This window comes from Amblyomma americanum, chromosome 5 (genome assembly GCF_052857255.1).
Source record: "Amblyomma americanum isolate KBUSLIRL-KWMA chromosome 5, ASM5285725v1, whole genome shotgun sequence".
Taxonomy (NCBI): Eukaryota; Metazoa; Arthropoda; class Arachnida; order Ixodida; family Ixodidae; genus Amblyomma; species Amblyomma americanum.
This window is the reverse complement of record NC_135501.1, coordinates 17,593,624-17,737,802: the sequence shown is the minus strand read 5'-3', so window position 1 is coordinate 17,737,802 and position 144,179 is coordinate 17,593,624. Positions and strand designations below refer to the sequence as shown.

Here is a 144,179-nt window from a genome sequence, read left to right as displayed (position 1 = left end):
ATAAACTTTTTAGATAATAGCAAAGGGCTGTCAATTTGCAAAGTTTCTCCACGACAAGCATATATGAACAGCCGCGAATACTTTATGTAGCTGCGTTAATGCATGGTCATCGTAACAACTTTCTTTTTTTAAAGCTCCGGTCGAGACACTGGGTTCAAGCTCTAACATGTGTTCTTGTGTTCAAGGCAAAAGTCACCCGATAAAAATGTAAGCGTCGAAATGGACGCAACTTCAGCAGTCCGAACTATTTCTGCAGCGTAGCTCGCTACCGGGCGCCATCTTTCATATTTTAGGCAATATCAGGTTTCAGTTAAAAGGCCTCAGGAAGCTTCTTGATCAAAGCTATGCCAGATCGTTGCACACCATTTTAAACACCATATATTTGGGTACCTATAACCGGGAAGCATTTCCGATATCTTTTCGTGTTACGGTGCTATACAGTTTCAAAGTCCGGAGAAATGCCAAAACTTTGGCCCCCTCCCGTAGGCAGCATCGTATAATATTCAAATGCGCTGGGAAGCTCGTGTATTAATAGCACAGGACTGAAACTTCGGCACATTCCTCAGCTAAGTGTATATTACACACATCCCTGAAGCATATTTTGTAGGTGCTTTTGTTCACGTTTTACGATTTTTTTGTACCCCTTCCCATTCAGTTACGCTCCCTGTCGTCGCCACTGCCGGTAGATGGCGCAAGTAGTAGGTGTCCCAGAGGGCAATAGAAAAGCGCAAGGAAGCATCCAGGGAACACAGATATTCCAAGAAGAGGGGGGAACCAAAACCCGAAGTAGACAGAAAATGGGATACCTTCATAAAGTGTAGAAGGGACGCATCCTATTTGATTAATGAGAAAATTAGAAGAAAGGGTGCCCAATGGATGTCAAAAGTAAATAAAAAGGATAGAAAAGCCGCCCAAAAATTCTGGAAACATCTAAATGCAATGAGTAATAAAACTAGGCTAGAACAAAGGTTCATTGTTACAGATGAGGGTATTCGACTAGAAGGGGATGAAGCAATAAAACACATAGGAACAAGGATGACGGAAAAATTTTCAGCAAAGCACGTGGTACATAATTTATCGAAGGAGGATAGACCGGTTACAGCAATAGCTTCACTTGAGCAAGGAGAGTGGGAAAGGGCAGAGAAGAAGGTTCCTAGTGGCACATCAACAGGACCAGATGGTATCCCGATTATGTTGATAAAGAAGTTAGGACCAAAATCCAAGCAAACATTAATACAGGTAGTGAACAAAATGATAGTGGATGAGAAAGTCCCCGATGAATGGCGAATAAGTAGAATGAACATGATATATAAGGGAAAGGGGGACAAAGCAGACGTAAGTAACTATCGCCCCATAACAGTGACGTCTGTGGTTTACAGGGTGGTGATGCAAATTATAAAGGATAGACTGCAGGCTTGGGTGGAGAACGAGGGGGTGCTAGGGGAACTACAGAATGGGTTCCGGAAACAAAGGAGGTTGGAGGACAATCTATTTTCATTGACACAGTGTATAGAAATTGCGGAAAAGGAACTTAGGCCTTTATTGCTAGCATTTCTGGATATTAGGGGAGCCTATGACAACGTTACTCAGGAGCATTTGTGGGACATATTGGGCACATTGGATGTGGAAAATGGAGTAATTAATCTTTTAAAAGATATATATAGAGGTAACAGAGTGCTCATAAAATGGGAAAAAAATGTATCAGGGCCTGTAGAGATACAGCGGGGTCTTAGACAAGGATGTCCTCTGTCCCCTTTGTTGTTCATGTTGTACCTGCAGGGTTTGGAGGCCAAGCTAGAGGGGAGCGGACTAGGTTTCAACCTATCTTTTTTCAAGCAAGGGGAATTGATTAAACAGACATTACCGGGACTAATATATGCGGACGATATAGTGATAATGGCTGACAACAAGGAAGACCTGCAGAAGTTGTTAGACATATGCAGTACAGAGGGAGATAGATTAGGCTTCAAGTATAGTAAGGAAAAATCTGCAGTCATGACATTTAATGAAGAGGGCGGCGCACATAGAATACAGGAGTTCGTGCTAAAGGTAGTGAATGAGTACAAGTATCTTGGGGTGTGGATAAATAAGTGTTGAGTATCTGACAGAGCATGAAAAATATGTAATGAATAAAGCTAGTAGGAATGCAGCTGTCATGAAAAATAGGGCACTGTGGAATTACAATAGGTATGAGGTGGTAAGAGGGATCTGGAAAGGGGTGATGGTCCCTAGCCTGACCTTCGGGAATGCGGTCCTGTGTATGAGGCCAGATGTTCAAGCAAGGCTGGAAATTAGGCAACGGGGAGTAGGGAGGTTAGCTTTGGGAGCACATGGCAATACACCAAATCAGGGGGTACAGGGTGATATGGGATGGGCGTCTTTCGAGAGCAGAGAGGCTAGCAGTAAGATAGCATTTGAGGAACGATTGAGAAGGATGGAGGAAAAGCGGTGGGCTAGGAAAGTTTTCAGATACCTGTATATAAAGAATGTTGACACGAAATGGAGAAAGCGAATTAGAAAATTGACAAGCAAATATCTGGACAGCAGTAAGGGGGCAAATCAGCAATTATCGGTTAAGAAAAAGGTTAAAGGAACAGAGAGAGTTTTGTGGAAAACAGGGATGCTGACGAAATCGGCACTAGAAACATACCGGACCTTTAAACAGGAAATTGTCAAAGAAAATATCTATGATAATTGTAGGGGAAGTTCTTTGATGTTTGAGGCCAGGACTGGAGTTTTGCGGACTAAGAAGTATAGAGTCAGGTACCAGGAGATAGAAACTTTGTGCATTGCGTGCGGAGAGGAGGAGGAAACGGCTGAACACTTGATACTTTTCTGTAAAGGGCTTCACCCTACAGTGGAAGGCAGCGGGGCTGACTTACCCAAGGCATTGGGGTTTAGGGATAGTGAAGGGAAAGTGGATTTTAAGAGGTTAGAAGTAACCAAGCGAAGGTTATCTGATTGGTGGCTAAAAGCAAGACAGGAGTAAAATTTCACAAGACATGGCTAGGTGGCTTGAGCCACCGCCCGATGTAAAGGGTTCAGCCGTATCCATCCATCCATCCATCCATCCATCCATCCATCCATCCATCCATCCATCCATCCATCCATCCATCCATCCATCCATCCATCCATCCATCCATCCATCCATCCATCCATCCATCCATCCATCCATCCATCCATCCATCCATCCATCCATCCATCCATCCATCCATCCATCCATCCATCCATCCATCCATCCATCCATCCATCCATCCATCCATCCATCCATCCATCCATCCATCCATCCATCCATCCATCCATCCATCCATCCATCCATCCATCCATCCATCCATCCATCCATCCATCCATCCATCCATCCATCCATCCATCCATCCATCCATCCATCCATCCATCCATCCATCCATCCATCCATCCATCCATCCATCCATCCATCCATCCATCCATCCATCCATCCATCCATCCATCCATCCATCCATCCATCCATCCATCCATCCATCCATCCATCCATCCATCCATCCATCCATCCATCCATCCATCCATCCATCCATCCATCCATCCATCCATCCATCCATCCATCCATCCATCCATCCATCCATCCATCCATCCATCCATCCATCCATCCATCCATCCATCCATCCATCCATCCATCCATCCATCCATCCATCCATCCATCCATCCATCCATCCATCCATCCATCCATCCATCCATCCATCCATCCATCCATCCATCCATCCATCCATCCATCCATCCATCCATCCATCCATCCATCCATCCATCCATCCATCCATCCATCCATCCATCCATCCATCCATCCATCCATCCATCCATCCATCCATCCATCCATCCATCCATCCATCCATCCATCCATCCATCCATCCATCCATCCATCCATCCATCCATCCATCCATCCATCCATCCATCCATCCATCCATCCATCCATCCATCCATCCATCCATCCATCCATCCATCCATCCATCCATCCATCCATCCATCCATCCATCCATCCATCCATCCATCCATCCATCCATCCATCCATCCATCCAGAAAGCTGGGCATGTTTGCGAAGCTGTTGCTTTTTGCCAAAGCTGAACACACTGGGGCAGGCTGTTTCTTGCAGTAAGTTGTTGCTGCATGATATACCAGGAATAAAGTCTGATGGCAGGAAATACCTTGAACACAGTCTTGTGCATTTTGTCACTTTGAAGTAATTCCCTTCGTCGTGCTTGATGGCGATGATCCACTTTTTGTACAATGTGGCATCTCTTGGGAAGCGATGATAAGAAACCTGCAAGTTTCAAGAGATGTACATGTAGTTAAAACCTATATCAACAAATAACTCATCAGTAATCTATATTTGCTATACATGAGTATTTTGACCAGAGCGCGACATTTAAAGATACTCCGCCTGATAATAAACATAGCTGAACCGCAATGGTGCAAGTGTTTGTTACCAGGCTGTTGTGGTCAATATGGATATTTGTCCAGCGGGCTCTTTCGATCGGGATTTTTTGCGATGCAGATTATTAATATTAAACAAATTGCGATCGGCCGCAATCGTAGGCGATTGTGTTGTGCGCTAGAGCTCGGCAAACTCGATGCGGTTCGGTTAGTTGGACCGCGTAAGAGCGATAATTGATCACGATCGTAAGTCCCCGTGTGCCACCGGCGCGAGAATGTGCGTCCACCGCTTTATGCGCACTATCCGGCATCTCAATCGCGGCGCGAAGGTTAGCCTGTACCTGAGCAAAGCTCGGCATTAATGCACGCCCTTGTGACCACGGGCTTACAAGAGCGAGCGCCATGTCCCTAATATTCACAGCCTTTGCACATTCACAGCACCTGAATTTGCTCTAACGACACGGGTGCTGTCACGGCTGTTGGGTAAAAAAAATATGATGCTGTACATGCAGATAACACGGGCAAACCGCGGAGTTGACGCGAGAAGGAAAGGAAGCCTTTCACAACTTTCACTAACATCGGTTAAGGTACAACACGGTACTTCTCTAACCAGTCTTTTCATTTGTAGTCAACTCGAGGTTATTTATCTTTTTTTAACCGAGCCGACTATTAATAAGGAGTACCGGGTACGTCCGGTGTTTCCCTACCTCTCGGGAACGGATTAACACGGGTGTGAAAGTAAATACCACGCACCTTGTTACCGCCTGGATCCTTGGGTCCTCGCTGTTTACACCAAGGGACACAGCAGTGCGTCAGCATTTTCGCTATACGATGTGGGTCGATCTGCGGCTTGTGAATCCACGCGGGCCTTGCGCATACATTCTCCGCTTCCCATACAGTAATGGCGGTTATGCTGCTTCCTCGCCGTTACCTAGAGGGCGGACCTAACTCTCAACTTGTGATCGAGATGGCGCTGCGCATTTCGCGTATGGTCTATTGCACTCGCCAGCTGCGTCGGCAAAGTCATGGAAAGAATGCTGCTCACACGCGTGGAATGGTACTTAGAGCGATATCAAATTTATCCAACCTTCATGTCGGGGTTCCGACGGAGCCGCTCTTCTATCGACAACGTGGTCGACCTTGTAACGTCGATGCAACACAGAAAATGTTTGAAAAGATTGACCGTGGCATTGTTTGTGGATATCAAGGGCTCGTACGACAACGTAACGCATCAGGCCATTTTGGACGCAATGGAAGCTGCTGATATCGGAGGCAGCACGTTCAGCTGGATACGCAACTATTTATCAGAGAGGTCGTTTTTTGTCCTGACTGCGGACGGACCAACGCCCTTGCACCGAAATTCGCGCGGAGTCCCTCAGGGTGGAGTGCTGAGCCCAGTTCTCTTCAACCTTGCTCTCATCGGCCTGGTCGACGTATTGCCACAATCTGCTCAGATCTTTATATATACAGATGATATCTGTATGACCAAGGAAGAAGGCGCCGACCAAAAGAAAAGATGGGATGACGTTTCGGCTCCCCCACGGGAGCCTTGTTCAAAATGAGGTATAACGTAGCTTCGTCCGTTATTTATACACGGCGCATGAGCGACCCCAGACACCTGGCGTAGATTGGGGGAAAGTTCCCGTCATTTCGATTGAGCGTGTGCGCTGTCGTCTGAATAATCAGTGATTCCAGATAGAGCCGTGACTTAATTGCTGTCCCTTTCTTTTGCAATCACACGTGCCTGGGCTCAGTCTATGTTGTGTGCGGCGGAAACCGAGTGCTCGGCAAGCGCATTTTGACCTGCGCGCCGGTTTCTGACGTCACTCTGGTGATACCGTATTCTTCGTTCAAAGTCACCCGACTCGCCGATATACACAGATGGGCAGTCCGCACAGGGTATCGAATACACGACACCTGGGAACTTTTCTTTCTTTAGCTTGTCTTTGACGTGCACAAGCTGACTCCTCAGTTTTCGAGCTGGCACATGCGCGGTCTTAACTTCGTAGGACCGTAATATGCGCGCCAAAGGTTCGCTGATGCCAGGAACATAGGGAATTGCGGCTCGTTTCTGGGTAGCGGGACTAGCTTGCAGCCTAGGACGTTCCATTTGGCGCTGTACGGAGTCCATGAGGCGTACAGGATAGCCACATGTGGACAAGTCACGCCGTACACGCACATCTTCAGCAATCTGGTCTTCTCCTCTGGAACACATTTCTTTTCGTCGGAGGAGCGATGACACCACAGAACGTTTCTGGCAATCAGGGTGAACGGACTTAAATTGTAGGTACCGGCCGGTGTGCGTGGGTTTTCTCTAAATGGTGAAATTTACACGTGAGGACAGTCTGGAAACGAGTATATCTAAAAATGGGAGGCGGCCGTTGGTTTCCTCTTCAACGGTGGACTGTATGCTAGGCTCCAAACTGTTGAGGTGAGTAGTAAAGTCATGCAATGCTTCTTTCTTCATTATGCAAAAGCAGTCGTCCACGTACCTCAGGAATACTTTTGGGGCAGGCGTGAAGGACGCAAGAGCACGGCCTTCGATTTCTTCCATGGCCAAGTTCGCAACTGTCACAGAAATCGATGCACCCATGGCGGCTCCGTGAACCTGCCTGAACGGGACATCCTCAAAATTGAAGTACGTGTTTGACAGGCAAAATCTCAGAAGGCGGGTCAGGTCATGCACATCTATCGGGGTTCTTCCTGGCAGTGATGGGTCTGATTCAAGGGCAGCGGTGCATGCTTCCACGGCAAGGTCAATCGGCACACTTGTGAAGAGTGACTTTACGTCGAATGAAACCATGATTTCTCCGGCGTTGATTTTAAGGTTTTGAACCTTTTCGATGAAGTGCTGGGTGTTGCGCAGGTGCGTAGGGCTCCTGCCGACGAGAGGAGAGATAACTCTGTGCAGAAACTGGGACAGATTCTGAAGCAGCGAGCGCGCAAAATCCACTATAGGGCGCAGAGGGACGTCAGGCTTGTGAATCTTTGGCAGGCCGTAGATCGCCGGGGCTGAACCATTGTGGCACAATAGGTAGAAATACAGCGACCTGTGCTGCGGGGGCACCACTCGAAAAACGTCGGCCAGCAATTTTTGTAGTTCTCTCTGCACCTTGGCCGTCGGATCTCGAGCGAGACGGGAGTAAGTATTAGCGTCTTCCAAGAGGATCAGCATTTTCTTTTTGTAATCGCACTTATCTAAATGTACAGTGGCATTCCCCTTGTCGGCCGGAAGTATCGCAATGTCTGGATTGGTGCGCAGGCTTGTAATAGCTTCTTTTTCTTGGCGCGTAAGAGGAGAGACCGATGAATGCGAACGTAGCTTGGAAAGGACGCTCACCACGCGTGTGCGGGCTTCGTCTCGGCGCGACGGGTCAACCTGGTTTAAAGCAGTCTCTGCAGCACATATAACCTTTCTGATGTCGGGGGCGGGGCCAGTGTTGAAATTCAGGCCAAGGCTCAAAACAGACATTTCCGCCCGGTTCAGCTGGTAGGACGAAAGGTTTCGCACAAACGCTTTCGGGGCATCCGAAGAGCTGCCTTCCCGGCTCTGCCTCAGCCTCTCGAATTTGTTCTCGTGAGCAAGCTTAGCTTGTCGCGTCCGAAGGCCAGTTTGGAAGTTTGCATGCAGTTGTATGCTAGGGAATTCTTCCGGGCAGTTGAATTCTAACCGTCGTCTTGCGAAAAACGCATCGTTTTGCAGCTTTCTGATTTTGTCTTTGCATTCCAGGATCCTAGCCTGTAGAAGCTGTCGTTCCGCTTTTGAGACTACACTCAACCCAAACTTTGTGCAAACAGGCCGATGCAGAAGTAAGGAACGGGGAATCAAACCTTGGGCTTTGCAGGCGAGGTTGAACTGAAGGTGCCCCTTGAAAGCAGCGATCCGGGTTGTCAAAAAACGTGAACAAAAGCACCTACAAAAAATGCTTCGGGAATTTGTGTAATATACACTTAGTTGAGGAATGTGCCGAAGTTTCAGTCCTGTGCTATTAATACACGAGCTTACCAGCGCGTTTGAATATTATACGACGCTGCCTACGGGAGGGGGCCAAAGTTTTGGCATTTTTCCAGATTTTGAAACTGTATAGCACCGTAACACGGATAGATATCGAAAATGCTTCCCGGTTTTAGGTACCCATATATATGGTGCTTAAAATGGTGTGCAACGATCTGGCATATAGCTTTGATCAAGAAGCTTCCTGAGGCCTTTTAATTGAAACCTGATATTGCCTAAAATATGAAAGATGGCGCCCGGTAGCGAGCTACGCTGCAGAAATGGTTCGGACAGCCGAAGTTGCGTCCATTTCGACGCTAACCTTTTATCGGGTGACTTTTGCCTTGCAGAGAAGAACACAGGTCAGAGCTCGAACCCAGTGTCTCGACCGGAGCTTTAAATAAAGAAGGTTGTTACGATGACCACGCATTAACGCAGCTACATAAAGTATTCGCGGCTGTTGATATATGCTTGTCGTGGAGCAACTTTGCAAATTGCCAGCCCTTTGCTATTATCTAAAAAGTTTATTTGGGCGTGTGATCACGTGTGATCATGATATATTAGGGTATGAGAGCTAGCTCGCCTGAATTTTAGCTATTCTTGTTAGTTTTAAAGAGCGTAGCGGCATTCAAACGGCCGACATCAAAAAGTATTCGCGGATATAAATGTTTAAGTTTATTCTTTTAATACTTATTTAAGAAAATTTGATATAGCTTTACTCAGAAACATTCTGAAGCTGTTCAGCTGTTGTTGGGCAGAACACAGAATTTGGAGTCTAGAAGCAAATAGCGTCTAGATAGACGTTTAGGTTGTTACTGTCACGTTCACCTGTAATGCTTTCAAATTAGTGACTCTAGCGTTGTCCGAATATGGTGACTCGAGTTTGCACTTAGAGTTATAACCTGGGTTCAGAACCTTTTGTTTTGGTCAACTAATTTTAATAAATGTGCTCGTTTCTATAGAAAATATATTAGTATGAATGTATGAATGAAAAATTTCACGCATGCTCACTATTCATACTTTTATTGCTGCAGCTATTGGCGACTTTTTTTTTTGCTGTTCTTTCATTCTGACTTCTGTAATATGCATGCATGATGTGTTGCCGGGATCCATTCTGTGTAACACAACTGAAAAAAATGAGGCTTCGCTTTTGAGGTACGAAACTTCGCTTTTAAAGATACCGCAAGATACCGGCAATTTGTTTCCATTTTTGCAAACAAATTGGTGAATTTAATTGTGTCCACTTCTGTGCTACCAAAAAGCGCTTTTACATGGACGTCATCAAGGAAGCAGTTCATAACGGTATATATAAATGGTAAATATGGTGGCTGTCGCAATTTGCGACGCTGCCAGCCGCTACGCTGCCAGTCGCTCCTACGCTGCTTCGTCGGCCGATTGTCATGATATCGCAGTTAATTCTCCCGCACCTCCCAGAGTGACATCGCAAGGGGCTGCCAGGTGCAAGAGGGTTAACCACGGATTAACAGGGTTAGTCGCGATGCCATATCAATCGTCTGAAGCGACTGTCTTGAGAGCCTCCGTTAAAGAACGTTTGCATCTGTCCTTTGAGGCTGGGCTGTAATCATTTTAAGCAATAAATTTTTTCTATTTCACCAGTATAATAGACGAGTTGCGTTATCGCAAGCAGCTTGCTTTTAAGATTCATCTTCCTCAATATGCTATTAAAACATGTAAAAATTGACCGCCAATAGCAAGATCAAAGGATGTCAAGGGGTATAAATTAGAGGGGAAGAAAAATAAAAAACGACTAAGTGTCCTGCCCACGCCAGTACAAATACTACATTGAGACTGTTAAAAGAATGAAAACTAGAAGTGCCCCCCGTTAGGACGGCCAATAAAAATCAAGAGAAACACCCCCACAAATACATTCAAAGAGAGAGAGATAGAGGCGAGTGGGGGGGGGGGGGGTCGCAAAGACTTGCACAGGGTGCCGGGTGATGTAAGGCCGGCTCAGGACCCAGCCGCTATGCCCACATTTCAGCGTACGCGAAATGCAACAACGCTCCGGCTGTTTACCCCCGGGGGGTCGAATTAGTTCGAAGCGCTCCAGTGCGCTGTCCCTCATAGCCCGTAATGGAACGAATTTGTATTATTTCATTGCAGCTTTTCGCAGTTCCCAGGTTACTCTGCCTGCAGCAGCTTTGATTTCTGTGGTCACGTGAAAAACTAATTATACTGCACTGAACAATACTATCGCTTACTTTGGAAGCAGCAGCGTTTGGTAAATCAAACCAAATACAATTGTAATAGAGAGGTAGAGCGCAACAAAAATAACCAGACGCTAAAAAGGAATGTATACCAATAAAATAAGTCACGAATTGCATTCTATGTTACAAAGTTAATGAGAATATCAAATAGGCGAGGATGTCATTATAGCACGTAGCGGAAAGCACAATGTCAGACAATTACCATGAATGAAGGGGAAGCCTTCGTAACGATAACACTCATGGGAAGTGATCTGTTACGTTTGCAGTAATATTCGAAGCACTGGAGGTTATATTTCTTTTCTCCTTTGCACCTTTGGGGAGGAAATCTAGCAAATGTAATAGGTCTATTTTCATGGTGTCGCTGTCAATAAACTTGCACTTGTCACACTATCTGATAGCTGGTGCGGAAGGGGTTATAACTTCCCCGCAAAAAGGCAAGGACAAGGGCTATAGTGCCAACATAAAATATTTTATCATACACTTTTTATACATTTGGAAACAAAATGTGTACAGTCAGAATCACATAGCGTCATTATCTTGTGTTCATGTTACATGTACAACCAGAACGATGCACTCCAAACGTAACGATTATGAATATAACTAAAAAAACTTCACAGCAACATGGCATACAAAAGAAGCAATACTTTGCGAAAAGAATAAAGAACAAGGCAAACTTTTAATCGGTTGCCAAACAAAATGAGTCAGCAAAGAAGGACATACAAATGAACATAAATGATGGCATTGAATGTGCGTAGTACTGCTGTCGTCACTTTCTCGAGCCTGTTTGTGCGCATTGTGCACTTGATGCCAGTATCATACAATCTACGCCCGATACGCCCAATCAGTTTACTTAAATTCGCTGCAAAATTTTTTCCTGCTGCCCCGCAGAACTTAAAGGCGTGTGTGCATGTTCATTTTCAAAGCACCCCCCCCCCCCCATGTACTTTTTCTAGCTGTATTGATTGCGTTATAAATCGGTTATCCATGGTTCGTTTACATAAAAGAATTTTCTTACGCAAAAGACAAGGCAAAAATCATTTTAAAAGTGACAACGCCAATACTTACAAAACACACCTATCACATTTATATTACACCAAAAAATTGCTCAGGGCATATGGCAGGTAAACAGTCACATAATACAAATACACTATTTTTAGTACACACCGAACACTCCTGATGTTCTTCATCTGGCTGGTTCCTTTCTGGCTGCTCTAGTACCGAGTGTGTTTCCGATGTTACTAGCTGCCCTACACCTTCAGCTAGATCTGTCAGCGCGCACAGAGTCAGCACCGGCTGGCAAAACAACTCATCTTTGGCGGCTAGATTACTATCGACTGCAAAGAGCGTTCTCACAATCAGGTCCGCCTTCTCCCCGTCCTCGACCCTTGATGCTGCGTCAGAGTTAACGCACACTGGCTGGGGCGCGATGCTGAACTCTTGTTGGCGAGCAATACACTGAAGTGTCTCCTGGGTCTGGTCTATATTGGTTGATCTGACAGCATGTTCGTCACAGGTGGGACTAACGCCCCTATGCCTGCAGTACACTTTTTTGGCTTAGCACACAACGTTATATCACCTTCCTGTTTTGTTATTTCGGCCCCTGAATCCACACAGGCTTCAGAACTCTGATCGTCGGTGTGCAAGTCGCCGCATGCCGGCGCCAGTATCTCTACCAGAGCTACTAGCTCGCACACATCTCCCCTCACCGCGGGAACATCTTGTTCTTGCTCTTTTGGACACTCAATCATCGAATGCCCAAATTTCATACAGACAAAACATTGAACTGATGCGAATAAGACCTCGCTATCGACTTTCGCCCCCTTTCTTAATTTGAACTGCATCTGTGCAAGTTTTCTCTTTTCCAGCTCAATTTGCAGTTTCAAATTTTCAATTTCACTTAGCTGTTCAGCCTCCTCCTGCTCAATGCATCGCATCCTGCCCTCCTGGTCATACCGTACAGCTACCATCTCCGTTTTCCGTGCTATCGTTTCTAGCACTAAACACTACACCGACATGGTGAATTCGGAGAAAGCAGAAAGGTCTCCTATCTTACTGGTTGCTCTCTGCCCCGGTGATCTCGTCGTCCTGTGTGATGACGACAGGCTCCTCGATGCGGATGACTTGAGCCCTGAACCTTTCAGCAGCTCGCTGACTCGAACCCGTTCGAGGTGGACGCCTGGTTCTTTTCAGCAGCTCACTGACTCGAACCCTCGATGGCTTGTTGTTGCCCGGCTCCTTCAGCTTCTCGCTGACCTGAGCCTCCGACGTCCTCTCGAACTCGACCCGTGATCCTGAAGCTTTCGACGCAGCTTCACGTTTTCTCCTTTAGGACAACAGCTTGTCCACCGACTTGTTCTTCTCACCTTCCGTCCAATGCCTTGAGTAGAAAGAAGTTGCGATCCTGTGTCGACTGCGCCAGTTGCGATCCTGCCGACTGCGCCAGTTGCGATCCTGTCTCGACTGCGCCAGTTGAGTTTCCCATTCCGGTGGCGACGAGAGGAAACTACTTGATGATGAAATCGGGGTTTCTTGATGACCCGGTGGTTCTACTCGCAAACATTCACATTACTCAAGGAAAGGAGAAGGTTAACTATTTATTTACAACATAGGTAAAAAAAACGAGAAGAAACAAAGCAAGGAGAACACTATTTACATGACTAAATCGTGGATCAGACGAATTCAGCCCCCGCTCAACCCAGAGCGCTTGGTTTTAAACCCTCTGTCTCCGCCCTTAGCGGGGACAGCAACCAATAAGATAACAAACGACCCATCTCGCCAATCAGGGGTCAGGGAAAGGAAAATAAGGATTTCCGCCAACTAATCACAGATTGTGGAAAGAGTGCTGATTAAACATTTGGGAAAGGAGAGGTGGCAATCAAATAGACAAACAGCACAAACGCGACCACCCTCTCCCACGGCACCCACGGCCCAGCCGTTCCCACTTTCCTATCGCACACGCGACCAAACGATCCCTAAAGTGTTTACTGAATACACCGCACGAGACGAACACAGTCGTTACGGGAACAGTGGGTTTCCGGTCACTCGGCTAATACTCAGCCGTATCTCGTGCGCCCCCGAAACCTCGTCAGCCCCTTAACAACCACATGTCGACAGCTGTACTTGGTTAGCGTTTTTCCCGGAGGGTCATCCCCGTGACGGCGCGGCGTAAACGAGGCCGTCCGCCGCACGAAGGGGAGGCAGGGACGGGACGGGCCCCCTTTGTTGGGGACTTCCGACCCCACTGGAGCGGCCTTCCTTGAGAACACAAGACCAACGAGTTCGCAGAAAGGTCAGCGAACTCCACAGCTACAATCATCGCTTTTCTCTTTCTTTCCTTACAAGGTTGCAAAGTTTTTCTATTGATTTGACTTTCGTCGACATTCCCATAGCCCGAAGCTCCGTGAGCAATTCTCCTGCGTCCATGTCGTCTACATTTTGTAGACAGTTTCCTTCGCTCACTTTTTTTTCTGCACAGCGTAGCCTCTTCGCCCGTGTCTCTTGAATAAGTCCCTCAAACCGATACTCTTGATCCAGCTTTTTATATGCACGGCATAGTCTGATATTCTCACTCACTTCAAGCCTTTTCGCCAGCTTGAGAGCGTCAGCGGCTGCATTCCACTTGATAGACTTCCCATGGTGTAGATGCTTTAGCACGTCGTTTTTTTTCTCTAACCCTTGGCTTGAAAACCAACCAAGGCACTTGAACCTTTCGTGCTTTGCGGAAGCGTGGTGCGCGAGAATATGAATGTACGGCGTAACTCTATCGCCACCATAGCCTTTGCAACCTTGGGCTCCTATTTCAAAGAACGTGTGAAAGAATTCTGAGGTTTCTCTTTCTATGCTGCGACCTTCAACATCATTTTCCAGGTGGTACAACATTTTCCGCATAAGCTTCCAAAGGAGCCAATATTTTTCCTCTGTTTGAGGGTGCAATTTCCCGGCCAGATTTTCAGGCAAAGCCTTCAGCAGGCGCTCACGATCGCTCCCCGATACCGACGTGAATGTTTTTCCTTTGTTTCCTCTCATTGGCTTCCCAGACGTGAAATTTATTCCCACAGTTATTTATGGCGTCAACGATGTCCTGAACGTGTATGGTCATACAACGTGGGTTGCGGACTTTTTCACGGTAATCTCTGTCATCTGCTTCTGAAAGCAATCCATCTACAAGGCGGTTAACTATTCCTAACTTCATGTGCAATACATCAGGAATTATTAAATCAGAGTCAATGGCACGTTTTTCATCCCGTTCGCCTCTGCACAGCAATCAGCTTTCATGTTCTCAAGAGGGGGGATCAAAGGAGGCTCATTAAAGCTCCAGCTACTTGTCAAAACTGAGCACCTTGTCTGTGGGTTTGCTCGACAAAATGGACAAGGATAGTGTGATGCAGCAGACTGCAGACCCTGAACAACAAGCAAAAATTTCAAATCTGACCCTAGACAGATGCGAATCGGAATCTCGTGGTCCCCTACAGATATGCTACCCCTTCGTGCGACAACATTAATTTCTTTTATCAAATCCCGAAAACCCTCCCTTATTTCAAAATAACCCTCCGAGATCTCCGCCACACCGAGAAGGCGATGAAGGTTATGGCTTTGTAGCTCCGCGTTTTGCAAATGATGACGAATGATAATGTTGTCCGGGTCGTGCGTCTACTCACAACGCAGCCATCGCCCTCTATTTTAACAAGGAGTGCCTCGGTGGAGATCTCTGTCACACTAATGCCTACATCTTTAGCTAGCTCTTGCGCAGCTAACGCCAGGTCTTCCTCAAATGAAACCTGAGCGCCAGGTGAGGTACCTGGTGTCTTGAAGACAGTTATCCTGCTATCTTGGTGCTCTTTGTAAGAATTTATTAGCCTTATGGTAGGCAGATTAGGGACGCTCGCGGAGAGGTGCTCCCAGAAAACGTTACTGACAAAATGTACGTCCAAGAGGGCGGCAACCTCTCGCAAGCTTTGTTTGTTTGGAGAAGAAAGGGCATTATAGTTAACTTGACGATTGCTGCAGAAACCTCTTTTTACACCGCAATTACAAATAATTTCTCCATTTTCCTTGAATGTTTCTTCATGCAGCAGGCCTTTTAAGTCAGTTACGAGAAGCTGGCATACATCTAAGCCGTAGCTCTCCAGTACAGCGTCAAGTGCTTGCGCGATGGAATATCCAGCGGCATTAAGCTTCCTTCGGTCTGTTTTCTTGCACCCCTTGCCGACCATTATTCCTTTGTTCAGTAGCATTGCAGTTTTTTCGGATTTCAGCTTTTCATTCTCCTGCTCTAGGTTAAGAAGCTAAGCCTTATAGGCAGAGACGGTGTCTCTGAGCTCATTTATGGCCTTTTCTGAAACTCTTCCTACTCTTTCGAGTTCTTTTTGCAGAGCAGAAATTATGATGTTCTCTATGGTTTCTCCGGTATTCGTTTCAGGTGGGCTAGATTGAGACTCGAGGTGAATCTTTATGAACCATTTATTTTTTAAGAAGGATGCTTTCGCACGGCCTGTCAAATTCCTTTAGCGCCTATCCGCAATATTGCACAGTGACGTAAACCGGTCTTCAAAATATTTACCCATAATGGGAAGCCTTACATTCGGGGGCAAAAATGATTGCACAGTTTCAAAGTATGTCTTTCGAAGAAGGTCCTTCTCGTGTCTTGTCCTTATAGCTGTCTCATTGGTCAGCGTGAACGTGACACTGCAACTGCCAAAGGTAGCAGAGAAGATTATATGGTTATCTGGCGGGGCCATTTCGTGGAGCTATAAACAACAAACTAAATAAAAACTAGAAAATTTGACGAACAAGAAGTCATAGCAGTGGAATAGAGACAGTAACACTCAATGAGCTAAACAGGTTACACGTTGTACAAAGCAAGCCAAAATAACACGAAAACAAAACAAATAGAACAAAAGTAGAACTCCATGGGAATAAACACTTATCACTGTATTACGATGCGCCAGCAATGATCTTTGTCACGATAAAAACCTGCAAGGTCTCACGAGGAAATCCGCAAGGAAACCTCTTGCAGGACTTCTGAAGTGTTACCCCACCCTTAATTCTGATTGGAAACTCAATCTCCACCGTGTTCCCAAGTTTCGTTTCCCGTATCGACCATGCAGACGGAAGTTGAAGCCTGGAGAAGTCTTGTTCCTCACAGAGTAGCCATTTTTTTTCTAATGGTTGGCCTTTCCCGTGAAAAGCCCATCGATAAATGTCCTGGTCAAGTTTCACCTTCAGGAGACCGCTTGATCGACGGCAGTTGGACAGCTTTTTTTGAATTTCTTACACGATGTCTTCAGAGGCAGACTGGAGGCGTCGATTCGATGGTTTCCTTGGGGATGTGAACTCGCGCAGACAGGACTCGTTGAGATTCCTCTTAGGCTCCAGGGTACAATGCCATTTGGATTACCCTTTCCAATGGATCAGGTATCCTTTGCGCTAAATGAAAGGCAAATGGAGACATTTTGTCAATGCTTTAGGAAACGATTTCATTTATCTGAAGATAGCGGGAGGGAGGGGGGGGGGGGTGAAACCAAAAGTAGAAAAACTGAAACTGAGTCTCAGGATTTTAATTGTTGTGGTACTTATTAGGTTTATAAGATCCGCAAGCGCACGTGCACCTTATTACGAGGAAAATTGGCATGTTATCTCTATGAAACAAAAAAATGCTGCTGCAAATATGAAGGCTGCAGAGCGTCATCACGACAAACGCTAATAGAAATCGTCCTTGGCAATAGCGAGAAAGGCTAATACCTGTGCTACACGGGCACGTTCGAATGACACCTGAGTCGAATGACATTCGCAACTTGGAATGACATTTGGACTCGACGGGCTTCCGCGGCGCTACACGACACTTTCCAAACGCATTTCAAACTTCCTCAGCTCGTTTTCAGTGTACGATAACAACGGCGGTGGTGGTCATACTAGTGCGACAACGACACTATCAGGGTCAACAGCAGCATATATGACTGTAGTGGGACAAGTTTTTTAGGCCAACGACACCGACGAATCCGACCGGCGGACTGTCAGCCTTCGTGTCCTCGACAGGCCGGCGGCTGAGCGAAAACACGCTGATGAGGCGACGGTGTGAATATATTCGCCCTTCTACCTTATCCATATTGTTAATAAGCGAAAGGAACGGGTATATTTCACATGTGCACATTCGAACACTCACCAGCTATAAGCGCTTGCCAAATTAATTTTAATCGACGGCGACTCCCTTCCCTTCCACAACGACTAGGCCTAGCGAGTCCGCAGGGTTATGTCTTCGAATTCGGAGGTTGTGAAGAGCGAATTCACAAGTTTGAGCGAACGCAAATGATTGACGAGTGTAGTTTTGACAATAGTGACCTCAAATCAACTATTGCTCACATCGCAGGGTGCGCATACGATGAACGGGAAGCGCCGGTGTGACCCAAACCGCCGAGCACTGCTTTACGACCAGCAGCAGTCGTCGCCGTTGCTATTTTGTGGATAACAAGTTATACCTTTTCAATTACCGCGAACGGTCCCCAATCATACTTCTGAATAAAGCAGTTTAAAATAAACTACTGATCGCGTCGGACAATGTCGGGACAATTAGCGACAAGCGCCGATCGTACACGATGTCAGTAGCCCAGCTGTGAAGTGTTTCTCAGGCGAGCGATCGTATCGGCGCTTCCTCCCACAGATTGTCGCACTGCCTTAACAAGCCACGGGTACAACCAGTACAAAAAATATGATATTCTTTAATAGAACTAAAGCGCAGAATGTGTTTTACGTCATGCAAACGAGCGCTAGCTGTTCGTACGCAGCGATGTAAACAATAGTATATGCGCGCAGGCGTCCTCACCGGCACACTGCTGGAGAAATTTCATGCTCACGCGGTAAATGTTCTTTGGTGCACTGTTATCTTCAAGCACTTACATAGACAGAACACGAGCTATTTGCTAAGCAAAGAAGAGGAAAAAGCGAGCAGCAGGTATCAAAATGAGCAGCCACAGAGCCGAAAGCACTCGCGCGGCTGTGGGCGGGGCGAAGAGATGGCGGCGGCCACGCCTATTGGTCGGTTCGGGCTGCGTTCGCGTTTCGACGGCATTCCAAAATCTAGAATTTCTCCGCCGAGCTCCGTCGACTCGAATGTCATCCGAACCGAATGCCGTTGATTAACCTCATGTAGCAGCTTAAGTTCGGCAGTCGAGTCGAATGACATAAGGTTGGAAGGCATTCGAAGCGCCCTTGTAGCAGGGGTACAATACTAAATCCGGTATACTAAGGTCGATGTGACTTACTAATATCAAATACTAAATTGAACAACTATTTGCCGGCACGCAATACTACGCGAAAATGTTGTGACCCATATCAGAAGCGCCACAAACATTTTTATAACAACATTACAGAAAACGATATGTACATGAACTTGTACATTTTTGTGAATGATACGATGTTGTTTTTCTTGGGACTATTCCGGTGCAAAGTGGAGCAAGTGCATTTGAACATGGGAATGCAGTTTGACCCTCGTTCCTAAACCGGGTGAAAACAGTCACAACTATTAGACTAAATGATGCGTGAGCGGAGTAAATGTAAGTGACCCTCAATGTTGTTTTATTCCCTACCATATGCATACTGTCCTTAACAAGTCTGTGTGTTCGGTGATAGATGAATCATCCGCACTTAAAGCAGATAATCTAATTCAATGCGTAATTATTTTTGTTCTTGCGTTGCCGTTATTTTAAATGGAGCGAGTTTTCCAGGGTACCTTTTTACCATTCTCTGAAAGACCATTACTTAGGTTTCAAACTTAGTGCTGCAGATGAAATAAATGCACTTTATTTTTCTGATGAAGTATATGACTCTCGAGTAGTACATCAGTTGCTTCTGGCAGAAAGGTGAGGCTGCAGTTGCTGGGTGTGGACGAATGGTGTTCAGCATCTCGATGGTACTGTATTTATAGTACGCCAGCGAACAACCTAGCATAAAAACAGCGTCAAGGATTCGGGATCACATGCAAGGCTCACGTGCTTTCCCTTTTGTCCCAAGACGCCTCCCGGAAACTAAACATCGCGATAGAATTCCTTTTTTTTTAGAATTTTGCTTTACCTTCCGACGAAACCGGTTGTGTAAACCAAAGCATTGTCACTTTATTTACAGTGGGGAGAGACCTATCCCTGGGGTAAACAGCGTGACGTCAAAGGGGAAAGGCCCGATGAGCAGAATCGTCAAGTTTTTCTTCTAAACTGGCTTTGCACGTGACGAGCACCTGCTACCCATCCATTTCAAAACGCGCATTCCAGCCGCCTGAGTCGAAGCGACAAAGGCGGCTATGGGAAAAGCCAAATACCTATGTGTCCCCCTCATTCCCAGCCCATGTTCCTTCAGCTGGTTGCCGACGCCATTTATTATTCGCCATTTTTTTTCTACTTTATTGCCGTGCTCCCTGTTTTCCTCTTTTTTTTATTTCGGTGCGTCTCTGTCAGGAACTCTGTCAGGCGCGTCAGTCCTATGCTAGTACTGTCGAATGTGGGCGAGTAATTCTCACTATCCAAGCGGCTTTGCCTCCCCAAATCTCTCGCGGCGCACAGAAGAAGGCAGCTGGTCGGCCCGACGATTAAGTATCGCTCTTTAGTTATGGCGGCGATAAACTCATCCCCATGGCATAAAGTGGAGATGTGCTACTACCGGCGCATTTCGCGAGTGACTTTGGGAATTGGATCCTTTTAAAGATTTTGTATCAAATAAAGAATATTGAAGACTTGGTTAACTTTCGATGTTTACAGCCTTCAATTTATAGTTCATTAATAGTCTTTTAAATGAACTTTATCACGGACATAATGTCCGCCTTGGCGCACAATCCACCTGCACGGACCACGACGATGCATCTTTTACGGATTTTAAAAGAAAAATCTGTATACATTAGAAAAAAAAAGCACGCGCTATTTGCTGCAGCCAACACGATATTAATGAACGCCCGTCACGTCTGCAGCTTGGCAGCGTTCATAACAAGGCACAAAACAAAGAAAAAATTCATAGATACACGCAAAAAATTTATAAAAGACTATGATACAAGCAAGAACGCGAATTCAGCTTCTCATAACGAGATGAAGGGTAAATGCTTACCCATGTATTCTCTCTAGTAAGGCTATCTGTTTAGTTATTTTTTGTGAAAAGATTTCAAAAGTGAGTTAAGAATGAATTCTTCTCACAAGCGAGGCACTGTCCTAAAATCGGGTCGCAAACACTCACTGATAGCAGTGCATTGACAAGGAATCCCCGTTCGAAGTCTTTACTTTATTGTTATGGTGTTGCCGCCGGCAACTAATACAGCAAACGGTTTCATCACTTTTGCACGAGCATAATAGTATGAATGCAAGGATGCAAATACTCAGAGAGTAATTCTACCATCCTTCCGTTCGGCAACCAAGCGTGCTAACGACTACGCTACTTCCTGCCAACGCATAGGTAGTTCTGCTTGTCTAGGACGCTGGAGAGCGTTTGCAGAAGGGCGTCGAATCAGATGGATGCCTCCCAAATTCCCTGCAGTGTCTCCAGCCTTTGAGATTCACAAGCAATTGTGTACTTAATTAACATCTTAACCCTACATCAGTGACACACGCAGCAACACCGCGCTAAAGGCTTTCGCCTCACTGCACTTTAGTTCAACAAAGTGCCCCCTGAATTTTTTTTTCTGGTTCTAACGTAATAATTGTTTGCAGCCCGAGACTGCGATGCAAATGTTACATTTGCGCAGGTAAGAAGCGTATTACACTCCGCGTATTTTGTATGGAAACGTTATGTCCATTTTCGGGAGGTTACGTTGCTGCATGTCCCAATTCTATCCACAGATTCTGAAACTATGCTGCAAATGTACAAACTGCATGCAGTGGGAGACCGAGACAGGCAACCATAGAGGGATATAAAGTCGGAACCCGACGCATGGCGTTCCAGCGCTTCTAATATTGTCGCAACACTGAAGTCAGTGTTCTGAATAACTGTCCGGCCCGATTACGATGTACAAGAGCTGTTGTACACAAAACATGGTGAGGACGGTTAGCTTTTTCTTTTGCTTCGGGCTAGTCTGGTTTGGTTTATTGGGTTTTAACGTCCCAAAGCGACTCAGGCTATGAGGGACGCCGTAGTGAAGGACTCTGGAAATTTCGACCACCTGGGGTTCTTGAACGTGCACTGACATCGCACAGTACACGGGCCTCTAGAATTTCGCCTCCATCGAAATTCGACCGTCGCGGCCGGGATCGAACCCGCGTCTTTCGGGCCAGCAGCCGAGCGCCATAACCATTTAGCCACCGCGGCGACTCTTCGGGCTAGGATAATTTAACAAACAAGCGCAAACAATGGTACATGGATTTGTTTGATAACTACGAAACCGAACCAAGAAACAATCCTACTCATGCTCTGTGCAGCTTGTTGGGAGAGCAGTGGTGAAAGACATAAGAGCGCAAACTGGCAACACGGACAAGGAAGGGAACAGGACGAGCGCTACACTTTCAACAGGGTTTATTCAGGGAAGAGCGTATATATAGCCTCTGACCTTATCCATGCTCTTAATCTCAATTTGATAAACATCTACCTTTCACAGATATGCATCAAGGAACATCATTTCACTGTGCCGGATAATAACCGAGGTATCACTGATGCAATTGTCCCCTCGTTTTTTGATATAAAAGGCTTCCACGAGCTCACGTTCGGTCTTATCACGGCTTTTCAGTAGCACTTTGCATTCAGGCAGTCGGGGCTTGCAGACTATACGTTTCTCTTTCGAGCATGCTTGGGTGTGGTCTGGAAGATGGGCTCCTTTCTTATTCAGAGAATTCTTGTGTTCAAGCAGGCGCTCATTAAGACACCGGCCGGTCTGTCCAACGTACACCTTCCCGCATGTAAGCGGGAACTCGTACACCACTCCTTTCTTGCAGCCAACAAGTGGCGTTCGGTGTCTGATGGCGCACTCTTGCATTTCCTTTCTCCCAATACGTGAGCACATTCCGGCTAGTTTTCGCGGCGCTGAAAATACCACGTTGACGCCGTACTTATTGGCCACCTTCTTGAGGTTATGAGAGGTGTGGTGTACGTAAGGTACAACTTCCGGCCTTTCCAGCCTTTTTTCTTGAGGTCTGTTGTTTTCATTACTGCCCTTCAGCTTTTTCAGCAAGGTCTGCGTCACGGAGAGAACCAGGGCAGCCGGGAAGCCTGCATTCTGCTATATAGAGGCTATATATACGCTCTTCCCTGAATAAACCCTGTTGAAAGTGTAGCGCTCGTCCTGTTCCCTTCCTTGTCCGTGTTGCCAGTTTGCGCTCTTATGTCTTTCACGAATATGCACCAACAAGCCCAGTTGCAAGTACAGAGCAGTGGTGGTGGTTTCAATGTACATGCGGGATTACCCTTACTGTGGTCTGTCGGAAATTGCTCCATCTGAGCCCCTTAATTTAAACAATGTGTTTCTACCACTGTCCCGCAAAGCCATTGTTGCCCGCTCAGTTCATGAACGCTGAGGGTACACGATGAGAGAGACGGTGTCCAAGAGAACGTTCAGTCTCCTCAGATTGCACAGGAGTGTCTCACTACTGTCCCCCAAAAAATAACCTGGAGTGCACCACTATGCGTGGTTTCACCAGTTGATGTTAGATACGCTAAGTTCTGGACACGAAGTCCTGTATTTATTTATTTATTTATTTATTTATTTACTTATTTACCCAATACTGCAGACCTCTTGCTTGGGTGCAAGCAGGAAGGGCACAAAGATATAACATACAGGGGCAATAAGTCAGTAATAAAAGCATGCAAGACAAATAAAACTGAAGAATATCTCTATAGAGCAACTAAAAATGCATCATCAAAGGCCTTCAGAAAGTCAACAGCAGATATCACTCTCTCAGGGAGAGCATTGCAGTCAGTAACCGTCGTCGGAAAAAAAAGAAGAAAGAAAATTTATAACCGTTACTTTTCGCGAAATATAGCGCTGAACTATAGCCGTGCTGATGAGGAGTTCGACGTGTTTCTGAAAACTGTACATGGCATTACGCCGATAAAAGAGCTGGTTCACTGATCCGCCACAAAGATAGGCGACAGCAATTACACAACCAAGACGGCATCTTGTAACTAACTCCCCAAATGATTGTTGAGATTGGCCTTTTGGACGCTTCCATTGCGTTCGCCCAAAAAATTCTTCAACGAGCATCTGTCATCCCTGCATTCGGCGTCCTTGATTTTTTATTTTTATACATATTAATTTGGCTTCTAATCACGAGCCTAAATCCAGAAGTTAACTAAGGTGGCACTTTGGGCTAGTTGTAATGCAGCGGAAAGATACGGAGCCGGTGAGACACTGTATCACTGCGTCCTGCTTCTGCTGGGATGTATCTCTTCTCTACCTTACAACTCGTCAAAAAGAACCACGCGTTTTCATTCCACACAGCGTCCCTATCGAACGGCCTCAACAAGCCATTCAGCCATCTTGCCTTTTCCGTCCCCTCTTTCTCTTCTAACTGGGCGCGTTTCTCAATATCCTGCTACTGAACATGCGTTCCTCAGGCGCAGCGAAGCCTTCACGCCGCATTGATAGTTTTTTTTCGCCCACAAATCCCTACTTGCTCCTTCCTCCTCCTACAGTGTGGAATCCGAACAATGGTTAACCGCCCAACCCAACCCCGCAGCTGTGCGCCCTCCCGTCTGCCTGCGTGCGGCTATGCGAGACAGGAAAGGGGAAAAGAAAAGAGAAAGAAGGAGTTCAGGGTGAAGCGGCCCGTGGTGGCAGTTTGCCGAACTAAACGGCCATGTCCCTGAAAGCTGGGCTTGACAAGGGAGAGTTTTGCAACCTCTGCCTCACGGCACTGGACCCTGGACTGCGCCTTCGTCTTCCACGTAACTTAGCACGTCGCGAAGCAACATTGTTATGACGTTTATGGATCGGTGTTGCTTTTACCAACCACTATGCTTTCCGGATGGCGATGGTCGACAGCCCTGCCTGTGAAAGCTGTGGCTGTGAGGAGACCATCGCTCATCTTCTTTGTGAGTGCCCTGCATTTGCGAGTGCAAGACATACACTGTGTTGTGCCCTGGACCGCCTCGATCCCCACCCATTAACAGAGCAAAAGATCCTCAGCCCGTGGCCACAGCAGTTGACTGCCCTCAAGGCATACAAGGCACTCTTTGCCTACTTGAGAGCGACTGGAATGAGTGACAAATTGTGATAGCGTTGTGCGTGTGTGTGTTATGTCTTTTTCCTCTTCGCTCTTCCTCCTATTAGTCCCCTAATTCCTCTTCCCCAGTGCAGGGTAGCCAACCGGAACCCTTTTCTGGTTAACATCCCTGCCTTTCCCTCCTCCGCTTTATCTCTCTATCTATCTACAGTAGGAGAAACGAACACAACATAATGTAACACAGCCTAGTAAATTCTGGTACAACATGAATGCGGTTTACTTTATGATGGACAGAGCAATTGCAAAATTATGTCATATCTTATGACGTGTTTGTTTACGCAATCACATGCTGATTCCAGCGATGGAAGCGACCGACGCTGCCGTAGCACTTGCTGACATTATCGCTGCAGCATTTGATGCTGTTGCAGCCCTTCGAGCTCTCTTCTTCAGTTGGCACTTTCAAAATAACACGTGTAAAAGTTGTTGCTGCTTACGCGTGAGAAGGCGTAAGCCCACCCGCTCACTTTTGCAGCGCAGTTACCTGCGGGCGTGATGTAACCCGATGCCAGGCAATTCTGCTTGTGCATGGCTCTACGCAGCCGCCGCAGCGACGCCACCTCACCCCTTCTCATCTGCTTGCTAACTTCGTGAAGGCAGTCGCTGCCGCGCAGCGGGCCGTGCTCCGCCTTAAAGGTATGACGCCATAGCTAGTGGGTTAATGACTATATATTGAGAATTGGTCTTGGAAACATCCAGTGTTTGCATTTGTCTTCCATCGGAGTAGACTGCCGCGTCGTGGATAGAACCATCGTCCCTGAAATCCGTAGCCGAGCGTCAAATCCACTGAGTCGCCGCGGCAGACACATTGGCACTTTAACCTACGCTTTTTCTTGGAAAGGAAAAAGAGAGCAGCAGGTAAGTTGAGGAGCAGTTTTAAATTGATCTAAATCAATCCGCCTGTACGTGTGAGGGGGCCTAAACTATCTACAGGAAATAAAGGTGCCTATAGAGACAGCCAAGTTCCTTGGAAATGGGATAACAGACGGAGCAGGATCTGATTAGGTGTTTTATTCTCAGATTAAGGTTCACAGCATCGACTTCGAGGTTGCATGCATTGCTGTTTTATCATTATCATGTTCATAAGCAGCGGCTTCGCTCCAAAGCATCTGCGCTGTTTATTCAGTGGTGAACAGAAAACAGGGTTTGCGGATTGTTGGATGCGCTACATGTATTCCGGAACGGTAGGTAGCTATTGAAAGCTTAGCAATAACCGATTTGCTCAAACCTGTATCCCTGTGAGAATGACGATAATAATACTTGATTAGGAATAAGGTCTGATCAAGAGGGATAACAAGCGCATGCGCTAAAAAATGGCTGTGGTTTAGCTCTGGTTAAAACAGGAGTGACGAGATATCTACAGCTGGCCGAGTGTAACTCGCTAAGTCGAATTGCAAAGTCAGTCTTTCGCCGCTCCGTTTCGCAAGGCGTTCGTTCATTTGGTTTCGCCGGCGCGCCGCGACACCAGCAGCTGCTCCGCACCCCGTGACCAATTACGTGGCGACTGCGGCCGCGCCGTGACCGCCGCCACGCTGAAGGCTCGAAATGCTAGCGTAATGAAGCTATCGCTACAAAAGAACCATACGAAATGTTGGAAAAAGAGCGAAACGTTGAGTTCAGCTAGTTGGTATATGTTCATTTAAAACACTGCATAAGCAAGGGACCAGAGAAACGAAGAGTCAGGACAAGCGCTGATTCGCAAATAAAATCCTTATTTGCTAAAACCTTCTTAATAAAGGAACACTCAAAGGCTTGAAAAGTGATGATACAGATAATCCATGAAAACTCAGCCATAAAATCAATAAAACCATCCAGAGGTGCGCGCGACAGACAAGCATTCTAAAGGAAAGTAATCTCCCTATCCGTTAGAAAAACCGGTGTTTTCCTGATTCATTCCTGCTGGTCATTTGCGATATGGTTACCTACAATCGCTTCCCGTGTTGCCTGATCCTTGTGGGTGTAAGCCCCACGTGCCTGATCAAACAATGCTGCCCGCTTTTTGTTTTTAATTACCATACATCCTAGAAAATGCTTCAGCATATATGATAGGCCATTTCCATTCTTTAAATTGTTGCATCGGCCGGACCTGGTGGTGCCTAAACAAGCGCTTACAAGCGCACAGGAACAATTTAAAGAATGAAATAGGCTATAATATCTGGTAAAGCATTGTCTAGGGTGTAAGGTGAAGAAAAGATATTATGTGCAGCATTATTTCATCAGGGATGTGTACTGCACAATTACAAGGATCAGACAGCATGAGAAGTGGTTGAGGCTTACTATATCTCAAAAGACCAAAAGAATTGAATTAGGAAAACATCGGTTTTTCTAAGGGATAAGCAGATTGCTTTTCTTGAAAATGCTTGTGGTTCGCGCGCATCTCTGTATGGTTATTATTGATTTTATTGCTGAGTTTTAGTCGTTTATCTGTATGGTCATATTTCATGCCTCTGAGTGTTCCTTCTTTAAGAAGGTTTTAGGAAATAAAGCATTTAGTCGCGAATCAGCGTCTGCCCTGACTATTTTTTTTCTCTGGTCCCTTCTTTTTGCGCTGTTTAACAGTAGGAGAAAAGAACACAACGTAAAGTCACAGAGCCTACTAAATTCCGTACAACATGAATGCGCTTCACTTTATGATGGAGAAAGCAATTGCAAATGTCATAACCTATGCCGGGTTTGTTTACGCAATCACATGCTGCTTCCAGCGAGGGAAGCGACCGGCGGTGCCGTAGCACTTGCTGACATTATCGCTGCAGCAGTTGATGCTGTTGCAGCCCTTCGAGCTCTCTTGTTCGGTAGGCACTTTCAAAATAACACGTGTAAAAGTTGTTGCAGCAACAGCTTTAAGAAAAAAATTCGGCAGACACACGAGGCTGCTTACGCGTGGGCAGGCGTAAGCCCACCCGCTCACTTTTGAAACGCAGTTGCCTGTGGGCGTGGTGTAACCCGATGCCACGCAATTCTGCTTGTGCATGGCTCTACGCAGCCGCCGCAGCGACGCCCCCCCCCCCCCCCCCTCCCCTTCTCATCTGCGTGCTAACTTCGTGAAGGCAGTCGCTGCCGTGCAGCGGCCCGTGCTCCGCCTTAAGGGTATGACGCCATAGCTAGGGGGTTAATGCCTATATATGGAGAATAGGTCTTGCAAATATCCAGTTTTTGCATTTGTCTTCTGTCGGAGTAAGACTGCCGCGTCGTGGATAGAACCATCGTCCCTGAAATCAGCAGCCGAGCGGCAAATCCACTGAGTCACCGCAGCAGGCACATCGGCACATTAACTTACGCTTTTTCTTGGAAAGGGAAAAGAGAGCAGCAGGTAAGTTGAGGAGAAGTTTTAAATTGATCTAGATCAATCCGGCTGTACGTGTGAGGGGGCCTAAACTATCTACAGGAAATAAAGGTGCCTTTACAGACAGCCCAGTTCCTTGGAAATGGGATAACAGACGTAGCAGGATCTGATGAGGTGTTTTGTTCTAAGATTAAGGTTCACAGCATCGACTTCTAGGTTGCATGGATTTCTGTTTTATCATCAGTGCCATCATCATCAGCCCGACTGCGCACACTGGAGGACAAAAGCGTCTTTCATAATTTTCCACTTCACCCCGTCCGAAGAGCAGAGATGGCGTAGAGATCATCGGCCTCGCGTACAAGATGACCGTGGTTTGAATCTCGACGCTGCGAAATTCTCCATGTCCGCAAAAAAAATATAAAAAAATTCGCGGCAATAGAATTAAATTACCAGGCGTGGCGTGCGGTATGATCCCGGCGACCAGAGTAGTCAGCGCACAGCCTCATCAAAATAAGATTCGGCCACCCTGGTGTTGCACTTGGCCACTACCTCCTACGTGAATACACATTGTTGAGACAGGTTGGTAAGATGGTTCTTGATAATCACAAAGCGAACAAGGGAGGGGAAAACATTAGGATGCTTTCCAACATTTCAATACGAGGACTTGTCTTCCTCCGGGCAAAGCGTTCATCATTGGCGAGGTTTAAATAGGGTCATCCTTCTGAGGAGGAAACCATGCTGAGGGGGAGGAGGGTGTCAAGTGGTAACAAGGCGACAACTGGGGCTAGTTGATATTGCATAGCTGTAGTACAAAACCGCTGAGTATTAAAATCACAACACGAGACACGACTGGACAAAGCGCAACTATCAATTGAGTTTTATGATACAAAATGGGACATATAACGGAAACGGAATCCGTCAAGGAGCACGCGTAAGATCCTAATCTTGTGAAAATAACGTGAGCTGTTTCAGAGAAAAAACATTTCCCTGGCCGATAGGAGTATTGAAGGCGCGTTGATGCAGCATTCGCTGCTATTACTTATGAGGAAAGTCTCAATGATTTCTCTCCTGATTTTTTCTGAGCGCGTGGCCAGCCCACGTGTTTTTTTTTCCAGACGTGGCTTTCTTTTTTTGCCAGGGTTGCAATCTTTGAAATGATCTGCAAGGGCGCCTGGGCCGCTAATGCTGCCCCGGTTTCTTGAGTGCTCCTGTTCAAACAGCCTCCAGTTTGGCCATTACAGCTGGCACCGCACTAGAGATGAATGCCGTAGATAACACCGGTTTGGCAGCGCACTAGAGGTTCTTTCTGTTGTTGGGCACACGAGCTGCGACTGCCTAGCTTCTCGCTCTGGTTGACCGTCTGGCACAAAGAGCTCAGGTTTTTTTTTTTTTAGAGCAGAGAAGACCAGCTTTACGGTGGGCCTGCAAGAAATCTTTTTGATGCGCTATGAGATCTTATGCACATACTAGATGACGACTGGCCTTACTCTTATCTCTTCACAATTTGCCGCCTGTAGGCGCTTTCTTTTGAACCCATTCAGGCAATCCTCCGCTGTGAAGTGGGAATGGTGTTCGGATGGGGAGGGTGAATCTTCTCCAGGCATGGTGGCTGCTAAAGTTGATTAAGCGGTTGACCTGCAAAACTGTGAAAAGAAAAAGGCTGGCTCAGCAGAAACGAATCAGAGGGTGCTACCGTGAAGAGACAGCGCGCGTGGGCTTGAAAGGCTGTGTGTCCAGCTGAGACAGTTGGCTTGGTATGACTGGCTGTGCTGACCTGAAAAACAAAGATAAGCAATTAATCAGCATGATGGAATGAAATACCGGAAAAATAAAAATAAAAATACCGGGAAAAGAAAACGTGAAAGGAAGGAGGGGGAGGAATGTGGGCGCCAAGGGTTCCTGAGAAATGATGGCAAGAGAAGAAGGGTATAAGCTAAAGGTAGTTGAATATATATATATATATATATATATATATATATATATATATATATATATATATATATATATATATATATATATATATATATATATATATATATATATATATATATATATACAGAAAAAAAATGTCATTGAGGGGGGAAGGACGGGTTGTGGCCGAAGGGTAGGATGAAAGAAACGATAAAGCGGCGGTGCGAAGTACTGAAAAATGTTCTGACCATGGGGAAGAAGTCTTTAAAGAATTACGCCAGTACCAAAATATACCTGAGATATTGCGAGTTTATTCTGGATATCTTGTCCCCTGCTGGTTGTAAGGTTTTAAATTTGTGGATTTGAAATTCCTCTCTGTATTTTCTATCTCTTGCGGATTTGAAGCCTGTTTGAAGAATGAACAGTTTAAGTTCATTGAAGTTATGACCGCGCTGATTAAAATGTTCCGCCTCTGCCTTCTGTGCATTCCTTGTTGTGTCAGTTCGATGACCATTTAGTCTGGTGCTCATTGATTGCCCGGTTTCTCCAATATATTGTTTCTGACAAGAGGAGCATTGAAGCATGTAAATACCATTAGACAACACTCAGTTAACGCGTCTTTATATCGAAGCTGACGTCACTTGCCGTGCTTCTAACAGTAGTGTCGCTTTGTAAATGCTTGCATGTCTTGCATCTAGGTCGAGAGCGTACTCTTACTATAGGCAGGGGTTTCTTATCAAGCCCAGCGTGTACTATGATGTCTCACGTTTGTGTTGTGTCTGTGTGTTGCCCGTGGTGCGTCGAGAAATATTGTCTTGAGACAATCGTTGCCAGTTAAAATAGGGTGGTATTTCCACAGATTATTGTTTATGTTCGGAAGGGCATTCGACTATTTTGCAGGAGGCCGGTCACTGTTAGCTTTTGTAAGTTTTGAAGTGCCTCACCTTGTTTTACAGTGGTTGCTTGTTGGGAAGCATAATTAAGAGAGATCCGAGGACGTTTCCTATTAGTTAGGGTGCTTTTTAGGGCTTGGAGGTGTTTTAAATTGTCTTCGTCGTGGGTACATATTCTTCTCATGCACGTTGCCTGTCCTACAAATATGCCTTGTTTACAGTGGCTTAAATAATGGCTAGTGAAGTACAATTATTGCTGTAGGTTTCTAGGAATCCGGTAGAGTGTCGCTTTAAGCTGATATTTTCTAAACGGACCGCAGTTTCGAGAAAATTGACTTGCGTTGTAGAGTAATGGAAAGCAAATTTAATGCTAGAGTGGAATGAATTGAGGTACGAGAAGAATGCTTTTTGGGTATCCGATCCGTTTTGCCATATAAAAAGAATGCAACGAATGATTCGCGAATGCGATGTCAATTGAAGAGCGTTAGGTGTTGTTTTCACATATGCTTTCGACAAATTTGGATACCGACGTGAAAATCACGACACGACGATTCGCTTGGTGCCACTCGCATTCTGCTGCGGGCACTGGTTTGCCTGCCACAGCCCTTTGAAGGCCGCTCCCATTATGGTTTGAAGAAACAAAGGTCGTCGGTACGAATCGCTCACACGCACTACACTTCAACCCAACTAACAACTTCGTGAGCCGAATTGTGCCAATTTGCCACCACTCGGAACCCTCTGCACCAAGCGGGTGGGCCGCAGTTTTGTCACAAATGGCGCGGCGCCAAGTGGCACCAGTCTTGGCACCCGCTCATATGGTACATATATAGCGGAACGCCAGTGTAGGTTGTAATCCGGCCGACGTGCTGGATCGCGCACGCGGTTACGGGGTGTGGGGTCACATTTTGCTACCTTGAGATTTGCTGACCTAAGGTGTTACCGGCTATGATCACGTGATTTAGCTGCATCTTGCAACCTGAGAGCCGACGGAGAAACGCACGTGAATCGAGGAAATGTTAGTGAGATCTAACGCTCTTATATTCTCGTCTATGTAACGCGGTTGTACGAGTGGTTTTCCAAAAAATTAATATAGAAGTGTAGGTGCAAGTAGCCCCATAAAAATGTTTGCATAAGTCTGTGCGAAGGGAGTGCCCATACTTGTTCAAATCCTTGGAGGTGGTACGAATAATCTAACTCAAAATAGTTGAGAGTGAGAACCAACTCAAGTAGCGAGAGATATACTTCAATTTCATGTGGGTGTGGATTTTGAGTTTGAGTGTTCGAATGCGCGTAGATCCGTTCATTTTAGGAAATATTTGTGTACAAAGCGGTGACGTCGAGCGTCAGAGCCCACAGCACGTGGACACCGGACTAGGAACATAGTTTCGAACTAGACTTGTATATTCAATCTGTCACCAAATAAATCATAGATAAAACAAAGCAAGCTCGAAAGAGAAAAATGCTTCGCTCGACAGAACAGAATATTATTAACCAGTTAGCTTCTAGAACTGACATAGTCATTAAGCCAGCAGGTAACAGCGGTAACATAGCAACCCTGCCAGCCGAAAAATACAAAAAAGAGGCCGGCAGGCGACTCAGCAATCCTCGCCATTATAAGAAATAAAATCCCCATCCCACTTTAGGTATCTGCAACGTAGCTTTGAGCAAACTGGCAGATTTATAACACAGGGAAATAATATACAGAATCAGTCTACAAATCCTTAAATCCGTCAAAGAAACAGCCAGGACGCTTCTACTTCCTAATGGAGACAAGTTTCGCAGCATGAATAAAACGCACACAGAAGACAAGGAACAATCAAGAGAGGACTGTGCTGCTTTCCTTGTTTGTTCCTTGTCTTCTGTGTGCGTTTTATTCATGCCGCGAAACTTGTCTCCATTATGAACTGCAACCAACTAGCCCAAACCAGCGTGTTACTTCTACTTCCTAAAGTCTATAACGGTTTCCGCAGATGATTTGTTTACAGCAGATATCCCCGGCAGGCCTATCGTTTCGAACTATAACCAGGCCTGGGGTGAGGCCTGAGCTCGCTGGCCAGAAGCGAGAACGCACTCCTTCACCAGAGCAGGATTTGGCCAGCCTGATGTAGTACTTGACCACAACCTTCTACGAACAAACCATCCCTAGGCCCTCATTCCCCACCAGCTGCAGAGCAAATGGCCAAGACGGAGGTCAGACCAGGGACGCCACAGAGGGCGCTAAAAATCTCTGACTCCGGACAGGCCACCTTTGGAAACTGAACCTGGAAACGTTTAACGCTAGAACCTTATCTAGTGAGGTTAGCCTTTAGCAGTGCTGTGCGAGGACCTAGCGGGCATTAAATGGGATGTCATAGAGCTTAGTGAAGTTGGGAGGACAGGTGAGGCGTATACAGTACTAAAGGACGGGCACATACTGTGCTATCGCGGAGTAGAGGGTAGACGAGAACTAGGTGTGGGATTCCTCATTAATCAGGATATAGCTGGCAACGTAGAGGAGCTCTGTAGTATGAAGGAGAGGGTAGCAACTATTGTAATTAGGCTCAATAGGAGGTACAAGCTGAAAGTGGTAGAGGCCTACGCGCCTATATTCAGCCATGATGACCACACCTCTGAAAGCTTCTATGAAGACATGGAATCGGCAATGAATAAAGTAAAATCACAGTACACTGTACTGATGGGAGACTTCAATGTGAAAGTGGGCAAGAAGCAGGCTGGCGTTTAACAGTACCTCTTGCTGGGCTAGTTGGTGTAACATCGTGTAACAAAAGTACAGACAGCGCTAATTTTTACACAAACACACAGAAAGACTAGACAGGACGGGCGCTGACTCCAATAGTTGGAGTCAGCGCCCGTCCTGTCTAGTCTTTCTGTGTGTTTGTGTAAAAATTAGCGCTGTTTTTACTTTTGTTACACGAAGCAGGCTGGCGACCAGGCGGTAGGGGACTATGAGATGTGTTCTAGAAATAGCGCGGGGAGAGTTATTAGTTGAGTTCGCTGATATGAATAATTAACGAATCATGAATGCCTTCTTGCGCAAACGAGAGAAAAGGAAGTGTACCTGGAAGAGCCGCAACGGTGAGACTAAAAATGAAACAGAGCATACTTTGTGCTCATACTGTCATTGTGCAGCATGTGAAGGTCATCACAAAGGTTCGTTGTAGCGACCACAGAATGGTAAGGTCTGCTGTCAGCTTAGAGTTAAAGAGAGAACGGAAAAAGCTAGTGAAGAGAAAGTTCATTAACGAGTTAGTGGTAAGAGGGAAAATAGGTAAATTTCTGGATATCGTTGCAGAAAAGATATTCGGATTTAACCGAGGAAAACGATCTTAGTGTCCAAACAATGAGCGATAATTTCACAGCTATCATTACTGAGTGCCATTAGAAGTAAGTGGTAGGATGGTTCAACCGCATACTGGTAAGGTTTCTCAAGCCCCAAAGCATGAAAGCCTCTCGCCCTACAGACAAAATCGAACTAGCAGAAACATCAAGGCTAATAAGTATGTGCAACGTAGCCGACATAAGGAAGTTTTATATGGAGAGAATCAGGCATACTCCAAGTAACGGAGGTAGCCTGAACGGGTGGAGAGGAAATTAGGCATAGGTAAAAAGCAGATGTATGCGTTAAATGACTGTAGACACCTAACTTTTGGGTGCATCCTTTATTGTTTGTTCTGATACATAAGACATTATTATACATTAATTACCACCTGGTACTCTCCTACGACCGCTGAATAATTTACAATCGAATTTCTTTCTCGTGCTGTTTTGGTTTCAGTTTCAACAGCCAAACGATGGTTATGACGTCAAAGAGTGGTTTTATGTCACGCGAGGCTTGGAAAAATATCGATATAGTCGCTGCTTCCACATTCGTTGTCATTCTGGCTCTCGTGGAAGGCTGCCTTCAGTGCTGTAGTGAATTAAAACGATAAAGCAGCGATTATATCGATGTTTCTTCCATGCCGTACGTGACATAACACAACTCTTCGACGTCACCGCTTCGACGTTTGGGTGTTAAAACCGAAACAGCATGACACGAAAAATACGAATATAAAATATCTAGCGGTCGTACGTGAATACTTTGTGGTGATTCATGCGTAATAATGGCTTTCACATCATCGTAGAGGAGAACACATGCCACCAAAGTTAGGTGTCTGTACTCCTTTAATAGACAAGCAGAGGAATGTGATAAGCAATATTAATAGAAATAAAAATAGTTCAATAGAAATCTATACACTAGCCAGCGTAATCAGAACGTCAGTGAGAGAAGCAGTAGCGCACAGCGATGGGTCATCTTGTCACTAACAAAATAGGAAGTAACGAGCCGAGGAAGCAAGAAATTAAAAAATTTCAGACGGATCAGCTTACTCTCCATTGCCTACTTAGTATTTACTGAGGTAATCGCTGATGGAAGCAGGACGACCTTAGACTTCAATGAACCAAATGGTCAGGCAGGCATTCCTAAAGGGTAACCAACAATAGACCTGATCCACACTATCAATCAGGTGATAGGGAAATGCGCATAATATAATCAACTCCTATACCTATATGGCGCTCATAGATTACGAGAAAGCTTTGACTCACTGGAATCCTTAGCAGTCATGCAAGCGTTGCGTAATCAGGGTCTAGAAGAGACTTATGTGAAAATACTGGGGGATATCTATTATGACTGCACGGCTACCGTAGTCCTTCATGAAGTTTGCAATAAAATTCTAATAAGGAAGGGTGTCAGGCCCCATCTCGCCAATGCTATTCACCGCCTCTTACAGGAAGTGTTCCGAGGCGTGGATTGGGAACAGTTGGGGATAAGCGTTAAAATGAAGAATACCTAATAAATCTGCGATTCGCTGATGACATTGCCTTGCTGAGTCACTCAGTAGATGCACTGCAAGTCATGATCATTGAGTTTTAAAGACAGAGCAGAACAGTGGGTCTGAAAATTAACATGCAGAAAACAATGTTCAACAGTCTAGCAAGTGACCAGCAATTCACAATTGGCAGCTAGGTGCTGGAAGTGGTAAAGGAATACGTCTAATCAGGGCAGGTTGAGCAGGATCATAAGAGGGAAATAACTAGAAGGATAAGATTTAGTTGGAGCGCATATGAAAGGTTCTCTCTGATCGTGAATGGCAGTTTACCAATATCGCTCAAGAGAAAGGTATACAACAGCTGCATCGGACCGATACTCGTCTATGGGGCAGAAATGCGGAGGCTAACGAAAAGGGTTCAGCTTAAGTTAAGGACAACGCAGCCAGCTACAAAAACAAAAATGGCAGGTGTAATGTTAAGAGCCCGGAAGCGGGTAGAGTGGGTGAGAGAACAAATGCGGGTTAATGACAACCTGGTCGAAATCAAGAGGAAGAAATTGGGCATTGAATGGCAAGAGAGCCGCCGGTCCTTAAAGGTGCACTAATGCAGAATCTGAACTCGTCTCTTCACCGCGGGAACTCTATATACGCGTTCCGGGCATTCTTAGAAAGCTCGAATTATTGTCCTGGGCGGCCGATTGCCCCAATTAAATCAAATTAAACGTCCCGGCTCCCGCCGTTTTTTTTTTTTTTGAACTCAATGCGGTAGGTAGGAGGAGTCAACGAACACGTCAGCGAGTCGCGTAGCGGCTTGCCGCTCTGCCAACTGCGGAGTGATACGTAAATAAAAGAGTCCACATGTATTTTTTTCCGTGGGCCTTATTTGCGGCTATATTTTCGGTGACTGAAACTGCTTTGTTGACAGAAACCTAAAAACAAAATAAAAGCTAAAGCGAAGCCGCCACTGGACTGGCCGAAAGGCACTCGAGGCGTTGGTTGACTACGCCTACCTACCGCGCTGAGTTCAAAAAAAAAAAGCGGGAGCCGGGACGTTTAATCCGATTTAAATCAGGTAATCAGCTGCACATGACAATAATTCGAAGTTTCTAAGAATTCCCGGAACGTGTGATTGAGCTCACGCAGTTAAAAGACGAGTTCAGATTCCTCTTTAATGCAGCTTTAAGGGTGACGTATTGGATTCCAAGAGATGGCTAGAGTAGCAGCGGACCGCAGAAAGTTAGCCGAGTGGATGACTTTAAGAAGTTTGTGGGGATACGGAGGCTGCTGCTGACAAAGGGCAAGGCTAATTGAGAGACGTGGGAGAGACCTTTGTCCTGCAGTGGGCGTATTCAGGCTTCTGCTGCTGCTGCTGATTATGATATAATGAATCTTCACCCAAGAGAATGCCTCCCCACCTGGAGCCCGAACCTATGTCATAAATTCATTACAATCACTGAAAAATCGAGTCACTAGGTCGTTTAAGTAATTAATTATTAATTAATTAACTAATTCACAAAGTTTGAGCAAATAACTTTTAAAAGCGAAGTCCGGCTTAACAAACCCTGCTTCTTGTGGTCGAATTGCCAGTATGTCATCATTTCGCAAATTTTAACGCGTTAGCTTTAAGGAGCTCGTGTCAGAAAAACCGACGTTGTCGATGCCGTCAGCGTCGTTGAGCGTCACTGAAAACTGCGCTAGGAATCACCACACAAGCAACCTAAGGGGCTGGTGGGCCACCTAGGTCACCTTACCTTGTGGCGTTATCGCAGCCTGCCCACCGTGGCAGGTAGCAGTTAATTAATCACTGGTCAGGAGATTTTCCTCGGGAAGAACCTTGGTCGCACAAGCCCTGCCGATTGCAGCAGCTGCCATCGGAGGGCAATCGCTTAAACGCTGCAACACTGCGCAAGGGGCGGCATTGGGACTCCCATGGGTCTATGGTTGTTCAGTAGAGAGTGAACAATGCAGCACATATGGTAGTAACCCACTATCTCTCGCGCCAAACACCGGTCGCACTTCGATAGAGGCGAAATTTTAGAGGCCCGTGTTCTGTGCGATGTCAGTGCACGTTAAAGAACCCCATGTGGTCGAAATTTCCGGAGACCTTCACTACGGTGTCCCTCATAGCCTTAGTCGCTTTGGGACGTTAAACACTCGTAATCCAAACCAAACCCTGAAGTCGGAGCTTAAGTGTACCCTCCATTTTTTTTACAGACTACTTCGTTTTCCACCCTACATCAGCCTTCTGGCACGCATTTCGATCCGCGTTCGTCATTGCCTAGAGGTCCCCTGCCCACGTGCGCATACTGCGTTTGCTACATCATCGTTCCCCCACTCAGCCATAAACAGGAATGGCTTTCTACATGACGTCACTGTAACAACCTGCACACCACATTTTGAATTCTATAAAATCAACACTCAATGCCTAATATTCTTGTTCATAAATTTATGTAAATCCCTGTACCTACCGCTGATGTAATACGCCCGAAATTGGAGCTTACACTTTAACTCCGCTTTAAGGGTACGACGCGAAAGCGTTAATTGGTTAATGCCTATACCAAGCTGCATTACAAGCTTGGTCAAGCTGTTTGACTACAATGTTTAGCCCAGGCAACCCACCAGAAATTCTGATAGATAAGTATCAGTGTTCAATATGGGGAATTGGTCCCTCTGCTTTGCACGGATAGATTCCTGGCATTCCTCATATCACTTGTGGCCCAGTGCTGCAGCAGTTAAACGATGCTCCACTACTCTGCAATGGCACATGCTGTCACTGGTGTGCTTGTGCGATCCAGGTTGGTCATCCCGATTCACCTCTCACGAGAAATCATTAGTTAACTGCAACCTGCCACAGTGAGCAGTGAGCTCGCAATCCGGCGGGCCGGTTGTGATGTCGCCAGAAGGTCAAGTGGCCTCGGTGGCCCATAAAACATACGACGGGATTGCCAACCTCCTTCTCTATCTCCATTTTACTACGATTCCAGTTAATGCCTAGATTAATGCTTCGTTTTTTTCACTTACACAATTAGTCACCCAAGCTTCAAGATCATCCGTTAATACCGTTAACATCTTGGATTTCATTATAACCAACCGACCTGACGTTTCTTCCGCCTTTACTAATTTACCTAGCATAATATCTCACTCTTTGCTGATATTCAATATTAAGGCGAATTGTCCTAAGTCCGCCAAAAAGAAAGACCATACCCGACTAGAACAGAACTCGCTTTGATGAAACTAACAACGAATTATCAATATTTATGAAAGTCTCCTTAAGAAATTTTGATGATCGATATGTGCAAGCCAAATTGGATATATTTGCAGCGAGAATGCAAGAATTAACTGTTCAATGCATTCCTACCCGCGCCATTATTTCTAACCCGCAGGCCCCATGGTACACAGCCCATATCAAATGCCTATAAAGCAGAAAGAAGCGCCGATATCGCACCACTAAACTGTCTTCCAGTAACTTGCATTGGAATGCATACAAGAGGCAGGGGCTAACGCCTACTTAACACTAAATCCAGCAAAAGTTTCTTTCTACTACTTTAGCATCCATGCTATCACCGAATATTAGAAAATTCTGGCGCATTATTAACCCACAATATGACTAATCTATCACTTTGGTGGACGTGTCAGGGGATCGTATTCCCAGCAGTTCATGTGCTTCGGTTCTCAACAAAACTTTTGCGAAGAACTTTCCCCACACGTCAGGCGTTAACCTACCTGCCGCCCACCAGCATAATGGTGAAGTTATGCCTGCTCTCGTCAGGCATTGCTATACTTACTGACGCTTTAAAATTTCATTCCTCACCCGACTACGACTTCATTAAAGCCAAATTAAAAAAATACCTTTGCCTGTACTTTTATAATACTTGTGTTTGTCTACCTTTAGCGCTATTATTTTCCGTATGAACCATCTAGCCCAAATTGAGTACTTTGAAAGTCTTTTTAGCAATGTCTCAATACCACAACATTGCCCGCACAATGGAAAACTGGGAAAGTAATTTCGTTGTACAAATCAGGAATTAAAATTCACCTGCTAATTATCGTCCCATTTAGCTTCCCAGTACATGGTGCAAATTATTAGAAGACGTAATTTTCACAAACCTTGTTAATTTTTTCCAGAATAAATATTGCCTCATACGCGCACAACACGGTTTTCGAAAACCATATGCATGTGATACCAAATTTGTCTGCTTCACTAAAGGCTTCACCTTATTTTATACTGCGCATCAGAAGCTGATTGCATTTTCCTCCGCTTCTCAAAAGCTTTTGTCAAGGTATGTAACCGCTAATTTTTTAAACTAAATGAACTGAACATTGGTCATAATGTTTTGAAATGGATCGATACTTCATAACTGATGACAGTTTGTTTCCGCTAAAAACTACGATTAACCTTTTTGTGACGTTTACTCGGATGTGCCTCAAGGGGTAGTTATTGGACCGCTTCTGTTTCTCATTTAAAGCAATGATCGTCCTTCCAAACTCAGAATCTAACCTTCATCTGTTTGCAGATGATTGCGCTGTTTTATGTCAACTAAAATTACCCGATGGTGCTAACCTCTTCAGAGCGATCTTGGCTATATTTATTTATTTTATTTGTTAATACTGCAATCAGCACACCGTGATTTTAGCAAGGTTGTTTAAGCGTGATCTAAAATAATGGCATCTCCAGAGAAAAATATGCACTGGGCGCTGGTAATACAACAGAAAGCACAATATACACAGAAGGCACATATGGGGTCAAAAAGAACAAATAAATAAAGAGGTTAAACTATCACACACACGTTTACAGCAGAGAAGCAGACTAGCAAATACAAGAAATAGATTTATTTTAAACTTCATAAAAAACAGTTTACGTTGGTGCAGAGACGGCATTGTTTTTCAGCTGATTCCAGTCAACTATTGTGCGGGGGTAGAATGAAAACTTGAAACTGTTGTTACGAGAGGAAAAGCGGGTAATAGATTGTGCCTTTATGCGAGTAGCGTATCCGGAAGAGAAGGATATGATATTAGTTATGTCAATTATAGAGTGCCCATTATTTTAATTGGTAAAATACTTCAGTCGTGAGTAATGATTTCTTTAGCCAAGGAAGAAAGATTAGCCCTCTTAAAAACATCTGTAAGAGAAGTCCTGGTAAATGTGTTATAAATGAAACGCGCAGCTCTGCTTTGTACTTTTTCTAGCTTAGCACTATTAGTTTTTGCAAAATGGTCCCAAATCACAAGAACATAGTCGAAAATATGTAATAAAACTAATTTATAAGCCAACAGACATAGATCGTTTCTAGAAAACTTAAGCGCACGAGTGAGAAAAAAAGTTTACTGCTAGCGTTTGCGGTTACGTAGTTAATATGGGTACTCCAGTTAAGATCCTTCGATATCCACAGCCCTAAGTAGTTACAGCTTGTTACTTCAGAAAGCAAGGTGTTATTAATACTGTTGTAAAAATCAATGTTTTCTTCTGATGCGTTGTTCTCATGAAAACAGTTTTTTCAACATTGATTGACCATCTGCCATTCATGACACCAAAAACGAACTTTTTTAAAGCGTACTTTGCAATAATAATTGGTTCGATACGCTGTCAATTTCGGAGTACAGAACACTGTCGTCGGCAAAAAGTTTAATGTTAACTGTAATATCCTGCACAATATCATTATTATATAACAAAAACAAAAACGACCCTAACACAGATCCCTGGTGTACTCCCGAATCCACCGTTACTGAGGCGGACAACGTGTCACGAAAAGAAAAAAAAAACAAATTATTTTCTGCTTGTTAGGAGCGCTGTAATATATTCTGTTAACCGTTTATTACGAAAAATTTGATGCAATTACTGAAGCAGCTTTTTTTTTGAGAAACTTTAACTAATGCTTTCGAGAAATCCATGAATATTGCGTCAATTTTTGCACCATTATCAATTTAAGTTGCAAAATCATGGATTGTTTCAATCAGCTGAGTACACGTCGAAAACCCATTTCTAAAACCATGCTGATATTTTGTTAAAAATTGCCTTTATCAAGAAATTCTAGGATTTGATTAAAATAATGTGCTGATGTCAGTACATTATTGATGATGTGCTGATGTCAGCCCATGTTGTTGATGTCAGCGATATTGGGCGATAGTTGTTTACGGAGTCTCTCTTTTCACTTTTATGTAACGGTTCGATCAAGACCATAACCCAATCATTTGGAAGTTGACCGTCACATAATGATTTTCTGAATAAAACATGCAAATGCTTGGAACCCTCTCTGGATATCTTTGAAGAAATGCATTTGCGATTTTATCGGGCCCCGAGGACTTTTTTACATTCAGTTTTAAAAGCATGCTGAAAACACCTTCTTCTTAAATAGTGAGATCATGCATCCACGACAAGGGGACATTAAAAGGGGGTCGGGCACCATCCTCTATTGTAGAAACAGATTTAAAATGGTCATTAAAGGAATTGGATATTATTTCCGAATCGGTTACCTGTTTCCCGTTTATTTGGAATGTGTCGCAGTCTAAGCACCTAGGTGAAATTGCCTTTCAGAATTTTTTTGTTGTTGCCGTTGCAAATTTGGGTAGGAATTTCCATAGTAGTGTTTTCGTCTATGGCTACTTGATTCGTAATTTTAGAGGACAAATCTGAAAGTATAGAAGCATTGCATCAAGCCTTTCTCTTTTAAGACTTTTTAGCTGTCTCCGTAAGTTTAATGTCTCCCTGGAAATCCATGGGTTTTTAATTTTTGGTTTCTTGACAATGTCGGGCACAAAACGCATACAACTGTTCACAATTTGTTTAAAACGGCGCCAAAGAATATGTATGTTATCAGTACAATTGGCGAAGTCCTCCAAATGAAAAGAAAGTACATCTATGATTGACACGTCAACTGCTTTATGAAAATTAGGAAATGTAGAAGTCTTGCAGAATTCTTTTGTACAAGACACACCAAGAACAGCACGGTAGTCGGAAATTCCGGGAACTGCTTCGCAGTGTACTTTAAGAACAATACTGCTGCTAACAAAAAGTAGATCTAGGACCGATTTGGAAGCACCCTGAATCCTTGTAGGCTCTTCAACTACTTGCGAAAGATCAAAATCAAAGACGATATCCAGGAGGATATCGGCTGAGGCATCATATTTACTTTACGACATAATAGACCAGTTCATATTGGGCAAATTAAAGCCCCTGCCAAAATGACTTGATCACGGGGCTTGAAATATGTGCTCTTGTATATTCGTAAGTCCTCTAGCGCGTTTGTGGCAGACTTAGGAGGTCTGTACATCGCTTCCAACACATATCCAACATTATCATGTTAAGCTTTACAAAAATAGATTGAAATTTAGGTACATCTGGCATTTTTGCACATTTAGGCATGGCTTGAAAATAATACACACAATCATCAGCTTTGGCGCCGCGATTTTTCTAAACAGACTGAATCCAGGTGGGACAAATTCGCTGTCATAAATTGCTTCAGTCAAACACGTTTCGATGAGAACAGCAATGTCAGGATTATGCACAAAAAAGTCCCTCCAATTCTAAATTCTTAGTTACTGAGCTCCTACAGTTAACATTCAGAACCTTAAGCGAGCTCGTGTTTGTATTCGTTTGTAAATTTTTTTATTTGCATCGACACGATATCGATAGACATTTTCTTTGTCCCATTCATACATGACACCACCAACTATTAACTAATCATATAGGAGCGTAACTTTCAAAGCATTTGCGTTTTCCTCTGCTGCACTTTTCCATAACTAATTACCTACATCACACATCCTTTTCGAAATATCTTCAGACACAGAATAATATCTGTCCTTTAGTTTGTTACACTCCATCAGTATAGATGATTTATCACCGTAGTCCAGAAATTTCATAATAAGCGTACAAGTCTTATCTATTTTTCGGACAAGCTTATGAATTGTTCCTATATTAGTAACATTTATGTGCAATTTACTCACGAATACTACTGTTACTTCCTTTGCAAGCCTTTTCTAGGTATCAGAATCCTCTACACCGTAAAATATCAAATTCTTTCTACGTCCCGTTATTTAAAGATTATCAACATTTTTCATTAAAGAAATGAGTTTGATCAGTCCAGATAGGGTGGTATCAAAATCATTTGCCTCGCTGTCGAGCGAAGCAAGAGTCCAATATTTTTTTTTTAACAATTTCGATTCTGCTTGTGAGGATGGAAATGTTTTGTTCTAAATTTATTTCAGATGTCTTAATTTCGTCAATAGCGTACTGAATTTTGCTTTGACCAGCTAGCAATTGCTACAGCATTTCCTTTTCGGTTCGCCCGGGGTTTTCCTCTAAATCTCCGCACAACACAAGATTGCTAGGCAAGCAAAGCACGCAGCTCAAAAAACATTTCACGCACTGTGGGCAGGGCAGCAGCAGCAGACAACGCTCATCACTGCGGCAGCATTTAGAAGGTATATAAGTATTGACCTGAAGTGCAAAGCAAAGCGGATTTTCAGCATGTCGCCGGTTGTGCTACTGCGATGCCCACTGCCGATGAATGGTCGCGTATTGGTATTGGTCACGTGAGATGACCTTGTCGATGTCGCTTTGATGCCATGTGCCATGACGAAGACGATGATTTGCCGATCCAAGGCGAGGTGTGCCCACGTGCGACCTTCTGCATGTACAGGCAGAAATTACGGGATGCCGCGATGCATTGAGCTGCCGGAAAATCTGCACAAGGCTTTGCCTGCCAGCAAAACAGGGCAGCCATAACCTGAAGTGCAATGCAAAGCGGATTTTTCAGCATGTTGCCGGTTGTGCTGCTGCGATGCCCCCTGCCGATGAATGGTCGCGTATTGGTATTGGTCACGTGAGATGACCTTGTCGACGTCACTTTGATGCCATGTGCCATGACGGAGACGATTATTTGCCGATCCAAGGCGAGGTGTGCCAACGTGCGACCTTCTGCATGTCCAGGCAGAAATTACGGAATATCCTGATGCGTTCAGCTGCCGGAAAATCGGCACAAGGCTTTGCCTGCCAGCAAAACAGGGCAGCCATAACCTGAAGTGCAAAGCAAAGCGGATATTTCAGCATGTTGCCAGTTTTGCTGCTGCGTTTCCCACTGAAGGTGAATGGTCGCGTATTGGTATTGGTCGCGTGAGATGGCCTTGTCGATGTCGCTTAGATGCCATGTGTCATGACGAAGACGATGATTTACCGATCCAAGGCGAAGTGTGCCCCACGTGCGATCTTCTGCAGGTCCAGGAATAAATTACGGGATGCCCTGATGCGTTCAGCTGCCGGAAAATCGGCACAAGGCTTTGCCTGCCAGCAAAGCAGGGCAGCCATAACCTGAAGTGCAAAGCAAAGCGGATTTTTCAGCATGTTGCGAGTTGTGCTATTGCCATGCCCACTGCTAATGAATAGTCCTGTTGCCTCTTTCAAAGCAGCCGTATCGGTCACGCCAGATGGCCTTGTCGATGTTGCTTTGATGACATGTGTCGAGACGAAGTTGATAAATTGGCCATCCAAGGTGAGGTGGGCCCCACGTGCAAAATTTTCCTATGTCCAGGCCAAGAATACAGCCTTTCCTCCGTCGCTTTCTGCCCGGAAAAACGAATGAGGAGAATGTTTGCGGACAGAATTTTTACAAAACTAGAGAGGAGCATTTGTTTTCTCCGCGTTTACAGAACGAATAATCAAAAGAATTAGTTAATCGTATGCTAAGCATGAAAAATAGTAGGCTCCTTGGCAATGCCAGGCCTGGTCTGGCTTGTCCAGAAAGACCTAACACAACAACACATGCTCCACTCACGAATCAAAATTGATGAACGTAATTGAAAATTGATAGCAACAGCGCCCGAAAAGGGCTACTGTAAAAATAAAGAACGCGCTAAAATCGAAACTAGTTTTCGGGAAGCATATGCTCAAGGAACATATATTAAAGGCACAACTCTGACAATAAAAAAAAAACTGCTCAGATAGGCGAGCAAGTTGTCTGGCTGCTTACCTAAGCGGGTGAGCTCCATCATTTGAATCTTCATAGCCTTGTCACCTGGTGTTGCTCTGTTTCCGCGTTCGTTGCGTGTTCTGACACTGGCGATGTGTGCTTTGTCACAAAGTGCTGCGACAACTGCGCTATTAGTAATTAGAGCGGTAATAGCCCATGCCAGAAGGACGCTTTTCAGAAAGGTTCAGTGCATGAACATGGCCACTTGCAGCGGTGATAAAGAAAGAAAGCAAACTGAAAATTGTCAATGGTAGTTTGATTTCAATGCTTGCGCGTGAAGACGAAGAAGACCGACTGATATTAAAATGGTACCATACCGTTGTCTAAGACCTCAAGCGACTTCAGTGCACTAACCAAAGGAATTTCTGCTCTCGGATGTGTCCTGTGCACGCCTGTATAGGTTCCACCTGCACCGGCATGTAGTTTATCTTTAATGCTCTGTGCTAATTGCGCGATAGCGCGAAATGCTTAGAGTCGCCAATTCATGAAATATAGATTTTCCAACTTACAGCGGGCTGACAAGTTTGCGACTTAATATTTTTATTTTGTGCACAAACACTCTCGTAATGCAGCAGATATAAGTTTATTGTTTCATTTGTTCATAATTACGTCTTGAGAGACCTCTGATCTCCTAACCTGCACTTGGAGAGAGGGCAATAACTGAAATAGGGAGTGAGAGTCAGTGAACTATGACAGGACACTTGCACGCAAGTAGTTCCCGTAGACATGTGTACACAGCAATCCTTGTCATAATAACCATTAGCACAGCAACGTCGACAGGAATATAAAGGCCTCTCCCATATATCTTCTATTAAACCTCCCCTGTGCCAACACCTTGTCCTCACAAACTTCCAAATCTCCACCGGCCATGTGACCTTCTGCCTTCCCCCTCCCTTCCCTCAATTTCTTTCAAGATTGCCATTCCTGCCGACAGCTGTTCAGATGCCAGCCCTGAGCGAGGCATTTGCAGCGGTAGGCACCCCATGGTATTACAGCCACAGTCAAGGATCCCGGGAGATGATGGCTCAACTCACTGAGCTCCTCGAGCGATGTATAAAACATACACATATGGGAGTGTGGACGCTATACATGCATGCATCACGAAGATTTCGTAAATTCTTATAAGAGACGCGGTTTGGAGCACGCAAGTGTTCACCCATATCATACACACAGCTGGACAATCGGTTTTAGACAGCCATTAAGACAGATCTAACTCAAGAAACACTGCACAGATTGGCGTGAAAAAAAGCCCAAATTCCGATAAATGCAGAAGCGTGCGCCTGGAAACGCCCCCAGATTTTCAATACACGCACAGATGTTCGGTATAGATAGTTGAAGCAAAGGCAAATTGTTTAGGCAGTCAGCGCAAAAGCGCAACATCGCCTGACCTTTTGAGGTTCTGTGCTGGCTTTTGTCGAATGTTGGCTGTACCAAAGCGCTGGCTGCAATGAAAAAAAAAAAATTCCGCTTCTTTTCGTTTCTTTGCAGATTGGTTTTGCAACTACCGACGTTTTTTTCTTCTTTGCATCAGCACGTGACTATCTGTTTTCAAATTTCAGCGATGCATCACGTCTTTGTCGTCACTCAGTCCTTCGTTGCTATGCGTTCGTTCGAGTCAGCCTCTCAGGGTTCTTTGCAACCGCGCAAGTCCGGCGTCGATTGCGATGGTGCCTTCGTCTTCACGACGCTCAGTTTAAAGAGTGTTCTTTCTAGTCCGCTGTTGAAGTAGGGAGCTGCAGGCACCGTTTGAACACAAACACACCGGTACTTTGAGGCTCCCATTAGTATGAGTGATTATTTCTGTTTCTTTTTTTTTTACCGCGTATGCTCTCTTTAGAATGGGAAGATTTTTTAACGCGAATGACTAGTACAACATAACTCTGCCGCAATTTTGTATTTCTTCTGGCGTCGCGCGTAAAACACTAGCTAACACGAAGAGCTCTGCGGTTCTGTGTGGAGACGTCCATATGCCAATTCTAATAAATTTGGAGTTACTCTCAGCAGATATATTTTCTTGTTTTGGTATCACACTTTCATAGATTTCCCGAAAGCTCAGAAGCCGCTCATACAGCGAAGTGTTTTATCACACGAAAACCTTCATGTCACTTCGCGCGCACAGCGTGACACGAAAAGAAGACCGCTGTACGTAACGTAAAACAAGCTTAGAAAAGCTTAAAAAAGAAATGAAAGGGGTTATGTACCAGGGTTTGCATGCATATAGAAAAATTGCCGCATTCAGTAGGACTTTAGAACTGCGACAAAAGGTTCTGATTCGTCCTTTCATTCATTAACAACTAAATAAAGGAAAACGGAGACAGTTAAATCGGTACTCGTTTTAACTTTTTATTTTCAAAGAACAGAGCACAAACTCAGGCCTGTCAAAGCCAAGGAAGTCTTGATTAATGGCGATAATTGGTGTTGGTTGAGGCGTTGTGTCTGGGGCCCACCTAGCGTCTACAAAAGAGCGCCTCGACACAAAGCTCCGGGCTGTAGTCCCGATGCACCGGCTCAGGGAGGAAGCCTCGATGCGTCCACTCAACACCAGCGTCAAAAATGAAGCCTTTTTGTCGATCACCGGGGCGGCCGCACGGAGCGGGCGTCATCGCATACCATTCCACTCGCCTCTTGCAGTGCATTGTAGCCATACGTGTTCTCGGGCGTGGGTTCAGCGGTTCACGGGCGGCATGCAGTTCCGCAGCCACGTCCTTAAGACCTCTGCTTTTCTTTATTCTGTTTCTGAAGTCGAAGCGATTTCGGCTGCCCCGCGCAGATCACTCTGTTGCTCTTCTCCACCCAGGTGGTTATATACCCGTGGTGGCAGTGCCGAAAAACGTCTATTTTCACGAAGGGTGACTGTGAGACCAGTCCTCGTGGGCGGGTTGTCAGAGTAGGACTCCAATAACTATAGCAACGTTGCGAACCCGTGAGATCAGCCGTTGCTGACCACTGTTACGTTTCGCCTACGACGCGCGGTATAGCCGGCGCGGATGCAACGGACGCCGGGGCTTCGTTCAAAGTGGCGGTCATTTTTGACCCGTTCGTCGCTGCCGCAACGCCTCCCGCCAAGCGCGTCCAGGCAGGTTTCAATGCGTGTGTGTGTGTGCATGTTGGTGCCCACGCTTGTCAAAGCGCGGCAGCCGGGGAGAGGAGCTCCCCAACTGGGAGGCGAGGAGGTCTGACCGGCGCCGGTCCGGCGGACGCGCACGTCACGTCTGAACATGTCCGAGCGTCGCCGTATCGGGCGCCTCATCCCGAGCCGTTCCTTCTTGCCCTCGACTCCGAGGGTATAAAAGGCAGCTGCCCCGGACGCCAAAGGGAGACTTAGATTTCTTCCGTCGAGTAACGTGGTCGCCCTGACCGGCTGCTCTTTTGCGATGCTAGAATAAACAAGTTGTTCTGTTGGCAGTCGACTCATCCTTTGCCAGCACCTTCGGATGTTTCCAGCTGTGCCCCAGGCCGCCAGGCCAACGCTACCCTTGGTGCTTGCAACCCATTTGCAACAACTGGTTGCCAGCGGCGAGACCGCGACAACGGAGGCCAGCAGCGAAGATATGCGGTCAACTGTATGCTGAGCAGCACAACGACCATCCGGGAGCAGTGCAACGAGCCCTGTGTGATGACTGGTTGCCTGCAGCGGAACGACTGCGCTGAATTCTTGGCTGCGAGGTTTGGTGAGTGCGGGACTTTCTTCTTCTGAGTTTTGCCAGGCTTTTGTTAGTGTCAGAAACAGAGCTGGTAATTGTGGTTGTCGTTGCTGCCGGGTTAGTTTGCGGCAAGACAATAGTAGGCAGTAGAGAAAGCAGCATTCGGAGCAGCCATGGATTTGAAGTCGTTTCGCAAACCGAAATTGCTGGAGCTTGCAAGAGAGTTGGGTCTGGATGTCTCAGACAAACTCAGAAAACCAGAACTGCTAAGGGCTATTCTTGAGTTGGAGGCTGAGGATGACGAGCTGTCGGAATGCCTTGAGACCATTGAGGAGTGGGAGCAAAAAGAGAAAGACGAGCGCGAACGTAAAAAACAAAAAGAAAAAGAGAAAGACGAGCGCGAACGTAAAGAACAAAAAGATAAAGAGAAAGAAGAGCGCGACCGTCAACACGCTTTGGAAATGAAGCGTCTCGAGGTAGAGATAGAACGCGCTCGTAATGGAAGTCAGGCACACGGTGCAGGAGAACGGGTATCGTTCAAAATGACTGACCTGATGCGGCCGTTTAAGCTTGGAGAGGACATGGGTTTGTTCCAGGTTAACTTTGAGCGAACGTGCGAGAAGCAGGGGTTCTCTCGGGAAACGTGGCCACAACGCTTGCTCACTTTGTTAGCCGGCGAGGCGGCCGACGTAGTCGCTCGCTTGAAGAGAGAGGAGGCAGAGGATTTCGACCAAGTGAAATTGAGTCTGCTAAAAAAGTACAGGCTGTCAGCGGAGGCGTTCCGTCGGAAGTTTCGGGAAAATAAAAAAGGCAGAAGTGAGTCATATACAGAGTTTGCCTACAGGCTTATGTCAAACATGCAGGAGTGGCTCAAAGAAGAGAAAGCGTTTGGTGACCACGAGAAAATTCTGCAGTGTTTCGGGCTGGAACAGTTTTATAGTCGGTTACCTGAGAACGTGCGGTACTGGGTCTTGGATAGGCCAGACGTTAGTACAGTGGCTAAAACCGCCGAGCTAGCCGAGGAGTTTGTGACGCGTCGGGCTCGCGGAGCTAAGGACGGTCAAAACGGTGAATTTGGCTCCAAGTCTGAGAGGCTGAAGTTCACACACATGAGAGCAAGGGGGGGGACACACGTAGTGCGGATGCGAGTGAAAGCAGTCCGACCGAACGTAAGGAGACGGCGGCAGCCGAAGCCGAACGCAGAAAGCGGTTCGAGACGAGGCAAGCGCACGTGTGTTATACGTGCCAGAAGCCGGGTCACTTTTCGGCGCAGTGTCCAGAAACAAAAAGAAAAGTCGTGTGTTTGTCATTATGTAGCACTGACGAGAACATGAAGCTTCTCCAGCCTTACATGCGAGACTTCCTCGTGAACGGGAAAGAGTGCCGAGTGCTTCGTGATTCCGCAGCTACAATAGATGTAGTTCACCCCTCTTACGTAGAACCCGATATGTTCACGGGCGAGTGCGCATGGATCAAGCAAGCCGTGGAAGCTCATAGCGTGTGTCTGCACGTAGCAAAAGTGCTTATTGAAGGACCTTTCGGAGCACTTGAGACGGAGGCCGTAGTGTCATCTATGCTGCCCCCCCCCCCCCCCCCCAGTACCCGTACCTATTTTCGAACAGGTCCGATCACCTCCTGCGCGAGAAGGGGCTTTTGTTTGGTGAGGCTAGCGTTCAGGCCTTAACCAGATCGAGAGTTCGGGAGCTCGCTGCAAAGGCGGTAGTTGCGGGGCCGACGTTTGCGAACAATGAAAAAGGGTCGGAGGCGCAGCAAGCTGATATTCAGAGCACGTCCGAACTGAATAAAATTGAGCCTGTAGCGTTGAAGGCTCCAGGTACTGGAGAGGAAATGCCCGACACGGGAAAGTTAGAAGAGCTTCCTGTCGAGCTTCCGGGACTAAGCTCAGTGACGAACAGGGAAGACACCGATCAAGTCATTAGTGACTTTCTCAGTAAAGCACCGCTGTCGCCTGAGCAGAAAACCGAACTACACCAACTCTTACAAGAGTTTCAAGGTCAGTTCTCTGAGAGGCCTGGTAGGACTTCTGTCCTTACTCATGATATAGAACTTACCTCCCCAGAGCCAGTACGATCCAAGGCGTACCGGGTGTCACCCCGCCAGCGCGATATTATGGAGGCTGAGGTAAAGAAAATGCTACATCTCGGTGTTATTGAGGCGGGTGAGAGTGATTATACCTCCCCTTTGATTTTAGTTGAGGTACCGGGCAAGGAACCTCGTCCTTGCGTCGACTACCGCAGGCTTAATTCCATCACTCAGGTTCAAATTTATCCGATCCCTAACATCGAGGAGTGCCTTGAGAAAGTTAGTAGCGCTCAGTTTATTTCCACCCTAGATCTTGTCAGGGGTTATTGGCAGGTTCCACTTACAGAAGAGGCTAGTAGGTATGCGGCGTTCATTTCCCCAATGGGAACATTCCGTCCTAAAGTTTTGAGTTTTGGTTTGAAGAACGCGCCATACTGCTTTTCAAGCCTCATGGACAAAGTGTTGCGGGGACAGGAAGAATTCGCTTTACCGTATTTAGACGACGTAGCGATATTCTCCGCATCCTGGTCTGAGCATATGGCACACTTGCGGGCAGTGATAACCGGCCTGCGCGAAGCGGGCTTGACAGTCAAGGCTCCCAAGTGCCAATTAGCACAGGCCGAGGTTGTCTACCTCGGTCACGTGATTGGACAGGGTCGTCGCCGCCCCTCTGAAATAAAGGTGGCCGCTGTGCGAGACTTCCCGCCACCGCGCACGAAGACCGATATTCGGTCGTTCTTAGGTGTCGCCGGCTACTATCAGAGGTACATCCCCAGGTACTCCGATATCGCGGCTCCCCTGACGGATGCTCTAAGAAAAACAGAGCCTCAAACAGTCGTCTGGGGCGAGACAAAGGAAAGAGCTTTCAGCGCCCTAAAGAGCGCCCTAACAAGCCAGCCTGTGCTACGATCGCCAGACTACACAAAAGGGTTCGTTGTTCAGTGCGATGCTAGTGAGCGAGGCATGGGCGTTGTACTGTGTCAACGGGAAAATGGAGAAGTGGAACACCCCGTCCTGTATGCTAGTCGTAAGCTGACCTGTCGCGAGCAGGCGTACAGCGCCACCGAGAAAGAGTGTGCGTGTCTCGTGTGGGCCGTTCAGAAATTGTCATGCTACCCAGCCGGCTCGAGGTTTATCATTGAGACGGATCACTGCCCTCTCCAATGGCTGCAGACCATCTCTCCCAAAAATGGCCGCCTCCTGCGCTGGAGCCTCGCTTTGCAACAATATTCCTTTGAGGTGCGTTACAAAAAGGGGAGTCTCAACGGTAACGCCGATGGCTTAAGTCGAAGCCCCTAACGTAGGAATCCGCCTCAAAGTTGTTTTTTACTGATGTTTTCTTCCTGAGGCAGGATTTTTAACATATTGCTTTTGTTTAGTGTTTCAAAGTCATTATGTGCTTTCTAGTGCAATTTTCCAATTTGTGGACGCGTTCTGAGTGCTGCTTGACTACTGTAAGGAACTAGGCAGTAGTATAAAAGGGGAAAAAGCCTGGCAGAGCTTAGTGAGGGTTGTCTCGTGCTTGCTGACTGAGCGGTTGCGTTTCGGCGTAGTTATAACGCTTGCTGGGAACGAGAACAAAAATGGCAACTCTCCCAAAGTCACTTTGCAGTGTCCTGTGTGAACCTGAGAACGAGGCCTTCTCTGTGCGCTGCGCTCAAGCAACGTCGAGGGACGACCGGTTTTGATTACGAGCATCATCGAGCGACATCCCTCCGGACAGCGGATGCAGTCCCCTGACCATCGGGATCTCCTCCCGGCGGGGCGGTCTGTTACGTTTCGCCTACGACGCGCGGATGCAACGGACGCCGGGGCTTCGTTCAAAGTGGCGGTCATTTTTGACCCGTTCGTCGCTGCCGCAACGCCTCCCGCCAAGCGCGTCCAGGCAGGTTTCAATGCCACGTGTCTTCGTGTGTGCGCGTGTGTGTGTGTGCATGTTGGTGCCCACGCTTGTCAAAGCGAGGCAGCCGGGGAGAGGAGCTCCCCAACTGGGAGGCGAGGAGGTCTGACCGGCGCCGGCCCGGCGGACGCGCACGTCACGTCTGAACATGTCCGAGCGTCGCCGTATCGGGCGCCTCATCCCGAGCCGTTCCTCCTTGCCCTCGACTCCGAGGGTATAAAAGGCAGCTGCCCCGGACGCCAAAGGGAGACTTCGATTTCTTCCGTCGAGTAACGTGGTCGCCCTGACCGGCTGCTCTTTTGCGATGCTAGAATAAACAAGTTGTTCTGTTGGTAGTCGACTCATCCTTTGCCAGCACCTTCGGATGTTTCCAGCTGTGCCCCAGGCCGCCAGGCCAACGCTACCCTTGGGGCTTGCAACCCATTTGCAACACCACCCAGGGCAGCTTCCCATGAGGTGGTAGTGCGTTTCAGTATAGGTGGTTGTCCATACCCTATCCTCTTATGGATTTCTATCATAGAAGATAATTACGGTTTTCTGCATAGTTCCTTCTCAGTGACTACGTAAGCTTCGTCTGACTCGCACTGCAATTCTGTTTTCTTCCATGAGGAAGCGTCCGCGCACTTGATAGAGGCCTGGTTCTCTAAACGAAGCCATGTAAAAACTTTGCAATGTATTTTTTACAAAAATATATCATAAATAGATTGAAATTCATAATGAATACAGAAGCGCAGTACCCAGGACTGATTAATCAACAGCACAAATTATTATTCTTTCCATCAATTCCGCAGATAGGTCCTATGGAAAGATTTGGAGGACTCTCAGTTCTTGAACAGCCGCCGCTGTGGCTCAGTGGTCGGCTGCTCACTCTATAGACGCGGGTTCGATCCCGACTGTGGCAGTCGCAATTCAGTGGAGGCTAAATGATACAGGTCCGTGTGCCTGTACACACCGCAAAAATTGTTGAGGAACTGCTTAACGAGCGAGGATGGCGATGTCTACAGTAGGTGCCCAAAGGAGCCGACCTCAACATCGTTGAAAATGTATGGGGAAGGATGAAAGTCGGGCTCTGCAAAAGAGGACTGAACCGATCATCCGCTGATGAGCTTTGGAACGCAGTTGAAGAGGAGTGAATGCGCACCCAAAAGAAAGCAGATTTTATAGAGAACCTGTAATCGTTGCTTCCATCTAGGATGCAGGAAGTGGTCGCCGTTCAAGGGGCGATGACCCGATACTAAAGAGTGACGACCGCTTTTATTGTTTCCTTTCTGGATGTTCCTTGTTATGTAGTTTCTGATTTCATTTTCAAAGTGCAGTTATCGACACCAATGACTCGCTCTATTGTATTTGCTACATCGCTTTACACGTGCGTTGCAGTTTTCGTCTACTTGCTTCTAATGATATATTTCTGTACAGCTTGTTAGCTTTTATTTTGGTGCACAACTCGTGCGTTTCTTCCCAATTCTATTGTGATAATAAATGAAATGATATGTAGTATTCGCATTGTATATCATATTTACTTTAGGGAGAAAATTTGCTGTATGGTAGTTTTCTTTCTGTTTCAATGAACAAATAATACAGTTGTCAATAATAACCTCATTGCTTACGCCATCTCCGACGGTAGCTGAAATTCTCAGTAGCACAAAAAATAAAAGAAACAAAAAGTGACGCAGCTTCCTAGTTCACTCAAATACCAAAAAGGTATTTTAAGGAGAAAGCCTTTTTTCCCTAATTGTGAACAGAAGATGTCAGCATCGGCAGGGTTGTCCAGGAAAACTGCTCTCCGAAAGTTTGCGTAATGTCAACTGTTATTGGTCACAAGTTACAAGGCATTATATACACGTGATTACTATACTGATCCAACTTAACCTCCTGATACACCTCTTATTCCACAATATCGACTCCTTAATTCATCTCAAGCTTTCACATTCACGCCAAGCAAGCTGTCCTAGCGCCAACCAAAATTATTAATTCAGACAGAACATATCTCTCAGTGATCACACGACCATTCGGAACGCCAATTAAGTACCTTAGTAAAAAATACCCTGCACAAGACCTTGCGATCACGTATCTTGGCAAAGTCTTTTCTGGTGCTACCTTGCGTGACCTGACTGCGGAGTAATGTATTCTCGTAATGCCTGTAATGATCGGCAAAATCGGAGTTTGGGGCCTTAGTTATACAGCAGTATAAAATTTCAATACCGTTTAACACACTTTAAGAAGGCGCGGTGAGTTCCGGAGCAATTACACATGAGGGAAGTTTGTGAAGGCGACCAGACGCATGTTCTCAGGAGTTGCCGCAAGTGAACAAAATAGGCTGCTATGGCCAAATGCGAAATGTTGCTGCAACGAAGAACGGTGGTAGTAGCAATGGCAACGCTTTGTCGCATTAGTACCCGGACAATGCAAACGCTCTATTGCAAACACTGCGTTGCCCACGTCGCGGCTGCTTCTGCCTTTGTGCAGGACGCTAACGCGCTCTGTCAGTGCTGATATGCCTAAACGCACAGCCATTCTCGGATGATGGAAGCACTCTGCCTGTGCTAACCAGCTTTCGCACGTCGTGACTCGTCGGTGGAAAAGGCCGTGCATAATCTCGCAGCTTCATTCCCAGTAAAAAAAAAAAAGTGAACAAGAAAAAAATGGCGTGCCCTTCAGATAAACGGGGGTTACAGCGCGGCTGCTGGAACAGCTACACCCTCTCCAGATAGTTCGAAAACACGGCCCGATCAGCGCCACAGTACAACCGTGCCGAGCGCCCAGCCACGCGCTCGCGCGGTGTAGCTCACACTGAGCGCGATAGTACAATAACTCAATCAAATCTTAAAAATATTTGCACCATGCAGAAAAGGGTTTTACGCATTATTGCCAATGCATGCTGGACTGAACACTGTGAGTGTCTCTTTGAGAGATATAACGTAAAAAAAAAATCCGATATATCTACCCGCATCGGCTCCTGCGCGAATTATATTTTAGTAGAAAGAAACATAATTCTACATTACTTGACATCGCTCATTTACGTCTAAACGTACCCGCTTACAGTAGTCGCCGCTCTGAAAAGCGGAAGGTTAAATACAGAGGGTAACTTACAGTAAACGAATGCTTGAAAATAATTTACCGTGGTTATTAAATTTCCGTAATGAAACTGGCATCAATAGCAAAAATATGAATCCCTCACATTTTTGCACTTTCTGGAGTTAATGTACTTTAGAGTAATAATGCTGTGTGTTTTGAAAGGTGTTTTCCTTTTTATCTCTTAAGTATATCTGGCTGATTGTTTTTCCGGTACAGGTGACCAGCGTATGCTTTGTGTGTTGTGCTCCTGCGTGTTGCCACGTGTAAAGCGGGTCGAGGGCCTCTCAAGCTGCACTGTAGCAGCTTTCATCTCGGTCTCCTCCCTTAGGTAAAATGGAAATTAATAAAACAAAGAAAGAAAGAAAGAGAAAAGAGCGAAAGAAAAAGAAAAGAGAGAAAAAGAAAGTAAAAAATGAAGTCAAGAGGGAAAGCAAGAAAGAAAGAGAGAGAAAGGAAGAAATGAATAAAGAAAGGAAGAAAGAAAGAAAAGAGAGAAAGAAAGAAACAAGAAAGAAAGGAAGAAAATGAGGGCGACAGTTTTCGTAATTAGGGTTCTAATGTTAGTATAGAGGAAACAATGGTTATATAAACACTTCGGTCCGGACTACGATGACGGTGGACGATCGGAAGTAACAAGTAGTTGAATCAAATCATTCGGTAGAATGTTCAGATACCACACATCCGGATTGCTAGTGGTGTCCCATTTTTCACCAACAGTTTATTATAGGATTGACGATTGCGGTCCCCCTACTTCTTTATCGTCTCGGAAAACTAGAACAGTTTAAGGAGTTGAACTGCCTCAGAGTAATCGAGGGATGTACTAAAATTGGTGTTCTTTAATCTTTACGAAAATTAAGAATAGATGCGACTTCTTTTTTATTATAAAGTTTAACAATGATTGGTTGCTTTTTGTCGGGAGAAAGGCGCCCCAGGCGATGAGCTGGCGACGGAGGTAACAGTAATGCCAAGTTTTGTTCGTGAAAAATTCATTAATATACCGCTCTGAATCTTCCAAAGGCTTAGCTGCATCCCTATTATCGATACCAAAAAAAATAGCACGTTCGATCACCTTGAGCGATTTTCCAGGTCACCCAGCTCAGTATCCGCATTTGACACAGGCTTTTTGGAAGGTAGTGTTTCGATTTTGGATTGCGTTTCATTAACTCTTTCAGGCAACTGTTCCAGGTCGTTTGTGAGGGTGATGTCGACATGTGCAAGACTTTATTCATAGATTCAAGAGACCTACGCTGTTCGCCCCAACACGCTGAGCGCCTTCGGCCACGGCGTCAAGCTTGTCTTCTTGCTCTTTAGTCACAGGGCCCGGGTTTGCATCAAAAACTAAAGGTTCCTTCTCATAGTAACTGATGCCGTAACAAGTCAGACTGGTAGCTTCCAAATAGCACGCTATATCAAGGGTCACTGGTGACTCGTACACTCTGCGGGTACAGCGGCGAAAGAATGAACGAACATGGCGTCAGCAGTGTTGGTCACAGCTTTTTTTTTTTCAGCTCTTCGAAAAAAATTTGAATAGTGCTCAGGGAAGGCTTACGGAGAAGGCTTACGCAGAGGGCCCGAAACTGTTTCTATGAGGGTTACTAGCTTATCTGTACAAGAATCATCGATGTAGAAAATGACCACATCGAGCAGACAGGGATGAGGAAGCAGAAATGGACCGAACGAACGCGCCGAAAGCACGTAACTTTTCTGTGTGCGACTTGCTCCATGCTCTTGCTGTGTCCCTTTTTCATTTGGGCGTTCATTCTTTACTCGCGGAACGTACGAATAGCCAGCCAAGAATGCTTACTGCAAAAAACCGCGCCGTTTCGTGAGCCGAAAACTTGCAGGAGAGTTGAAATCTGGGTAAATTGGGACATAGCCTTGTAAAATAAAAGGTGGAGCACGAAGTTCTCGAAGCCTATCAAATAAATATGCAAGCAGATAATTGTATTAGCACCTGGTCTATCACGTTGATGCAGGAGGAAATAAGTTTCCTTCCCCATGGCCACTAGCGCCTTGGCTATCTCAAAGTCCTCCCTTTTTTATGGTTTGTGCGTTGGTTGTCAAGCGGTGCATGCTCTACTAGTTTTCCTGAGTGACGTGCTCTTTTCAATAAAGCATGGTTGTTAGTACAGCCGACGTGCGTTCCTCGTTTATTCTCAGTTCTCGTCTTTTGGCTGGTTTATTTTTATAGACTTTGAACACTTGAGCAGCACGCGAATGCAGCGAGCGTTCTCTACATCTTTCAAGGGTTTTTCTTCTCTTCTTTTCACTACCTTCTGCCCTCTTTCTTTATGTTTGGACCATCCGAAAGAAAGAGCGAGAAATGCGCGCATTTAGAAGAGGTGACATCCCACGATGTCGCCTCTTCACCATTTCCGCGCACTCGTCTTCTTCGTTTCAGCTGATGATCGGGTTAAAACAAAAAGCGGCAAAATATTCCATGAAATCGCCTCACAAAGCAAGGATGGTAATAGGGCCAAGTAATTCTTATTCTTCCATCAAACTGATGTGCTCCAAGAAGGAAGCACATGAGAAAGGTTTCGTACTCTCTAAAATGAATCAACTGCGAGGAAGCATACGTGTAGGCGCCAGACTGGCCGTTGTATTGATATACGTCTAAGGAAGACGAGCGCTGTTTAGAAACGGATAGGGCTTCCCAATTGGTTACACGCTGTGAGAGTTGCAAAGATTATCACCCAGTTGCTGACAATTTTTCAGCCCCAGTTTAATAACATGAATCGGGTAGTTATCGAGTCTACGCAACTGAAGGGCAAGGAAAAAATGTACCACGGAGCCATCTGTCCGTTTAACACACGTGGATGTATTCTATCTTGATACGATTGTAGGCAGGATGTTTTGCACAGCGTGGAATTATGATATTATCGTTTTTTTTGTACGTTTGTTTTGCATTCTCTGTCGGCTCGATTACAGTCAAGTAGGGAATCCGGCGCTTTTCTCGCCGTTGATTCTCCCTGTTTTCCGCGCTCTTTAATTTTTCAGTATGACCTTTTGCATTGGATGGATTGTTCATTGTACAGAATTTCTGACGGATAAGCTGCCACGAGTCCTCTTTGTCGAGAGCAGCGCATGTTGGTGCGCAGCTGGTTGGCGGCTGAATGCTGATGGCAGGAATGCTCGCAATTTCCCTAGTCTTGAGAAACACGTCCGCTGTGCGCCGAGAAGTCCATTTCATGTTCGCAGCATCCGCTTCCTGGTGACTAAGCGAAGACGAAGACAATTAAGCCATCTTGTCGCTATTTTGGCAAGCATCCTGAGGCTTTCCCTTCCCTTGTTCACATTGTAATTTTCAAGAACCATCTGCCCAGCCTATCTCTACAGTGGGCGAAGCCTATGTTTGTTTTGCATCAGAAAGAGGAGAGGCTGAGTGTCTTCCTAGAGAACGTTCTCCTAGAGGTGTTCCATGCTAGAGATATTCTCTAGCAACATGCACAAACTCGCCCAGCAGTTTGCTATGGTATGGGGCAGATATGGGTAGGGGCCGTATATTACAGTCCCCCTCTTAGTGGAGCCTTTTTAGGGATTCTATTCTCGGGAAAATCAGTGTAGCACGGTCCGATACTGAAGCAGAAGATGAAGCCGAGCTTGTCTGACACACTACGAGTTTTTCCGTCCGGGAGAGAAAACCGTACCTGAAGCGCGGAATGGGATTCGAGCTGACAGCGGCGCGAGCAGACCAAGTTCGCTTAAAGGGGTGGAGACACCAAACTTTTTTGTTGGCGTGTTCTTTGTTTCAAACGGTGCGTATTGCCCCAGGACGCGTGATACACGCTGCGCAATTCATATAAGTGCGGTAAATAATTTATTATTGCATCATTTATACTGAGCGATTTCGGTTTCGGTTTCTGTGCGCCGGGGTGTGCTGCGACGTCACGATCAGGGAAGACCAGCAACCCTGGTCACATGAGCCCCAAAAGTTGTGACGCACATATTGCTGCGTCGTCTGCTCTCGTGCACATGCTGTGTATAGCAGCGCCTTGAAATCATAAGCCGACAAACTTGGTCGGTACTGCGATGTGCTAAGAAAAGCCAAGCGAGCGAGGAACGACACTGAGTCTTGAAACCAAGCGGCTCGCTTCGGCCGATCTCAATCGCCATACTGCGTATGCCAACGCGGTTTCAGCGTTGTATTTCGCTTTGCCACGCCGACGCCGATGCTCAGCGGACGTCTTTCTCCGTGGCCCATAGCTGGCTCTGGTCACATTACAGCGACACGATGCCTCACTTTTCCTACCGACCAATACCTGTCTCTGTCTTCACTTCGCGCAGCCCGCGCAGCCGCGCTGCGAGACTGCTCAAGGTCCCGTGGCTGCTGATCACGATATCTGCGGCTTGTTTAGCAGACAGTCCATGTATTCGCTAAATGAATGTTTCCAGACAATTGTACAGGGTCCAGAATTAACCGCACGGGTACGTAACTTCTCCAGGAATGCGCCCATGACGACGACTGCATCTCGGCGCTACTTTATTTTGTTTACATATCTGCATCTGCATGCAGGCAGCAATTGCGCATTAGTTCGGCAGGAATTGCAAGCTGCATTCCAAGTAGGATAAGCAACCTCCTCTCTTTTGCGCCGGTTGTGGGTTTACTTGTGTGCGCAGTGCGATAACTTTGCAAGAATCGCCGAAGAATGCAAGCGCCAACCTGGGGAATGCTTCATATCCTGGATTGTTGACAACGCGTAGGACCGGCGTTTCTGATTTGTTGTAACTCCTTTTTTGCTTTTTCCGATGTGCCCAGTACTTGAATTTGAATTGGTTTATTTAGAGGTATGCTCGCCACCAATTTGAGATAAACAAAATGGCTTAATTTGTTGCCCTCAAGCGACGCTGACGACTGTAGCTGCCGCCGCGGGCACATGCTGCATTGACCACTATATAGACTGGGTCACACCGCCTAGCAGCGGCGCTTCCCGCTTGATGTATTTGCGTCCTAAGATGTAAACAATCCTCGATTTAAGGTCACTGTTGTTAAAACTACGCTCGATGACCATATGTGTCTGCTACAACTTATGAACTCGCTCTCCACAATCGCCGACATCGCATATACGAACCTGGCGGACTCGCTTGGCCTATTCCTATTGCAGGTGGGCTGAAGGGTGAACATATGAAATGTAGTCACTCGTTTCGCTTATCCGTATTACGGAGGAGGTTCAAACAAGAGAGTCATCGTCTCATCGACGTGAAGGGTTCGCTCGGTCGCCGATATAAGGTGTCGGCTGGTGCGTCAGCAAGGGCATATATGCCGATCAGCATGCCGATCAGCACACCGAGCGCTGAGTCGCCGGAGCAGTGCCTCGCCGATGTCGCGCGTCGCCGTTCATAGTACGTCACGCTACTGTGCTGTGATGTCACTGCTATTCACTGATATCGTTCCCAGGCCTCTACGTCACCACCTATAGCGCTAGCGATGGGCCTCCATCGTGAGGAAGAGCACTTAGGGACTCTTTGGAGCTCAATTAAAGTATATTTTAAGCGCTTGTTGCTTCCAATACTTCTCCGTGGGTGACCTTATATACAGATGAAGCCCATAACAAGCTTACTATAGCTACAAAATTTGATGTCCCAACCCCTTTAACGTGGCCTTAGACCACTCGACAGTCACGGAAGCGTCTAGTGGGGCGTTTTTAACCGGCAGCCTCTGCCGCTGTGGTACGGGTATTCTCGTTGAAGTCATCTTTCAATGCTGCGTTCTGCGAGGTGCATATCTGCGAAGAACGATCGCCATGAGAACAATTCGTTTTGAGGGAAGAAAATGCGCACTATCTTTTTCACTTCACAGTATACACAGTGCACCGTGACGGATAGAATGATGAAAGGAGTAAAAGCAGAATTAAGCGAAATAATTAAAAGATGTAGTGGAGGACTCGAGATTATTGTCGACCAGCTCGGGATCTGCTGTGCGACCGCGGCCACATTTCTTGCAGTTACGTCGACATCCTGGCCGGTGGAGTGGCGACGGCTGCGGTGGCGTCCACCCGAGTCATATTCCCCATCGTTGTTGTTCTAGTTCTCTGTTGGAGTGGCACATGCCCATAAGGGGGGGATTGGCCAGGGCGCCTTATACAGACAAACAATTGTGAGCCCCAACGTTCTGTGCAGCATGTGCTGCCACCATTTTCTCTTCATCGGCACCCGCCCAGCGTTGATCACTCGGGTTATTGCACACAAAAAGCGGCGAAGGTGGCCGAGCACGCTGTTGTTCATAACAAAAAGTGGGTTTGATGAAAGGAAAGACGAAGCCAATAGTCACCGAAACCAAGGAGCATAGGGTTATTTTTCTTTTTTATTTATAATTTGTGTGTGTCATCGATGGGAGATTTATAGGAGAGAGAGATATAGAACGAAACGTCTAATTATTTTTTAAAGACCACTGCTTTTAAAGCAGAGAGCTTCGTCCTGCATGGCAAAATGATACTACACACACACTGCACTGCTCTGTTACAGTACAGATAAATAGCCCCGAAAGCAGACGATTGCACATCTGTACGTAAGCACGCTTAGATTTTTCTTCTCGGCACTATTTTCATGCAATAAACAAAAAAAACTGTCGCAGTAGCTCAGTTGGTAGAGCACCAGACTTGAAATTCCGACGTCGTGGGCTCGGATACCACCGGCGCCATGTGGCTGTTTTTATTCTCATTTCTAATCAATTATCTTTTTAAAAATAATTGCCCTACTAATCTCCCATTGAAGAAACCTAACAATGTATGTCAACAAAGAAATAAAAACATCCCCTATGCTCATCGGTTTCGGAGTCTGAAGCTGTGTTTTATAGGCGTCGTTTTGAGGAACTTCCATCCGTGCGCCATGACTTCGGAACACACCGCTATCGCAGTTCCCTGTTAGGGTACATTGAGCGGCCCCATACTTTTGCTGCATCCAGCAACATGTCGTATCTAGCTGATGCAGGAGCACCTGATAATTGCACCCGACATTTCGAAGTACTTCTGAGACGCTGCTGAGTGCGCGGCCCATGTTGAATTTGCACTGGCTTGTGCGGAGCATAAACACCAAATGCGAGCAGGAAACTGTTTCTTCAGCAAAGAACATCACGACGCAAGAGTAAGACGTAAAGGGATGGTGAAATTCCAAGCTTCTCGGACGCCCACGCTGAGCAGCAGCCCAATCAACGGCGTGACAAGCACAGTGGCTGACGGATCCGTTCAGCGACGCCATGGCTTCACCGTTGATGGCATGTGGCATTGCCGTGGATAGTTGAGCAGCAGCGCGCATTGGGCGACAAAATGGAGAAACTCTTAGGAGTAAACAGCTTACGCCAGCGTCTTTCATGTAGAGTAGAGTACGCCGGCGAAGTCTAATTAACAAGTTTCGCGGGCGTGGGCGCCCATACAGCCTACGCGTCGCTCTAATCAGTCACACAGCGGGCTCGAGGATGTCAGGCGGCTGCGCATTTCATTTAGTCTGAGGCTTTCTTAACTTTTTGCTGAAAGCGCGCTTTTTACTCTTCGATGTCACTCCAGAAAACTCTAAGCAGAATTCCATCCGTGCGCCATCATTTGATATGGTTTTTTCGGCGACGGTAAGCGCGGCGAGCTGTGCTGGCTGGTGTCTGGTGACAGAGTGATTAAGTCTATGTGCCATTATTTACCAGAGACGGTATACTACCTGTAACCTGAATTTCTCTGATCTAAGTGCCGCCTCAAGTTGCGGCTCCTTTTCTTCTTCAGCACGTCCGAGCAACGAGCACAAAAACTTCGTCCTGTTGAACATTTACCCTGTCTTTGTGAGTGGACGTTCAGGCCACCCAACTGTATTTTCCTTCCACCGCAATCCCCGTTTTGATGCTGGTGTTACTTCTGGTATTATTTCCCGCAGCTTTGAGCAGTCGCATAAAGCCTTGGGATGAAGGAATTGTTTGGTTCATCACTGTCATTAGCCCACTTACGTTCGTCAAACGCAAAGGCTTGTGCTACGGATTTTGAGTTCGTCCTGCCCTGCGCACCAGCTTACCTCTGGAAACTTCCCGATTTCCTCCGCTAACCTGACTTTCTCTGCCACCTGGCTTAGCTTGAACACTTTCTTGCTTAAAATAGGTTATCTTAATAACACAGTCCTACTGGCAAAGTAATAAACTATTATCTGAATCCCCTCAAATGTGCACGCTATAAGTGATCTCAGAAATTATTACCCGCTCGCTGAAGTGGAAAGTTGTGGGGCTTTAAAAAATGATGCAGAATTGAAACGCGAAACACTGTTTTCCAGCTTATATCCCGTCGCGTCACTATTGCGAACACAACGAGGTACTTTTCGAGCGACAACGCCAGAAATTCCCCACGGCACTGTTTTGAAGAACGATCGCTCCCTGCACTGGTTTGCGCTGTGCTTGCTGGCAAACAAACAAAAGGGTTCCTCTGAGATGGCTCAAAACGCGAATTTTGGGTGCACTCTTTGTCTTAATCGTTTTTTTTTGTCGGTGTAGAAAAGATATTGAAGGGCAGATAATGGTTGGGACCATAAGGTATGAATCTCCCTCCTTTATTTAAGGCTGCCATGGGGGCAGGTTGGTTCCGACTCGTGTTTTCACAGCGCATACAGTACCAGACAAAGGGCATACAGTCGACGGGCTTGTACTGCTTGCTCTTCCTGTTAAACATGAAGCTGCTTTGCCGCATGAAAAGGTCATCACGCCTTCAGTATAGAGGTGCGTAGCTCACAAAATTGATTATTTTATATTTGTGTAGACGTCGCAACTAGTACTGCGTTGTCTGCCTCCAGAAGCGTCGATCTCATCGAAACGGAGACACCCGTGAGCCTTCCTTCTGCGGTGCTCTAGAAGTAATTTCCAAGGCCCCTGAGGTGTGCAGTTCTTTCTCTGCTGTCCGGTTCTTGCAGTTGGTCGAAGGCAACAACTTGCAATTTAGCATCAAGCACAAAATGATTGTCGTTTCCATTAATTGGAGCTTCGATGTGACTTCTTTTTTTATTTTCATATTCTATTATTTCTTCGCCCACACACATGCCTCGAGAAATGTGCGGTTCAGGGCTTTCAATAAAAGACGTGTCGCAATCAATCAATCTGTGTCTTCTACGTTACTAGTACGCAGTCTTCGTAGTTCAGGGTTTGTGGAAGAAATTAATTGTGCTTTCTTTCATCATGTAAGCACGACGGTCACATTGCCATTAAAATGTTATTCTGGAGCACTTATGTGTTTACCTGGTGTTAAAATATTTCATTCTTTCATATTTTTCCGCATTCTAATCAATCTAGATTTTTGCTGAATTGCGTAAACAGCTTCCGTAAAACAATAAAGCCCCAAGAAAAGCGTCAATAGCTTAGGTGCATTTCTAAAGCCGCAAAGATAGCTGAGTACTTCTACATAACTAGAAAAATGTCGCTATGCTTAAGTGTTGGGAGCAGCCAGAGCAATGAGGAAAAGAGTCAGCACGGTTCTTCTTACTTGGTCTTGCACTGAAAATAGTCGGGTAGCAGACATCATCAACGTCATCGTCATCATCATGATTAGCAGCAGAAGCCTGTCTACACCCAGTGCAGGGCAAAGGCGTCTCCAATTAACCCGGTCCTTTGCCAGCTGTGCCCATCTTATGCCTGCAAACTCCCTAATCTCATCCGCCCACCTAACCTTCTGTCGCCCCCTGCTACGCTTGCCTTCCCTTGGAATCCACTCCGTTGCCCATCAGCGATTATCTTGCCCTCTCATTACACGCCCTGCCAAAGCCCGTTTCTTCCTCTTGATTTCGACTAGGATGTCATTAATACGCGTTTGCACCCTCACCCACTCTGGCCACTTCCGGCCTCTTAACGTTACACCTATCAAATAAGCAGTTCACTTTCCCAAGTGTAAGGGCGCATAGGTAGGCGACAGATGCCCTGAACACGCGTTGTCCCAGGAGGCCGTGCACCTGCTGATGACGTAGCGGAGACGCGAGTACCAGCCAGCAGCTGTGTGTGACTCTCATCTTTCCTCCACATCCTTTTATATCTACCTGTTCGCGCTTCAGAACAATGCCATATGTTAGAGCGGGCAAGAAAAATAAAAAGTTGGCACAACGGGCTTCAGTACAATAACAGTACACAGCAGCGTCGCTGAAGTGCCATATACGACTATCGCTGTAGGCTGTTTTGTCAGACGCTTTGGTGCAAAAAATACTGGAGGCGAACTTCAAAATCAGATCTCGTTCGAGCGCTCTGTGGTCTGGAAACGCTGGCGTTGTGGCCTGCATGACTTCTCGTGTAAAGCTCTCTTTAAAGTTTCTATACCTTGGCCGTCCAAGTGAGACATTTCCTTTGCAAAACGTTGAGAGCTCTAGCGTGCATTTGTGCATGATAATTTGTTGCAAAACAGGGTTGCAAATTTACGTCAGATAGATAAAAAAATTGTGCAGGACTACCAACGAAAGTGTGCTGCGAATGAGAGCGGCAGCCATGCTCTGGCATAGAGCATGATGAGTTTCGGCTGAAAGGGGGGCTTGAAATGTGCTTTCCGGAGGTGGTTTGCAGACGAGGATTTACGCGATTTATTCAGACGTGGATGCGAGGGATGATGTTGTGAGGGAAGAAGAAGCGGCGGTAATTATCCCACTTTACGGTGGACACGCCAACCACTGGCTGTCACACGCCACAGTGACAGATTGAGCAATGCCGAGTAACCTGCAGTCCACTGATTTTTCGTCGGTCTGTTGCATGTGCCTATATCCAGACAAGTGTCACGCACAAAAGGTGGCACTGGAACTGAAGTTTGTTGCTCTCATGCAAACAGAATACACAGAGAATATCTGTGCAGACAAGGGATCTTCGGAAAGAAGCTGAGATGGCAAACCTGGCTGGCCCTCGGTCCCCTGCGATGCAGGGCCGGTAGAGAGAAAAATGGTGGAGTTTTAACGTAACTAAAACAAGTAGACTTGCGAAAGAATGCATTTAGCCTGGCTTGCTGGGTCGTCGGCACGTCTGGCAATGATATTAGTTTGATAGTAGTATTAGTTGCTGAAGACGACGACATTCAACGCACAGAATGAGTGTGTGTTGCAGTTTAACACGAGGCGTGATTGACGGCGCCGATAGCATAGTGCTTAAAATCTTCTTAAGAGAATGTGTATTTCTTCTGCTACAAAAAAAAAACAACATTCTTCCTTAAACTGCAAACATCCGCGCTACCTGTGAAGGCATGGCTTCATGGTAAGGAGATGCTTGCGCTATGGACGGTGAATTGCCGCCTGTGCAATGCACCAGAGATAATTGACCATTGTTTTGTTTGGCGCATTGATGCTATGTTCTCGTCGGACATTTTACAACGAACAATTAAGAAGGACATTGACATGCCACCCTACAGTATCCACTTTTTTTCCTGTGGAGAAAAATTGTGCTTGGCCATATTAATTCTTTATGTTGCTGGGACGATTCAGTCTCTGGAAGAGCCGCGGGATGAACTGCCACGCTGAATCACCAGAGTCATCAAAATCTTTGTTTCGTGAGCAATGCGCTTTGGTGCGGGCAATATATGGTACCCTGGAAGATCCGCCTAGCTGGATGCATGTGTGTGCCTCCCAGACATAAGTTTTGGAAGGTAGGTTCGTGCAGGGGTATGGTGGCCTGGTGTTTTGTGGCTTGAGCACACTTAGAGTTTTTCTTTTCGGCACTATTTATATGCAATAAAGAAAAAAAAAGTAGCATAGTGCTCTCGTTCCAAGTCCAGCGAAACTGATCCATTCGTGTTCCCCTTTTGTTCGAAATCAAGTCGTGGCGACGTTTATTTTATTTAGATATTTATTTATTCAAGGTCAGGCTTCAGCGATTAAACGGTTTTTGCGGCTTTGGTCGTGAAGTAGGGCTCTTGCTCTGAAAGACAGAAAAGAGGAAAACACAAGGAATGCACCAACACATACATTATATATGTAGCCGGAAAAAAAATTAACGGTTAGTAATATAAGTGTAGTTAAGAGAATGATACGCAAAAGGCATTCAGTAAAATTCAAAAGTACAAGTACTTTTTTGAAATAGTCAAGGGTTCGACGAATGTTCGCCTTGTCAGGCATTAGTAGAAGTAAACGTCAAATAGTTTTTACGTTGACATGGTCGGTGACTGTTATACTGTTATTTCTATTTTCTGAAATATAACAGTTCTAGGGAAAGCCGTTAGTTTCCATGTTCTAAACCTTCTAAATGATTCAGAACACGCATGCAGGATTGCGAAAACCATAAACGTTTGAAATTAGTAACTTGTTTAGCAACGCTGACACTGTTTAAGTGAACCGTTGCTTACCAATGTCTGTACTTGGACGGGAAACAGGCCATCTTTCTTGTCTTCATCTTGAGTATACGGGAATTCTTTTTACTACGTGTGTTTGCTGGAGGCTTCCATCATAATTTCATTATAGCCACCATGCCAGACATCGGACCTCCAGCCATGTCCGCCACGCCATGGCCGTTTTTCCGCCACATGGACAAACAACGATCCAGCTCAACTCCTTTTTTGTAAAGACTGCCAACGGCTCGAACGATCTTCCCGCAAGCGTCATTGGTGGAGAGTCTCGAGGCGCGTCGAATAGGGTTGGGACAGGTTCTATTGGCCAATTCTGAAGATCCCCGCTCGGTGATGTAGTCGCGAGTTAGGGCGTGAGCTTTATCTTGTGGCTCTAAGCCTTCGTGATCTGGGGTCCAAGTGAGGATGTGTTCTTGATAAAGCACGGGTCCCAGGACACGCAAGCCAAGACGCATTACCGTAACTATTGTGTATGCAAGGCATCCGGTATGAGAGTCCGCAACGGTGTGGGATGTGCGGTTTGGCATATCCTGTGCTTTAATGATGGTGTGGCAATTGAGGCTGCCATGTATTCAACTTCTTGGTGGTACACAGCCTCCATGCCTTATTTGTGTGGGAACTGGCACGACATTAAATCTATGTGTACCGCTGATCGGTCATGTCTTAGTTGTCAGCGAAGGTAGCGATTTCGTCCCTGGCGCCGAGTGGATGGGAGTTCATGATGCATGTGGCGTGGGATGAGGGTGACATGCAGGTGGGAACGAACGGAGAGTGGGAGGTTATTAATTAATCCCATTATTTGGCATGTCGGGGGTCACCATTGCGGAGCGAGATTGTCCTGTCAGCTGTCATGGTGAGAAGGCGAGCTCATTGGGATGCGAGGACCGCATATTGAATTTTTTTAAGGGATTATGGACTCCAAGTGCTAGAAGACACTTGGTAGAGGTGCAGACGGGGAAGCCCAGGGCAGCTTTTAGTATTCTCAGGAGAACATCCACCTTATTTAGGTCCGTTCGTTGTAAGCTATGATAAGGGAAGCCACATTGAATGCAGCTAAGGACAAGAGCGTTTACTTAGCGAAGGTTGCCCTTTTCTTGCAATTCCTGATGGTGGCGTGCGACGCGGCGTGCCACGCGGACAACGCTCAGAGCTGCAGTGAGGGTGGTGGTGTGGGGGTGAGGACAGCTGCCATAATATTGGATTCGTAAGCTGAGGACACGTGTGACAGAACGTCCGGCGATGGGGCGGTCCTGTATATGAAGGTCGATGGTACGAGGCGACGTATAATTGCGGCTGTGAATGCGTATGATCTCTTATTTGTTTGGTGCGCATCATGCCACTATAGCATGTGAAGAATTCAGCCTCGTACATTGCGGTTTGGAGAGCAGTCTCTTTGTGAGGCAGAGAGCCGCTAGTGGACGAAATGACAACGTCATCATCGGAGAGTGCTTGCCTATATTGGGAATTTGTTGTAGTTTGTATGCTAGTGTGGTCGCGGCGATGTGGGAGTGGGGCGATTACAACCCCTTGACAAATGCCTTTCTTGGTAGTCGGGAAGAGCTGGGAGCGGGTATCGCCACGGTCCATGGTGGCTCCCTTAGCAAAAAAAGCCGGTGCTAAAAATGCATTTGGAACACATTGTATTAATTTCTTATTAATTTTGCATTTTTTGTCCATATGCTTAAATTGCTGTACGAATGCTTTCCATGTATGCTAGGAGGAACGTTTCGAACAGTCTTACACATGCATCACAGATACATTTTCTGTCTGCTTAGCATATTTATTATACATTAAATATATACTAAAATATACATTATATACATTACATTGCATTAAAATGCACTAAAATATAGAAATAATACATTAAAATATAGTAAAAATATACATTAAATGCATTACATTGCACTGAAAATGTCGCGTCAAGAAAACGGCGCGTTTCAGGAGCAGACACAGACAAACCAGTTGACAGATGAGGGGAAAAAGACCCCCGTCTTTATTTCTCGCTCTCTTATATGCCCCGGCATGCGGTGATCAGCTTCCAATGTGCGCCACCTTATCACGGGTGCCCACGACCGTGTGTGCACAAGTCAGAATGACACCAAATCCCTCTTTTTTGTTTTTTTTTCACAAAAACAATAGTAAAAAGTATTACAAGGAACAACAGGTGAAAAGCAACAAATGAAAAACACATGAAAAACAATGCAAACCAAACACTGCAGAGACCAAGATTGTACAACTAGTCTGCCCTGTTCGACAGATACACCTGAACGGGTAGAAGCAGATTTGGTCAATAATGGCTGCATTTGGGCGAGTTGGTTTTCCATTCTGAACGTAAAAGCGCAAAAACACAAGGACACAGACTAAGGCAGACAACACGAGCGCTTACTTCCAACTGATTTTATTTCATGCAAGGGATGGAAAAATGCCCTTACCCTTCAGTTCCGCGCACTCAAAGCTTATAAAAAGAAACATAGCTCGTTTAGGGTTTCTTAACTGTACAAAGAAGTCTTGTGAACATGCAATCGAAGAAAGCCTTCTCCTGCAGTCCAACAAATTGCAAGATGTGGTTTATCCGTTACACCTGCTGGTTTCTGTGGCGGAAGGATTTGTCAAAAAGAAAAAATGGGAAGCCAAGTGCCAGGACGAGCCGGAAGAGACAAAAGCCAATAAGAAATTTGCAGTCATTCCTTATAAACATAAGATTTCACACAATCTCAAAAAAATTGGTAACAGGGCAAACGTTGACGTGGTGTTCTCTGCCCCAAATAAGCTGATGTCATTATGTAAGCAAAGTACTTCAGGAAACCAAAGAAAAACTGGTTGCATAACCAGGCATCAAAAGCCGTCTGTGAGATGCAAAGAAGGTGTTGTTTATAAAGTGCCCTTATCATGTGGAAAATACTATATAGGCCAAACGGGACGACGCCTGAACGAGCGGTTGAGCGAGCATGACTACGTTGTGAACAACAAAAAAGGGGGGCACATGAGCATTCATTGTTTAAAGTGCAAAAGAAAAAGTAAAGAGGGTTGTCGTCCTCTCTTTCACAAGTGCAAAGTCCTTTACGTGCACAAATGCCAAATTACCCGAGAAATTGTTGAAGCTTTGGAGATAGCGCGAGCTGGGGATGATTGCATAAGTGCTCCATCAATTCTGCTGTCACAAAAAGAGATGGCATATCTGACATCTTTCATATGTGTTACATGATAACTGGTATCAGTCATAACTCTGCGGTAATTGCCCTGTAAGCATGTGCAGACACTTATCAAGAGTATAAATTTCGCTTCTTGCATGAAATAAAATCAGTTGGAAGTAAGCGCTCGTGTTGTCTGCCTTAGTCTGTGTCCTTGTGTTTTTGCGCTTTTACGTTCAGATTTGGTCGCTGGTTAAGTGATGCCATAACGTTCCGGCTTCTTTACTTCGCGGCCATAACGGGTGACATAAGCCCCAGACGTTCTACTGTTGTCTGGTGCTGCTGGAGCAGCAGTAGAAAGGGAGGGTGGATTGGTGGGGATAGAATGTTCAGTCCCGGAAGCCTCCCCTGACATTCTGCTTATTCCTGGGGGCTCTACAGCTTGCAGTGTTCCTGGAAGCTTAGGGATTTCTTCCGAGGGGTCGTAGCGCTCCTCTGATTTTCACCCATGCATGATCAGTGAACGCAGGTTTCTCTCTAGTGCCAGCCCCGCGTCTGTCCTGACGACGTAGAACCGCAGCCGAGACGCCCGTCTTAAAACGGTAGCACTGACCCGACTATCTTTGACCCACACCCGATTTCCGACTTGCAGCTGTTTAAGCTGTCTAGCCGCGTGATGGCTGTCGAATTTGCACCGCTGCTTTTCTCTGGCTGCTTCTTCTCTCCTGAAAAAGGCTTTTAAGTCTTTCGGTTTTGAAGGATTCAACCGGCTTGGATGCAGCGGCAATGTTGAGAGCAAACGACTGTTCATGAGTAGTTCGGCACGACTTTTCCCCAAGGGACCTGGAGTGTTCCTGTATTCCAACAGCGCCAAGTATGGATCTGGTGACTTTTCTAGCAACATTTCGATGGTTTGAACTGCGCGCTCCGCTGCACCGTTAGATTGCGGATACCTGGGGCTGGACGTAACATATGTGAACTCGTACACTTTTTTAAATTTCTTGAATTCTTGTGACGAGAACTGGCTGCCGTTATTAGTCACCAATGTTTCCGGTATGCCATGCTTGACAAAAAAAGCTTTTCAGCTGTATTATAAAAGTAGTAGAATTGGACGACTGTAACAAAGCAACCTCCGGAAAACGCGAAAAGTAGTCCAAACCGCAAGATAATGCCTCTAGTTGAAATCAAACAGGTCCGCTCCTAGTTTCTGCCAGAGAAAAGAAAGAAACTTCGACGGCAGCATCGGTTCTGCACCCTCAGTCTGGCGAACTCTAAGCAGCTATTCACCGCTGAAACAAACTCTGAGCTGATCCCCGGCCACCAGACAGATTCGCGGGCTCGAGCGCGACAACTTACGATCCCTTGATGGCCTTCATACAACGCTGCCAGGACCTCAGCTCTCATCGCCTGAGGGATGACTAGGCGGTGATCATACATTAGCACCCCGTCACATTCTACAAGGTGTGCTCGGTGAGGCCAAAAAGGCTTCAACCAACAATTGACATTCCGGTAGTAGAGCAGTAGCTGTTGGCAGGTAGCATCGCCTTGTTGCGCCAGCCGCACCTTACTTAGATTGGATGATGACGTAACTTCGCTAACGGAGCCTTGACCGAAACTTGAAATCTCATAAGGCGACAACTGGCAACAGGGCAGAAAACTGAGCTAGTTGGTATACGTTCATTATGAAAAAAAAAAAAACATGATGGCCTAGCCCTGCTAGGCAAGGATATACGTAGCGTAAGTGCGGCGACATCTGGTTCGGAAGAGTTAATATATGAAAGGCGCGCATTCATTCATTATCATCATCATCCCGACTACACCCATTGCAGGCCAAAGGCCTCTCCCACATCTCTCCAATTAACGCTGTCCTTTGCCAGCTGCGCCCACCCTATGCCTGCAAACTTCCTAATCTCATCCGCCCACCTAACCTTCTGCCGCCCCCTGCTACGCTTCCTGTCTCTTGGAATCCGTTCCGTTACCCTTAAGGACCAGCGGTTATCTTGCGTTCGCAGTACATGCCCTGCCCAAGCCCATTTATTCCTCTTGATTTCGACTAGGATGTCATTAACACGCGTTTGTTCCCTCACCCACTCGGCCCACCTCCGGTCTCTCAACGTTACACCTATCATTTTCCTTTCCATGGCTCGCTGGTCTGTCCTTAACTTCAGCTGAACCCTTTTCGTTAGCCTCCACGTTCCTGCCCCATAGGTGAGCTCCGGTAGGATACAGCTGTTGTACACTTTTCTCTTGAGCGATATTGGTAACCTGCTATTCATGATGTGGGAGAACCTGCCATATGCGCTCCACCCCATTCGGCTGCTTTAACTATCTTATCCATATTGCTGATGACATTACCCTCCTTGTCTCTTAACGCATGCATCTGGTTCTTCCTTATGCCTAGTTTCCTCTTCACTGCTTTAGGCTACCCCCGTTGTTTAGAGCATGCTGGATTCTCTCCATATTAAACTTCCTTATGTCGGATACCTTGCGCTTATTTATTTAGCGCCTTCATCATTTTGCGCCTTTATCAAGCCGTCGTGGCTGAGTGGTAGCGTCTCCGCTTCAAACGCCAAAGGCCCTGGTTCGATTCCCAGCCTCGACACAGGCTTTTCTTATTCACCTTTGTGACGTCACTGTTCCTCGCGCAGCACGGCTCTCCAGGATGCACGCGGAACCGGTCAACCTCGGCCAGTGTAGCTTACGCTACAAAATCCAGGTGCTAAAAAACAACGACACGGAAGGGACTCAGCGCTTACTCGCAACTACAAGAATTTTTTTATTGCAAAGCAATACTACTTTAGGTCGCACTTCAGCCCGTTCCGCGGCGAGGCGGTGGTAGGCACCATTAACCTTTAGCGTGACCTCGCTGCGTGACGTCACACCACGTGACCTAGAGTGAGGTCACACCAGCTGTGTAAAAACGGGGCCCCATCTCACGCCGTCGCGAGGCGAGGCGGTAGCCACCAACGGCGGCCTAACTCCCGCTCCTCTCACCAGGGGCGCTACGGTCAGAGTGACGTCACACCAGCTGTATAAAACAGCTCCGCTCCTCTCGCCAAGGCAGTCATACAGCCAGATGTCATACAGCCAACACTCATACAGTCATACAGCCAACACTAGCATAACCCAAGACTACCACCAGCCATACTACCAGCTGATCCGAGAATAACACACTATTGCTTCGCAATCACCAGGCTTAACCAAGCTAAGCCACGGCCGTTTTTTCAGAGGCTTCTATATATACAACAAAAATCAAAACAAATTGCCCGCTGCGGTGGCTCAGTGGTTAGGGAGCTCGACTACTGATCAGGAGTTCCCGGGTTCGAACCCAACCGCGGCGGCTGCGTCTTTATGGAGTCAAAACGCTAAGGCGCCCGTGTGCTGTGCGATGTCAGTGCACGTTAAAGATCCCCAGGTGGTCGAAATTATTCCGGAGCCCTTCACTACGGCACCTCTTTCTTCCGTTCTTCTTTCACTCTCTCCTTTATCCCTTCCCTTACGGCGCGGTTCAGGTGTCCAACGATATATGAGACAGATACTGCGCCATTTCCTTTCCCCAAAAACCAATTAATATTATTATTAATATTATTAACGGCGCTGTTCAGGTGTCCAACGGTTAATGAGACAGACACCGCGTCATTTCCTTTCCCCCAAATTCAATTATTAATTATTAACCCAGAGTAATCGCACGCACATGTCGACCGATGTGTAGGAAAAGAGTAACACGCGTCTTTGAAACTTGGAAAGAATCCAACCTGGCGCAAGTAAAACCACACACACAAAGGAAAGACAAGGAGACAACGGACAGGCGCCAACTTCCAACTGTTTATTCCTCAAGAAAACCACGCAGATAAATAGTCTCAGGATACGCCCACTTTTTTTTCCACTCCATGTGCCTATCACAGCCATAATCTATCACCCTGCATTACTGAGTAACACGCGGTTTTCAATCGCTCTTGCAAAAAATTATCTCTCCACCAGACAAGCCAGCTGAAGGGGCACTAACACAAGTATGCCCCGTTTCCGCGATATGATAGGCTTGAACTATCTCCCGCGTTACACGATCTCGGTGACGAAAAAGAGCACACATTTTGTAAAAGAGGGGAGGAAAGGGGGGAACTCTTCTTGCGCTTGATGCGGTCACGACTTGCTGCAGTCACACTTGCTTCTTCGAAGTTGTTCTTCTTGGAATATTTGAATATTGTAAGTTAAAACAAGGTAACGGTGCAACATTTCGTTGCTTAAAAAATCGTTGTTTTAAAGCTTTTCCGCCGCTCGCATAGAGTAGTTTTGACTGCTATAGGAAACCAAAGGATAATGTTTCTGACAATAGGAAGAACGTTAATAGTGAAAAAACGCAAGCCTTCCGAGAGGAGATCTGTGGATATATTGATTGTTATAGCGAAATCTTACAATATAAGAAAAAAAACTGAGTTCATAAACACCTTCCAGTCCAGAAATATTTTGTGCAGAGCTGATCTGAATCTGCTGCACCGCTTATGGCTTGTGCTGAATAATAGATTTATGGCATAATACTCAAGCATTTTGTGCGCTACCACTTTTTTTGTTGGCGCGCAGGTTGTTACAGTGGTAATTTAGTAAATGCACATTTACTTCTGCAATGTGCGCAGTGGTTCGCAATGACCCAACTGAGGGCTGTGCTGCTGAGTCTCTGCGTGTTGGCTGCCATCGGAGGACTGATCATCACACATCTGGGCTACATCAACGTCGGCGCCAAGTGGTCCAGCGGTCGCAGACATGTCGAAAACGAAACCCAGCATTCCGTACCTGCCACTGCCACCACACTGGCGCAAACCCAGCATTCCGCACCTGTCACTGCCACCACACTGGCGCGGCCAAGGTTAGAACTCCTTTGACGGCCCTGCTCAGAATTTGGCCCCATGCAGAGTTATTCTTCTGGCAGTCTTGTTCATATTTCTCGGCAACTGCGGTGGCAACGCAATTTACTCACTTCCGGAGCAATGCACCCACAGCATTTTCTGCTTTCTGTGCACGTCGCGTACGGCTCGCTCGGCCGCGGAATCCGTTGACAGAGCGTCTAATTTGAAAAGGATACATTGATTGCTGCGCAGTGGACTCACTTCACATTTCAATAAATGCTGTCACTTCGGTTGGGGAACTACCTAGTGATAAGGGTCGTCTTAAGAATAGAAACGATGGGCTTAGAAACCTGCGGACAACGTGGAAGCTTTCCACTCGTTGAGCTCCTCTGATATTCTCAGATAAGGTTAGCGAGTGATATCAGTGTAGCCTGTTACATCATGATTTCTTCGGTCAGAAATCGCTGGAAAACTGCCACGTGTAATCAAAAACGAGGAAAATAAATTAAAGAAAACTATTATATTACCGTTCAGCTCCAGGCACATGCCTCAAAATATTCCTGTCCGGGAGCTCAATGCATACATAGCTGAAAGCTTTTTTATGGGATTCGGTGTTAAGCGCTTCGGATGCTCCACGCGTGTTATAAGGAATGCCTGCAAAGGCTTTATTCACAAGGTGGTTCTGGTAATCTGCGTCAATGTAAAAAATGCCAGCGGTTTGTACAAAGATGAGCCTTGTGCATGGTGAGTGGTTGTCGTCTTGGAATGGTCAGTATATCCATAAATGCATCAGTAATGACATGAGGAACAGAACGAGCGCTAATCTTTCAACTGTTTCATTATTCAGACGGGATAGGCTTTGAAAAGAAAGGGGGAGATGTCACACACAGTCACGATTGTTTTGTTACCAGATAGGCGTATTAATGCGATAGCCTTTAATGGCTCATACTCGCGTTCGTCCGTTACATTTTAGGTCACGTGACCTTGTGATGTCTTGTGATATCTCTGTCACGCTCGCGCCAGCTGCTTTTTTCCTCTGTCGTGAAATGAATTCAAGCGCGGCAAATTCAAATTAGTGCAATGAGTGGCAAACGGATTTCGTCTTCCCGCACGCAGTTAAGAGATATCCATGTGCCTCCAACGAATTTATTAGCGCTCATTCTGTTCGTCGTCTCTCTTTCCCTGTCCCCAGTCGTTTCGTGAAAGTTAGAGCTACCCACCACGAAAGATGTGTCAGATTTGGTAATTATCAAAGAAAATCTCGATAAAGTTCTGCGTTCGGTTTAGCGCGAAATTTGTTAAGTAAATAGTAGGGAACGTGTGACAAATGCAGATTACAGCAGGTGTTTCCTCCTGAGTAACTTTGCCATGGCCATTTTGCTTGAGCGTAAAGAAGGCCAAAGAAATTTAAAAATTGTCGCGCGACAGCTCTTGCGCTCCGTGATATACGCCCTCTCACTCACACCCCAACGGGAAGAAGCCGATGACGCAGAGCTGCCATGAATGAAGGGGCCCCGGTGACAGCGATGGCTCGACAGTAAGCATGGGCGCTTTGTTTGGTGGAATCATGATGCTGCACCATAGGCATGACCACGAAGGACGGTAGGCTATAAGCTATTACCGCTACATGCTGCAAAAAGCGACAGCGTGTTCATTCTCCTCCAGCAGTAGAATGACCGTCATCATCTCCTACTGCGTTATCAATCCACTCTAGTTCACCAGAAGACAAGAAATCAATCCCTTTCCTGAACCTTTCTCTAAAACCTCCTCACTGACTAGCGTTTCTGCCTATCCATAATGGTTGATAACAGCCTGAACTAGATGGGTCACAAAAGAAAGCGGAAGACACCGCACGGTGAACTGTCTTCACCTAGTGAGTTGTATTCCTCTCTTTTTTGTGTCACTTCCTTATCAATGCGAAAACATTATTACCCCCACCGCAAGAAGAACCGGCGGCGTGTGTTAGTGCGTGTACTGCCAGATGGTAGAGAAAATCATAGCGATGACAAGAAAAATAGGACGACGTCATCAAGCGGCCGCAGGATTCACACAGCAAGCCCAGCACCGCCACTTCAGACAATCATGTACACGTCGTTCGTCTATGTATGCCTGATCTCAATGTGGCGCCACTTTCCCGGCTAAAGTCGTACCAACATTGTGAGAAAACGTTTGTCGTACAGCGTTCCGGGTTGCGTCATACGATTTCTTGTCGAGCTAGTGAAGCTGGAGGCTAGCTTGCGATAGGGATTCGAACCGACCATATATGCACCTTCAATTGTATGCTTACAGACTCTTTACCTCATCGTTTAAGGCTTGTAGTAGATAGCATACATATCTTAGTCAGGTTGGAGGCCAGGTTGAGACAGGGATTCGAGGCGAGTGCCCGAGGTTTCACTCGGCCCTTTGTGGATTCAGCGTTCGGAGGCGTGCGGTCGTTTCACTTGACAGTGCGAAGCCTGCAAAGAGGTCGAACGCATTCGATGGCGCATCGATGACACCCCAATGCTTTCATCTTCACAGCACGTAAACAGTCTTCAGTGCCCTCTGTATCGTACATTATACGCATGCGCTGTGCGTGCCAGCCCATCCCGAACCGACCGCTGCCGTTGACGCGAACACGTGCCTACATCGACCTGCCCTATAAAACCGAGCAGCTGCTATCAATAAACGTTCATTCTGTTCTTGCGTGACTTGGTCGTTACATGGTGTCAGAAGTGGGGTCACTGTCTGCCTCTCAAGCAGTGGCTTGAACAAGAAACGCGAAGGCGTCGCCTACAAGCCAGGAAAAATGGAGCTACTCAAGCCGCCCGACCAGCTACTTCTGACCGGGAACATCGCGAAGAAGTGGGCGTTGTTTAAGCAGAAGTTCGAGCTCTTTTTAGAAGCAACAGCATCGACCAAGGAGCCAAGGACGGAAGCTGCTAAGACTGCGCTGCTGCTAAGTGTTGCCGGCGATGACGCTCTTGAGGTATTTAATAACTTCACTTTTTCGGCGGAAGAAAGCAAGAATGACTATGCAACGGTTGTGAGCAAGTTTGAAGCGTACTGTCAGGAGGAGCAGAATGAGGTCTACGAGAGGTACGTGTTTCGCTCAAGGATTCAAGCGGAAGGCGAACCTTTTGAACAATTTCTACGCGACCTGCGAAAGCTAGCCCAGAGTTGCAACTTCTCAACACTGAGCGACGGAATGATCCGTGACCAGATTGTGTTCGGCACAAATAGTCCGAAGCTACGGGAGAAACTGCTCAAAGTTGAAAACCTAACGCTGCTTAAAGCAGAACAGAGCTGCAAAGCTGCCGAAGTGTCGGCTCACCAAAATGAGACCTGGGGCCAAATGGAAAGGCAAGTGGCGTCGGTAAAACGGCGTGAACGGTTCAGATGCAGCCGATGCAACCGATTGCACGAGCGGAACAAGTGTCCGGCGTTCGGGAAGACATGTTTTGCGTGCAAAGGGGCCAATCATTTCGCGGCCTGCTGCCAGAAAGAGCCTGCAGTCAGTGCAGTCGTTCACGACGAGGACAACTTCGACATCCTCAATGTAAGGGTATGCACAGTCGATAGGACCGCTGACTGGACAGTTGAAGCCAAGGTGTCGAACCAGAATGTTGTTTTTAAAGTAGACACTGGGTCCCAGGCAAACTTGCTGCCTTATTCAGTCTTTCGCAAGTTCAAAGCTACGCCATGCCTGACTCCAAGCAGCTCCGTTCTTCGGTCTTACAGTGGTGACGTAATTAAGCACTTCGGCGTGGCGACCCTACCAGTGGTCATTAACCACAAGTCCGGCACCTTCACCTTCTTCATAGTGAAGAAAAGCAAACAGGCGATACTTGGACTACATGCAACGGAGGCGCTGGGACTCGTAGTTCGTTCAGTCAACGCAGTGGATACAGCAGAGTCTGACAAAATATTGCAAGAATTCTCGCCGCTTTTTCAAGGTACCGGCTGTGTAGCCCGCCCATACCGGATGGTCCTGCGCGAAGACGCCATACCAGTGATACAGCCGGCGCGACGCGTCCCCTCGGCACTGCGAGAACCACTGCGAGAGGAGCTGCAGCGCATGGAAGAGGCCCATATCATTGAAAGAGTCAATGAACCAACAGAATGGGTGAGTCCGCTGGTCATTGTCAGGAAAAAGGATGGCAAACTTCGGGTCTGCATGGATCCTAGAAACATTAACGAATGCCTGAAACGGGAGCACTATCAGATGCCTAAACGTGACGATATTGAGGCAGAGCTGGCAGGCGCTAAATACTTCTCGCGCCTAGATGCAAACTCAGGGTTTCATCAGATTCCATTGGATCAGGCCACATCAACCATTTGCACGTTCGCGACACCTTTTGGGCGTTATCGTTTTTTGAGACTGCCGTTTGGGATTGCGTCAGCGCCTGAAGTGTTTCAAAGAACGTTGAGCTCAATTTTTGATCGAGCACCAGGCGTGCGCGTGTATGTCGATGACGTCCTGATATGGGGTGCTACCCGGGAAGAACACGACAAGCGCCTTCGTAGAGCGCTGGAACTAGCAAAGCAAGCAGGCTTGACGTTCAATCCAGCCAAATGCAAGTTCGCGTGCACCGAGGTTGAGTTCTTGGGCGACCTCATCAGCCAAGACGGGATAAAGCCGAATCTTTCATTCAGTGCATCGATTGCTGAAATGCCGCAACCGGCTGATAAGACCGCGGTTCAGCGAATGCTTGGTGTGGCCAATTATTTTGGGAAGTATATCCCGCATCTTGCTGAAAAGACCAAGTTGTTACGAGGTATTATAAAAACAGAAACAGTCTTCGAGTGGACAGACAAGCATGCCGCTGAGTGGGCAGCTATTTGCGCACTTCTAAGCAGCGCACCGGTGCTGGCAATTTTTGATCCAGCAAGATAGACAAAAATTAGCTCTGATGCATCAAAAAATGGGCTAGGCGCCGCACTGTTGCAGCGACACGGAGATAGCTGGCGACCTGTCGCCTACGCATCACGCGTCATGAGTGAGACTGAGCAAAGGTACTGACAAATATAGAAAGAAACAATGGGAATAACTTTTGGGTGTGAAAAATTTCACTATTTCGTTTACGGCCGAAGAATTGTTATCGAGACGGACCACCGCCCCCTCCTAGCAATTGCGTCGAAAGGAATCGGCGATATGCCACCACGGCTTCAGCGGTTTTTCTTGCGCTTGTGCAAGTACGATTATTCCCTTCAATTCGTACCAGGGAAAGAGCTGCTGCTGGCCGATATGCTGTCAAGGGCGTCACCCAAGAAACCACTGGACATCACAGCCTCCGAAGACGAAGTAGAAGTTCATGCGGTTGGAGCGGTCACGGACATGGTGAGCAGAAAAACACTTAATCGACTTGTGGAGGCCACGGCAAACGATCCGGATCTACAGTCGGTTATACGGTACATAACAGCCGGCGGTAACCTGGATGGCAGCATGAAATCATTTGCGGCGGAATTGTCCCTGATTGAAGGCATTGTGTTTAAAGGCACTAAAGTAGTCATCCCAAAGTGTATGAGGGCGGAAATGCTTCAACGAATACATGAGGGACATTTGGGCCTGAATAAGTGTAAAGCAAGAGCTCGACAGCTAGTGTTCTGGCCCGGACTCAACTCCGATATCGAAACGATGTTAAAAGGTTGCACAGTCTGCCGGAAATATGCGTACCAACTTCAACGCGAGCCATTTCTGATGCGCACAACACCACATTACGCGTGGTACAGAGTCGGCGTCGACATCTTCCAGCACGGCGGTAGTTCCTACTTGTGCGTGTATTATGCCCTATCGAACTTCCCAGATGTTGAACGACTCAGTGACACAACAGCCCGCACTGTCATTGACAAATTGAGTGGGATCTTCGCCCGTTACGGGATCCCTGTGGAAGTTTGCAGCGACAACGGTCCCCAGTTCTCCTCTCACGAATTTGCTGTTTTTGCATCCAGGTACGAGTTCAAGCACATTACGTCGAGCCCTGCATTTCCACAGTCTAATGGACTTGCCGAGAAGGGTGTTCACATCGTAAAGAAAATCCTGAAAAAAACGCAAGAGACACGGGAAGACTTCTGGCTTGGACTGCTTTCCTACCGTTCGACTCCGTTGGAGGATGGTCGTTCGCCGGGTGAGCTCCTGCAAGGCAGAAGGCTGCGTACGCGACTTCCCGACTTCAGCCAACAGCCAAAAACAACAGTCTTCAAACGCCAGCCGCTCGACACCGGCGCAAAATCCCTACCGGCCCTCCGGAAAGGAGAAGTGGTTAGGATCCGTCACAAACAGTGGTTTCGCAAAGCGCAAGTATACTGGGGCCGGTAGCGCCGCGGTCATACCAGGTGCTTACCGAAGATAACAAGCTGCTTCGCCGCAACCGCAAGCATCTAAGTGCGACGTTGGAACCCTTCGAGAGCAACGCACTCGGAAGTGACGAGTCCGAGAGTGAGTGCGAGCTCGTCGACGAGCAGGGGCCCAGTCCAAGAAGAGTAGCTGCTGCGCCATCTACGGACGGACACACTACACCAGCGGTGAGGCGGTCCACCAGAAACAGGAGGCCGCCAAACAGGCTTTACTACGATCGCAACTTTAACCAAGTGAATTCGTGACGCATTCCCAAGATTCAATAAACAAAGGAAGATGTATCGTACATGATACGCATGCGCTGTGCGTGCCAGCCCATCCCGAACCGACCGCTGCCGTTGACGCGAACACGTGCCTACATCGACCTGCCCTATAAAACCGAGCAGCTGCAATCAATAAACGTTCATTCTGTTCTTGCGTGACTTGGTCGTTACACCCTCTGAAGTTTGGTCGCTGTTTTCTCCCGCAGTGAATCCGCATCAGCTGTCCCCAACATTTGTTTTGCTGCAGTTAGCTTTCTGCCGATCCCATTTTAGGCTGGTCGTGTAGGGCGGACAGCGTCACGTCGCGGAGGCTGTGGGAAGTGCTGTGCGGCGCCGAAATTCGTATGCGGACCACAAAGCTCTTAAAAGACCTTTGATTGTGAAAGTACTGCCTTTCTCTGAACTTTCTGTGCCTGCGCACTCCGGCTTAGTAAAAACACTCCCGTAAACTGCCACCGCAACCTGCTTGTAAATGAGCAGGCTATAACATGTAAGTGAGAATACGCGCCTCGAGTGTTTCTGTACGATGGATGGACGGATGGACGGATGGATGGATGGATGGATGGATGGATGGATGGATGGATACTGCTGAGCCCTTTAAATCGGGCGGTGGCTCAAGCCCCCTAGCCATGACATGAAATTTTTCTGTTGTCTTGATTTTAGCCACCAGTCAGATAACCTTTGCTTGGTTACTTCTACCCTCTTAAAATCTACTTTCCCTTCACTGTCCTTAAACCCCAATGCCTTGGATAAATCAGCCTCGCTGCTTTCCACTGCAGGGTGAAGCCCTTTACAGAAAAGTATCAAGTGTTCAGCCGTACGAGTATACAGTTGGAGCGCGGCGGCACGGTGGATCGAGCGCCGGTACCCGCGCCTCGACACGCATCTCTTCCTCTAGTGAGCCCGCTCGTATTGGCGGCTCCAGATGTTGTTAGCCTTCCGTAAACTACAAGCAGTTTGTTCTCCTTATTTAATTGTGGCGTGTGTGTATCACAGCTACAGCAAAGCAAAAGTTTTCTCTGCGGTGGCGACGACCAAGGCAACGCGCTTGTTGAGGCGAAGCAATCTCGGAGGAGAAGCTATGTGACAAACCGGAAACGGCAAGTGGGTGTCTGACTGACTAATCGACGGGGGAATTTCGGGCGACGAGCGAAATTTTCTGTTGGTGCTGTTCCGAGCGACGAGGCAAGCGACACGACAAGAATGCTTCGCGCGACGGCGTCGCCGTCGCGTTCGCGTAAGTTTTCTAGTACGTGGAGCTTAGCCTTCACTTCGTTCCGTTCTTGTGTATCTAGCGCGACAAATTTCTTTATTACAAGTTTGTTCAACATAAGTTGTCGCCCAGGCGGTAGTTTCTCTTACGATACATTTCTTGACAGGGAACAGAGGAAATGGGGATTGTCGCGCGATCAGCAGCAGCAGCAGCCTCGGCGCGTGCCGAAGTCGAGCAGCCAAGTTAGGGCAAAATTTGAAACTTGATAAAACCTGGAGAAAGCGAAGGCAAGATGCGATACGATTTTAGCATGATTAAAGACGAAAGACGGCCTAGACGAAAGACACGCACGTGTCCCGTCGGTATGTTTTCATTGTCCCTTATGTTTATTTAGTGCTGGTTACCAAGTTTCAGCCACGAGTTTTAGCATCTGCTCTTCTACCATGCGTATGTTTAAAACAGAGTAGCATCGTCGTCACGTTGCTGTGGCTTAAAGCTGTCCTAGAGAAAGTTGTGGATCCAGCTCTTCATTGCTGCAACTAATCGTAAAAGCAGAATAGGGTTATACTTTGTGCCACGTTGTACGAGGCTTCTGCTCAAAATTCTCATGTCCTCTTCAAATTTGCAAAGTTGTTACTTCATTATAATTGATAAAAGGCCACAGTACTTAACAATTTCATATTAACGCCAGCTTGAAAAGAGAAAGCTCATGACCAAGTGAACTGAACGTCTTACGTAAGTTGGAAGAAACCCCGTGTCCATAAAAGTGACTTGAGGCGAACGTTTTGCGTCTTTATAGGCAGGGTAATGAACATACAAAGGCAACTGTCACAACAAAGCCTGCTCAATTTTTTTTTGAATTTTTTGGGTGAACTCTGCAGCTGTTTTTAGAACCCTAGGGCTAAATAAAGTATTACCCTGAAGCTACTGCGAGTTGCACAAGAGAACGGGCTGCCCTCTTTCTAGCGGATTCGCAGGAAGCTGCCTCCGAGAAGTATTCAGCGTTTCCGTTTTAAGCCTAAATGAATTTAAAAGAGATTAAAGCAGTGCTTTTGGATGATCTTAGTGAAAAACAGCGCACAAGCAAACACAGACAGAAAGAAGGGGACAAGCGCTGAACTAGCAACTGAGGTTTTATTGAGAAGCATGGCGAAATATATACAGTACAGCATACAGCATTCAAAAAAACATAAACAGCACATAAAAGGCGGATAAGAAGCCAGCATCCAAACTCATCGCTTAACGTCGCATATCCAAGAATTCCATCTCTTTTGTTGAAAGAAGGATAGACGGGGTGCTGACACATGAGTCCTCCGCTTTTGCTATCGCCCTAGCCTCGATAATTTCCCTTCTTATTGTGCACTTGTTTCGTGCCAGGATTTTGCAGCCGTGAAGGTCGGGTATGCAGGCAGGTTTATGATTGCAACGGTGACAGTGCTTAGCCAGAAAACCTGATGAAGCAATGGATCTTACATTGTTTTTATGCTCCAGTAATCTTTCGTTAAGACACCGACCGGTCTGACTCTCCCCAAATCTCTTCTTTTTACTTACCGCAGCCAGAAGATGACACTGGTCTTCGTAATATGCGAAGACCACTTCACCCTCGGCCTGGTTGCCATCAAGTCTGCGGTGGCCTACTCTACTACAAAGCTGCACTTGGTCGTCATCGCTGACGATCACAACTTGAAGAAGATGCGGAAGGAGGTGAGCAAAGATGGTGGCTTCGACAGTCAGCGCTGTAAACTTAAGCGATGATTTTCCTTGTTCTTGCTACCCTGTCCTTGATGCGATCAAACTGCCCTAAGACGCAAGTGAAGGAAAGGCAGCGCATATCCGCCGCATAATGGGGCATGATGTGAAGACTTCGTGCTTTCCCACATGAGTATACTGTATATTTCACTCCTGAATGCCAGAATGAACTTGTAATATTTTGGGATTGCCTTTGTCTGCGTTTACGTTATGAGTTTTATTTGTTTCACATCCAGCGTACTGCAATTTCGAATGCTGTTAAAATTAACTCTTATGCAAATGGAAACGCTGCATTCTATTTAAAAATGTTGAATTTTGCAGACGCAGAACTACGATATCAAATTACACGTAGTTAGCTCCGACTGAGCATAGGCTCTCAACAGCTTTTCCTTCCGGCTCTTTGCTCTATTAACTCCTGCGAAAACTCTAACCATCGCTTAGTAACGTGTTCGCAAATAAGGTTCCCTGCTTTCTTGGTAAACATCGCTGCAAGTTCCCTCCAAGGTGAATTGCAAACATCGTTTTATGTATATTCGATGAAACATAAGGTTTTACCGGAGCTTGTCTTGTCGACTAGTTAATTCATGTGAGAAGAGCTTCCATACAAAATTCGAAACATCTTTACTTTTTTAACAAAACCATTAATGGGCGTTCTTTTTCATTTTTTGACATGTCCGTTCGATTGCGGAAGAAGCAAGGATGTGATTTCAGATCAGATTTGACGTCTGCATCACTTTTTGGCGCCGCCGTGGGTAAAACGCAGTCCAGCCAGCTTTTCCTTGCTTGCAGTTCAGCGTCAAATGCAGAGAACCACATTACGTCAACACGATGGCAAGACGGGCGAGTTGGTGATTACGTCAGCTTTAGGCGGCCATCTGGCTTTCAAATAGCGCTTAAGCTCGGGCGATTATTATTGCGGTTCCTATTAATGCGAAAGAAGTGGCGTGTACAGGACCTGTCAGCGGAGCGCGTCGGCAGAGAGTGTCATCAGAGCGTGTCAGCTCACGTGACTTCATTCGAAAGATAAAATTCGCCGGCATTGCGGTTCGAACCCAGGCCCTATGTGTGCCAGGACAAACAGCGCACACGCCATGAAGGGCCGTTGATTCAAGAGTGTTAGAGGGGCACGAAGGGTACGCGTTGTGGTGTGTACGACGGTAAAGTGTATTGGGCATATGTACTGATATAGCAGAGCGGACGCTTGGGCTAGTTGGTGAACGATCATGATGGAAAACAGCGCAAAAAAGAACAAAACACAAAGGAAAGAGGGTAGGCACCACAAGTGCTGGCCTCCGAAGCGTGGCCACCACCCAACTTAGCGCTTGTGGGGTCTCTCGTCTTGTCTTTGTGTTTCGTTCTTTTTTACGCTGTTTTTTTGCGCTGTTTTCCATCAGGATGCGTACTGATGTTACACAACGATGACTCGCAAAAAAAGTTTCTGACATCATCCGAGGGTAACGAAATAGGTCTCACGTGAGAGCAATCATTTGAAAGAAGTTGCTGACGTAATCAAAGGGTCATGTGATCAGTGTCACATGACAACGATAACTTTTTTAAAAAGTTGCTGATGTTAAAATGCAAATGCTTTCGCCTTTCGCCAATGCGCTCATGGTTTATGGGGGTTTAACGTCCCAAAGTGACTCGGGCTATGAGAGACGCCGTAGTAAAGGGCTCCCGAAATTTTGACCGCCTAGGGTTGTTTAACGTACACGGGCATCGCACAGTACACGGGCCTCTCGAATTTCCCCTCCATCGAAATTCGACTGCCGCGGCCGGGATCAAACCCGCTTCTTTCGGATCAGCAGCCTGGAGCCATAACCACTGCGGCGGTCCATTTCTCAAATGCAGGTGACTGCAGTGCTCTACAGTTTTTAGCAGGAGAGCGCGCTGCATTCTCTTACCTGCAGTGTATTTAGGACGATCCTCAGGATCGAACAGGTAGCGACTGAACAACACTGACTATATCGGTGCAGCACACCGTGCACAAATTAAGTTGAGGATACAGAGTAAAGTTTTCTCCCTTGTAATCTCCCTAATAATTTACCGATCAAACGTTTCGCTTCTAAATTATGTAGCCTGGTACAAACAAACCTGTTAATCCCTCCTTGATATCCTGCACAGCCCATGAACACAAATTCGGCGCCAGCATACGCTGTTCGCGGGAGGATATAATATGCTAGGGATGTTTCGCATCAAAGCCGCAGGGCACGGTGCTTTGAAACTCGACAGCGCTTATAAAATGGGCCTCCTGGTTGCAAGAATCGGCACTCAGAAGAATTTTATGGTAATAAAATGAAGAATCGGTCGGTTTCTGCGACCTTATTAGGAGCGAAGCGAGCTGACAAGTCGACCAGGCGAGCAGCGCGGCAACATAACGCTGTTGCTTTAGCGTTGTTAGGCTGTCACCTCCTCGAAAGTGACTTAACTTTGAGACTGAAAAATCTCAGTATTGATTACTAAGGCTTGAAAGAAATTTAGCGTACTTTGTTGACGCCGGTGTCAGGGGCCCTGACCGGGAGGCAAGCTTGGCGAAAAATCGAGAGCTGTCTCTCGGTCGTCATGACGTTCACGCTGTCCGCACTCATAGTGCCTTCCGATGGTACTAAGTGACCATTCTGGCGCTGCGGACACATATGGCCGGTCCGTTGGTTCGGACATAGGTAAAGCCGCTCACCACGTGGGGTGGCATCGCGCTTCACGAATCAGAATCGCTTTATTTTAAACGATTAATCAGTGTGTACACATATTTGGTAAATACAGGAGGACGCAGCGGTCTTTCATCGACCATGCGTCTGGGGTTCGCGTTTTCTGCATTGCGTGCGCTTAGGTCAGGTGGACGGCGCCCTATCAGTGCACAACGCGTTTTGCTCTCCTTCATGGGGGTGACTCCAATCACAGAAGGCGCCTGCAGAGATGTTGTTTAGGCAGATTAAATACACTACTTGCGCAGCTATAATGTTACATCTTTGTTGCCCCTTGTGAGCGAAATTGAGTCCGTCAATCTATTTTTTTCCGTTGTTGAACATGTCGTGACTATAATCTAGGTGAAGCTTTCTCTTTTTCTCTGCATTTGCTAGAAGCTTAATCAGCCTGCCTCGCCACCTAATGTTTCTGACCTTTAAGCCTTTCCTTCCCTTCTGCGCTTCAAGTACGCGTCGTGGCCGGCGTCCATCAGGAAGCGAGTCACCTGCGCTGTACGGCCTGTGTGGTTTCCGAAGGATGATTACTACACGTGGTGGGCCATGTTCAGGCCATGCACTACACAGCGGCTCTTCCTGCCGGTAGGTGCGCCCCTTGGGGGTGTGTTGCTTACTAATATAGAATACGTTGTATGCCTGGATCTCAGATATATTTTTCTGTTCGTCACGAATATCCTCGGTGTTGTAAACGTGGTGACGACTCTGTAAAATTACGAGTAATGAAATTTGATCCAGATTTCATGTCTAACATTCACGGACAAAAGTTTTGTAAATTAGAAGATTCCATGATACATTTATGGAAATATCGAAGCTAATAGTCGACTCTTTTTTTGTTATTTTCTATCAATCTATTTTTTATTTCAGATAATCTCGCGGCTCAAGGGCGTTATAGAGTGGAGTGGTACACTCATTTAAATAAATTTGTTGCAAGAGGGCGCAACGCACCCAGTAAAAGAAAATTGCTGAACAAATACATTATTTAATACCCGGAACATGGAACGAGTTCAAAACGATGCAAATACCAAGAAACTCTAAATCGCACAAAAAAAGCGATAGAAATAAAAAAAATTGCAAAACGCCATTATTAGTACAATATTAAAACAACAAAACAGGGTAAGAATGATCGAAAAAAATATAAGAATGCGTATGATTACGAGGAAAAAGGAAAGGGAACCAAAGCTATGGTCAGCAATAATGTGTTGATAATTTATACTTAAGTTCATCAAAGTCAATCGTAAGTGGAATATCCCGTGGTAGGTGGTTTCAGTCCAACGATGTTTTTGGAATGAATGAATTCGTGCAGGATGTTATACGGCACTGTGGAACACCAACTTTGCATGGATGATCAAAGTGGGATGAAACATATGTTGGCAGCGTGAGTAATGAATCTTTGAGGGTGGAATTCATGTGATAACTAAGAAAGAAACAGACACAGGCGTGATATTTTCCTGCGCAGTAAGAGAGGGGTTAGTGACAAAGTGTTTTTTATTTCTGTGACGCTGGACAAACGATCATAGTTACGGAAGATGAAACGTGCTGCTCTGTTCTGTACGGCTTCGAGGGTGTCGATAAGAGAGTGTAAGGGTCCCATATTTATTTAGCATATATAAAATGGAGTGGACAAGCGATTTATACAGAACAAGTTTAACAGGTGTCGGGGCTAAGGAAAAATTTCGTTTCAGATATCCGAGCATGCGGTTAGCGGATGCGATGATAGAAGTGCTATGTGCCTTCCAAGTTAGGTTTGACGTTATAATGGTGCCGAGGTATTTGTAAGATATTACCGGTGTTAGGAGGGAAGAACAAATAGTGTAGGGAGCGGGGCACGGATTGAAGCGACACGAAAAGCGCATTACTTTGCATTTAATCTCGTTAAGTGTCATTTTCCATTTTAATTTCCCGGTTAACCACACAGCCATCAGCAAAAAGTCGCACCGTGGATGTTACGTTGTTAGGCAAGTCATTGATGTATACCAGAAACAGCAAGGGACCGATAACAGAACCTTGTAGAACGCCGGAGGTCACAGGGACCGATGATGAGATAATGCGGTTAGCCTGCACGTACTGGAACCTGTTAGACAAAAAAACATTCAGTCCATCGTAGTACATTTTGGTCGATGTTAAGTTTGCTTAATTTGTGAATAAGGAAGCTGTGAGAGGCTTTGTCAAATGCTTTTCAAAAAATCTAAATAGATACAGTCAACCTCACTGCCACGATCAAGCATGAAGTTAATATCCCTTGTAAAATTTATTATCTGTGTTTCAAAAGAAAAAGTGCTTTCTAAAATCATGCTTTTCACGAGTGAAAAAGGATGATGACTCAAGAAAGTTCGCTAGAGATGACAAGATGACGTGTTCCATTATCTTGCAAGGAATACTGGTGATACTGGCCGATATTTGAAGGATAGGTGCTTGTCGCCTGATTTATGGAGTGGAACCGCTTTAGCCAATTTTCAGTCATCTGGGAGGTCACAAGTTTGAGGGGATTGCTCAAATATTTTCGATAGTATGAAGGAAGAATACACTTTAGTGTCTTTCCTGATTTTAGTGCTGATGTTATCGGGACGACAAGAAGACGATAACTTTAAACTATCTCTTATACTTCATAATGCCTTCGAAGACAAAACGAATGGGATCCGTTGAAAATATGATATCGGGAGTATAGTGTGATAGTGATGCTCTAAGAGAGACAAAATATTCATTAGCAAAAGTCTCATTAAGTGAATTGGCACTGTCACTGTTCGGGAATGGGATTTGATTGAGAATCCAAGAGAGAGATTGCTGGCTGATCTGTCCCATTGACAACGTTCCAGAATTTTTTAGTATCAGTTAGAAGAAATGGTAGCAGTGTGACATTAAAGAACTGCTGTTTAGTATCTTTTAACGATTCTTTATAAGTGCTAACCGCGGCTCTTGGAGCTGATCAATGCTCTGATTTTCCCGACGACTTCGCCATGGCATATAAGCGCCTTTTTCTGTTCCCAAAGTGTTTTAAGGAATGAGTGAACCTTGGGGGCCTACGATTAGTCGTTATGATTTTATGAGGGACGTGCAATTAGATTAATTTACGGAGTTTTTTTAAACATGCACCGGTTCTCGTTAACAGATTGTTCGGCGCATGTCAGGACGAAATCGTCGAGAGCGAGCCGGAGGCCATCATTATTTGAAGAAATATTTGCTTTAGCGTAATGGTAAATGGTTTTTGTTTTATTTGGCGTTTTATTCGACGGTAAATTCAATGTGATGTGCAGTAAACAATGATCACTTAAGCCTGGCAAGAGTTTTGCATCGAAAACGAAATCTGGGGCGCTCGTTAGCAAAATGTCTAATACGTTAGAAGTGGTAGCTGTCATCCTTGTCGGCTGGGTAACCATTTGTGTTAGCGAGAAGGAGAAGCAGAAGGCTGAAAAACTTGCCGAATCAGAAGGTCCGTCGCAACGGCTGGTACGCGCGTTTGTTCTGGCGCAGTCAGGTCTGTTTTTTTAGAGTAGTTATAACAACTCAAGCCAACGTCTTTTGCATCAGGAGAGCGGCGGGGGAGGGGGAGAGGGGCGGCTTAAAGCAAATGAAAGACGTAGAAACCCAGAAAACAACAAACTTCCTGAGGATGTCCTCAAATAGTCAGAACGTCCTCATACCTAACAGGACATTATGAGTACTTTTTGAGAGCATCGACAGCTTAATGTCCTCAGTTTGTACTGTGCAGGACGTCTCGAGGATGAAGGTTCCCAAAATGTCCTACAATCGCCCTATCGCTGGAAAATATTGTGGAATTGAATTGCGATCAAACCAACTGTCTTACTCGCACTCGACTCTCATTGTATAAAACTCCACGTTTATTAAACGATTTCTGTGTACAATAGCGAGATAATGAAGGAATGCGTTGTGACACCAAAACATTGTATCCGGGGAGGAGATATCTTAAGATGTTGGTGCTTTTAAACTTGGTCTTACGTGCCGCTTGCTTCTCGTGGGGTTGTACTGCATAGATTTTGAGGCCACTTGCCTTTTGCATTCAGCCAGCAGAATTCAAATCCAGATAGCGCTATAGCTCCCTAAGGCACTGGGCATGAAAAACCTGCGCTGCGCCTCTCCTTCTTGCTTATTCTGGTTATCTTCTATTACATTTGTTTGAACGCGGCACTAAAATGAAAATAATGCTCTTGATACAAGCCCTCAAGCAGTGCTCAAAACGTCCCCAAACATGATGCTGAAGAGACCCTGAGTATGCCAACGGACGGACAGATTGGTTGGGGTTGGACCGCTTGAGGACCAGTCAGGGACAACCTGAGGACGTCTAAACATTCTGATGTGGGAATCCTGAGGACATGCTCAGGACGTCTTTGCGTTGTCTTAGAACTGTCCAGCACTCGCTGGACACCTGCGCAGTGAAGGAAGGAAGGAAGGAACTAGGGAGCCAAAGGAAGCCAAAGAGCTGCCGTAGTGGAGAGCTACGAATATATTGTAACCATCTGGGTTGTAGTTCTGAACACCATAAGCCGTGAGGGGAAACATGAAACACATGAAAAAGAGAAAAGAAAAAGAAGTCAGGAGTGAAAGCTGTGAGCGTGAAATGCACATGCACGTAGGTAAGAGGCACGTAAACTGAATAATGGCAAATTTTCTGTAAAATTGTTTTCTTTCTATAGACGAACTTCACTTATTTGAAATTTCATATTAAATAAAAGAGGTGTCGCTCACAACATTTTTGAGGGCTTTCCAGCGGCAGAAGGGGTAAGCTGGTGCAAGAAAATTTGAAATCACGAACAGCCAGAAAGAGCATGGTGCGGTAAGGCATACACCTTCAGTCATCTCTTCAAGCCGATTACGTTGTTTGGTCCTTCTGTTCCGAGGCGCTTGTGTTTCTCAAGTGTATCGTTTATAAACTAAATCATTGCATCCGAAACCACAAACTATTCGGACTTACCGAATCGGCGCATTCAGAATGAAAAAAAAAATGAATAAAAGCACTCTTGCGAACCCGTCTTCCCGCAGAGTATGCTTCCGGACGTGGACGCTGTGCTGTACGCGGACACCGACGTGGTGTTCATCCACCCGGTGGAGGACTTCTGGCGCATGTTCTACGCCATGAACGAGTGGCAGATGGCTGGCATGGCGCCGGAAACCGAGAGCTTCACCGAAAACTACTACCTCAACAAGGCGCTCCATCCGTTCGTCAGACCCTTCGGTAAGACGGGAATTACTTCAGAACGCTGCTTTGTAGTAAATGCAGCAGCAAAACCAGGAAATAAAAATCCAGATAAGACTTTTCCGCCTCGCATTAATCGCGAAATTAGACGGTTTTGGGAGGGTACATTTGCCGTGCGTCAAAGTCACCCAGTCCTACATTGCCAATAGCCCGACAGGTGTCAGCAGCGGGTCCGCGTAGTAACGTGGTGCAGCTGCTGACATCTGTCGCGCTGTTGACAATGCAACTGGGCGGCACGTTTCCCGCCACTAACCTTGCCAATCAGCAGTCGGAGAACCGCCAAAGTGACGCGTAGCGTTTAACTCTGCCAGTATGTCAACCAGCAACGTGCTCAAGCACTTTGCCGCCCTGCTTGGTGCTTTCCTTTCTCAGCGCAAAATGATCTTGTTTATACTTATTTTCGGTAATGCTGGGCATTTTAGTCCGCATATGCATCCTTCTATAAGATCACACGCCGGAAGTTCAGAAAACCTGACGATTTGGGAAGTTCGCATGTATGTTCTGCATGAGATATATGTGTACGTGTGGGTTTTTTCTTTATTGATGTTAAACGCATGGAAACGCTTACGCTGTTTGAAGTAACCGTGGGGACACCCCAACCATGGGGCTGTACGCGCGCTCGAGACATGCGGCGCAACATTGTCTCGCTCAAGATGTCTCGCTGAAGCATCCGCGTACTCGGGTCTTTTTGACGATTTAGCAGTGCAGAGGGGTAGGCGAAGTGGGCGATCGCCCGTCATTAACAGGATATTTCGCAGGACTGCACGGATTGCATTTTTTGGTGAGCAAAGCTGAAAAATGAATGGCGCAGATAAAACTGTTCCGTTTTATATCTATCTCCCTCACCTTTTATTCACAATTCTCCATGAGTTCCTCCAAGTTTTACCAAGTTGACTACAGAAGTATTCTGCTGTTTGCTGATATACAAAGCTGTTCCTTTTGTAGAGAAAGGAGGCAGTTGAAAACAAAGGTACTGAAGCTCTATCTCTCTCTTCCGGCTCAGCTTTGAACGCGGGCCTGCTGCTGATGAATCTGACCCGGATGCGAGCCTTCGGCATGGAGGGCCGGGTGCTGAAGTTGAGAAAGGAGTTCCAGGGCCGCATTCCGTGGGCGGACCAGGACCTGCTGAACATCGTGTTCGCGCGCTACCCGCAGGGCATTTTCACCTTCACCTGTCGCTGGAACTTCCGCTTCGAGCACTGCCTCGGCAGTGCCATCTGCACCGACGGCCCCGTGGCAGTGATGCACGGTGCGCGCAGGCAGGTCCTGGACAGGCTCGAGCCGGCTTACATGGCGCTGCACGAAGCTATGCTCCAGGTAAGGGCTTGCGGCAGTGCAGTTTAGCGATAAGCCGTGGTCGCGAGTCCTTGTGGCCAACTCTAATGGGACTGCATCATCACACTGCAAGCTGTTGCTTTGCTTCATGCAGATGAGGCGTTTTTATTACGGTAGCGCTTTTGCTCTGTCTCACCTTGGGCACTCTTTGCACTTGTAAGCTCCGAGTGCAGCTTGGGCGTAAGTTGTCTGAGTCCGCTCTTTCAACGAAGGTTTCACTCCCCTGAATCGACTCATGTTGCCCGCGCGATGGTGACAGAGGACACCTTACTTGTCGTGGTGATAAAATAGTTATCACGATCCGAAAATGTTGCACATGCGACGTAGAAATATAAAAGTATTTGCATTGCTAGTCCATAAAGGTATAAAATTGCGCTACTGAATGTTCGGTGATTATTTATACGCGTTCCAAATGCTTAAACAGATACTGAAGAAAAAGTTAAGGTAGCCTATATTCATTGCTTAACTCTTCCTTTTGCCTCAGCATCTTCAGCCTGACTACGCTGATTATCTCCAATATATCCCATATATCTCCAATTAACCCTCTCCTGTACCAGCCGTGGTCCCCTATCCCCTTAAACGTCTTAATCTCATTCCCCACCTAGCTTTCTGCCTCCCCCTCTACTCTGTTTTAAAGCAGATAAGAACGCAAGGAATAAAAAAGGCATCACCACCCTCGGCTGTTTTCAGAACTAGACTGTGGTGGCGTTAGTGCCTTTTGAAGCGAATGCTTCACTACGCTAGGTTTCCAAGAGGGCAGCGCCAGTGAAATCACGTGTCAGGTGTCACGTGGTGCCACGTGGCAGGTAATGTGACCAAATGACATCATCACAATCTGCCCACCGTGGCAGGTGGCAACTGCCCCATCGGGAATCGGGCATTTCATCGACGTTTTGCCTACAATCCGTTCGGCAGTGTGTTTGTGTGGCGTTCGTGCACGCAGCGATGCAAAGGAAGCTTTCGTTTCTCTTCAGGGTTAGCCAAAGCTTAAACTACAGCAAATTTTTGTTCCGACTTCCGAGGCTGAACTTTTACGTCGCGCCGCAGCATCTGAGGCATACAGTCTTTCGAGGCAGCATGGGGCAGAAAACCGTTTACTGACAACAGGCCAGCGCTTTTAAACGGTGGCCAGGGGGCGGGGGACGAGGGGGGGGGGGGGAGAGGGAGCGAAGCGGTAGCGCTTGCGATGTTCGGAGGTGCGATCGCCCGTGCTGAGCTGCACGCACCTACCACAGGATGATCTGGTGAGATGCTGATACAGCACTTCCTTCCCCCTATAACTACAACCTGCCGGGACGCTTCCGGGTGCGGCATGAGCGTCTGGGTATAGAATTGATTCTTGGTTCTCTATTGGTGCTCTGTAGCCGCCCTTTACTTCCCCACTACCCGAGGGCTGACTGGCTGGAGCTGCTTGGTCGTTTAAGTGCGTTCCGCAGAGTGAGGAGGGCCCTTCCTTTGTGGCTTGCTCAGCAGTAAACTGTATTCCGCCGACTTCCTTCTTGACCGCAGTCGGCGATCCTTGTGGGCGCACTTGATCCACACGCCGCGTATCAATCCTCACCAAACGTCGACCCTTGACTTCCGTGACGGTCCCGGGTAGCCACCGTTCACCAGGATGGTTATAATGTCGAGCCCACACGTGCATTCCTGACGCGAAAGGTTGCTTTTAAGAAATCGGCACCATGGTCGCGGCTGTACTCTCCTCTCCGTCCATCTGTGGGAAGTAGGCACTCAGGCGAGTTCGTGGCTGAAACCCCAGCGGTTTTTCTGCAGGTTAGTTCTCCTCCCTGGACCATGTGTACCTGTGACGTAAGAAAAATTTGGCAAGACAACTTTGCAAAGTTCCTTCCTGTGTTTTCTTCAAGCCCTGATGCAGATTGCTTGTCACTGGCCAAAGTCAAAAGATGAAAAGACGTTTCGGGAACACTACGGCTCCCTTGTTCACTATGAAGCAATCGGCGCACGGATCCGTTCTTTTGTAGCACCCAGTAGCGTTTTTAATGATTTAGCATATATAGGATGTAGAGTTCCGTCGTTCCAGTTTAATGTTTTAGACGATGTCTGTATGATAAGGGACTCAAGATTCTGCCGTGCTGATGTGTTCTTTTCTGCTGTCAATATCTTTACTTGATCCCAGTTAATCTCGTGGCCGGATTCTTGCACGTGCTCGGCGATGGCGTTAGATGCTGCTTTCTGGTTTCGTACGTCGTTCTGGTGCTCTCTCAGGCATCTCCTGAAGTCCTTTGTTTCACCGATATATATTGATGAGCAATCGGCGCAGTCAATCTCATACACAACACCTGGAAATCTTTCACGGGGGAGCTTGTCCTTCACATTCACCAGTTCTGTTCAAATCCTTTTCTTTATTCAGCATTTTTTCCATAATAAGCCAGGAAAAAACACTGGGACAGGAACAAAAAGCTACTATCCTAGTAGCTTGACGGGGTTCCTGCCCCTGTCTTGGCATGGGTAGCAGACAACAGGCACTTGTGTACAAAACTTAAATAACGCCATAATCATACACGCTCTCAAACACAGCATCGCATAAGTCATTTACAGGTCAGATTAGCAACAACAATAAGACAGAAAACATAAAAAGGATAGAACATTCAAATGCACATTTGTGTCAAATACAGTCTTTGCCACTCCGGAATCATAAAAAAAATAGCAGAGTTACATGCTTTGTGATATGAGGTATTCTTTCCATTTTTTCTTTGAGATGTTACATATGTCAATATTATTTGCTTCCAATAGATTAAGGTACTTCGGTATGTGGTACTGTTGTCTGTGTAGGCCATAATTTGTGCGTGAAAAAGGAATTGGCCAGAATTCTCTTTTTCTAATGGGAGAGGGTGCTTCTGGATTTTTCCTGAGATTACAAAGCTTTATAAAAGTGACGCTGTCATCTTGTATGGCTTCTTTGTATTTCATAATGAGGTTAAATTGGTGGACATGCTGTAAAGGAAACACATTAAAGGAGGAAAATAGTACTTGTGTATGGGCATCATAGGGAGCATTTGCTACGTGAGCATTCGCACCTTGCTAGCGGGGACGTGCGCGATGTGGACGCCATGCTTGCGGAAAATACGTGCAAGCGCTTCGCTAATTCCCGCTACGTATGGGACAGCAGCTCGTTTTTCTTTTGGCTTTTCTGTGCTCTCGCGTTCTTCGGAGGCAGGCTGATTCGCTGGCATACTTCTTTCGGTGTTCCTGATGAAGGAAAGAGGGTAGCAGTTTCTTCGAAGTATCAGACTCTATTCTTTTCATTTCGCTCTTTAGATTGGCATCTTGACTGCAGACCTGTCTGGCACGGTTGATCAGGGAGACAACCACAGACCGTTTGTGAGCGACTGGGTGCACAGAACTGAAATGTAAATATCTTCCAGTGTGCGTAGGTTTGCGGTAAACATTACATAAAAGGCCAGTCGGAGTACGGGTTACCGTGGTGTCCAGGAATGGGAGGCAGCCGTCGGTTTCTTCCTCAAAAGTGAACTTGATTGAGGGTTCAATGGAGTTCAGGTGGTCCAGAAAAAGGGCCATGTGCTTGCGCTCTAGGACACAGAAACAGGCGTCCACATACCTTACAAATATGTTTGGTCGCGGCTGGAAAGTGGTTAGAGCTTTGCTTTCGATGACTTCCATAGTGATGTTCGCCGCTGTCACCGAGATTGCTGCTCCCATTGCTGTGCCGAATGTCTGGTGGTAAAAGGTGGCATTATAAGTAAAATATGTGTTAGCGAGACAGAAGCGCAATAGCTCGCAAAGCTCTGCTGCGTCGAAAGGGGTACGATCCTGCCATGAGCCCTCATCTTCGAGAAGTTGCCTGCAAGCTTCAACAGCCAGATTGACAGGTACGCTGGTGAACAGTGAGCAGACGTCGAAAGACACGAGCATGTCGTTGTCTTCGGGGACAATGGCTTCTACCTTGTCGATGAAATCGGACGAGTTCTTGACGTTCGTTTCTGTCTTTCCAACCAGTGGAGCCAAAACACCGTGAACGTACTGCGACAGAGAGTGCACAGGAGACCTCCTGAAGTCTACTATTGGGCGTACAGGGGTGCCTTCTTTATGAGCCTTTGGATGCCCGTATATGGCGGGTGCCAAGCCGTTCGTACAAAGCAGCTGATAATAGAGGCGTTTCATGGATGGCGGAAGGCCCTCGAAGATTTTTGCAAGCATTTTCTGAAGAGACGTCTGCACCTTTGACGTGGGGTCTTTTGGTAGTCGGCGATAGGTATTCTCGTCCTGCAACAAGGCTTCCATTTTTTCTTGGTACGAAGAGCGGTCAAGGATTACCGTGTTATTGCCTTTATCCGCAGGAAGGATTGCAATTTCATAGTTAGCCTGTAGGCTACGAATTTCCTTGCGTTCGTCTTGAGGCAGGGAGTAGTCTGGTGACGTCTTCTTCATACGAGACAGCACACCTATCGCCTTCGTCCTTACTTCGTCTTGAACGTTTCGGTCCAGGGGCGCGATTACGGATCAGTCTCAAAAAACTGTCTCAATATTGAGACAGTGACGTCAAAATGACGACACCGAGTAATGCCGACCGCCGAATCGGCCAATGCGGAGCAAGGTTGCGTTGGGCTCCGCCCCGAAACCACTATTCGCACGACAAGGGACCGTAGACTAATGTTTTGCAGTAAAGACGCAGTGAATAAAAACGAGTAATGTTTTATTTTGCTAAGAAACTGTATTTCAAGCCCAACAGCACCAAGCAAAAGAAGCAGTGTTTTCATTTTTGCAATTAAGTTTGCTGTTCAGTCACTTTTTTTGCCGCGAAGGTGTGCTGTCAGCGGTATAGCGTGAACATGTTAGACTGAAAATGAACAAAAACGCAATAAAGAAAACAAGTAATGTTTTATTTTGGTAGTAAACTGTGTTCCAATCTCAGCAACACGAGGGAAAATTAGAAGCAGTCTCAGTTTTGCAATTAAATTTGCTGCAGGTTAACTTCTCTTGCCATGAGGGCGCGCTGGCAGTGGCATAACTTGAACATGGCGGCCTGCAAGAAAACAGCTGATTCCATGGCTAGTTCCTGTTTTTTCGCGTGTCGTCTAAAATCAAGGTACTTTGCGGATGTCTTAAGTGCGCAGAAAAATCTTATTGAAGGCAGTGAATGCTACGGGCCTGTCGAGATCAACTTACAAGCAGCGCTCGGCTCGAAAATCGACGAAGACAACTTTAGTCTGTGTTCTCGGTCGGCGCCTATCGATCACCGAGTGACGTGTGGTTCTGTTTATTTCCTTTAGAAAGTACCAGAAAACCATGAATCATCACATAGAAGCAACTGCCGACAGACGGAAGCAGACAGGTGCAGCTGCTGCTGATAGCTTGCAATCTCGGTGCGGGAAATGAGCCGACACGGCCTGCCTCTGTGGCAGCAATCACTCTTCTGCCTTGTAACCAAGTGTTGCCGCCCACATCGGGATAAGCACTTGATGTTCCGTTTGTATTTTTGTAGCTCCGTTCGGTTTATGTTTAGTTGTTGCCGTAGTTTTTTTTTTCCTGTGCAAGATGCAGAAATTGTGATGTTATGCTCCACATTGTTTAGAGAGAAAGGAAGCACTTGACTTGATAACTTTGCTATTGCCACCGAGGAGAGAACGAGCTTGTTCCATTAACGTTATTTACTGATCATGTAGTAGATCCAGGGTCAACCAGGAAAGAAGTAGTTTGCTTGTATAGAGGCTAATTGCAACTGGGCAGAAAGTTGAGCAAGTTTGTTCATGTTTGCTGGTACACAGCGCTTGAATTGCATATGATCCAGGGCAGTGAGGTAGGTAGGACAGGGCAGTGATGTGTAATATGTTATTGTATTTTGCTCAGCAGGCGGAGTGATGTTGCTATAACTGGGTTTGGTGAGGGCAGTGTTTGAAGGGCTTTAAATACTTTGCGTAGCTTCTAACATGCACTTCCTTTCAGGTCGGAAGACCACTTGGTTTTTTTTTTAAATTATGCTCCATCATATCTGAGGCACCCTGTATACAGGCCACTCCAGTTTGAAAGGAAACAGCCAGTTGAAAATGACTAGGATATTAAATAGCTAGGCGAAAAGTAGCTTGAAAGCAGTTGCACTTATCACACATATTATGCGATAGCATAGGGAGCTTGTCCGGCCATTCGGCATTGTCATCGTCTCGTGTCATCATGGACAAGACTTCATAGCCCTGTGTTACGCAAACCAAGCTAGGTGTCAGTTATGGGGCAATAACTGAGTGCTCAAAATTTCCCATAATGGAGCTGCCTGTATATTCTTAGAGCTGTAGAGCATTTCCAGTAACGGTGTTGCAGATTTGTGACTGTAAACTAACCTCTACTCACACACCATCTCCTTGTTGAAGTGTCTGTGATGTTTACACATCTTTGTGTATCAGTGAAGATGTTCTAGTAATTCAGCAGTCATTGTAGCCACTGCACCTTACAATCTTTATTATGCATTGTTGTACAGCGGTCTCCTTGCAGTAGGTACAGCTTTTAGCACAGTGAAACCCCTAGCCACACACCATTAAGGTAAAGCTTAGCTTTGGTATTTACACTACTTATATGTGCCAAAATGTTTTGTAGTCCGGAAAATGCATTTTGTACACGGTACTATGCCATATTTATTGTACAGGTAGCCTCTGTATGAAAGAAAACATGCACTTTGAACTCAATGTTTTAGAATTTCTTTTCTTAACTGCACTCAGAAATGTCATACGGTGATTGTACATCAAGGTAAAGTATGCCTGTATGTACACTGCCTTTTCTGCAATAGAAACACTCGTGTCAAATGCTGTGCCTAAAAAAATAAACGCGCTTACTGAATGTATGATGCAATAAAAAACAGCTTTTTAATTGCAACAAGCATCACAAATATTTCATGCCTTATTCCAGCACTGCACGTTTGGTTCATGCATGTTCGTCACACAGGTAATGACCACAGGCACTTCACCAAGCTGGAAGGAGACAGCAGAGAAGGGGCAGGTGGGCTGACATGAGCATTGACAAAAGACAGTTCAAAATGATGCTTTTCAGAAATCGGGCGAGCTGCTTCAACACCTTTTCCGTCTTCAGGAAGAGACTGCAACATGCTGCTGAGGGACTGGAAGATATACTAGCAAACACACTGAAAATGAAGTGGCAGCCGGTGGGGGGCACTTGTTTGTCACTGCTGGCTTCTGGCTGCACACAGGTTGGGCAAGGGCACAACCACATCACACAGTTGCTCACACACTTGCAGATGTGTGTTGTGCACTGACACAAGGAAATGACAGTGGCAACAGGGGAAGAGTGGCTGATATGACTCTCTACGCCAGCATGGTGAGTCGTCTCTGGACGCTAGATTTTCCATCGCAACTGCCGCTGCACCATCCCTCGGTACGCCTTCCTCTGGAGACGGGTCGTCCTAGAGAGGCCAAAAGTACAGCATCCTGTCTGTACGAGGTAGCCACCATTTAGAGGTGGCCCGTTATTATCTGGGTCAGAGGCAGTGTCGCCTGCACCCTCTGCTGATATGGGCACATCCAAACAGAGGCTGTGAAGTGCAGCACGTGCGGTGATGATGCGCACTGTCCACTTCCACTGGCAGTGGTGCATCCGGTGCCCTTGAAAGCAACGGAAGCAGCTCTTCGGCACACCAATACAGCGCTCAGCCACAAATTGTGTGAAAGCATGTGGCGTGTTATACAGGCCTTCTGCTGAGTCAGGTCTGTGATGCCACGCAACTGGTGCAGGCAGCAATGGCTCCAGTGGGTAGACATAGTCTCCTGCATAACAAAAAAATGACGCAGCTAAGCATGTCCCTTCTCAGTGATCTCAACAGCATTGCAGGACACTCTGCTATAAAGTAGAAGACTCATGCCAAGTAGCCCACATCCAGGCATTGCTGATTATGACATTCAAGAGCATACATACATGCAGGATTTAGATGTATAAGTGAGCACTACTGTAAGGTCAGTCTTTTACCACCATATTCATATAAATGATGCGCTATGATTTGCTACAAAACACAAGCGCTGTCAGGTGCATTTTGCTTCGGTTTCTTCAACAGGAAAGGCTATGCATTTCAACAATGTAATATGTGTCCTGTGTTTCTGCTGCAATTATATTTAACAAAAGGAAAGGGTGGCAATACACTGTATCATAGTGTAAAGTGTCTGCATTTGTGTAGCTGTCCAGACTGATTCTTGTAGCTTTAGCAGATCCGGTCAAATGCGTAGTGCTGGAGCTCAATAGGTGTGACTGAGTTCGCCCGACGGGTGACACGGCTATTTTACTGCTTACCCAGAAAAAAAAATCACCGTCGTCCAGCAGGCCTTCCTCCGCCTCGGAATGCCGCCTCTTCTGGAAATAAAGATGTACTGTACTGTACAAACGCGTCGCGGAAGGATCCGGGTCAGCGCGAGTCCACGGCCAGGATGCACATGTTCGCGCCACAGATCTGAGAAAAAACGAGCACAGCCCGTACTCACTCTCGCTGCCGAGGCCCGCACTTGTAGCTCATGCACTTGTAGCACTTGAACTCATGCGGTCAAAAACAGTGGCCGAGGTATACTCACTATCACGTCCGCAGCGTAGAACCGCTTGCGGCTCGTTCGCAGCACTGCCCCCAGACTCGCCGATGACTTGGTAATTTATACAAGTGTACAATGAATCCAGGGCCAGCTTAGACTAAATACTACACTAAGCAATATAGCCCGCTGGTGTGACATGTGGGGAATGGAAATTAATCTTAAGAAAACACAGTATATGACCATAACTCATAGAAAGTCGATCTTTAGATTCAATTATACATTAATGGGCAACGATGTAATACAAACTGACACAGTAAAATATTTAGGCATAACCTTTACAAGCGCGTTAAAATGGAATACCCATATCGATAATATATGCACGAAGGCCTTCCGAACACTAGGTTTCTTGCGAAGAAAATTAACTGCAGCACCATCCTATGTGAAACTAACAGCATATAAAACCTTAGTAAGGCCAATTCTTGAGTATGGTAGCATAGTGTGGAACCCGCACCAGAAAGGACTCTCGCAGAAATTAGAAAGCATCCAAAATAAAGCGTTGCGATTTATATACCATAAGTATTCTCGACACGAAAGCGTAAGTGCTCTTAGAAGCCAGGCAGCACTGCCTACCCTTGTTTGTCGGCGTCCTGTGGCTGTCATGAAATTTCTTTTTATGCTATGTAATAACAATAATATAGATAAGCGAGATTACGTGCAGCCACCACACCGACACTCCAATAGAACCTGTCATAATAGACACATCAGGCAGTATCCGACACAATGCGACACGTTTAGGTATTCATATTTCCCATGGGCAATTGAAATCTGGAATACATTGCCAAAGGAAATTGTAGAAACAGATTCTGTGGATAGCTTTGTTGCAAAATTGGAGTCATATTTTGGCTGTTCATGAAAGCATTTGAATGCGTAGTTCCAAGATATTGCGTTGGTTGAGTGATTGGACACTAGTGCACGTGTGATTTCATTTTAAATGTAAATATTGCAATGTGCTGAATAGTGGTGTTTTATAGATCCGCGATAACTACAAGAATATTATATGACAAATATTACAATTGTTTTGAGTACTTTGTTCCCTGATTCATGTGAAACAAAAGAAAGTGTCTTGTATTGAATTCCAGTGCTGTTGTATGGCAGTTTTTTTTTTCCTCTATCTATTTTTTGTTTTTTTTTCTTTTTTCCTGTTTTTCCCATGCTCGTGTGTATATCTTACAATCCACTTCCTGTTTGGGCCTGTGCAAAGGCCTACAGTATTGTTAAATAATAAAAAAATAATAAAAAATAGTGATGAGTGCCCAATCGACACACCCGACGACGCCGGAGATGCTGCCGCGGCGAACGTTTAGGCAAAGGATGCCCTCCTTCGCCGCCGCCTTCTCCTCGGGTCTCCTCGGAAAGCGAACACCCCGCTTCTGTGACCCAACGTTGACATTGGTCTCCGCTGCCCGCCGCAAAGGCTTGTTCACAGTCGGTTGGGCTGAGCCGACGTTTTCTTCATTTCCAACGGCGCCTTGAAACCCACCGGAGGCGAAGAAGCGCAGCTCGCACAGCACCTGCCGCTCCACTGACAGCGCACTCACCCGCGCACCTCCCAGTTCAACGGCGAGTTCGTCGCACAGACACTGCGCAGTCTCCTCGAAATAACTCTCCCGCGCGTCAAAGTCGTCTTCATGCACCCTCCGACACCGTTGCTCGCGCGGTCAACCGCGTATACGACGATGTAAAGAGCCGCCATTTTCTGTCTCAAACGTGTTGATACTACTTTTTCCAGTCTCAAAAAATCGTCTCAATCTGCCCGCATAATTAGATGGCCAACGTCACCACTTCTGCGCCATTTACGACGTCAGTCAGTGACGAAAAAAATCAAAATGGCCGCCGCCCACGGCCGACCAATAGGAGAGAGGCAAATGAGACACTTTTTGAGACAGTTTCGATTGAGACTGATCCGTAATCGCGCCCCAGGAGTCACACAGCTCCTTTGACGGCACAAGCAACTTTTCGTGGGTTCGGAACTTTTCCCTGGTTGAAGGGAAAGTTCCTCTCCCTTCCGGTATTCAAGTCTTAGTGATATGCTGCGAAATATAGCGCCCAGCGCTGAATTCTTGCGGCTGCCATATGTGGGATTGGTTTGCCGGGACTTAGTTGAAAGGTCACGGCAAATGTTCGCTGACGAGGGTAAATCTGTTGCCGAAACTTGATAACTCCAAAAACTGATGGCTGTACTTCCTTCTCTAGCTGTAATAAATGCGCTCCGCTTTTATCAGTGTTCTTGAGCGAAATGCAATGGGATGATCTATTCCGTTGATGCGATGAGACAAAACTGCGCATAGTCCCTCTGCTGACGCGTCGCATTCAAGTCTTAGGGGTTTCAGATGATCACAATGAACGAGGAAGTTGGCGATGCTCAAAGCGCGCTTTGTGCTTTGTTTCTCGAAATGCAGCTTCCAGAGCCGGCCCCCAGTTCCATAAGGCCCCTTTCGACATCAAGTAATGTTGAGGAGTTAATGTGGGGGACAAGTGGGACAGAAATTTAGTGTAATACGAACCAGGCCCAAGAATAACTTCAGCTGGCTTACCGATGCAGGAGTCGGCGCCGCCAGCAATGCTTCCAAATTGTCTTGAAACCGTTGAAGGCCTCTTGCATCGATTTGGTGCGTCAAGAATGACATTTCTTTCTCACGGAACCGGTACTTAGCCTGATTTAGTTTCAGACCGTGGTCACCAAGTAGCTGATACTCCTTCCGCAGGAGTGAAATGTCGTGCTCTATTTCCGCGACTATGATGTCCAGATATATCTTTACACCCAGCAGGACCTGAAGAACAGCTTCCATGTGACGCTAGAACAGAGTGGGGGCATAAGCAATTCCGAAGGTTGTAGAAGTACAGACTTTAGTGGGTGTTCAGCACAACTAACTTTTTGGCTTCCTCCTCCAGGGGAAGCTGGTTATACGTGTTAGCAAGTCGAGTGTGCTGAACACCTCACCTCCTGAGAAGGCTACAAAAATATCATCAGTTTTTTGAAGAGTGTAATCAGGTTTTGTCGCTTTGGTAACGGTGAGCTTAAAATCTCCGCACAGTGAGTCGTCCCCGTTAATTTCTGCCGCAGTCGCTACCGGTAACGAAAGAACTGTAGCGCAACCAAGACGAACAGAAAAAGAGGCACACAGGACTAGCGCTAAACTTCATCTAACTTAATTCACTGGCAGCCCAGCAAATATAAGGAAAAACCAGATCACGTGCTGATACCAGTTCACACACACCAGTATCAACAGAACCGTTCAAGATATGCCATCTCTGATTTGCATAGATTCACAGACGTACCGCTAACGCAATATACACCTCTCTTTCTTATATGAAATGCCTCCAGTAGTTCCCTTGCCCTAGTATATTTGCTTTTGCATAAAATCTTCATCTCATGAAACCGTGGTTGACACTTTTTGCAGGACTGGCATCTAGCCTGCGGCAAATGTTCTGCCGCTCGAGGGCACTCAAAACACTCAGCGCAGTGCTGAGTAAGATGTGCACCACTTAGGTCTTTCAGTGAGCGCGCGTGCTCACCTGCCCTTTCATTGATGCACCGCCCTGTTTGCCCACATAGACCTTCCCGCATTACAGCGGTATCTGGTATACCACCCCGATGCAGCAATTCGTGAACTTCTTTGCATGTCTGACGCGGCAACCACTCTTCTATTTTCTCCTAATGCGCGCGCAAAGCTGTGCCAGCTTGCGTGGGGCCGAGAAAGCAACCGGCACGCCATGTTTGCTAGCCACTTTTTTCAAGTGGTGGGCTACCTTTTGCACATACGGTACAACCTCCGGTTTGACAGCCGTTTCTCTGCTGACACATGGCTGCTGCAACTTGATGGCTTTCATCTTCTGTAAGAGGGTTTTAGCAACTGCTATGATGACTGTGCCTGGGACCCCTGCCGAAAGTAATGTCTACCTGCTTGTCATTGCTCCCTTGCATTTTATGACAGCACGATTTCATGACAGCCGATTCAAGGCAAACCTTGGCAATGGCGCGTTTAACTGTTTTCGACTGAGCCGATGCATACGGTAGCAGCTCCTTCTGTGCTCGCGATGCATATTGCCAACATGCATGACATTCACCCACAGTGATGTTTATGTCTAAAAACTCTGAAGAACCCCGCACAGGCAGTTCATGCCGGAACCTCAGTCCCTCTCCCATATATTTAAAGGTATTTAACACAGTGCTCACAGCATCTGTGTACGTCAACTCATTCTGTTTTTTAACAAGTGCCAGGAAATCGTCAACATACCTAAACACTTTCAGAACCCCCTTCCCCGTTAAACTTTTCTAACAGCTATTGACCGCGCCCTTGAACTAAGCAGGCTAGATGTCAGTCCTGCAAAAAGTGTCACCACGGTTTCATGAGATAAAGATTTTAGGTCAAAGCAAAGATTCTAGGGCAAGGAAACTACTGGAGGCATTTCATATAAAGAAGAGAGGTGTATATTGTGTTAGTGATACGTCGGTGAATCTATACAAATCGAAGATGGCATATCTTGAACGGTTCTGTTGATAGTGGTGTGTGTGAACTGGTATCGGCACGTGATCTGGTTTTTCCTTATATTTGCTGCGTTGCCAGTGAATAAAGTTAGATGAAGTTAAGCGCTAGTCCTGTGTGCCTCTTCTTGTGTTCGTCTTGGTTGCGCTACAGTTCTTTTGTTACAAAATGCCCCATCTAGCCGAACAAAAACTTCTTCTAAACACTACCGGTGTTGCCCATTCTGCTACGTTGTCCGCTGACAGCACTCTATCATCAATAAACAGGTTGATCTGGGCGGATACTTGCGCCCGCATGGTGTACGGCACTGTCAGAACCTTAAAAATTGAGGTTGAGCGCCCTCTTTCAGGTAGAGCTTTACGGTGATCCTTTGCAGCACCTCAGATTCTTTTCTAGAAGGTCTGGAAGATCGTCTATAACTTGAAATTTACGCATGAAGACCTACTGTCCTCCAAAAGAAACGCGTCTCTCGTGCTTCGTCCGCGAAGGAGAGGCCCTTGGCAATCTGCAACAACTAGCGAACTGCTCACCGCTGCTGGCCCCAGCTGCACCTCTATATCTAGTTTTCCGAAAACGGGCAGCGGTCCCAGGACACATGAAAGGCGAAGAGAGGTTTTCTGTAAGGGCATCCACCTATGGCGATGCTTTTTGAACTTGCTCTTGGCAATCACACTGGCCGGGGATCAACAGTCATGCGCATCTGGCGGCCCTCCCACGTCAAGGAGAAGGCTGGTTAGTTCACGTTTCCTCCCTCAGGAGCTCGCCTTTCTTAGTCAGTGGCGTTTTCATAGCTCCCGTATGTATGTCACTTCATGATCATGCCGCATTTGCTTCCATTCTGTGTTTTGGCTTACCCTGCTGCTTTATATTCCCCCCTCTTTCGCAATAAACCATCTGGTTGTTAGTCCAGCGCATGTGTCAGTGTCCTCTTCCGTCCCGTTCGTAAGCGCTGTTTCGTCGTACCGTTCTCCTACGTTAACACGCGCTCGTTCGGTTGCACCGCGTCTCTGTTTACCGTACTGTGCGCGACGAGCGTGTCCAACATTTCTTCGCTTTCGGTTTCTGTTTCTTTGACAGCATACGTTCCCGATAAGCGAGAGTGGCCTACCTTGCAAGCCCTGACCAGGTGCCTTTTTTAGCCACATTGGTGACAGACATTGTTGCGATATCGGCACGCAGCCGTTCCGTGAGCCCCTTGCATTTTTCGCACAGAAGACTAGGTGTCCGTGAATCGCTCTTCCTCCAGGACTGGCCTTGCCACTGCTGATGCACGACGTTGACGAAGCCGCTTCCGCTCTGCCCGCCAATCTCACCCATGCCGCAAGCGCCGTCGTTCGCTTTCTCCGCAGCCAGGGCAAATTCTTCGGCTTCTACTCTGGTCAGCTTTTCACGCGCCAGTAAGCGTCGGCGAGTGACTTCATCCCAGACACCACAAACGATGCCGTCCCGCAGCATACGGTCCAGTGTTGCGCCAAAGTTGCAGCTATCGGGCGAGGCGCCGGTTGGTCGGCGACATAGTCTCGTACACTGTCTCTGTCTAGCTACCTGCGCACAAAAAATGAATAGGTTGCCGCGATTCCGTTTGTCTCTGGCTTGTAGTCCTCCTTTAACAGTTTCACGATATCCTTATACGTCAGGGAGTTCATGGAAGCTGACTGTTGCCGCACAGCGCCATTCATTTTCATGCTGTAATACCAAAGCCTTTTCCAGCGTTGGAATTAAGAGCTTCAGTCGTGAGACGGGGGGGGGGGGGATGCTACATTTTAATGCGAAAATTCTCAGCAACAACCCTGTATTTTCCTCTTGAACAACACATGAACGTAGCCGCAAAGAGCCTAAGGTTTGATTTTTACTGAGAAGAAAAACTTGGATTGAGGATTCCTTATCTTAGGCTCAACGTGCGCGGGAGCCTGCAAGAAATGGAATTAGTTCATTGTAATGAGATGTAAAACTTGGTCATTGTGCCGTTCATTTATAATGTGGCTTGTTTTTGCGGGCCCTTTAGCAAGTCGTCGTGAATTTATATTGGTGTCATCCCTACTTAGACCAGTGTCCGCTTTGAACCCTGCTGCCGCTCAAGATAATAGCGGCATCTGGGTTGCCACCGGACACCAAGTCGGCCTTCATAAGTCGGGTAGTGCTGGAGACAAAAAAAGGCCTGTTTTCGGCTAAGCGGAAAGTCTAAATACCGAAATTATCAATCTTGCTCAGAATAAGCAAATAACAACATTCATTCTATAAAGAGATCACCTTGAGTGTCCATAAAAAATCTGTGGGTATATACTGTGTGTTTCACATTTATCAAAAAATTTATCCTAAGCAAACTGCAGGCCTATTTAGGCTCAAACACCAACCATGGAATAGCCTATGATTGTATACTATTTTTGATAAGCAATTTAACACCGGAACGCGCCTGCATTTTCTTAAATCGGCAAAAAACTGAAATCAGCTGCGGCAGAAATTTAGTCCAGACAAGCGCAGAAGGCAATTTGACTGGCTGCCCCATCTAGCGCACCGTAAGGCAGTGCCCAGCTGGGGGTGGAGGTCAGCCTCGCAGCTCACAAGATGGCGCAGCCTCTCAAATTGGGTGCTCCGCTCGTCTCAATGGAAGTTATGCCGCAGCAGACTGCTGTTTTTCGCTGATTCCAGAAAATAAATACAGGCAAGCTCCGATGTTAAGTTACTAACTAAAAAGGGTGGGCCATCATAATCTGCTCCATAGTGGTAGTTTGAACAGAAACCACCAGTATTTTGCGCAGGGTAACTTTTTACAGCCCGGTCCAATAAATATTACACATGCAGTACAAAGCATCCCTTCTAACTGCCTAGTGGCTTAGCGACTCCCTCTTTGACAACACGGCACTCAATGAGCACCTTTCTCCCGTTTCAGTACAACCTGGGCGAGAGCCTCGTGGAGCGCTTCATTGAGCCGCTGAACAAAAGCCTCAGCAATGCTAACGTGACAGGCTGCACCATGGAGTTCAGTAGCCAGCTGTACCTGTGGCGACTTTCTGCTAGTCGCGTGGATAGTGCGACCGCTCAAAATGGTTCCAAAAAGGCGTCTTAGCGACCGTGCGTCCTATGCTGCTGTCAAGACATCACTGGTGACGATGTTCCTTGCTGGTGCCAAAAGTGGATCCTGGACTGCATGGGGCCTGTTCAATGGAAGCAGTGCGCATGGAACTGATGTCCAGACCTTGCGCAAATGGTGCATACCGTGGTTAAACTGGGAGTGTTTTCATCATCACCTGCAGCATAACTGCGTCCTCTGCATTATGAACGCTTCTCCATGTACTGTGCCGCTGCCATTAACCGCCTGCTGTGCCAGCTTTCTTTTTACGCAAGGTACTCTTTTTGAGCAAAGTAAGGTCTCGGATTTGAGAAGTGTGAGATTACCAGTGCTGATAATGCTGGTCCTTGCGCCAGGCGTCTGTAGGAGAAGAGCGAGAAGGCAGGTGTAGAGGACGCCAGAAGGAGGCAACGCGATGGCGCCGCTACGCTCGCGGTAAGTCGGTCACTCGAGACGTCGATTAGGTGAAACCTCGCACCGCCGCGCTACAGCATCAAGAAAACGTCTCGCCACACGGTGTTCTTTCTTCCTCTCTGGTTGCGTCTGTTCTCCACTTTAGAGCTTCTTTTTCGTGAGAATAAAAAGAGTCGGTTTTGAATGTTCCCACTGTCCTGCCGTATCTAAATCGGTCTCTCGGCCGGACCTAACTCGTGCTACACAGGCTAAGTGCAAGGGAAAAATATAATTTGCATTCACGCACGCAACCCTGCGTCTTTTCGCAATTCTGGAGGCAAGGTGTCCGTTCTGTCGGCGTCCGTGTCTTTTTCGCTGTTTTAAAAAGGGGCTTGTGGAACCTGAATTTACGTTTAACGGTTTCTGCAGTAGAATTGCGTTGCCGCTGGAGTAGGTTACAACCTCTGTGTCTCGGACATCACTAAATGTCCATTCGGAGCAGATATTGTCTTAAGTTCTTTTATTTTTTGCGGCAGTTTAATAAATACGTGGAATAAATTTTGCGTAAAAAACGATCATGAATTGGCGCGTAAATGTCAAGCTTGATAATTTATTTTGAAGGAAATTATCATGCAATTTATAGAAAAACCGGCGTTAAAATGATATGCTATTTGTGCATGTTTTAACTGCTTCTGGTGGGCTTATGTTCCTGCTGTTTTGCTATTTTTTCCAGGGCAACGTAAGGACTGCATGCTCTGTATATAAAGTATTTATTCTTCAGTGTGAAAAACCCAGCCGACTTTCTAGTTTTCTGAAATGCATAGATGCGAAGTCAGCTTTATTATGAGCGCTTGGCTTTTGTTCAAAACTTCCGGCCAAATAAAAGGTAACGTATGAAAAACTAAATTTTCTGAGGTGTATTACCAGTATTTCTCGTAGTGTATTATTGTTTACTGCGTGTTACCGAAGAGGCTGACGTGTCTGCGCACTCTTCTCTCGTCGTCACCGTCCCTTGTGACGGTCTACCTGATTCCTCAGTGCTGCTCGCTCGTCCTGAATTTTCGGTTTCCCGCCATTTTCTTTCCCTACCCTTTTCTGTGCTCACTATAGCCCCCTGTCACGAAAATGACAGTTTCCAACACGCTTCCCTCCCATCTGACTGTATTCGCCTCAGACGGGTGGACCTAATCGACTCACGCCTCACCACCGCTTTCCTCTCAATGCCCTCAGCCCTCCTCGCCAAGCACCCGATTTAGACACTTCAGACGTCTTCGAAACTCTTGGATACCAGCCTAGATCCGGTACAGCGGATGCAGCTACTCGCCATGATGACCCACTTTTGTTCCTTTGTCAAAGTTCAACAGACACCCTTAGACACATCCACACCGGTACTCACACCCCACTGTGGAAGCGCCCTTACGATGTCGCGCAAGCACAGTGCCGTGTCCTTCACACATTAGTGAATGACAGGATGCGAGTTCGGGTTATTCAGTGCTAAACAAGTGCTTGGGCACCTCCGCTTTTGATGGGTCAGAAAATGGGCAGATTGCCAGCAAAGGCGCTTACCTGCTCCTTCGCGCTGACGAAGCTTTCGACTGTCTGGTCTGCGCCGAGTTCATTTCCTCCTTGAGTTTGCGCTTCGGATACTGCCAAGCTCCCATGGCCGGCATGCAGCGCTAGTGTGTCATCTCTTCCCTGTGTCCGTGTTTTTTCATTGTGCTTTAAAATTAGAAATGAAATGAATAAAAATAAACGGTAGTGAACGGCTCAATACTGCTTTTCAGACACCGGATAGCTTATATGAATTTAATCATACACTATTAGGCCTCTGTAACGCGCCTACGGGATTTGAGCGAATGACGAGCGCTGTCTTACGGGATCTAAAGAAAAGCTTGCCACTGGCACGTAGATTACGTTTCCTATATATTCTCCTGATTTTGAGACGCATCTTACTTGTTTGGCCACCGTACCTTGATGTCTTCCCCGCACTTCCCCACACTTCAAAATATTCTCACTTTTCCGTTCATATTGCGCCCCTTTTAGTTCTACTCAGGTGCACAGAGATGCCAGTTATGCCAGCGTCGGTGCTGTGCTAGCTCAATGCAAGGCCGGAGTTGACAAATACATCGTCGCGTACGGTAGCCGGACTAGGGGCCAACCACACCGTAAGAAAACAAGAGTGTTTGGCCGTCGCCTGGACGCTTCACAATTTTTCTCCCCCACTTGTAATTCGGGCTGTTCGACGTCATCAAGGATCATCACATGGTGTCCTGATTATCATCACTGAAGGATCCCTCCGACAGCTTTCCTTGCTCTGCTCTCCACCTCAGGGAATTTGGCATCTGTGATATCTAGCGAGACCGACCTATTCCAACCCAGATGCTCTGTCCCGCTCTGCTACCGCGCCAACGGCCCCCTTCTCCACCTCTGAATCATCAGAACTCACATAGTTTTCTCTTTCTCGAAGCCTCGTGATCTTCGAAGCCCGAAAAGTTGTTTGGATCGCTTGCAACCCGGCTTTTCTGCGTCACACTTCGCCGCATTCAGCATATCAAGCCGTAAGTACACAGGCACCATATTTTGCTATTACGGATCGACTGTTATCTACCCCGCCGGACTGAGATGGCTACCTGTGGTTTCCCGTGCGTTACGATCGGAAGTGTGCGCATTTTAGCACACAAGCCCTCAGTGCGCTCATGCCAGTCTGCCCAGACGCACGGAGGGCTTCGTCTTTGGTTCTACTGGCGCGACGTGTACTCCTTAATTTCTTAAGAAATTCGCCTGTTGCTGTACCGACTATGAACGCTGCAAATACTCTCGGTGTTGCTGTTATCCGGTTAAGCCGATCCCATAACTAGCCCTACCTTTGGACTCAGTGCATAACAACTTGTATGGACTCCTTTTCTACACCGCCGCTGGCAATGGCTGAATAACTGTTGCTGTCTATCCCTTGAACAGCTATTCCGAAACCGCGGCGCTGCCGGCAGCCGCAGCAGGTGCCATGTCGTCTTTCATTCTGCATTACCTGGTCTTAAGTCACAGCATTCCACGGGAACACATCAGGGACAAAAGGTGAGTCTTCTTTTAAGAGGTTGATGAAGTGCTCCTCAGACAATATCGGACTGTCACTGTCCACAGCGCTACCACTGTCTACTACCCGCTAACTAACGGTCTCACTGAGTGCTTTAACCACTCGTTTGTAGGCATGATATCGAAGTACATTTCCTTCGATGACACTGAGACAATGTCCTTCCTTTTGTTACGTTCGCCCACAATACGGCCACCCAGACAACTGTGTTTTCGCCTTTCTTCCTTATGCATAGAAGTGAGCCATTGATAAGGTTTCATGCCATTGTACCATATCACCCAGATCCCGTAGAGTTGCAGTGAAGTTGAGCATGCCATGTACCATGCTAAAGGCTGCTGCCGCCTTGGCATATCGCTTAAGTCGGAAGGCTAGTTTCGTTAACAAGTTCGCAGTGAAAGCATCCACCCACCCAACCCATTTAAACCAGGCTGTTTGGTTGTGGGCTCCCTCAGCACCTCCGTACCTGTTCCAAAACTCCTCGCCAGATGCCAAGGCTTGTATCATGTGATTGCGCAAACCTTGCCGGTAACTACGTCCACCGCCGTGGGTGTGAGGCTGTTCACGCTCCGCTACAGAAGCCTTATTACGACCAGGCCATATTGCCCTTCCCGTGGGACGCCAGGTCCTTCTTTCCTCGGGGGGGGGGGGGGGGGGAGGTGAGGATTGTGGTGACGAAAACTAACCAGCAGCAGCCCTGCGCGACTAGTCGAACACGACGAGGAAGACACCGGTAGTTCGTGCTTGGGATTGTGCTGAGTGTACGCTGAGTCACCATCTTTAGTGCTTTGCTATCAGACGCTGTAAACAAATTCCCTGTTATAAAGCAGTACACATTATAATGCTTAATAGAAATAAAAATTATAATAATGAATTTAATTGAGTAGCTTATATACGATGCTGGAGGCCTGTAGTGTAAGCTATCACATGGCGAGCTTGACAAAGCCGCAGGCCCACGCACTGGCAACCGATATGTATACAGATGTACAGTACTCACGGATTGAAATAGGACATTCGGAGCGCTAGCCTTGCAGTGCCACGCAGGCATGTGGTAAACCACAGGCCGGCTGATTGGCTACTGGAAGGAACAATTCTGCTTTGTAGATGTTCTCCCTCTAACGCCATACCACAATGCACCACCTTGGTTCCATGAGCGTCTACGGGCGGCGCTCCATGAAGCGACGGCCACGCGCTCCGAATGTCCTATTTCAATCCGTGAGTACTGTACATACAAAAATAGCACTATATGCATTATTGGAGATAAAATGAATGAACAAAAACATTACATTTCAAGATACAATTTTACTAAGTGCAGAATGCAGTCATTCAAATAGAAATTTAAACTTCAAAACTGCATTTTAAACTAGAATCAGCTTGAGCATATATATGAGGTGTTACATGAAGAAGACAAAATAAAGCTAGAAGAGAAGCCTGGCTCAACAAGAATGCAGAAGAGCTTGACCACGGATTTAGTGCTGGAGATTGGGTACTACAAAAACTTTATTATATAGGACGTTAACGATGTTTTTTCGTGGCGAAGAGATGGAGAATAAAATGGATTTCGAACGAAGAATTTGCACAATGTTTAGTTTGAACGTCAAGGTAACGCTTACAACGCAACATATGAAGTCAAATGCTAACATTTAGCACTAACCCAACGGCCTATGGTGACTTCTGCAGGTGACAGTTCTGCAATTCACACAATTTTCACCTCATTTCGTTTCTTTTGCAATTGTTCTCAGGTGCGATCGGCGTTATAGACAGGAGTGGCTGAAAAACTAAGCATACATGTGAAGTGCACAGAACAATGTGTACTGCGGAGAAAATTACTTTTGCAGCTTGGCACGGGATGCATCGATTATTATTATTATGAAAATGGGGGGAGGTGATGGGGTATAACTGTCTCCTCTGTAGAGGGGGGGGGGATCCGACTGTGCGGCCTGCACATGGACCCGCCACCGGATACGGGCCAGTGTAGTTTCGCTTACTAAGTTTTGTTCCGGTGCAACGCCATGGGGTGGAGATGGGTATGACAAACAGATAGAATATCGCGGCCGGAACCCATTCTCTGGAGATGCGAAATCCATGAGAATGGCAGCGACTCCCACGCGACTGTGAGGGCGAGTTCGGCTCGTGAGGCCCGATGCCTGAGTGGAGGCAGGCCTGGTCCTATACTCAAGCTGGACCTAAGAAATCCGGCACGAAAGGCATGTAAAAAGTGAAAAAGGCTTTCAAATACATGCTACCCCCTTCCGCACGCGGGGGCGTGCACGTCTGGCTACCGACGCGGCGGTTTCTGGTTCCGGAGAAACCAGGTTTGCGCGGGGGTTCACAAAAGACGGGGTCTAAACCAACGGGTCGCGGTAGCGGTCTTAGACCAGCCTCAAGGCCTTAACGGTAATTGCGGGATGCCGAGGAAGGGGGTTGTAGTACGAAGAGTGCGAAAGCTAACTGGCTGGCTGGCTGGCTGGGCGGCTGGCTGGCTGGTTGGTTCGTTGGTTGGCTGGCTGGCTGGCTGGTTGGTTGGTTGGTTGGTTGGTTGGTTGGTTGGTTGGTTGGTTGGTTGGTTGGTTGGTTGGTTGGTTGGTTGGTTGGTTGGTTGGTTGGTTGGTTGTCTGGTTGGTTGGTTGGTTGGTTGGTTGGTTGGTTGGTTGGTTGGTTGGTTGGTTGGTTGGTCGGATGGTTGTTTGGCTGGCTAGTTGGCTGGTTGGTTAGAAGCACAGGTGGGTCCCCCTGGAGGTGTTAAGTCATGGTGCCAAGGGCCGGGGGGCAGATAGGCTGACGACCTAGGCCTCGATGGGCCGCATCACACCACACATACTTCCTGTCTTAAAAACCGCGAAAAGTAATCAATGGTTAGTAGCTGGCAGGTCGGAAACAACCCCTGAAAGTCGTGGAGGGGCTCCAGGTAGCTGACCCCGAGTTAGGTTCTCCTGTCCCTGGTGGTCGGAACCCTTTGTGTTTGGTGGGTGGTCGGGCATCCCGTGAACGGGAGCTGCACCGTTGGGCAACCTTGACGCCCTCCCTGCCCTGGCCAAGCAGGCCAGCAATAAAGTCGATATAAATGAAGGATCAGAGTGAAAACCTCGCCGTCCCCATTCCCATCCCCAATCCCATAACCCGTTACCTGACCACCATCCACGCTATTCATTTCTCTATGCTACTTCCCAGGGGTGTCTCCCCGGGCCCGCTCCCCCGGCTGTAGGTCGCTACTGTAGCTTTCCCCCTCTTTTGCTTTTCATTGTTCTCCTTCTACGGGCGGTGAAATTGTCATTACCTTTGGGCCTCTTATTTATTTCCTATTTAGGTTAAGCCTGTTTTACATCATGTGGTGCCGGCAGCGGCTTAATACTTAAACTATTTTAGTTTGCCCCAACTTATTGTCTCCTCAATACGGATCACCGCAACGGCGCTGCGCAGGGCTGATGGAATTAAAGTACAGGGTTTGAAGGGGGCTCAGAGGAAAGGGAGGCACTGGGAGCAGAGGGGAAAGGTGAGCAGATCACATCTATGCAGCAAGTGCACATAACGCGCGAAGTCAGAGCAGCGCGTGCAGGTTGGTGTCTGCCGCGCAGGTTAACGCTGTGGGTACACACAAGAATCCCCTGTCCCATAGTAACGGCCGCGCGTAATTATCACGGGTTATTACTACGCGCGCCTTTTGGGAAATTTGCGAGGGAGGGCACTCACGCCGCGCTCGCTTCCTTAAATGGGTGGAGACAAAATTTTAAGGCTATAATAAATTTTCTATGGGCTTCCTCTGTATGTAAGGTCACCCACGTCGAAGTACTGGATGGAGCAAACGCTTGAAATATGTTTCAATTCTGCTCCAAAGAGTTGCTAAATACTCTTTCTTATGATCTAGACCGATCTCTAGCGCTATAGTTGGTAACGTAGATCTGTGGAACTATATCAGTGAATAGTAGTGACATCACTGCACAGTGAAGTGATGTACAACCAAGGCGGAAAGCTGGGCTAGTTGGTGTTTCATCATGAATTAAAAGACTAGCGCATATAACAGAGACACAGACAAAGAAGTAGACAGGACGAGCGCTAAACGAACAACTTGTCGTTAAAACAAATAAAGGTGGATGAGAGGTAACACTTAACTAACGCTACAAAGTCATTTACAGAAACCCCGCTGCTATTTTGGAACTTAACAGCCCCCCAGCTTTCAATTCGCTCTTTTACTGCGTCTAGTAACTCTATTTGGGGAATGGAATAAAAGAGCTCCTCAATATCTACTGAAAAGGCGAAATTAGCTCCTGAAGCACCACCTTGCTCACCCAAAAATTCAATTACATCCTTAGAGTTGCTCACACGTGTGAGCAACTCTAAGGATGTAATTGAATTTTTGGGTGAGCAAGGTGGTGCTTCAGGAGCTAATTTCGCCTTTTCAGTAGATATTGAGGAGCTCTTTTATTCCATTCCCCAAATAGAGTTACTAGACGCAGTAAAAGAGCGAATTGAAAGCTGGGGGGCTGTTAAGTTCCAAAATAGCAGCGGGGTTTCTGTAAATGACTTTGTAGCGTTAGTTAAGTGTTACCTCTCATCCACCTTTATTTGTTTTAACGACAAGTTGTTCGTTTAGCGCTCGTCCTGTCTACTTCTTTGTCTGTGTCTCTGTTATATGCGCTAGTCTTTTAATTCATGATGTACAACCATTGTCCGTAACGTTTCCGAGACAGAGTCCATTAAAAAAAATTCGTTTAACATTGAAATCATTTGTGCAGCACCCCTTCGAAATAGTTTCCCTTGCAGTCTATACACAGTTTCCAACGCTTCTTGACGTCTTGGAAACAGTTGGAAAACGCTTCTTTTGGCAACGTTGTCAGGTCCTTTGTCGTGGGGTCTTGAATGGCCTCCATGATCCCCATCCAGTGAACATTTAGGGCTCTCTTCACACGAGGAAACAGGAAAAAATCGCAAGGGGAGAGGTCAGGCGAGTATGAAGGATTAGGAAATATAGTAATACTGTGCTTGGCGAGAGATTTTGTCACGCTGAGAGCAGTGTTCCGCCTTGCGTTATCTTCGAGAAGGCTTCATTGTCCAGGTGTCTTTAAGGTAGGGCGGTGACGTCGCAGTGCATCACACATGGGTTGCAGCACGCCGATATAAAACTCCTGATTCACCGTCTGCCCTTGTGGGACGAACTGGTGGTGTATGACACCTCTGGCATAAAAAGAAAACTATCAGCATTGTTTTGTGTTGGTCCTCAGTCGCCGCCCCTTTTGTCGACGCCGGAGAGCTTGTGGACCGCTATTCAGCGCTCTGCCTCTTTTTTTGAGGATCGTATTGAAAACACCGTGGGTCGTCTTCAGCAATGATGCTGTCAACGAATGCAGCATCCTTCTCTGCCTCGGAGAGAAAATCAGCGCTCACTGATGCCCACGTGTCCTTCTGGTCCTGTGTGAGGAAGTGCGGCACAATCTGGCATTCAGCTTTCGTTTCCTAAAGTTCTCAGGCAAACTTTGGTGGCATGTTGTTTTAGTAATATCGACAGCATCCGATAAAATGTATGAAGAAAAAGGAACGCCGACCAAAAGGTTGTTGTTTAAAACGAAGACGTTTCGTCTTCCATACGGAAGCCTTGATCACTGGGCGGAAAGCCCAAAGCACAAAGCTTAAGTACGTCGCAGTAATCGCCCCAAGCATCTTGCGTACGTAGGAGGGAGATTGCCTGAGTTGTGGTTAAGGGTTTTGTCTGTAGTTTGGATTATCAGGGATTCCAGATATCGACGTGACAGCCAATTCTTTTCTCTTGCGATGACTGATGCTTCTTCCCAAGCTATATTGTGCGTCGCGGCTTCCACGTGTTCCACAAGTGCATTAGATGCAATCTTTTTGTTCCTGACGTCGTTCTTGTGGTCCCTCAATCGCCTTTCGAAATTCCCGCTCTCGCCGATATAGCAGTAGTCGCAGTCTGCGCAGGGAATCTTATAGATGACGCCAGGAAACTTCTCTTTCTTTATCTTGTCTTTGGCGGACACCAGCTCATGCCTCAGCTTGCACGCAGGAACGTCAGCGACGTGCACACCGTAATTGCGCAGAACGCGAGCCAAAGACGCGCTCACGCCCGGCACATATGGGATAGGGGCTCGGGCCCGGCAAGGAGGACCAACTGGTTCTGATGGGCGTGAAGACCGTTGAAGAACAGAATCCGCGAAGTTCTTGGGGTAGCCGCATTCACTCAATTCTCGGCGCACTTGGCGTTGGTCAGCAGCCCGATCTTCTGGCCTAGGGCAGATATTTTTGGCACGTCGGACGAGGGAAGCCACGACGGAGCATTTGTGGCAAACCGGGTGGACAGAATTAAAATGAAGATACCGGCCTGTGTGGGTTTCTTTGCTATAAACTTTGAATGAAAGGCCGTTTCCACGGCGTTCCACCAAAACGTCCAGAAAAGGAAGACGGCGTGCAGCCTCCTCCTCTACAGTGAATTGAATGGAATCTTCCATGCTATTGATGTGATCTGTGAAAGGACCTAACGCATTCTTTTTGATAATACAGAAACAATCGTCGACGTAACGCACAAAAACCTTTGGGCGCGGTTTGAAGGTAGCCAGTGCGCGAGCTTCTATTGCTTCCATGGTAAGGTTTGCGGTTGTCACTGATATAGATGCGCCCATAGCATTGCCATGAACTTGTCTATAGACTGTACCCCGGAAAACAAAATAAGTGTTCTCAAGGCAGAACTGCAACAGCTTCAGAAGATCCGATACTTCGATAGGGGTTCTTTCACACAATCCGTCGTCATTCTGCAGCGCTGAGCGGCACACCTCCACAGCCAGATCCACGGGTACGCTGGTGAACAGCGATTTCACATCAAAGGACACCATGACCTCGTCGTCCTCCACCGCGACATCACGTACTTTTTCAATAAAATCGAAAGAGTCACGTATGAAAGTCGAGCCCTTTCCAACGAGGGGCTCAAAAACCTTGTGTAAGTAGACCGACAAGCGGTATAAGGCGACCGCGTAAAGTCAACTATTGGTCGCATCGGGACGTTTGGCTTATGGATCTTCGGGAGACCATACAAAGCGGGAGCTGGCCCATTGTGGCAGAGGAGCTTGAAATAAAATGGCTTGTGGTCCGGTGGAACAAATCGGAAGACGTCCGTCAAAAGAATCTGCAAGTTTCTTTCTACCTTGAGCGTAGGGTCCCGCTTCAGCGGCAAGTACGTACTGTCGCCCTGCTTCAGCGGCAAGTACATACTGTCGTCCTGCAGAAGGCCAGTCATTGTCTCAACGTAGTCGTTGCTGTCCAAGATGACGGTAGCGTTGCCTTTGTCAGCGGGAAGTATAATAATGTCCGTGTTTTTACGCAGGCTTTTGATGGCATCACGCTCCTCGCAAAGAAAGGGGGTCAGAGGATGTCGCGGAAGCTTGGCAAGGATGCTGACTGCACGAGTTCGGGCCTCATCTCGGCGGTTGTTATCTACCTGACCTATAGCGCGTTCGACAGCACAGACGATTTTTCTTGCGTCCGGCGCAAATCTCGTGTTAAAGTTCAATCCGAGCTTAAGTACGGCGAGTTCTGCTCGAGTAGGCCTGTAAGAAGACAGGTTGTGGACTGTCGAAGTGGACGGGCCAGGCGCAAGCACTTTTTCGCGAGGCAGCAGCCTTGATAACTTCTTTTGGTGAGAAAACTCTCGTTGGCGGAACTGGAGGCTCACCTTGTAGTTAGCATGTAACTGGATGCTGGCGAAGTCGTGCGGACACTGGTGCTCGAGGCGGCGTCGAGCAAAGAAGACTTCGTTCTGCAGGTGCCTGATAGAGGCTTTACAATCTAGGATCCTGGCTTGAAGCAGTTGCCGATCCGCTCTTGATACCACGCTGTGGCCAAAGGCCGTGTCAACAGGGCGCAGCAGACGGAGGGATCTCGGAATGAGGCTCCTAGCCTGGCATATGAGGTTAAAATCCAGATGGGCTTTGAAAGCAGGGAGTCGCATGGATAGCGAAACGTACTGGCGCACTTGAGTGATGAAAGGTTGGCCATACGACCGTCGTAGCGTAATGAAATCTAAAGTCTGACGAAAACTCGTCTGGTCGGGTAGAAGGTTCATGTATGAAGAAAAAGGAACGCCGACCAAAAGGTTGTTGTTTAAAACGAAGACGTTTCTGCTTCCATACGGAAGCCTTGATCACTGGGCGGAAAGCCCAAAGTACAAAGCTTAAGTACGTCGCAGTAATCGCCCCAAGCATCTTGCGTACGTAGGCGGGAGATTGCCTGCGTTGTGGTTAAGGGTTTTGTCTGTAGTTTGGATTATCAGGGATTCCAGATATCGACGTGACAGCCAATTCTTTTCTCTTGCGATGACTGATGCTTCTTCCCAAGCTATATTGTGCGGCGCGGCTTCCACGTGTTCCGCAAGTGCATTAGATGCAATCTTTTTGTTCCTGACGTAGTTCTTGTGGTCCCTCAATCGCCTTTCGAAATTCCCGCTCTCGCCGATATAGCAGTAGTCGCAGTCTGCGCAAGGAATCTTATAGATGACGCCAGGAAACTTCTCTTTCTTTATCTTGTCTTTGGCGGCCACCAGCTCATGCCTCAGCTTGCACGCAGAAACGTGAGCGACGTGCACACCGTAATTGCGCAGAACGCGAGCCAAAGACGCGCTCACGCCCGGCACATATGGGATAGCGGCTCGGGCCCGGCAAGGAGGACCAACTGGTTCTGATGGGCGTGAAGACCGTTGAAGAACAGAATCCACGAAGTGCTTGGGGTAGCCGCATTCACTCAATTCTCGGCGCACTTGGCGTAGGTCAGCAGCCCGATCTTCTGGCCTTGGACAGATGTTTTTGGCACGTCGGACGAGGGAGACCACGACGGAGCGTTTGTGGAAAACCGGGTGGACAGAATTAAAATGAAGATACCGGATGAAGATCGTGGATTCTGTTCTTCAACGGTCTTCACGCCCATCAGAACCAGTTGGTCCTCCTTGCCGAGCCCGCGCCGCTATCCCATATGTGCCGGGCGTGAGCGAGTCTTTGGCTCGCGTTCTGCGCACTTACGGTGTGCAGGTCGCTCACGTTTCTGCGTGCAAGCTGAGGCATGAGCTGGTGGCCGCCAAAGACAAGATAAAGAAAGGGAAGTTTCCTGGCGTCATCTATAAGATTCCCTGCGCAGACTGCGACTACTGCTATATCGGCAAGAGCGGGAATTTCGAAAGGCGATTGAGGGACCACAAGAACGACGTCAGGAACAAAAAGATTGCATCTAATGCACTTGCGGAACACGTGGAAGCCGCGACACACAATATAGCTTGGGAAGAAGCATCAGTCATCGCAAGAGAAAAGAATTGGCTGTCACGTCGATACCTGGAATCCCTGATAATCCAAACTACAGACAAAACCCTTAACCACAACGCAGGCAATCTCACGCCTATGTACGCAAGATGCTTGGGGCGATTACTTCGACGTACTTAAGCTTTGTGCTTTGGGCTTTCCGCCAAGTGATCAAGGCTTCCGTATGGAAGCCGAAACGTCTTCGTTTTAAACAATAACCTTTTGGTCGGCGTTCCTTTTTCTTCATACATGAATCTTCAACTCGACCAGACGAGTTTTCGTCAGACTTTAGATTTCATTACGCTACGACGGTCGTATGTCCAACCTTTCATCACTCAAGTGCGCCAGTACGTTTCGCTATCCATGCGACTCTCTGCTTTCAAAGCCCATCTGGATTTTAACCTCATATGCAAGGCTAGGAGCCTCATTCCGAGATCCCTCCGTCTGCTGCGACCTGTTGACACGGTCTTTGGCCACAGCGCGGTATCAAGAGCGGAACGGCAACTGCTTCAAGCCAGGATCCTAGATTGTAAAGCCTCTATCAGGCACCTGCAGAACGAAGTCTTCTTTGCTCGACGCCGCCTCGAGCACCAGTGTCCGCACGACTTCGCCAGCATCCAGTTACATGCTAACTACAAGGTGAGCCTCCAGTTCCGCCAACGAGAGTTTTCTCACCAAAAGAAGTTATCAAGGCTGCTGCCTCGCGAAAAAGTGCTTGCGCCTGGCCCGTCCACTTCGACAGTCCACAACCTGTCTTCTTACAGGCCTACTCGAGCAGAACTCGTCGTACTTAAGCTCGGGTTGAACTATAACACGAGACCTGCGCCGGGCGCAAGAAAAATCGTCTGTGCTGTCGAACGCGCTATACGTCAGGTAGATAACAACCGCCGAGATGAGGCCCGAACTCGTGCAGTCAGCATCCTTGCCAAGCTTCCGCGACATCCTCCGACCACCCTTCTTTCCGAGGAGCGTGATGCCATCAAAAGCCTGCGTAAAAACACGGACATTATTATACTTCCCGCTGACAAAGGCAATGCTACCGTCCTCTTGGGCAGCAACGACTACGTTGAGAAAATGTTTGGCCTTCTGCAGGACGACAGTACGTTCTTGCCGCTGAAGCAGGACCCTACGCTCAAGGTAGAAACTTGCAGATTGTTTTGACTGACGTCTTCCGATTTGTTCCACCGGACCGCAAGTCACTTTATTTCAAGCTCCTCTGCCACAATGGGTCAGCTCCCGCTTTGTATGGTCTCCCGAAGATCCATAAGCCAAACGTCCCAATGCGACCAATAGTTGACTTTACGAGGTCGCCCTTATACCGCTTGTCGGGCTACTTACACAAGGTTTTTGCGCCACTCGTTGGAAAGGGCTCGACTTTCATACGTGACTCTTTCGATTTTATTGAAAAAGTACGTGATGTCGCGGTGGAGGACGACGAGGTCATGGTGTCCTTTGATGTGAAATCGCTGTTCACCAGCGTACCCGTGGATCTGGCTGTGGAGGTGTGCCGCTCAGCGCTGCAGAATGACGACGGATTGTGTGAAAGAACCCCTATCGAAGCATCGGATCTTCTGAAGCTGTTGCAGTTCTGCCTTGAGAACACTTATTTTGTTTTCCGGGGTACAGTCTATAGACAAGTTCATGGCACTGCTATGGGCGCATCTATATCAGTGACAACCGCAAACCTTACCATGGAAGCAATAGAAGCTCGCGCACTGGCTACCTTCAAACCGCGCCCAAAGGTTTTTGTGCGTTACGTCGACGATTGTTTCTGTATTATCAAAAAGAATGCGTTAGGTCCTTTCACAGATCACATCAATAGCATGGAAGATTCCATTCAATTCACTGTAGAGGAGGAGGCTGCACGCCGTCTTCCTTTTCTGGACGTTTTGGTGGAACGCCGTGGAAACGGCCTTTCATTCAAAGTTTATAGCAAAGAAACCCACACAGGCCGGTATCTTCATTTTAATTCTGTCCACCCGGTTTGCCACAAATGCTCCGTCGTGGCTTCCCTCGTCCGACGTGCCAAAAATATCTGCCCTAGGCCAGAAGATCGGGCTGCTGACCAACGCCAAGTGCGCCGAGAATTGAGTGAATGCGGCTACCCCAAGCACTTCGCGGATTCTGTTCTTCAACGGTGTTCACGCCCATCAGAACCAGTTGGTCCTCCTTGCCGGGCCCGAGCCGCTATCCCATATGTGCCGGGCGTGAGCGCGTCTTTGGCTCGCGTTCTGCGCAATTACGGTGTGCACGTCGCTGACGTTCCTGCGTGCAAGCTGAGGCATGAGCTGGTGTCCGCCAAAGACAAGATAAAGAAAGAGAAGTTTCCTGGCGTCATCTATAAGATTCCCTGCGCAGACTGCGACTACTGCTATATCGGCGAGAGCGGGAATTTCGAAAGGCGATTGAGGGATCACAAGAACGACGTCAGGAACAAAAAGATTGCATCTAATGCACTTGCGGACCACGTGGATGCCGCGACGCACGATATAGCTTGGGAAGAAGCATAAGTCATCGCAAGAGAAACGAATTGGCTGTCGCGTCGATATCTGGAATCCCTGATAATCCAAACTACAGACAAAACCCTTAACCACAACGCAGGCAATCTCCCGCCTACGCACGCAAGATGCTTGGGGCGATTACTGCGACGTACTTAAGCTTTGTGCTTTGGGCTTTCAGCCCAGTGATCAAGGCTTCCGTATGGAAGCCGAAACGTCTTCGTTTTAAACAACAACCTTTTGGTCGGCGTTCCTTTTTCTTCATACATGAACCTTCTACCCGACCAGACGAGTTTTCGTCAGACTTTAGATTTCATCCGATAGAATGCGGAGTGTAATGGTGTGGACTTGCTACACGATTTCCTGGACCCGAGTCACGTTGTTTTCATTCCGTGAGTATGAAGGGCGCCCCTGCCTTGTGTCGTCTTCCACCGATGTTCTCCCCGAAACGAACCTCTTCTGCCACTCGAAAACTCGCACCCACGATAATGTCTCGTTGCCGTAAGCGTATCGAAGGAGCTCATGCGTCTGCGTGGCTTTCTTGCCAAGCTTTACACAGAATATTATGTTTACACGTTGTTCGAGGTGGACGTCCATCTCGTCACATTCATTCAGTAGAATGCGCAACGACTAGTGACAACTTATTTTTCTACATGTAGTGCCATCTAGCTGGTTTAATGAGACGCTTTATCTCATCTATCTCTTTCCTGAGGTCTATGTTTTCTTTTTTTCGCGCCTATAGCTGCGCTTCGAGTTCTTTCTTTCTGGCGGTATAACGTAGCTGGGAGGCCGTCTCCGGCCAGCTCAACTTTTTATTCGAACGGCTCGAGCTTCTTCCGCGGCTCGAGCTTCTGCTTCTTCCGCTGCGGTACCTGCTGGGTAGTGGCGGGAAGGAGCTTCAGCGGTCTCAAGACTTGTTAAATCCGTCCCCGCTGGATCGGCCAAATGATGAGGATGACAATCTGGTTCTGGATCGCGACTGGCGGCCGGCACCCGCGGACTTGGCGCCGTTGCCCCCATTGTCTTTTCTTGTTGTTTAGTTGTTGCCGCACCACTAGGCGGAGCTTACAGTTGCGGCTGCCCGTGTTGTGGGCGCTGTGGCAGACGATGCAGACGGCTTTGCACGTCGCCGCAGCGGCGGCATAACGAGGTCTTGGGCTTGTAGCAGACGTCCGCTCGATGGTCGACTCTTCTGCAGTTAAAGCAAGCCTTTACTTGCTCTCAGTACGGGTGTACGCGGAAGATGGCTCCTCAGTAATAAATATGACTGGGGACCTTCTTGCCTTGGAAGGTGGCTTGAATGGTCCGGCATTAACCGATGCGTCTGGCATCCGCGATGATGATTCTCGGGTTCCGGTGCATGCAGCCTTGGCGGAATTCGTCCGGGGTGCTGCTGTCGTAAGCTTGGTAGATGACTTCCTTGATGAAGTCGTCGGGCACCGTCACGTATGACGCAAACTCGAAGTATTTGTCCCCCATCTTGAGGACTTTCAGGTTCCCGCATGCCGCAGCTCTTTGGCGGTCCGGCGGGCTGAATGCGATGTGCTTTTTGAGGAGTTGACACGAGTGGTATCCTCGGCTTCGGCGCCGAGGAATGGAATCTTGACCGCGTCGTAGGCGGCCCGTTGAAGTTGGCGGGGAACGAAGTCGTTCAGATTTCAACGTCGCGGACAGCAGATGATTTTATAGTCGTCGGCAGGCAGGCCTGGGAGCGGGGCACGTCTACGGGGAGCAGGCGGCCTCCTCTTTTTGGAGGAAAAATTTCCGGCCAACTTGGATTCGTCGTCATGCCCCGGCAAAGGCTTGTTTTGAGGCGGCGGCAGCGGCGTCGTTTTTCAAGCGTCCTGCTCGGTCTTGCAAGCAGAGAATGGTCTCCCATTCACCGGACTCAAGCTCAGTTGGCGAAATAGTTTCACCATCAACTGCGTATTCCATCTTGGCAAGTCTTGGGCCGCGCTCAGGAGCGGGTGCGTGTCCCAATGGCACGAACTCCGCGCCGCGTTCCGACTAAGGCCAGCAAAGCTAACACCGGGGCCAGTTGGTTGATCATGATGGGAAGATATGCGCTAAAAGCGACACAAAAAAACAAAACACACACGACACAAGCGCAAGTAAGCGCAAGCGCTTTTTTCGTGTGTGTGTTGTTTTTTTGCGTCGCTTTTAGCGCATATCTACGCATACTAAGTTAGGCCTAGCCCGCGACGTCTGTGGTCGGTGGAAAAAGCCTATTAAATGGCAAAAAGTGGGAGAGCCTGGTGAAATACGGTGTCCGCAAGCACGAAACGACGATCTGGAAGTCTTCCCAAAATCTTTAGGCCCCGGGGGCCGACTCTATTTGCCAGAAAGTGGCTTCGAGGCGGGAGCCCATGCGATGCGCGTCCGCGCAGGTCGAGCGCCAAAGAGAGAATCCAACGCACACTGAAAAGCTACCGAGAGCGGAAATGGTCTTTTGCGTCAGATGCGACCCGTTGACGCAAGCACGCGAGCGTATGCACTTCAATTGCATGCGCACATAGAACACAGCATATTTCGTAAAGGTCCAACACGGAAACATAACCTGCCTGCATAATCCATGAAGCTCATTGCAAGAACCATTGGCCCATTGGCGCTCTTAGAAGCAGACCCGAAAATGAAGAACCGGGAAAAACAGAAAGTAATACGAATGGTAGACTGGCGGCAGAAACTAGAATTTGTTTCAGTTCCTCCAGGGCAAAAAAATGAGGCGTAGTTTTTTTTTTTTACAGCGTTTAAGCAGCCTCATCGGTGTCGCAGAAGTCCAAGCGATTGCCAGCACTTGTCTCTCGTGGACAACGCACAGTGATTAACGATCTGGCGCTTGGACTGTGGTTCAAAATGCATGAGTTCTGGGGGCACAGTCTCAATACTGCGGTACTCATTCGCATGAATATTGGTTCATTATCGTTTGTATAAGCCCATGTTTTTATTTTCAATGACAACGGGATCAGGAAGACTAAGGACGTTCACAGCATTATAGCCATAGTGCGTAGGTCATTGGAATAACTTAGCGACGTTATAGTGAAAGCTGTGCATCTAATCTATCCTGCGGCAGCCGGACGGACGATGTGACAGTGTCGAAATTAATCCGGAATTTGATCTCCACTCTGTGCTGCAGTTGCTGCGCGTGCAAATATACTGCGTGCTTCAGCATGTTTCTTGTGGAAGGTTACACGCCGCCGATCGCACTCGCAATTGCCCTCAGCCCTGGCGCAGCGCGTCGTTTTCTGGGGGTCGGCTTGCCTGTCCGGAGACGGGCGTACAGAATTTGAAGCGGCGATGATGAGGCACGTCGGCTATGCCCTTCTGACGCTTACGCCGTCAAAATGACCAGTGGGGGCGGTCGTCAACGTCGTATATATATCGCCTGGAACTTCGCAGAACAAAGCTTTAATCATGAAAACAGTGAATTTCTATGGCGCAAGGATATCAGCGGCCAAAGAGCGCCACGCATACAAAGTATTTTCGGTTACTCAATGTGGGTCAAAGACCCATTTCTCAAACATTTCACCCTGATTAAGCTGCGCACCAAGCCAGAGGAAGCTTGCACCCATTGTATCACCGGTGGGTACCCGGCGGCACCGGGTATCGAGCCCCGCACCTCTCGCATGCGAGGCGGATGCTTAACCACTAGGCCACCGCTGCGGTAGAACCAAGGTTTAATTTCGACAATGTCTAACTATAAACGAGTGACAGGCATTTCAATCACAATTATATTATAGTTGCGCAGTACCAAGTTCATTTTATTAGGTGCTTATCACAAGCTAATTATTGGTACATATGTGCTAATATTTGGCCGCACTGATAATTTTTGGATCTGTGGGTGAAAACGAGATCTCTTCACTCTTGCCCTAGCCTGAAAAAATATTGCCGTACTTTTTGAGACTATACGTGATTTAAAATTTTACTTCAGTGTACAAGCATGAGGCCAATTCAAATATTCTTTAATAATATCAGTTTCATGGAAGTATTGTTATGCCTTATTAAATTTTATTAGTGAAATCAACATTTTTAGACATAACACGAACAAAATGTGCAGAGATATGTTTGTATATAAAAAAAAGAAAGATTGGAATATACCAAACGTCGGCCTGCCCATTCAACAGCATATACTTCTGACAAAAAACAAATCATAATTAATCTAGAACTCGAGTGCTTTTTTCCGGCTTTAAAACGGTACTTATCTTCCTTAGTTATATACGTGGGCACGCCGTTGGCGAAACACTCACGCAAACCATTCGCAACGCAGGCGAGATCAAATCCGGCCGAAATTATATGGAAGCCCTACAAATGAGACAAATCATATTCGTAATGTGAATATATAGCCTTTTCAAAACGGCAGCTGTGCCGAGCAAAACGGGCCCGTGGATCTGGCTGTGGAGGTGTGCCGCTCAGCGCTGCAGAATGACGACGGATTGTGTGAAAGAACCCCTATCGAAGCATCGGATCTTCTGAAGCTGTTGCAGTTCTGCCTTGAGAACACTTATTTTGTTTTCCGGGGTACAATCTATAGACAAGTTCATGGCACTGCTATGGGCGCATCTATATCAGTGACAACCGCAAACCTTACCATGGAAGCAATAGAAGCTCACGCACTGGCTACCTTCAAACCGCGCCCAAAGGTTTTTGTGCGTTACGTCGACGATTGTTTCTGTATTATCAAAAAGAATGCGCTAGGTCCTTTCACAGATCCCATCAATAGCATGGAAGATTCCATTCAATTCACTGTAGAGGAGGAGGCTGCACGCCGTCTTCCTTTTCTGGACGTTTTGGTGGAACGCCGTGGAAACCGCCTTTCATTCAAAGTTTATAGCAAAGAAACCCACACAGGCCGGTATCTTCATTTTAATTCTGTCCACCCGGTTTGCCACAAACGCTCCGTCGTGGCTTCCCTCGTCCGACGTGCCAAAAATATCTGCCCAAGGCCAGAAGATCGGGCTGCTGACCTACGCCAAGTGCGCCGAGAATTGAGTGAATGCGGCTACCCCAAGCATTTCGTGGATTCTGTTCTTCAACGGTCTTCACGCCCATCAGAACCAGTTGGTCCTCCTTGCCGAGCCCGAGCCGCTATCCCATATGTGCCGGGCGTGAGCGAGTCTTTGGCTCGCGTTCTGCGCACTCACGGTGTGCACGTCGCTGACGTTCCTGCGTGCAAGCTGAGGCATGAGCTGGTGGCCGCCAAAGCCAAGATAAAGAAAGAGAAGTTTCCTGGCGTCATCTATAAGATTCCCTGCGCAGACTGCGACTACTGCTATATCGGCGAGAGCGGGAATTTCGAAAGGCGATTGAGGGACCACAAGAACGACGTCAGGAATAAAAAGATTGCATCTAATGCACTTGCGGAACACGTGGAAGCCGCGACGCACGATATAGCTTTGGAAGAAGCATAAGTCATCGCAAGAGAAAAGAATTGGCGGTCACGTCGATATCTGGAATCCCTGATAATGCAAACTACAGACAAAACCCTTAACCACAACGCAGGCAATCTCCCGCCTACGTACGCAAGATGCTTGGGGCGATTACTGCGACGTACTTAAGCTTTGTGCTTTGGGCTTTCAGCCCAGTGATCAAGGCTTCCGTATGGAAGCCGAAACGTCTTCGTTTTAAACAACAACCTTTTGGTCGGCGTTCCTTTTTCTTCATACATGAACCTTCTACCCGACCAGACGAGTTTTCGTCAGACTTTAGATTTCATCCGATAGAATGCGGACTGTAATGGTGTGGACTTGCTACACGATTTCCTGGACCCGAGTCACGTTGTTTTCATTCCGTTGGTATGAAGGGCGCCCCTGCCTTGTGTCGTCTTCCACCGATGTTCTCCCCGAAACGAACCTCTTCTGCCACTCGAAAACTCGCACCCACGATAATGTCTCGTTGCCGTAAGCGTAACGAAGGAGCTCATGCGTCTGCGTGGTTTTCTTGCCAAGCTTCACAGAGAATATTATGTTTACACGTTGTTCGAGGTGGACGTCCATCTCGTCACATTCACACAGTAGAATGCGCAACGACTAGTGACAACTTATTTTTCTACATGTAGTGCCATCTAGCTGGTTTAATGAGACGCTTTATCTCATCTATCTCTTTCCTGAGGTCTATGTTTTCTTTTTTTCGCGCCTATAGCTGCGCTTCGAGTTCTTTCTTTCTGGCGGTATAACGTAGCTGGGAGGCCGTCTCCGGCCAGCTCAACTTTTTATTCGAACGGCTCGAGCTTCTTCCGCGGCTCGAGCTTCTGCTTCTTCCGCTGCGGTACCTGCTGGGTAGTGGCGGGAAGGAGCTTCAGCGGTCTCAAGACTTGTTAAATCCGTCCCCGCTGGATCGGCCAAATGATGAGGATGACAATCTGGTTCTGGATCGCGACTGGCGGCCGGCACCCGCGGACTTGGCGCCGTTGCCCCCATTGTCTTTTCTTGTTGTTTGGTTGTTGCCGCACCACTAGGCGGAGCTTACAGTTGCGGCTGCCCGTGTTGTGGGCGCTGTGGCAGACGATGCAGACGGCTTTGCACGTCGCCGCAGCGGCGGCATAACGAGGTCTTGGGCTTGTAGCAGACGTCCGCTCGATGGTCGACTCTTCTGCAGTTAAAGCAAGCCTTTACTTGCTCTCAGTACGGGTGTACGCGGAAGATGGTTCCTCAGTAATAAATATGACTGGGGACCTTCTTGCCTTGGAAGGTGGTTTGGATGGTCCGGCATTAACCGATGCGTCTGGCATCCGCGATGATGATTCTCGTGTTCCGGTGCATGCATCCTTGGCGGAATTCGTCCGGGGTGCTGCCGTCGTAAGCTTGGTAGATGACTTCCTTGATGAAGTCGTCGGGCACCACCACGTATGACGCAAACTCGAAGTCTTTGTCCCCCATCTTGAGGACTTTCAGGTTCCCGCACGCCGCAGCTCTTTGGCGGTCCGGCGGGCTGAATGCGATGTGCTGTTTGAGGAGTTGACACGAGTGGTATCCTCGGCTTCTGCGCCGAGGAATGGAATCTTGACCGCGTCGTAGGCGGCCCGTTGAAGTTGGCGGAGAGCGAAGTCGTTCAGATTTCAACGTCGCGGACAGCAGATGATTTTATAGTCGTCGGCAGGCAGGCCTGGGAGCGGGGCACGTCTACGGGGAACAGGCGGCCTCCTCTTTTTGGAGGAAAAATTTCCGGCCAACTTGGCTTCGTCGTCATGCCCCGGCAAAGGCTTGTTCTGAGGCGGCGGCAGCGGCGTCGCTTTTCAAGCGTCCTGCTCGGTCTTGCAAGCAGAGAATGGTCTCCCATTCACCGGACTCAAGCTCAGTTGGCGAAATAGTTTCACCATCAACTGCGTATTCCATCTTGGCAAGTCTTGGGCCGCGCTCAGGAGCGGGTGCGTGTCCCAACGGCACGAACTCCGCGCCGCGTTCCGACTAAGGCCAGCAAAGCTAACACCGGGGCCAGTTGGTTGATCATGATGGGAAGATATGCGCTAAAAGCGACACAAAAAAACAAAACACACACGACACAAGCGTAAGTAAGCGCAAGCGCATGTGTCGTGTGTGTGTTGTTTTTTTTTGCGTCGCTTTTAGCTCATATCTACGCATACTAAGTTAGGCCTAGCCCGTGACGTCCGTGGTCGGTGGAAAAAGCCTATTAAATGGCAAAAAGTGGGAGAACCTGGTGAAATACGGTGTCCGCAAGCCCGAAACGACGATCTGGATGTCTTCCCAAAATCTTTAGACCCCGGGGGCCGACTCTATTTGCCAGAAAGTGGCTTCGAGGCGGGAGCCCATGCGATGCGCGTCCGCGCAGGTCGAGCGCCACAGAGAGAATCCAACGCACACTGAAAAGCTACCGAGAGCGGAAATAGTCTTTTGCGTCAGATGCGACCCGTTGACGCAAGCATGCGAGCGTATGCACTTCAATTGCATGCGCACATAGAACACAGCATATTTCGTAAAGGTCCAACACGGAAACAACCTGCCTGCATAATCCATGAAGCTCATTGCAAGAACCATTGGCCCATTGGCGCTCTTAGAAGCAGACCCGAAAAGGAAGAACCGGGAAAAACAGAAAGTAATACGAATGGTAGACTGGCGGCAGAAACTAGAATTTGTTTCAGTTCCTCCAGGGCAAAAAAATGAGGCGTAGTTTTTTTTTTTTACAGCGTTTATGCAGCCTCATCGGTGTCGCAGAAGTCCAAGCGATTGCCAGCACTTTCTCTCGTGGACAACGCACATTGATTAACGATCTGGCGCTTGGACTGTGGTTCAAAATGCATGAGTTCTGGGGGCACAGTCTCAATATTGCGGTACTCATTCGCATGAATATTGGTTCATTATCGTTTGTATAAGCCCATGTTTTTATTTTCAATGACTACGGGATCAGGAAGACTAAGGACGTTCACAGCATAATAGCCATAGTGCGTAGGTCATTTGGAATAGCTTAGCGACGTTATAGTGAAAGCTGTGCATCTAATCTATCCTGCGGCAGCCGGACGGACGATGTGACAGTGTCGGAATTAATCCGGAATTTGATCTCCACTCTGTGCTGCAGTTGCTGCGCGTGCAAATATACTGCGTGCTTCAGCATGTTTCTTGTGGAAGGTTACACGCCGCCGATCGCACTCGCGATTGCCCTCAGCCCTGGTGCAGCGCGTCGTTTTCTGGGGGTCGGCTTCCCTGTCCGGAGACGTGCGTACAGAATTTGAAGCGGCGATGATGAGGCACGTCGGCTATGCCCTTCTGACGGTTACGCCGTCAAAATGACCAGTGGGGGCGGTCGTCAACGTCGTATATTGTTACGGTGTGGGATGCCACGGGGTGGCCACGGGCCCGCCCAGAGAAATATAGCAGCAGTACGGAGGAGAGCCGGCCAAGCACGACCGGCGGCGGCCAAGCTTTCTTGTTCTATCTCCCTCGTGCTAGAGCCGCGCGCTCGCCGCTCGCGCTCGCTCTCCGCCTCTTCTTTTATTCCCGTATCACCTTTCCACCGGGGGGGGGGGGGGGGGGGCCGAGAAGTCAGGCCGTGCTTTGATGCAGGGTTTCCTGGGGCGATGCAATGTGGGTCGCAGATAGGAAACGGTCACACTCTTCGTTGAATTCGAAGTGTGTGAGCTGGGCGAAGGGGTCTGCAGTCGCCGAAGAAGGTCCCACACCGGTTAGGCTAACTTCAGGGAGTTTTATGCAGATTGAGCGGCGATCCGTTTATGGGACTGCATTGCGTGGGGAAGGCATGGAGCCAGCAGGCGACGACGGCACTGATGAGGACCCGGTAGCTAAGTCGGAGTCACCGCAGGCGCCGTAGACATATCGCTTCATGTTTGAAACATGCTCTGGGAAAATGTGGTGCACACCGCATGGTCGATGCTCTGGCAGGTCTTCGAGGCGGTATGTCACGGGGCCGAGTCGGGCAACGACACGGTAAGGGCCGCGGTATCGGGGCAAGAGCTTTGCGGCACGGCCAGTCGCACGGATGGTGCGGCGAACGAGGACCAAGTCACCGGGCCGGAAGGGGGGATGTGGTGGTGCTGCCGCGTTGGCCGCTTGCACACGCGCATGAGCCGTGAGGAGGTTGCGCTGGGCGTCGAGGCGGGCGGAATGAAGTCGTTGAGCAGATTCAGTTGGTGACGCAGTAGGATGGGGAAGGCCCAACTGCGCGTCGAGAGGGATGGAGGGCGTTCTGCCATAGACGACTGAGAACGGCGTCACATGCGTTGTTTCTTGCGCTGCAGTGTTGACTGCAAAAGCTGCAGCAGAAACAAAACGATCCCAGTTTGTGTGGGACGGAGCGACGTAGGATGCGAGTATATCCGTGAGGGTACGGTTAACACGCTCCACGAGGCCATTGCACTGCGGATGATTGACGGATGTAGTGGAATGCGCAATGCCGAAGGAGCGGAGGGCTCGCTCGAATTCATGGGACATAAAGCAGCTCCCACGGTCCGTGATGAGGCGCCGGGGAACACCGTGCCGAAGAACGAGATGCTGTTCCACAAACGCGACGGCATGAGCGGACGACGTGTCTGGAACAGGCAGTGCTTCGACCCACTTGGAGAAGTAGTCGATCGCAACCAGAACATACCGGTTGCCGGCACGCGTCTTCGGAAACGGGCCCAAATGATCCAGTCCAACCAGCTCGAAAGGCGAACTTGGTGGCGAAAAAGCCTGCGGGGGTGGCTTGGTTACACCTGTGGACGGTTTTCTGTACTGGCATGTCTGGCAGGACGCCACGTGTTCCTTGACATCTCTGGACATATTAGGCCACCAAAACCGCTCCGACACTCGTGCGTAGGTCTTGCCGCGACCAAGGTGACCAGCCGTGGGAGCGTCGTGTAAGCCGCGCAAGATTTGCGACCGCAGTGTTGCCGGCACAACTGGCAACCAGACGGGTGGTCGACCACGGAGCCGCTTCACATGACACAAGAGGTCGTCCTTCATTCGATAGACCCGGCGTAGTTGGCGGAGGCCTGCGCCGGCGGCGGTGCCAAGGGAGTGGATTATGGCAGCAATGGCGGGATCTTGCGTTCGTGCAGTCCTCAGGTCCGTCAAAGCCGTCACGGAACAAGGGTGGCGAGAAAGGAAATCGGCATCTTGATGGGCAGAGCCGCGCCGATGCACTATTGTGAAATTGTACTCTTGAAGTTGCAGGGACCAGCGTGCAATCTTGACATTCAAATGTTTGGCGGACTGCAGCCAAGTGAGAGCGCTATTGTCCGTGACTATGGTGAAGTGACGGCCGTACAGGTAGGGACGGAACTTCTCGACGGCCCAGACAACGGCGAGGCACTCGAGTTCTGAAGAGTGGCGGCGGCGCTCAACGTCGGAAAGCTGGCGGCTGGCATAAGCTAGGACTTCGTGGTCACCAGACTCGTCTTCTTGCAGGAGGACAGCGCCAAGCCCATCTTGGCTGGCATCCGTGTGGAGGACGATGGGGGCCAATTCGTCGTAATGGGCCAATGTAGGAGGCTCGAGGAGGGCGTGCTTGACGTCAAGAAACGCGAGCTGTTGGGCCTGCGTCCAACTCCACGGTGCATTCTTCTTCAGCAGGGCGGTCAATGGAGCGCTGCGCTTGGCAAAGTCCGGAATGAAACGACGGAAATACGAAGCAAATCCAAGGAAACTTTTGAGCTCCTTGGCGGTGGTGGGAGCTTCGTAAGCTGTAAGCGCTTTTAGCTTTTCAGGGTCGGGACGGATGCCATGCCGGCTCACAACGTGACCCAAGTACGTCACCTCCGCGAAACCGAAGAAACATTTTTTTTGGTTTTAAGCGAAGCCCAGCAGAGGTAAGGGCTTCGAGGACGCGTTTGAGGCGTCTCTGGTGTTCTTCAAATGTAGCCGCGTAGACAATTACGTCATCCAGGTAGACCAACGCCATAGTCCACTTCAAATGGCCTAAGACTCGGTCCATGAGACGCTGGAAGGTGGCTGGAGCGTTCGAGAGACCGAAGGGCATACGGTTGAACTGGTAAAGGCCGTCGGGAGTCACGAAAGCCGGGTTTTCCGCATCATCGGGGTGAACAGGCACCTGCCAGTAGCCCGAGAGCAGATCTAGCGTGGAAAAATAACGGGCCCCCTTCAGGCGGTCAAGCGCATCGTCGAGGCGAGGCAGCGGGTACACGTCGCAATTAGTAATAGCATTTAGCTTCCGATAGTCAACGCAGAAGCGGAGTGTTCCATCCTTCTTGCGCACAAGGACGATAGGGGAGGACCAAGGGCTACAAGAAAGGGCAATGATTCCCTGGTCAAGCATGTCGCACACGTGCTGCTGGATGACTCTCCGTTCGGCTGGCGCTACACGGCGAGGTTGGTGATGAACGGGCCCGCGGTTTTCGGTGTTGATCCGGTGTTGAGCCCAGGAAGTGCACCCGAGTTCACCGGCGCTGAGAGCAAGGCAACTGCGATGCTCGAGCAGCAAGGTCTTCAGAGAGGCGAGCTCCGCGCAGGTCAGGCTGGGTCCAAAGTTAAATTCTTCCCATGATAGGATCGCCGGCGCTGGAGGGTGGCCAGGCGGGGCTTCAGGTTGCAGAGACGCCACTGGTGACCCGGGGTCAAAACTGAGGCTGTACCCAATTGCGTGCCGGGAGTCAGCGCGAGAGGTACGCTGCTGATGTTGAGTAGAAATACGTGGGCCTATCCTTTGAGCACAGGCAGAAGGCTTCGAGGGGAGGTCATCTGACGGGCTGGAGCTGAACACCGGATGGGTTCGAACAGCACGTCTGCTGTGACCGGACTGTCAAGCTTGGCATACACCCACGTTGCCGCACCCGGTGGCAGGGTCACGGCGGACGCCACAGTCACGGTAGTGACGTCGAACGGCTTGACTCGACACGGCCACTTCGTCGCGAGGTCACGCAGAGATGCTGAGGCACGCTTGGTCGCCGACACCAGGGACTGCCACAGGGCGACACCGAGGCTGGAAACCCGGCTAAGCCAGCCCGGCCCACAGAGAGTTCGGCTCGCCCGTGGTTTGGTTCTAGTAAAATTAAGGACGACTCCGGCTTGCTGGCACCACCCGCACCCGAGGACCACTGGCCAAATTGGGCTGTCTGCGACAACGAACTCGGTGGAGATGGTATTTCCGAGTGCTGTCAGGTTGACGACGACACGTCCGACTTGCTCCACAGGGGTGCCGTTAAAAGCTAAGAGCCGGGTTTTGGCGGCTGGCAGAAGCAGGTGGGGCGCGTTAGCAACAAACGATTTGTGCAGTACATTGACAGCCGCTCCAGTGTCAACCAAGGCCTTTACGTGCCGGTCAAGCAGGGCGACGTCGACGAGCACGTAAGGAGCATCAGTGGTAATCGGAGCCGACGAAAGGAGGGGACGCGGAGAACGAAGGAGTGTGGGGACGGACTTTATTCGGCGGAACGGTGCCCCCGGAGTTCCGCCAAATCGTTTCCCGACGTTGGAGGGCCGGCAGAGTCCCTCGCGTAGTGTCCCCGCAGGCCGCAGCGGAAGCAGGTCATGCGGACGTCGTTACGCAGGCGTCGGATAGAGGCCGCAGTTGGGGCTGCGGACCGAGGAGCCTGCACCCGGACGCTGCGCTCGGCAGACGGTGGCGACCCCCGCGTGGCCAGCAAAGTCAATTCCGCCTCGATGGCGAGCGCCATGGCGGCGCGGACGGAATCAGGACTGCCAGAGCGGACCAAGCGCTGCACCTCGGGGAGTCGGATGGCGTCGACAAACGCCTCGGTGCCGACCAGGGCCACGGCGTTCTGAGGCGCTCCCGGCAGCGACTGCAGAGCCAGGCGCTCAATGGCGGCGGCGAGGACCTGGTACGTCTCCCCGGGCTCTTGACGGCGGGCTCGCAGGCGGTGGTACTGCACACGGGGTTGACCTGAGGCACCATAGTGGTCGGCGAGGAGGCCCGCCAGAACAGTGTAAGAGCCCAGCTGGTCGGGCGGCACGTTCTGCAGCAGCTCGGTGGCGCGGCCCCTCAGTTTTGCAACGAGCATCCATGCCTTCATTTGCTCGTCCCAGCCTCTCGCCGCCGCAATACCGTCCAGCTGGATGCGGTAAGCATCCCACGAGATGGTGCCGTCAAATGTGGGCAATTCCACAACGTCCAACGAACACTGCGGCGAGGACGCACCCGCGCCGAGCACGCCATTGGCGGCCACGACCGCAGGCCCAGCGACGGCAGAGCCGTAAACAGCGGCGGCGGGGACGCCCAAAGGCACCTGACCTGTGCTCGGCTCGGCTGGCACCAGGCGACGGAGTTCGCGCCGGAGAGCTTCCATCTCCCCAGCCTGGGCAGTCAGACGGGCCTCCCATGCGTCCATCCGTTGGGTGACTGTATCCAGGAGGCGCTCAACACCGGCGTCCGGCTGCTGCGAAGAGCCGAGCCCCTCCGAGCGCCTAGGTCTAGCGGCGCCGGCCGCCGCGTCGTCGGCGCTATCGGCTGGTGGTGGACTCCTGTCGTCTGGCACGTCGGGTGCTTGACTCTGGGAGCGGGTGAGCGGCATGATCGCACCGCTGCCACCAAAATGTTACGGTGTGGGATGCCACGGGGTGGCCACGGGCCCGCCCAGAGAAATATAGCAGCAGTACGGAGGAGAGCCGGCCAAGCACGACCGGCGGCGGCGAAGCTTTCTCGTTCTATCTCCCTCGTGCTAGAGCCGCGCGCTCGCCGCTCGCGCTCGCTCTCCGCCTCTTCTTTTATTCCCGTATCAATATATATCGCCTGGAACTTCGCAGAACAAAGCTTTAATCATGAAAACAGTGAATTTCTATGGCGCAAAGTTATCTGCGGCCAAAGAGCGCCTTGCATACAAAGTATTTTCGGTTACTCAATGTGGGTCAAAGACCCATTTCTCAAACATTTCACCCTGATTAAGCTGCGCACCAAGCCAGAGGAAGCTTGCACCTATTGTATCACCGGTGGGTACCCGGCGGCACCGGGTATCGAGCCCCGCACCTCTCGCATGCGAGGCGGATGCTTAACCACTAGGCCACCGCTGCGGTAGAACCAAGGTTTTATTTCGACAATGTCTAACTATAAACGAGTGACAGGCATTTCAATCACAATTATATTATAGTTGCGCAGTACCAAGTTCATTTAATTAGGTGCTTATCACAAGCTAACTATTGGTACATATGTGCTAATATTTGGCCGCAATGATAATTTTTGGATCTGTGGGTGAAAACGAGATCTCTTCACTCTTGCCCTAGCCTGAAAAAATATTGCCGTACTTTTTGAGACTATACCTGATTTAAAATTTTACTTCAGTGTACAAGCATGAGGCCAATTCAAATATTCTTTAATAATATCAGTTTCATGGAAGTATTGTTATGCCTTATTAAATTTTATTTGTGAAATCAACATTTTCAGACATAACAGGAACAAAATTTGCAGAGGTATGTTTCTATATAAAAAAAAGAAAGATTGGAATATACCAAACGTCGGCCTGCCCATTCAACAGCAAATACTTCTGACAAAAAAAATCATAATTAATCTAGAACTCGAGTGCTTTTTTCCGGCTTTAAAACGGTACTTATCTTCCTTAGTTATATACGAGGGCACGCCGTTGGCGAAACACTCACGCGAACGATTCGCAACGCAGGCGAGATCAAATCCGGCCGAAATGATATGGAAGCCCTACAAATGAGACAAATCATATTCGTAATGTGAATATATAGCCTTTTCAAAACGGCAGCTGTGCCGAGCAAGACGGGCCCGAATAAACTAAAGGCGCTGAACTGAAGTCGGATGATGATTCAGCATTCTCAGTGTCACTGCTACCTAGATCGTCGACAAAATCAACTCTAGACGCAACTGATTGAGTCTAGACATTTTCCACGTTTCAGAGCGTGCGCACGCTGCCGGAGGCGGCCATTTTAAACTTCTATGCTCCGCTAGTTGCTGTCACAAGTGGTTAAGAAATGCTCGCCAAGCGAAAAAAAAACAAACTGAAGAGAAAATTACTCTAATTCTTTAGCTTCAAGGACCATATGGCGCAGCATGTTAAAGAAAAGCGCGGAAGTGTTGAAAGTGCTTTGGCAATCACCGGATAACGGGCTACAGCGATGGTCGACGCGCGCTAGAGTTCCAATTTGAACCTGCCTAATTTGAACCTGCACAAGTCGCCACAGGTGGTGCGACTTGTGCTTTGTGCAATTCAAACATATATGGGCCAGGAGGTTTCTACCACGCTGGTGGTAGAAAGCGACTACGGCATCTAACCTTATGTCTATTTATTCATTTACTTATTTATTCATTTATTTCAGTAATACTACCAGCCTTTGAACAAAGGCGCTTGGCACGAGTGAGTGCAACATGAAATCGACGTTGACAAGGAAGGACAAGGAATAACCATGTTTGTTAAAAAATGATCTTAAAGCACCGTCAAAAAGGACTCGAGTGTTGGACATTCCATGACAACGCGGCTCAGACTATTCCATTCTCGAACAGTTCGAGGGAAGAAGCAATTTTTGAAACCATCAGTCCTGCAAGTAAAGTCTTTTAGATGTTCAGAATGATGCGATAGTGTTGCATGTCGATAGACGCCTGAGATGTACTGTTCTCTACTTAGTTTCAATTCAGCATGGTAAATTAAGTGCATGTATTTTAGTCTTTTGCAGCGTCTTCAGAATAAAATCCCTAAAACCAGCCTGAGGGGGCAGCGCGTTCTGCTGGCCAGGTGGGGGGGGGGGGGGGGAGACCAAAAACAAAAAAACTAGCGCCAAGACGTACAACACGCAAGGATGAAAACATAAGACAACACGGGCACTTACAGCTGTTTAATGAGGTGCACGAAGTGATTGAAATATATACCCTTCCAAAACCTTTGCGCATGCGCACGCGTACAACCAAAATCTGTTATCGTAGCACGTGCGAAAGTTGTTTCTTCTCAGCCTCACAGAGATGAACAATTGTGTCATTGACACAGTTTGAATCCGCATTTTCTTACTTGATTGGCTTCCAAAGTTTCACTAGCTCTTGGTTCTCTGCCTCTGCCCAAAATCCTCACATCGCGAAACCATGTTAAACAGTTCGTGGGAGCCCAGCAGTGTTCAACAAGTCGCAAATTTGTACACCACACCAACTTCGCAAGGAACGAAAGGTGCCTGGTGTTTAGCTGCCTTGTGTACAAAATTGGCTTGAGCTGTGGCAAGGTTTACGTGGGCAGAATCGGGCGCTGCCTCAATGAGCGTCTTATGGAGCATTCAAATAACGTCTACAACACTGCAAGCAGAAACCGGGGAGTCCACTGCTTAAAATGCCCCTCCCGTTCTTGTGAGCTCTTTTTTCATGAATGCACTGTTCTCGCGTAGTATGCACATCAACTCACACGTGAAATGAATGAATGAATACTTGAGTAAAACACGTTTTTGGGCAAGTTGGTAACATTCTTGATTCATATTGCAGCGAAGAAGCACACACACACAGAGAAGAAACACGCAACAAACAGCAGCGTTCGTCTGTGTTTGTTGCGTGTTTCTTCTCTGTGTGTGTGTGCTTCTTCGCTGCAATATGAATCAAGAATGAATGAATGAATGAATGAATGAATGAATGAATGAATGAATGAATGAATGAATGAATGAATGAATGAATGAATGAATGAATGAATGAATGTTTATTTTAGGCAGACAGGTACAAGAAAAAAAGTACACATGTGTCTAAGAAGCTGACAAAAAGGCACGGATGCCTGACGAGTGTCAGGCTCTCAATACACACAACACTTCAGCATAGGGTGTGAAGAGAAAAATAATCTGTTACATGCACTAAAGAGCAGAGAACAATGGTAAAGATAATACGGGCATTGACAAAAAGCGGCCTTGGAGTGTTAACAATATATATATATATATATATATATATATATATATATATATATATATATATATATATATATATATATATATATATATATATATATATATATATATATATATATACAGCAGGCATTCAAAGCAACCAGGCATGATTAGGAAGACAAATTTCTCCTAAAGTGACAACAAATAAGCATTCAACTTTTTTCTGAAG

General features: G+C 47.4%; 2 protein-coding genes across 3 annotated transcripts; one reads left to right on the top strand and one right to left on the bottom strand.

Moving 5' to 3' along the window:
• Window positions 1-27,927: 27,927 nt before the first annotated feature.
• LOC144132308 (glucoside xylosyltransferase 1-like) lies at window positions 27,928-112,067 on the top strand. 2 transcript variants are annotated; one of them, XM_077664622.1, is made up of 8 exons: window positions 27,928-28,110; window positions 39,818-39,972; window positions 76,339-76,568; window positions 85,918-86,065; window positions 89,260-89,391; window positions 93,805-93,997; window positions 95,022-95,335; window positions 111,286-112,067. In XM_077664622.1, the coding sequence occupies exons 3-8, from the start codon at window positions 76,348-76,350 to the stop codon at window positions 111,460-111,462; spliced, it is 1,185 nt and encodes a 394-aa protein (XP_077520748.1). In that variant the 5' UTR covers window positions 27,928-28,110; window positions 39,818-39,972; window positions 76,339-76,347; the 3' UTR covers window positions 111,463-112,067. The 2 variants fall into 2 exon arrangements, with proteins under 2 accessions (XP_077520748.1, XP_077520747.1); XM_077664621.1 differs by lacking the exon at window positions 39,818-39,972.
• A 21,365-nt stretch (window positions 112,068-133,432) lies between these two features.
• On the bottom strand, window positions 133,433-140,661 carry LOC144133722 (uncharacterized). Its single transcript, XM_077666856.1, has 3 exons — window positions 140,365-140,661; window positions 139,819-139,968; window positions 133,433-133,666 (listed from the first exon to the last, which is right to left on the bottom strand). Exons 1-3 carry the CDS (start codon window positions 140,659-140,661, stop codon window positions 133,433-133,435), a joined length of 681 nt encoding a protein of 226 aa, XP_077522982.1.
• Between the last annotated feature and the right edge of the window lie 3,518 nt (window positions 140,662-144,179).

Bases quoted from the DNA above. Each gene is read 5' to 3' on its own strand.
- LOC144133722 (XM_077666856.1), bottom strand. From the start codon at position 140,661: ATGCCGCTCACCCGCTCCCAGAGTCAAGCACCCGACGTGCCAGACGAC. The intron at 139,969-140,364 runs GTCCCCGCCGCC...GAGACGTACCAG, and splicing joins CAGGTCAGGTGCCTTTGGGC to GTCCTCGCCGCCGCCATTGA. The intron at 133,667-139,818 runs GTCCGCGCCGCC...CTCCTCAAACAG, and splicing joins GCTCTGGCAGTCCTGATTCC to CACATCGCATTCAGCCCGCC.
- LOC144132308 (XM_077664621.1), top strand. From the start codon at position 76,348: ATGACCCAACTGAGGGCTGTGCTGCTGAGTCTCTGCGTGTTGGCTGCC. The intron at 89,392-93,804 runs GTAGGTGCGCCC...GTCTTCCCGCAG, and splicing joins CACAGCGGCTCTTCCTGCCG to AGTATGCTTCCGGACGTGGA. The intron at 93,998-95,021 runs GTAAGACGGGAA...CTTCCGGCTCAG, and splicing joins TCCGTTCGTCAGACCCTTCG to CTTTGAACGCGGGCCTGCTG.